The sequence below is a fragment of the Talpa europaea genome, assembly GCF_964194135.1.
Source record: "Talpa europaea genome assembly, chromosome: 8".
In the NCBI taxonomy this organism is placed as follows: domain Eukaryota; kingdom Metazoa; phylum Chordata; class Mammalia; order Eulipotyphla; family Talpidae; genus Talpa; species Talpa europaea.
This window is the reverse complement of record NC_140075.1, coordinates 32578635-32700530: the sequence shown is the minus strand read 5'-3', so window position 1 is coordinate 32700530 and position 121896 is coordinate 32578635. Positions and strand designations below refer to the sequence as shown.

Below are 121896 nucleotides of genomic sequence, written 5' to 3'. Positions count from 1 at the left end.
GATTCAACTCCTCCTGAGCCAGCATCACAAGCATCCTGTGGAGTCAGCCCTGGAGTGAGCGCCATGCTGCGTCAAGGGCCTGGCCCAGGTCTGGGGTCTTTGGGGCAGGGCTGGAGGCCAGGTGCTCTCAGGGATGTATGGGCATCCTCAGCCCAGGGCCAGAACATTCGTTTTGGATGAGGTTGATTTACTAGGCTTTTATTTCTAACACGCAGGAGGTGGATTTTACGGGGGGCTAAGCTAGATGAAGACTGGAGACATCCCTTACAAGCATTTCTGATACTTCCTGACACAGATCTGGAAAAGCTGTGAGGGATCTTCCCCCTCGGTCCATCAGGCTGGGGAATGGGACCTTGCCCCACCCCCATACACACACACACACACACACACACATGCGCGCGCACCTTCCTTCTCTCCCTTCCCCCAGCTCTACTCCCTGAGGGTATTCAGGGAGAACCCCCAGCTTTGACCACCCATAGGGGCTGGCAGTTCCAGTTAATGTTAGTTTCTTATGGGAATTCCTCAGATGCTTCTCTGGGTTGGTGAGGGTGTGGCGTCCTTATCCCTGATCATCTGGTGGAGAAGGCAGGGGACCACATTTGTAAGTATATGTTTTTAGACAAATGTGGAGAGAGCAGAGCGCTCTTCTTCTATCTGCGTATTTTCCTTCAGCTCAAAATAATCCTAACACCCAGTGGCATATTTTGGGGTGGCACTGGGGAAAGGATGTGGGCAAATTCTGCTATCTTTCAGCCCAAACTGAAAACAGTTTCCACACATTCCCACCTGGTGAGAAATTAAAAAACCAAAATGGGCAACCAGAACAGCCAAGAGGTTGAGGGTCTGGCACCAGGCACACCCTCGCATGCCAGACTCAACTCTGGGAAGAAACTAAAAGAAAGTGGGGCCCATGACCCATGCCAGGGGTTATAACTTGACCAATCACTGCTACTAACTCATCACCAAATTTGCATATCATTGCACCAATCAGAACATGACAGACTGAACCCTAATTTGCATAGAGTACCTGAGTGACACCTTTCGTTTGTGCCTGTGAACCGTCCCTATCTTGCTCAGCCCGGCCAGTCACGTGCTCTTTGGGCTATGTCTGTGGTTTGTTCTAATTCTGCCAGGTTAACTTGGTTTTGTTTTTCAGTTATCACTGGGGGTCTGGCTGCTGCTTGGTTTCTGATAGGGTTGTTTAGACCAGAGACAGTCACCTCAGGGGAACCACAGTCTTGGGAAAGAAGAGCTTGATGGGTGACCCTAATTGAAGAGGATGCTGGATCACTCAGACACGGGAAGAGACAGAAAGATACATATTTTCAATGGACATTTGTAAATATGTGTAAACAGAGCACAAAGAGGGTTTGTTTTCTGTTATTCTGGCTCTGAGTTGCATTCTCCTGAAGCTGCCAGACATGGCATCTATTAAACCAGAGAAAGGTGGGCCTCCCCGGTGGCACAGCGGTTGAGCGCAGGGTTGCGAAGCTGCCCGCGGCCTCTGCGGCGCCGGTTCGTTCCCCGGCTGCTCCCCGGCCACCGGAGGAGGGTCCCACATGGCGCGCAGACCTCTCCTGCCGCCCGCTGCTCCCCTCAGCGGTGTACTTCGGTCCTTCTGCCTGCTCTGCTCCCCGCTCTGGCTCTGGTGAATTCTCTCACCCTCCCGCGCTTCTGACTGTACCCAGTGCATGTATAAACAAAACAAACAAACAAATAAATAAATAAATAAAACATGCCTCTATAAAAAAATAAATAAATAAAAATATTAAAAAAAAAAAGTTTTATTGATTACTTTCAAAAAAAAAAAAAAAAAAAAAAAAAAAATAAACCAGAGAAAGGACAGAAATCAGAGACAATAAATTATTGAATTCTCTGTCCCATGGCTGCCGCTATAATCCTAGACACCAGGCTAGGTATTCATTTTCAGGGCTCAAAGGAGAGATCTAGAGGTGTCAGACAGGAGACCAGGTGGTAGCTTCACTTCCCCAGAAAAATGAGTGCGCCGTGACTTCCTGCCCTGACTGTCCCTCCTCTTCCCTCCCCTGCCCTGACTGTCCCTCCTCTTCCCTCCCCGCTGACATACTGAGTTTCACACTTTTAAAATAGCTCCTGAGCAGAGAGGCACTATCTCAGTCTGGATCCCAGCCCAGATAAGCAGACCTCCCTTGACTAGGAGTTGCCCTATATGAGCGTAATTCTACCTCTACGCTTTTCTTGCAGCTCAAGAACATTCTCTCCACCAGACTAGCCTAGATTGTTTGAGACATTCAAAGAGATATAGGATTCCTTCAGCTAAGTCCTTTCTTCACCTTAATTCAGGTTTATCTTCAGGAGAAATCCAATGACATTGCTCTCACTTTTTTGCAAAGCGAGGGGGACATAACTGGAATGACGCTTCAGGCCCGGGAAGGCTGTCCTGGCCTCGGAACTGACGTGCTTATTCCACAGAAACTACAAGGGGATGAAGAAGACAGCAGGCCAGGAGGGAATGTCAGTGAGTTTGAGTATGCACGGGACCTGGAAGCTCCCCGCCCTCCACCTCTACATCCCATGGGCCTCGGGGACTCACAGGTATGTGTGCATTCCTGGGGAGAGCCCCACAAACTTTATTCCTGACTCTGAATAAGATCACCTGGGTGATATAGATTTAAGAGGCTGTTTAGAAACAGCCTCTTAAACAGTTAATTACTGTCTTTCCCAAAAGAGCGGCTGCATACTCACCCCATCACCTACCTGTCCTTTCCTGCCTCTGTTCCCAAAAGAGCTGTTAACTATAACAGTGACTGCTTTTTTTTTTTAAGATTTATTTATTTATGCATACAAGAGCTGGGGTACAGGCCAGAGGTGTGGGGGGGGGGGTAGGGGGGCGGTGAAAGAATTCACCAGAAACAGAGCAGGGAACAGAACAGGCAGATTGACCGAAGCACACTGCTGAGGGGAGCAACGGGCGAGTCAGGAGAGGTCTGCTGCACCATGTGGGTTGCTCCCTGGCTGGCCGGGAATTGAACTCTTGCTGCAGTGGCTGTGGATCGCTTCATAAGTTGTGTCTTAACCCCTTGCACCACCAGGGAGGCCCAAGAGTGACTGCTTTTATTGAGTGCATTCTATGTGCCTGACAGCCTGTGAGGGAAGGATTAGGATCTCCATTCGAGGAAAGTGACACTCAGAGTGGTTGAGGTCACACAGCTAGTCCGTGAGAGATATGAAATGGAAGATGTTTCTATTAATGTGACACAGAGAAGCGTGGATGAGAGCTTGCATGCAAGGGATCTAACAGAGTGCCTGGCACAAAACAGGTATTCAAACTGTGCACTAGCATAGTAGCAGGGCAGTGTGATAAATGTGGTCACATGCAACTCAGGAGGAGTTGGAATGAATGTACCAATTTGACCTTCTCCACAGACCCCTCTTAATGGTGAGTGAAGAGACCTTGAATAAGTAAAACCTTGAATAAGTAAGCCCCATCTGGTATATTTAGTCAGCTACAAGAGTTGAACAGAACCAGTAGCTCCAGATCTACCTCCCCCAGCTTCTTCCTTGGGTGAGCTTCCTGCAGGCTCCCTGCAGCTGGGGAGGGAATCATATCTTTGTGCCCCCTGGCTGCTATGGTCATGGCAGCAGCGCCAGGCTGAGCTCTGCAGGGGGAGAGCTAAACTTCCTTCTGTGGGCCTGGACCATGGGCCCTTTGCCTCCTATGGACCCTCTGTCTCTGCCCCAGGCTAGGTGGATCCATCCTTGACCTCTACTATGGGCTCACCTTGCCTAGCCCCCAGTAGGTCCCCCTTCATAACTGGCTGTCAACCCCGTGTCTACCACACAAGGTAAGTGAGGGCTTCTAGGGGTGCTCCAAGAACATCCCATGACTGTGGGAGCACCAGAGCCCCTGAGTGAGTCCTCTCAGTCACAAGTGAAGAGTGGTCATGGTCCTCCCCAGTGCTTCCTCAGCCTCTCTGCCTCACACCTCCTCCCAGTTCCCTATAAGCAGGCTTAGCTGTCTTCCTTCTTTCCAGAAGTCTCCCCACTCCAGTAGGACTGATCTGCCCCTGATCTGCAAGGGGAGATGCACCCAACAGTTGCCCTGCTGGAGAGGTCAAAGGCCTGCCTCTGCTGACCTGGCTTCAGATGCCTCCTGACTCTCACAGCTGAAAGGTCACAAGAGCCATCAAAGCAGAGGCAGCAGTTCAGTGTTTATCAGGTGCCGACCTCAGCAGAGTGGCTAAGGGCAGGGGCTATGGACTCAACCCGGGGATCAATATCTTTCTCTGTCATTTGCCAGCTCTGTGACCTCAGACTAGTTTCTTAATCTCTTGAGACTTCACTTCCTTTATCTGTGGGGGAAAATAATGAGATGTGTAAATAACATGCTAAGCAAAGTGCCTGGAGCACACAGAGTAGGAATAGGTTGGCTGTTGTTGTGAGACTTTATGATTATTTCTTCCCTTTCGCCCCCGCCATCCCTTTGCCTGACAAGACTCAGGAATGAGGCTGTGCCCACAGCACCTTGTCTGGTTGCAGCTGCTCGAGGGAAGAGCAGAAAGGCCACGTAGCCAACAGAGGCAGTTGCTCAGACACATGGTATTTGGTCTGCAGGTTTCGTGTTTACATATGTAAAAGTAATTTTGCAAACGTAAAGGAAAATTCTCCTATAACTCAATACAATAACTTCCCTTACAGCCTTTTTTTTTTTCTTGTATGTTGTTGATACAGCTGTACTTAGAATATTTACATCAGCTCTATGCTCAGGGTTTTCTTAACCTGAAATTATAGTCATGAATATTTTCTAGGATGATATGTCAACCTAATTGTCACTTCAATGACTGAATAATATTCTACGATGTGTCAGTACTGTATTAAGATTTAAGGTGAAGGGCCTCCCTGGTGGCCTAGGGGTTAAGTCTCACTGCTGTCACCACTGTGGCCTGAGTTTGATCCCCACCCAGGGAGCTACCCACACATGGCGCAGCAGACCTCGCCTGTCTCTCCTGCTGCTCCCCTAAGTAGTGTGTTTCAGTAGATCCACCTGTCCTGCTCCCTGCTCTGTCTCTGGTGAATCCTCTTGCCCTGCACCCCCTGCACTTCTGGCCTACACCCCGGTTTTTCTATGCCCCCCCAAAAGATTTATGGTGATATGTCAGAGTTTTTATAGTGGTTCATTTCTTGCAAATGTCCATGAGATTTCTCAGAAACTGGTCATTCACTAAGACCTAAACGAAATATTTGAATAACGTGAGAAGCATCATGGGCCGCGCTATAAGAAAGGGTGTAATGTTTGGGTGTGTATGTAGGTGGGGGACACATGACTGGAAAGGATGTGTATGCATTTGGTGTCCTCAGTTACATGGCAAATTTCAAGATAACCACAGGGATCCTCCAATCATCATGGAGTTCCTCCATTTTGGTGCTTGAAGGATTTCCCTCCAGAACCACCTTGGGGATTCCATCTTTGTCTTTCTAGGGCCCCGTTAGAGGCTCAAATTATCGGGTGGCAGATTGTCATCCAGCAAAATCAGTTTATCAGATTAGCTGTGAATCATTCCTGAGCATGAGCATCTGCTGCTGTGTATTCTTAGGTAACTCCTCCTGGAACTTGGCACATATCATCCATGTCAAGAAGACCAGGAACCACATCTGAAGTTTTTAATCATTCATTAAACAAATATTTATTGAGTTCCCAGTGCACACCTCGTATTGTTATGGGAGTGGGAGATAAAGCACTGAACAGGTCAGGCAAGCTCCAGCTCTCTTAAAAATTTACATTCTAATGGGGGATACAGACAATAAACAAATATACGACTATTGGTATGTCAAAGATATCAGAACAAAATATGTACTAGAGTGACTGGCACCAGGGGGGAGACATGGGCTGGGAGGGTAACATTTGAAGCAAGATCTGAACAATGAGAAATTGATGGGAAAAAATGTTCCAGAGAAAGAACAGTGTAAGTGCAAAGGTCCTGAGGTGAGCAAAGATTGATCGCGTCTAGTAAACCAGTGCATCTGGAAAGCAGTAAGCAGAGGAAGAGGAAGAAGTAAGTGCAGATTGCACAGAGCCTGGTGCTGGCCCAGATGCTGAAAGCAGCTTTGCTGGTCTTCTGAAGCAGTGGGGAGCTGTTGCAGGGTCAACTTCATCTAATTTGTGTTTTACACATTTTGCACTGACTGGTCTCTTGGAGAATGAATTGCCCGGGGGACAGGTGAGGTAATGGGGAGGCAAGCAAGGATGCTTCTCCTCTGGTCCCTGAAGTCCAGAGGGAATGGCAGTGGCTTCACTATGGTGGTACCAGACAGTAGAAGTTGATAGATTCTGGGTTTTTCTGGAGGTCGAATTTTTTTTTTAATTTTATTTATACAAGAGCTGGGGTACAGCTGGAGAGGCGCAGGAGGGTGAGAGGATTCACCAGAGACAGAGTGGGGAGCAGAACAGGCCAAAAGCACTGCTGAGGGGAACAGCGGGCCAGACAGGAGAGGTCTGCCACACCATGTGGATATCTCCCTGGCCAGCCGGGATCGAACCCTGCTGCGGACAGCATCACAGAGCTGCACTCAACCACTGCGCCACCAGGGAGACCCTCTGGAGGTAGAATTTAGAGGACTTGCTGGTAGATGGGATACAAAGAGAGAAATCAAAGCTAAGTCCAATGTTTTTGCCTTAATAACTAGGGGTTACTCAGGTGGAGATACCAAGGGTAGAAATGGTCAGAATAGAGGGGACTAGAGTTTCTGTCTCGAGCATTTTAAATTTGAGATGCCTCTTATATGTCCAAGTAGAGATGTCAGGTGGGCAGTTGAAAATACAAGTGTAGAGGACCTCCCCGGTGGCGCAGCGGGTAAGTGCTGGGTTGTGAAGCTGCCCGCAGCCTTTGCAGCGCCGGTTCAATCCCTGGCTGCCCTGTGAGGGTCCCACATGGCGCGCAGACCTCTCCTGCCGTGCCCGCTGCTCTCCTCAGCAGTGTGTTTCGTCAGTCTGCCTGTTCTGCTCTCTGCTCTGGCTCTGGTGAATTCTCTCACCCTCCCGCACTTCTGACTGTACCCAGTGCTTGTATAAATAAATAAATAAAATCTTTAAAAAAAAAGAAAATACAAGTGTAGAACTCAGGAGATAGGTGGGACCATTAGCAGTTTGACTACCTAAAGCAGGACGTAGATGGCTTTAAAGCCACGGAGCTGGTGAGACCTCCAAAGGATGCGATGAACCGACAGAAGAGGAGGCAGAAGTCTGTGCCCTCCTGCTCTCCACAAGGCAGAAGAAACATTACAGGAAACAGGAAGGAATAGTCAGAGAGGTTGGGAGTAACCAAGGAAAAGTTCGTGTTCTTGGAGCCAAAAGATTTTCTGTATATGTCCTACGCTGTCATCAGAGTACGTCGTCAGTAAATACTTTCAGGGAGCAGAAGCTTTACGCTTGCTTCCTGGTGTCTTTGCAGCCACTGGCGCAGACCTGGCTCGTTGCATGCTGGCTGGCTGGCTGCAGGCCTAAGAGTCCATACAGGCTCCTCTTATCTCTGACATCAAGGTTGATAGCTTTGCCTGGCTCCAGAGGCCTGGCGAAATCAGGCACCACCCCACCTCCTTCCCTTCTCCTGTCACACACCCTGTGGCCCAAGGCCCACCCTCCCCTCCTGGCATGACTCCTCTGGGCCGCCTACATGCTTGAGGCAAGCCCATTGCCACCTCTTCGCCTGAGTTCTGCTGCTTCTCCTGGAATTCTCTCCCTTCCATCCTTCTCCTCCCTCTTCTCACCTAGTCCACATTTCCGGCCCAGTTGCCCAGTTTCTCCCCATGTGTCCTCTTTGTTACTTGATGGAGTCCGCTTCAGGGCCACCCTAGAGATTGGGCGTTCCCACCAGGTGAGCCCCTGGAGGGCTTCTGCCTGCCCTCATATCTAATCTGTTGTCAGTGTGCAGTTTCTACCCCAAAATGCTTCTGGAACCCCACCGCTTCTCCCCACCTCTTTATCTCATGGATGAGATGCCATGCCCTCTGTCCCTCCTCCACCTCTATCCTCACCTGAGTTTGTTTCCCGTCTGAACCTCTACACCTCATCCTCCCGCCTCCAGTCTGCTTCCACCCATTCCGCAGATGGTAACACTGTCATCTTACATCGCCTCTCTGCCTAAAGAATCTGTCAGTGGCAGGGCCTCCCTGGTGGTGCAAGGGGTTAAGCACCACACTATGACGCAATCCACAGCCTCTGCAGCACGAGTTCGATCCCCAACCCGGCCAGGGCAACCCACATGGCACAGCAGACCACTCCTGTCTCTCCAGCTTCTTCCCTCAGCAGTGTATTTCGGTCAATCTGCCTGTTCTGTTCCCCATTCTGTCTCTGGTGGATCCTCTCACCCCCCATGTCTCTGGCCTGTACCCCAGCTCTTGTATGCAAAAATAAATCAATCTTAAAAAAAAAAATCTGTCAGCGGTGTCCATTCCCTGGAGATAAAATAGCAGATCCTTACCATGTCTTTCAAGTCTTCATGTGGATCCAGCCAACTGCCCACTTTCCCAGAAATTTGTTAGCTCATTGCTCCTCACTCATGGCTCTCCAGACTCACACACTCAATTCCTAAACACCCCAGCTGTTTACCGCCTCTCCTCACCTTGCACAAGCTGTGCCCACACCTTGAATGCACCTGCCTGTAGCTCATGTGGAGCTAACTCCAGTCTTCCTTTAGAGTTAGCTTTAGGGCTGCTTCCTCCAGGAGGCCCTCCTGGACTCTTCCCCTAATCAACATCAGGTCCCTGCTGTTATTGTCTTTTACAGCACCCAGTTATTTTCCTTGATAAATACCTCCATTTATTACTATACATTGTCTTTATTTGTTCATTATCTGTCAACTCTACTTGGAAGCTGCACAGGAGCCATATCTCTTTGGACAACCAGAGGTGCAACATTCTGCCTAGCACTTAGTAGGTGCTTGGTGGTCATTGTCATTGATGGGTGAAGCTCTCCTTGGCTTCTCTGGCCCATACTGACCTTTAGGTTCTTGACTTTCCACATTCACATAGTTCTTCCCAGTTTCTTTGTCCTGTAGCAAAAATAGTAAAAACAGCAATAGCTACAATTAAGGTTTATTATTTGACAGGCTCTGCGTGCCAGTCACACATTCACACATATAATCTATAATCTTTACAATGATGCTGCGAAATAGGTACTATTAACCCAATTTTACAGATTAGGAAAATGAGTGTCAGAGAGATAAAGTAATTGCCTAATGCTACCCAGTTATAAGTGCCATAGCCGAGGTACACATTCAGGGCTCTCTGACTCCAGATTCCAAAGCTCTACGCTTTTGGTTACATTTGTCCGTGGGGGGTATTGTCTCCAACTAGGCGGTGAAATGTTGCTTTGAGGATTCTGTCAGTGGCCTCTCTCATTGTGGGTTTGTGTGTGTTTTTGGCATCCTCCACTGTGGACTCCGCCTCCACCTAGGACTGTAGATGCTCCCTATTCTGCCATCTCTAGGCTGTGAGGGTGTGTCAGTGGGCAGGTGAGAGCCACACAGGACACAGGGCTCCATGTTTCTGTCATAGTTGCCCTGCAAGGTGACTTCCAGAAGTGGGTATAAGGAAGGTAGAGCAGATGGTCACCCACAGAACCTGACTTATGGGGGCCCAAAGTCCCGCCTTCCCTAATTATCTCCCTCACCAGGCCAGCCTGGACCCACCCTGTCCCTCCTCCCAGTCTAATAAAATTTCCACTATTGGAGTTGCTTACATATTAGGCAACAAAGGTTGGCTTGACCTTCAGAAAGCCTCTCCCTCAGGTGCTTCAGGAAGCTGACAGGACTAGAAGACTGTTTCTGGATCAGGGGCAAGACTGGGTAAAGAGCAGCAGGCTCTCAGAGCTGAAACGGGTAGTGTGAGCTCCAGGGCTGTCTCCTACCGAGTAGAAGACTCCTTTTTGCCTCCTCGGCAGGTACCCCTTGCATAAGTCAGCAGTGGAAACAATACTTTCAAAATGACTAACTTCTTTCTTACACTGAAGTCAAGCCCATCTACAAAGGCCTATTTCCACCATGTGGTGTGACACAGCATCAGGGTACTCCTTGACAGTGTGTGCTTGACCATTCTTAGCATACCCAAAGGTAACTTCCATGGTTGCAGTTTCAAGACTCTGCTGTGCTGGGCCCCAGTGTCTGCTTCAGCCACGTTTTCAAAGGGACCTCTCTTCGCCCCCTCCCTTGCTTCCCATCTGGATGCTTCAGTTGGGGGAGGGAGGAGGATCCCATTTGGCAGTCAGTAGGCTAGTTGCCACTTCCCTTGGGTAGCTGATGCTGTCCTCACCCTGCCTCCTCCTGCTCTCATGGTAGACATGAGAGACTGTACCTGGGTACTTTGTACAGAGTTGACATATCTGAGTCTCTGGCACGGTGGTCTGGCATAGGATAGGCACAAAACAAATGTTAGTTTTCTTTCCCTGTCCTGATATTAACATAATTTAATCTTTTTAACATAATAATTTTGTTCTTTTTTAAAAAGTTGGGTTTTTTTGACTATAAAGAACATGTAATATGTATACGGTAGAAACATTAGACAATGTTAAAAGTTTAATAAAGAAAATAAACATTCCCAATAATCTTAATCATTCAGAAATAATCTCTTGAGCCCTTAATATATTTCCTTTCAGTCTTTTTCTAGGCACATATACACATAGTGTGTGTGTGTATACATATACATATATATATGTGTACACATGTATGTGTACACACATATATACATATATACACCTGTACACATATATACATTTGTATGCACACATGTATATGTATATATACATATACACACACACTATATATGTATACACACACAAATGCACATACACATATATTTCTACACATAAGATTGAGCTTATATTGTAAAGCTTGTCTTGTCTACCGAATAACAAATAGTGCTCATTTTTCTGTTATTAAATTGAAAAAAGATTTTTTAAAAAATGGCTACATAGTATACCTTATACTCATTTTGACTTTTTCCAATTTTTGATGCTATGACTATTATTGAAAACTTAGGAAACATGTCATTGTTATGAAGAGTCCTCTGTACTCCTTGCCGAGTTGGCAGAAAATTTAGTATTTCCCAAAGTTTTCCCTCCAGGCAGCCCAGAGAACTCCCAGGGCTGTTATCCTTGCCCGTAAGGACGACATCATTTATTTGCTGACTCTGGACTTCTCTACCAAAGCATCTTTGCTGGTTTGCCCAGGCTCAGGAATGCACTCGCACTGCTAGAATCAATGAGGCGAGTCCTCTGGCAAAGCTATTTGGTTATTGCCACGGATCACTTGGGAATGATCTGGCTTTCCTGATCCTTACACACAAGGAGCGTTGGCAGAAAACACACCCACAGTAGCAAGGCGGGTACAGTCGTGTGTTGCTTAGTGACGTTTTCAGTTAGTGATGGTGCACACATAAAATGGTTGTGTCAAGAGGCTCTACCTACAGCCTAGCGTGTAGTAGGCTACACCATCTAGGTGTGTGCAATTACACGCTAAGATTTCACACCACAATAAAATCACCCAACGATGCATTTCTCAAAATGTAATTCAGTCATTAAGTGACACATGCATTGGGGTTTCAATAAGGTCCCTGTGCCTTATCTTCCAATAAGTTAAGTCCTAACACTGAGCCCAAGACACTGGTGCAACCTTCCCTCATCCTTATTGCACATTTCCTCCCTCTCCTTGTCCTTCCCTACCATCCGACTTCAGTGGGACTCTCAGGATTTCTTCAATTCATCATGTACATTTCCAGAGCTTAAATCCCCAGTGGGGAGAGGTCAGGGTCCCAACCTCTTTCCCCCACAGGCTTTTCTGCATCTTATGGTAATTTATGGATGCAACTGGATTCCTAAGGGTAGTGTTAGTAGTATTACGTAGCTCCACTCAGCAGTGTGAAAGCCCAAATGCCATGGGCATATAAAGGAGGGGGTGCCACCCCCGTTAATCAATGACTTCTAAGCCATAGCACTTGTTATATCAAGAGAACAAACAACAAAATTAAAAAATAGCCACAAGAATAATGTTAACCTAACCAAATCGCTGGGTCAAAGGTCATGCACATTTTACTTAATCACAGACATGACCAAATTCCTCTTCAACAATTTTTGCCCAGTTTACATCCTGATTCTTCCCCACACCTTGCCCAACACTGAGTCTGACAGTTTTTCATCCTTGCAATTTGATAGATGAAAAATGGCTCCTCTTGTTCTAATTTACATCCTTTTAATATACCTTCTTTGCAGTTTTAACTTTTCTTATTAGTGATCATCTTTTATAGGCTTATTGCACATTCCAATGACCCCCAAACGTTATTGAAGATTAGAATTACCAGGGGAGCTTTTAAAAATCCCAGTGCCCAAGTCACACTTGCTTTATCAGTTATAGCAGAATACCTAAGAGCCAGGCATCAATATTTGTTTAAGCATCTCCAGGCGATTCCAGGGTTCTGCAGGGCTGGGTAGCTACTGACAAACACTATGAATTGCCTGTTTGTATCTTTTGTCATTTGTCCATTGAATTGTTTGTTTGTTAGTATTCATTTGAAAGAGCTTCTGGTTTATTGGGAAATTAGCCCTTCATAAATTTTGCAATATTTTTACAAATTAGTCTTTGATTATTATTTATGGTTGTTTTGACATAGAGAAATTTAACATGCATATGTCAGAATTATCCATTTGTTTTCCTTCATTACATTTCAGTTTTGTGTCCTACTTCTTCACCAGTGATGATAAAACAATAACCAGTTAAATTATATTTACATCTGAAATTAATTTTAATAAAAGGAGTGAGATACGTAACCAGCTTATTTTCTCCCCATGACAAAATGCCTGTTTTTCAGAAAGTAGTTATTTTTGCAACATAATGTCAGCCAATCCATCTTTCCCCTATTAATTTTTTAAAAAGCTTTTATTTTTTATTTACACAAGAACTGGGGTACAGGCCAGATGAGCGGGAGTGTGTGAGGATTCACCAGAGACAGAGCAGGGAGCAGAACAGGCAGACTGACTGAAATACACTGCTGAGGGGAGCAGTGGGTGAGACAGGAGAGGTCTCCTGCGCCATGTGGGTTGCTCTGCTGCCGCAGGGGTCGAACCTGCACTGCGGAGGCTACGGACAGCTTCATAGTGCTGTGCTCAACCGCCTGCATTACCAGGGAGGCCCTCCCCTATTATTTTTAATGGTATCATTTTTACATGTAAATTTCTTGTTTACCTCCTCCCAAGTTTATTTATTTTATTTTTCATTGCTATTGTGTATGGGTCTTGTTTTCTCTTATTCTAATTTATGATTTAGCTTATCTATTTCTATAATCAACCATTCTCATATCTTAAATTCAAATATGTATATATGTATATACTTTAATATTGGTATATTCCCTTCATAGTTCTCCTTTTAATGACTGTATACATTCAATCAATTATTATGTCATAAATTATTAATATGACTATCAGTATTGATCATTTCGGTGATTTTCAATTCTTCACCATCAAAAATTTAGATGCAATGAACATTTAAAGTATGTAGCATTTTTCCTTTCAGTATGAGTTCCCAAGAGTGGAATTACTCAGCATAAATGGTTTTGTAGTTTTTTGTGACTACTGCTCATATTTGGCAAGTACTGATGATGGTTGAACTTGACTAGGGTAAAAGAGGGTAAGAGACTTCAAGCAGGGGAGCTGTTGAGGAGTCCCAAGAATGTGGGTTAGAGAAAGTAAAAGATCTCAAAAAGATGCCCCAGATTACTAATAAACTGAGAAATCTACATTAAAACTACATCAGATTTTACACCCATTGGATTGATAAAGTCAAAAAGCCAAATGATGCCATGGTATACGCCAGTAAGTCCTGTCTCACATAGCAGGGGGAGAGCAAATCAGTAATGGCTACTTTAGGGTACAGTTCAGCAATAGTTTGTAAAATTATTGATAATATAACTAATGTTAATTATTGATAATATACCTAATAAAGTATATTAATAATAATAAAATGTAGATTTTTAGACTTTCAGGGGTATAAGCAGTAAAGAAATACGGCATGTACAAGAAAGTTCATGGTGGTGGTGTTTGTACAAATCCTTGACTCTAAAGTACATCATTTACAAGGGAAAACACCGCCACTTTTATTTTTTTTTTTAAAGATTTATTTATTTATTTATACAAGCACTAGGTACAGTCAGAAGCGCGGGAGGGTGAAAGAATTCACCAGAGCCAGAGCAGGGAACAGAACAGGCAGAGTGACGAAGTACACTGCTGAGGGGAGCAGCGGGCGGCAGGAGAGGTCTGCGCCCCATGTGGGACCCTCGCCAGTGGCCAGGTATCGAACCAGCACTTCAGAGGCTGCGGGCAGCTTTGCAGCCCAGCACTTAACCGCTGTGCCACCAGGGGAGGCCCTTCACTGCCATTTTTAATAAATATCAGCCTTAATAAATATCTCTTAATTCAGAGGCTGTAAAGTGGGTAGAAACACATGTCAGAGAATCAGTGACTATAGTAATAGCAATAAATGAAACAGTTCAAATGTCCACCACAAAAAAGAGGATATAGAAATCGTGGTCTAGTTTCCATCTCTGAAAATGGATGCACCAGATCTACACTTATCAACAGAGGTGATTTATCAGGTGAAAAGAAAAACCAGGTGTACTGCAGAATACATATCCATATGGCACAGCTTGTATATAAAGCTTCAAACATGCAAAATTATACTAAATACAGCTTAGAAACATTCATGTGTAGAAAAGGAATAGAGACATGTGCGAGAGTGGTGGGTAGGAACTCAGGCTTGTGTTTATTCCCAAGGAGGGAGACAGGGCAGTGACTAGGTTAGGGGTTCTAGGGGCCGGGGGCGGGGGGAGAGTTCAGCTCTGTTACTAAAGTTTATATTTTTTGAGTTGGGTAGGATTCTCGAGTGTTCATTTTATTGTTCTTTATACCTTTTGTATATCAGAAATATTGCTTAGCACTTCTTTAAAAGAGAAATTAAAATTGGAAGCTAGGCAAGGAAAGCGTGCTTTTCTAGAAGACTGTTTTCTTTGGGCAGGAAAACAACCTCTTTGACCCAGAATTGCCCCCACCCCTCTTCCCAACACCACTGGCCTCTCCCTGCCAGTGATCCTGAAGATCAAGAGATAAGTTCATTTGTGATTTCTCACAGAAATCATGTAGGATAGGATTCTACCTGCTGTGGTTTTTCAGCCACCTGCTTCCTTTGCTTTATTCCTGGGCCTGCCTCATCCTGTCTGCCTTCCCCTTCCTTCCACTCAGCCTTACTGGCTGGGAGCACATAGTTCCTCTCTCCACCCTGCAGCTGGGAGCAGAAGTGTGCCTCCCCTCTGGAGTCTCTGGATGGAGATAACAACCAAAGTCTTTCTCCATCCCAGTTTCCCAGGTGTTGAAATGGAATCATTCAGGCAATGGTCTAATGACTGGGAGAGGCTTGACCTAAGCTGGGAATATCACAAAGGCAGCAAGGTATGTGAGTGGGAGCTGGATGTATTATAGTGTTGAGTTACAGAGCCAAGAACCAGTGAGAGACCCCGGGGCATCTTTGAAACTATGGGAGGGCCTGGGGTAGATGAGAGAGAACTTCAAAGAGCTCTTGCTCCAATATCCCCAAAACACGGTTCCTGAAGGCAAAAGCACAGACCTGTGCCTCCCCCACCCCACCTCACCCCCATGTACTCTGGAGGAGATATGGTTTGCCTGATCTACAGGTATAAGGGAGTGAGTTCAGGAGGACAGAAGACACAGCCACAAGGACTCATCTCCCTCCCCTCTGACTGCTGGAGAACCCCAAGTGGAGAACTGGCACCAGATGTGTTGGGCCAGGTGTACTATCAGAACTCCTTAGTCACAAGTGGCAGATAACACAGCCAAATGGGGCAGGGTGACTTTGTCCCATTTAGCAGGAGAGACCAGGGGGGGTGTGGGCTTTGGGCATAGCTTGCTCTTGTGATACAGACTGTGTCCGTAGAACTTTTTCTTTTTCTCCCCATTTCTCAACTTTTTGTTTTTTTCTACATCAGCTTCATTTCTTGGGCTGAGTCCTTCCCCGTGGTGACACATATGACCACCAGTAAAGCTTACATCTCCCAGAGAAAAGAGCTCATCATCTAGAGAAAAGAATAACCTTTCTCTCTCCCCATACAATTTTGAAAAAGGAAAAGAAAAAGGAGGAAGAGAGAGTTAATTGCTCCTACACTAAGGGGATGGAACTACAGACTGTCCAGGCAAGTCAAGAGTCCCCACAATTGACAGTTCCCTTGGATCACAAAGGAAAAGGGTATTCTCATATCAGATGAAGGGGAAAGGAATGCAGGGGGTCATGATGTACATATACCTGGCTCCACACACAAAACCAGTCACCCCTTAACCTCAGAATTGGTCCAAATACTTGGACTTGTCCCACAGATTTTATCCATATCTGTCAAAATAAAATCAGGAAGTAATCAACTTATTTTGCCTCCCATTATTATAAAACACAAATAATAAACATTTTATTTATAATGTTTATTTATTTATAATGTTTATAATAAACATTATAAAACACAAATAATAAATCATTATAAACACAAATAATTGTAAATCCCAGGTCTGTATGTCTCTGCCTCAAAATTATCAATATTTCCAAGGGAAGTTAGAAATAAGGTAACCAGTCATCTTGGTTTACTTGGGACTCTGGGTTTAGCAATGAAAATCTCTTGTCCCAGGAAATCCCTCAGTTCTGGACCAACCAGGTTGGTTGTTGACCCTCAAATGACCTCAAACAAAAAGTAGCTGAGGACTGTACGTCAGGAGGTATGGTACAGGGGGCTAGCTCTGTAGCCAGAGTCCTTCCCTCTGAAGTTGGCATCACCATTAAGAGGACAGGAACCCCTGATTCTACCACCCACATCTGCACAGGTGTGTGTGCACAGAGGTGGGAGGGGTGTGTTGTTTGCATTTAGCAGGTGACGACTTGAATGCCACCAACTCCCACACAAGGGACAGAAGCCCGAGGCCAGCCCTCTGCAGGGCCTCTCTGAACAGAACTGGAGACCCCTGCCAGCAGCAGGAGGCGGCAGGTGGAGGCTCCAGGTGGTGACTCCTGATCTGAACCCCCCACCCCCACCCCTGCTTCTGCCCTCTGTGCTTAGGTCACCTGCATCTTCTGCCTCACCCAGGAACTGCCTAGATTACAGCGACCTGACTGCAGAGTCAGCCCCCAGGGCCTGGACTACCCGCCCCACAGCCCAGAATGCCCTTTGTCACAATGTGTCCTCCCCTGGCAACTTGCCTCCCCAGGGTGGTCCCTGGGGCCCACCCACTGACACTGACAACCAGACAAAGCCTTTGAGGAGTGCAGGGCAGGGCAGGCAGCTGGCCAGCTGGGTGAGCCTCCCAGAGGGCAGACACTCTCTACCTCCACAGTCCAAATTCTTTAACTCAAACCCCCATCACTACCTTAAAATCAACCAAATGGCAGTAAAGGATCCTCAGGGTTGCCCGAACCAGTTGCAAGGCCTATATGAATCCTGAGTCCAGCAGGGCAGGTGGACTGAGGCTTGTAGGGACAGTGGGAAATTAGGATCACACTCCAGGCCCCCAGGAGCTGATGACACTGAACCAGTTTAGTACAACAGTCTTTCCAGTGAGCACTCGGGTCTCCCTTCCCCAGCAAGAAAAAGCCCAGATTCTTCTCCTCCCAAACACACACACACACACACATACTCATACACACACGATTTCGTATATACATGAACACTCAAACATACACACTTTCACACACGCTCACAGAGGCAAAGTGTGGGGTGGGAAGGGCAGGTAAGAGGTGCCACTGGCCCTGGGCCCTGCTGAGGACAGACCACAGGGGCATTTTGTTACAGGGCAACCCTGATATGAAATGGGTTGCCCAGCTGTGTGTCCTCACCTGTGTGCTTAAAAGGGACTTACAATAAGACCCAACTGCAGGCACACAAAAAAAGGTTCATAAAGGGTTTATTTATAAAAAGGGGAAATGAAGACATGGGTAACTCAGGGAGAAAGAGAGAGAGAAACTGTGTCCTACCAGTTCCACTGAACTGGGACCTCAATAGCACACTGAGAGCTGGCGAAAAACCAGGAGACCCCCCAAGGCCCACATGTCTGGTTATATACCAAGTCTGGCCGCTTGACTCCACCCTCAGTTCCCAGGAATCCTCCCTTCGGTGGTGATGGCATTATGGGAATTGATGTTCTTGGTGTCTTGGTCTAGAGTGGGGGTGGGTCCATAAAACCTGTGTTTGTGGAGTTCCTTCAGGGCATTCTTTGCCCCCAATATTTTCACACCCCAGAGTCCCCCTCTTAAGGTCTCCGTCCCTCTCATCATGCACAGCAGGTCCCCTTTATCAGTGGTTTCCCAGTTCGTGAGCAAGGTCAGTGCAAAAGTCTTACCTGCAATAAGATATTTTGAGAGCAAGATACACTTATGTGACTTTTATTGTAGTTACTGTTTAAAGTGTTCTATTTTATTATTAGTTCCAATGGTTAATCTCTTACTGTGACTAATTTGTAAATAAAACTTCCTCATAGGTATGCATGTGCAGGACAGAAGGTGGACATACTGGGTTTGGTGCTACCTGTGGTTTGAGGCATCCACAGGGTCCTGGAAAGGGCGGGCGACTAGACCGGCCTATTTTAGACACTTTCCCCTTTCCTGACGGTCTCCTCGGTGGCTGTTCATTTCTGGCATCCAGAACGCTGTTTTGCAGTTTGACGTCTGTCCCATCTTACTCAGAAGGACCCTGCAAATCCCCCATTTATTCTCATTCTGAACTGGTGTCCAAGCGTGGCGTGGCCTCGGTGGTCAGCAGGCGGGACTCAGAAGTCAGAGCCTCTGTTATAGGGTCTCTCTGTGTCCGTGTCTCCAGGTCAGCTGAGATAATGAAAAGATACAGATGCCAGCCCACCACCCTGGAGTTCTGGGCTGACCTAATCCAACTCCCAATTTCTAAGAAATGAAAGAGGCCTGGGCTGGTGGGAAGAACCATCTGTTTTGTATCACATGGTAGAGCTGAAACTGGGGCCCTCGGCTTTTGGCTTCCTGTCCAGTGCTCTGTGCCATACCACAGTTCTGGAATGTGAATGGACCCTAATCTTGTAACCAGCAAGGAGCCACGGCATTCCTCAGCTCTGATCGCCCATGTCAAATCCAAGATTTGATGTGAAAGCATTCCCTGTTCATGGATCCTCCCAGATCGGCATTGCGGGATCCCCATCAACCCCGCCCTGAAAAATGGTGGGCAGCGACTATCAGGAAGTGACCGTAGAACCTTAGCTAAGGGACTTCAACCTAATGGAACCAGCAGGGAATTATGTTCTTCTGCTAGGTCCTGGCTGGAATCAAATTCAGACTGAACACAGAACACCAGTAACTGGGGTGTACTAGAACCAATGACTAAGTTCTTGACCAGCACAACAACTTGTCAAACTATCCCAGACCTGAACTTGCTAGAAGTCCACCCCTAGCCCTCTCCATGTGGAGTTTGGGGGGCTCTCCAGGGGCCTTTGCTGAGCAGCTGATGCAAAGGACTTGGTCGAGTTTGGTGGGGGTGCCTGCTCAAGGGGCTTGGACCGAGAAAAGTAAGGACAGCTGTTACAACCACCTCTCTGTGAGAGACGCCTCCCACCCTTGGCTTCCCTCAAGTTTGACAGGGGATGCCAAGAAGAGAAAGGGAGGGTTAAGAGAGAGGAAAAGAAAACAAGAAGAAGGAGGGAGAGTAGAGAAATCCTGAAGACATAGGCTATGTTCAGGAGGCTGGGGTGTCAGAGGAGCCCGGAAATGATGTCATACCTTGAGGCACTTTGTAAAAATCAACCATATGTAGCTATTTTCCTCATACAAATTTACCCAAGAGAGATGAAAATACATTTACAGGAACACCTATGTGCAAATGTTTATAACAGCTTTATTCATAATTGTAAACACTAGAAAAGCTTTGCCCTTCAATTGATGAATAAATAAATAAATTGCAATATTTTTGTAATGGAATACTATACAGTACTGAGAAAGAATGAGCTCAGTGCAGTCATAAGTCACTGAACAATGGGGATCCATTCTGAGATGTGTGGTTAGGCAATTTTACTGTGATCATTGTTTGAATATCAGCGTATAATTACACTAATCCAGATGGTATAGCCTACTACACACTTAGGCTAAATGGTATAGTCTGTTGTGACCACAATCTTATATGTTGCCCATTGTTAGGTGAAGCATGACTGTACAGTGCCATGGATAATCCTGAAAACCTTACATTAAACCAAAAAAAAAAAAAAAAGCAGCCACAAAAGACTTAACAGTATGGTTCCATTTATGTGAACTTCTAGAAAAGACACATTATTTTGCAGCTGCAGAAAGACCAGTGACTCTCTGGAGCCCAAGGAGAAAGGGAAAGATTGACCACAAAAAGCTATGAGATACCTTTTGGGGTTGATGGAAATGCTTCACGTTTTGATTGTGGTGGTGTTGGTTATGCATTGTGTAGTCAAAAGTCATCAAGTGAGTATATTTTATTAAATTACTCCTCCATAAAGGTGATTTTTTAAGTCGGAAAAAAAATCTAATTACCAAATGATAAATTACCAAATGTGCAATCATCCTACTGGCACATACAGCAACAGCCCCTTCACGTGGCAATCACTGAGCTGTGACTCTGCCTCCAGCAACCCCAAGTGAATAGTTCTCACTGTCAACCCAGAGGCCCCCACCGTCTCTACAGGCCCACAGCTCTCTGAACTCCCATGACCCCTCTGTTAGCCTGGGGACCTCAGAGTCTGCCTGCCCAGCCTCTTCCCTCTGTTCCCTGGTAGGCGAAGGATGCCTCTGAGAGGCTGCAGCTGCAGAGGCCAGTGAGAAGTAGGACACATCTGCTCTCAGCTCTGGGGCCTATGAAGCTGGTGTGCTTCAGTGACTTCCATGTTTGTCATACAGAAAAGCTGGTGCTTAGAGAAATTCCGAGCCAGGATTTAATTTCTCTTTCTCTTTATATTTTAAAGATGGCCTCATTCCTTGGGGCAGTAGAGACCAGGGGCCAGTTTGAGAAATTAAATAACTGGAGGAATTGCAGGGATGAAAACACAAAGCAAAACTGTAAAGGTTAAAATGATCACATTTCATCCTTAAAAAACAAACAACAGAAAACCTCCTTGGTAAATCTTTGATTTTCAGGAGGGGTATGTCTTAGCCAGAGCATCCCTTAATTGTAAGAAGTCTCTGTTCAGAATCACAGCCCAGTGCTGGGCATCTCCCGAGCGCTCAGCGATACTAACATCAACTGCTGCTGTTCAGATGGTCATCTGCTGTGGTACTTGCTGCTGTGTGGGTGACTCCTGCCACCTGGCCTCTGTCCTCATCAATCAGCCTTGTGTCCAGCAAAGGGCCCTTCCATCCCTGTGAAGCAGCGAGATGGGAAGGCAGACTTTGCTTGTGTAGACTGAACCTGACTTAAACAAGATGACAAGAACTCTGGTCTGGCTGGGCAGCCAAAGGCAAAGTAATGAATAGAGCCTGCAACCCTGCCTCTCACCCCCTCCCTGACACTCACAGGCCATATACTTTGGGGTCCCCGGGGCCCAAAGTGACAACTAGAGAATCTGAGGCAGGTTTTGCTTGCCCATGAGGGCCCTGGGAGACTTCAGGCCATTTGGGTAGGAAGAGACCAGTGACCATTCCTCACAGGAGAGGGAGAGGCATCTCAGGGGCCTTTTGCAGGCCACGACTTGCTCCAAGCATTCACACTAGGCTGATAAAGGAGACACACCTGCCTTCCAGCTCATCCAGACCACACAGAGCTGATGACGACCAGTTCTACTCTTAAGGGTGGGATCATGCTCTTTCTTACACACACTCTGCTCAAAAATCCTCCATGACTCACCTTTGCCAACAAAAGAAAGATCTTGATTCTTGCACTCAACATCTAGGAACTTCTTTAACCTCCTTTCTGAGTCTTCATACCCTTGCTCATGCTGTCTCACCTCACAAAAATGCCCTTTCTTTTATATGTCTGTATTCATCAGATCCCTACCCTTTCTTTAAGGGCAAGTTCAACGTCTTCCCACTCCAGGTAGCTTCTCCTGACCTTTCCAGATCATACTGCCTGAGCAGCATATTTTTATACCTCTCCTCATGTGACATGATCTTCCTGAGACCATTTGCATGACCCGTCCCACCCAACTTAGGTTGTGAACTCCTTGGGGCAGGACGATGGCTTTGTGTCTCTGACATTACCATCCATCATACCTCCTGCAGTGAATCTATCACTAAGGAATGGCCATGTGCTAAGCCCCTTATTTCATCTTCACAATGGGCAGTGACTATTATGCTTCTCATTTTACCGATGGAGAAACTCAGAGGGATACATTTCCCTCCCCGCCCACCCCCCCCCGCCATTCATGCTGCTAATATTCAGCTAATAGCAGAACCAGAGTCCAGACTTGTCTATGAAACTTCAAAGTCTCAACCCAAAACTATGGATACCATGTCCAATCAGGTTTAAGACCATGACATTGCCATCCTCATAGTAGGTGGGGTGACCAATGACAGAGAGTAGATTCAGTCATAAAAGGCTCCAGGCAAGCTGGCTGTGTGTAAGAGAGAAGGACAATAAAACCCTTCCTCTGGTTGAAACCAGAGGTCACACATTTTAGTAGCAGGAACTTCATGGGATGGAGAATCATTGAACTTGAAGAATGAGGAGGATGCCCCACCCACCATGTCTTCAGCCCTCTGCACTCAGGAATTTTTTTCCTCTACCTTTTTCCCAGTTTCACTGTCACTTTGGTCCAAGCTCTTAGCTGCACTCATCTCAGCTACTGCGTTAGCCTGACTGGTCTCCCTTCTTTCTCTTTTGCCTTTTTACAAGCCATTCTTTATAAAAGAGCACAAATGAGCTCCAAAACATAAGCTTGATTATGCAGTTACCCTAGTTAAGACCCTCCTGCAGCTTCTGTTTTCTCTCCTTGACTTGACTCTGGAAAGCCCTTTGTGATTTCCTCACATCCCTTACGCTTCTCTCTCAGCATCCAGCTGTACTGGCCCTTCGTGGCCCAAATATACCCAGTTCTTTCCCACATCAAGCATTTGCACCTGCTGTTCCCTGGCCTGAAGTCCTTGGCCCAGCTCTGCCCAGCTGTGTGCTCATCCCACGTGGATCTGCTCCAGTGTCATTTCTCCAGCAGCCCTTCCCTGACCACCCTCCACAACATGGGCCTCTTGCCCCATCTCCTTGTTTCCCTGTCACTCTTGTATTAATTTAATTCCATTTAAAGTATCGTATCTAGAAATATCTTGTTCATTTATTCCTTTCCTCTTTCTGCCAGATGATAACCCTTTTCTTGGCAGGGACATTTCTTGTCTTGTTCATCAGCAGGAAACACTGAACGCCCTTCAGTAAAGGAATGGTTAGGTTGGTTCTGGCCCCTTCACACACCGGAATATTACACAGACATCAACAGGAATGATGTGACTAATATTTATTGAATATTTATGAAGTGACAAGAACTCTCTATGTATTTTATGTTACATGTGAAAGAGATACTATTATTATCTCATTTTAAAGAAGAGTTGCAACATGGAGAGGACTGGTAACTTGCTCAGGGTCACCATATGAGTGACGAGGCTGTGATGAAGTGTGGCCCCAGAACCTTGAGCTCGGACTGCCAAACACCCTATTTGGAGGAAGAAGCTACTGCCCTGGGCCCCTACATTCCTTGGTAAAATTCAAGTTCCTAACATAAACATATAATGCGTATAGTTTCACAACATAAAATAAACATTATGTTCTCCAAGTAATAGATTAAAAAAAAAATCAACCATTGAGGTTAATTTGGAAAGGTGTCTCAGAACTTCTGCCAACAAACTAAACTTGACTGTTTCATGATGACAAGACACAAAATGAGTATAAATATGACGGGTTCAAATCTCTGATCCATTCTTTAGTTAATGTGATCTTTTAGTCCTTGTGGATTATGTAAGAATTCTTTGTGTATACTAGATAATCACCCTTTGATGATTTCACCCATTGCACGTATCTTCTGTCATTCTAGATAATGGAGATAATGGATAGAATAAATAGAAGGGCTTCCTTGCAGATACTAAGTAGGAGTTTAAAAAAACTTATTTTTAATTCTTAGTTGATAGAAATCCTTAATTCTTGTATAAATAAATTTGGAAATTCTGTGCCTTGTTCTTCACAGTTTCAAAGTGGTATTTAATAAATTCTTCTTGCTCTCAGATCACAAATAGATTTTCCTATATTGACTTCTACTAACCTTACACTTTTCTCAGCTTGAATATACCTATTGGAAAAGTCCCAACATTATAGTGCAACAAAACCCAAAATGTTCACCACTGATATCTATCAGAGTAAGATGATTGGACAACAAATTTTTGTACATCCCCATAAAAGAATAAATGACATATGAAGGAAAGAAAATCAGATTGGACCTATGATTCTTTAAAGCAACATTTCATTCCAAAATGGAATGCAGTGATGTGTTTAGGATACCTTGTTTTTCTATCAAGCAATAGGGTCTTCAGGAATAAATGTGACAGACAATAAAACTGGAAAACTTCAGGGAATACTGGTCTCATGCAACCTTTCTTTGAATAAGCTATAGATAAGAAAGATTTGAGGATTTATTATGTTTTGGAAGTAAACATTTATTACACTTGAAAATCTAAGGGTGAATGATGACACTGAGGATGATGGAATTGGAGATAAATGTCATGTTTTATATATATGTGTGTGTATATATAAAATATTAAAACGGTAGATAATGGCTAGAATAAATAAATAGAATGGACTGCCTTGCAGATACTAACTTGGAGTGAAAAACATTTACAATCAAATATTTAGAAAGAGAAAATGGAAAAGATGACATTTCTATGTAAATCTATTATTGTCCACTGAGCCCATCTACAGTGTCTTATAGAGCAGAGGAATGTGTATACTTGGGAGATATTAACAAAATTGTTATTTTTTTAAGATTTTATTTATTTATACAAGAACTGGGGTACAGGCCAGAGGCGCAGGAGGGTGAAAGGATTCACCAGAGACAGAGCAGGGAGCAGAACAGGCAAATGATGGAAAACACTGCTAAGGGGAGCAGCGGGCGAGACAGGAGAGGTCTTCTGTGCCATGTGGGTTTCTCCCTGGCCGGCCAGGAATTGAACCGGCTCTGCAGAGGCTGCGGACAGCTTCACAGCGCTGTGCTCAACCCGCTGCGCCACTGGGGAGGCCCAAAATTGTTAATTTCTGTTTAAAAAAATCCTGAATACCAAAAGCAAAGAGACTATGTAGTAAATCTATGTATTAATATATAAAAAAACGTATACAATGTGCATCAAACTTAACTAACCAGGTGAGACAGTCTATTTCTATTTGTTCACATGCCCAATACATTTGATCTCAGTTCTATCATTGTGTGGGTGTGTTATAATAGATACTACATATAATTATAAAATATATTATTAGCTCTACATTAATTCCCTGACTTTATCACCTTCTTTTCTGTTCCTTGCTCTCTCTCCAGCCATATGGAATTCTTTGTGCTTCTCAAATACCTCAATTACCTCCATACTTTCTGTTATATAAAGAGGTAGAAAAAAAATAAGAGGGGGAGACAAATAAAGAGAAAGTGAGAAGAAAACTTTATAGCTTCCCATTTCTGTCTTGATCCCATTTATAGCCCATCTTTTTATATGGCATTAGTGAGAATGATGTTTTATTTGCTCTATATATTGAACTGCTCGTGCCCATGCCATCTACAAAACAGTCTGTTCTTTTCCTACTGGTTTGTAGCACCAGTTTTATATCAGGTTCTCTTAAATGCCAGGGTCTGTGTAACCCCTCTTATTTTGTCCCATTGATCCTGTTCTTGGACCAACCACATACTGTTTGATTCTGTGTTGCTTTGTAGTTTATCCTACTATCAGGAAAGGCAAAATCACTCCTTTACTATTATTTTTTAATGGTGAATTTGTTATTCATGGATATTTACTAAGAGGGGAAATTTGAGGACTATTTTAGAGATATCACTGAGACTATGGTATCTACTGTTTTACTGCCGTTTTGCATTTCTGTTCAATATTCAAATCTAGCAACATTTCCCAATTGACTTCAAGGTTTTGTACTTTTGGGAAAATCCCTTTCATCCCAATATTATATAAATATTCTCTAATACTTTAAGTCCTCTATTGTTTTATTTTAATTAAGAGATTTAAACTGCTTGGAATTCATTTTGGTGTCATTGTGCAGTTGGGGTCTAAGGTCTAACTTTATCCGGCTAGTTTTCCCATTAATGAACAGTCCGTCTTTGCATCACTATCTGAAATACTTCCTCCATAGTAGACTCCGGTTGCATATATCCATGTGGCTGTTTCTGGGCTCTACTTGGATTTTGGAAGGTGCTGGAACTCGGAATTTGTTGCTAAGAATGGAAAGACATGAAATGCCATTGAGTAGGAAGATGACAGGCGGAAGGCGGTGGTTACAATGCTTCTCGGCCAGCCCGCTGTGGGGGATGAATCTGAGAAGCAAGGAGGCTGAGGGGGTGGGAAGGAAGGGACAGGAGCAAAGCCATCTCGAGAGAGGGAAGGTGAAGAATCCATCCTGGCTGGGTTGGCAGGGGAGTGATGTCAGTTGAGCTGCTGGGAGGAATGTACTTTTTGTTGCTGGCTTACCTGAGGCCCAGAGGCTGCCTGAGGGGCCCTGGTACCCACATGAGTAGGATGCACTTAACAGGCTCTCATGCAACCTGGGGTGGAGGCCTCAGAAGATGCAGGCTGGGGTCACTGGGGAGAGCTCAGGTTCCCTGCTCAACATTCCCTCCCAGCGCGTGCTGAGACAGCCGCGGACCATCCACAGGAGGGAACTCTGGGGACCTGGCAAGGAGGCACTTGATTGGAGCATCGGTCGTGTTCCCAAAACACTGTGTTCATTAACCTGTATGTTCATTTGAAGACATGTCGGATTAAAGGAGGGACAGGCTCCCCTTGCGCCATCATGCGGCCGTTGCCTCTTAGCCCAGGGTTCTTATTCACCTTCCCACTGGCCCCACAGAGTCCTCTGCCTCTTCTGCCCCACTCAGAGTCCACACTGGACAGTTTACCTCCTAATTCATGCCCCGTCCTTTGGTCATAAGTTCTGTGTTGTTTGCTTCCAGATCCCTCACGAGCTGTAGACACAGAGCCAGGCCCACAGCAGGCACACAGCAGGCACACAGCAGGCACACAGCAGGCACACAGCAGGCACACCAGGTGCTTGCCGGTAGATTGGGTCACGCAGGTTGCTGCGGTGCCAACTCCTACCTGGTCATGGGCCATGCAGAGGTGTGGAAGAGGAACTTCCACCCACCGCCTGTTAGTCTCCTATCAAGTTGATTTCTTCAGCTAAATGAGGGCCTGCTCATGAGTTTATGAGACTGACACGCTGCCAGCTGCACTAACAGGGCAGTCTCTTGTGGTGTTTATAGACAGTGAGTGAGAGACCTAGATTTTGGATATTCTGTTTAGGATCGATGGAGCGGGGTAGGGTGGGAGATTGTGACTGAGCTCCTTCAGTGAGGAGAGGATCAAGTACTAGATTTTGAGGAATGCTCGTGATGAGGGAATAGTGGGGGCGTAGAAGGGTTGGGGAGACAGGGGAAACCTCAGGGAAGAGGTTCCCCCAGACTCCACAGTGTCCCTTACCACGTCACTTTCAGGACACTTTAGTGCTGTGAGTTGGGTTGCTCACACATCAATCAGGATCGCTTTCTTAACATCCCGTTCTGATCAAGCCACTCTTGGGCTCAAAAACCATTCATGGCTCCCTATGGCGTAGAGAGTAACGCCAAGTTTAAAGCATGGTCTTTGAGGGTCGCAATTATTGGACCCTTATGTATCTTTCCAGATTTCTTCCTTCACAAATCTTCATCCTCTCTGTCCCACTCTCCACTCCCCTACACCAAAAGCTCCTCCCATACAACTCACTACTCTGACATCAGGCTACTTGCATGCCTGAGCATACCCTGCTTCCTGGCCTCCCTATTCTTGCACACATCGTTCCTTCCTGCTATCACGCCTTTCCACCTATCATTAGCTGTTGAAATCGTGTCCATCTTCCAAGACCCATTTCAGACACCACTTCCTCCATGAAGCCTTCATAGATCTACTCTTTCCCTCCCCACTTGACAACCATTTCCATCTTCTATGCTCCCTAGCTGTGGCGCTCTAGAAAACACAGATGTGTACAAATGTAAAGGATTTATATTGATCCTTCTAGGATACCCCATCTTACCCCTGGAGACTTGGACCTCTAAACACTTGGCTCCCTAGCTAGCTCTTCAACTTTAAGCCTGGGATTTCCTCCTTAGTAGCCCGTATACAGTGGGTGCTCCCTAAATATATGAACCAAGTTGAATTGAATGGAATCCACTGAGGTGATGGGTGCCAAGTTTATGTCCTTGGAATTGGGGTAGATGGCAGGAGCAGGGAGGGAAATGAGCTGAGAGGGGTCCTGGCTAAGGCCCCATCCCCCCTCTGGAGGGCCTAGCCAGCGGAGGGGAGCAGTATGGGGGACACCTCTACTTGATGCGGGAAGAGGTCCTGCAGATACCACTTAGCAGGTTCTGCCCCTGTGTTCCGGCCCAGTCAGCTATGTGTTCAGATCTCACCCTCAGTTTCATTAAATCACTTCAATCTGTGAGCCAGAAAAGCCGGTTGTGGGGCCCCAGGCGATAGCTCAGGCAGGAAACTCCCTGTGTACCCAGCTGGGCAGGCTAGTAGGTGAAGCCGCCTAGCCGGGGCCTGGAGTGAGCCTGCCAACAGGCCAGAGATAGGGATCAACTGGGTGGGGCAGGAGCATCCATCCTCTAAGCTGCCTGAGACCAGGCCAGGGCTGGGCACACCCTCTCCCCACTGGAGTCCCAGGAGGAAGGGCAGGGGGCTGTTGCCCTTGACCCTCTCCTCACCTGGGATTTTGTTACTGTCTGTCTTTACTGTCTAACTTTGGAGCCCTGACTATGATCCTTGCCTCCCAGGGCACCTAGCAGGGGACTGAGCGGGATTGGGAAGGAAGGCATCATCACGTCACCCCCTCCCCCGGGGCCTCCATGAGCTATGACTCTGTCTGCTGAAGAGAGAGGGCTTTCCTGAACCAAGCTGGGATAATCCCTGCATCTTCCTCTTGCTGCCCCTATTCCCTGGGCTGACGAGGTGGTTCCAAGCTTCTGGAGGCAATGGATGGCTACCCCCAAGGGCCAGAGCCCCTGCTGGTCCCTGCATTTCCAGCATCTGAAGGGCCCCTTGATACTAGAGTCTTAGGCCTGGACCCCCATTTCTGTGTACCCACCTGAACTCCTCACAGACAATCCCAGCCGCTGCCAAAAGGCATCCAGAGGGCGGAGCTCTGAGTCAGAGTATAAATTCCCTGTCTCACCACCCAGCCGCAGAATCACCGCGATGCTCCAGAGGCAGGTGCCCGCCTGGGTCTCCCACAACCTACTGGACCCAGGCCAAGCAGAAGATGGCAGTCCTGTGGCCACTTGCGCCTCGGAGGTGAGGGAGCAGCACTGGGTGGGTGGCGCCAGGAGAGCTGAAGGCAGGAGACAGGCTCGGGGAGGGCTGGGGCATTGGAACTTCCAGACGCCGGAGCACCTTGGCTCTGGCAGCCCCTTCCAAACCCTGGGGACATGGTCTGGTCCACATGTGGCTGGGGCTCCTAGGTGGATGGCCCAGCTGAGGGTCCCCAAGGGCTTGATAAGGTGCCAAGGAGCTGCTCAGGGCCACGCTGGGGCCAGGCTGGCACCAGGGAGGTAGTACTCATCACAGCCAGGAGTGAACCCCCGCTGGCCCGTGCTAGCAGCGAGCAGGCACTTCCCCCGGGCGCAGCCTGAACCGCCACGCCGCGGGGCTGTGGCATGGTAGGCCCTGGCATTGCCGGCCTGTCACCCTTAGCCGAGAAGCCACCGACCTGGGTCTGTGGTGAACACTCCGGGGTCCGTTCAGCTCCTCATAGGCTTGTGGGGGGGCCCAGTTCATCGGTCAGTTGCCAGGGCCCTGGACCTGCTCTGCCCCGGCTTTCCCCCACCTCCACCTCCAGTTTACCATAGTCACGCCTGGGGGGGACTGTCAGCAACTTCCTCACCACCCCCCGGTGAACAGGACGAGTGATGGCTTTGGGGCGGGAGATGGAGATGGAGGACCTGTTCAGTTTCCAAGCAGCCAAGGGAAGGGAGGCCCGTGCTGCATGGTGTCCCCGCTGCCTTGGCCAGGAGGGGCATCACCTGTGGGGCGCGCCCACGTTTCTCGGAGTCTTTGGGAGGAAGTGGGCTGGAGGGGGCTGTGGTCAGCGCCTGATCGTGCCTCCCCGTCTCGTTGAGCGTCCTGAGCCTGGACTGGGAGAGGATCTTCTGCACAGGGGACAGAGCTGAGTGGAGGATGAAGCCATTGAGAACTGAGCTTTTTGCCCCTCTTGGGTCCTGGAGCGTCCACGTGACTCGGAGCTGGGGCTTCTTGTCCTCAGCCCTTACTAGCCTGGATGATAAAAAGGGAAACAATCTGCGGGTGTTGCTCAGACAAGCTGGGAAGTATTCTGGGGGCCATAAAGTCCCAGGGGTCTTTTAGGGAAGGCCCATCCATCCTGGAAACTGTCACCGGGCTAGTATAAGCTCTGACCCAGGTGTTGCAAGGCACTGATAAATCCACCCAGCGATCTGGGGAGGTGGAGGTGGCATCACCAACCCGGCCTGCCCCGAGAACCCCTGGGGAGGGGAGTTCCCAGAGGCTCCCTCAGAGCTGTCTCCCCTCTCCAGCACCCTAGACCTAGTGGGATGGTTTGCTTAGTATGGGGAACAGACCCCCACTTCTTAAATACGGTTATCAGACTCTCCCCTAACTCCTGCCCCTTCCTGGGAACACGACCCTGAGAACCCACCTGTAACTATTATTCTGCCTCGTTTGTGGCACCAGCTAGACTCTTGGGGTAGAGGGAACGCCCGGACCAGGATGTACCCCTGGCTCTGCTGTTAACAGGTCTAGGGCAGAACTGGAACAAACTTTTAGCCAGTTTGGTTAATTCACGTGAAGCCGGCGCCAGGTAGGGAAGCACGCAGCCCCACGGCCAGGCAGACTTGTGCCTGCGTCCTGGCCCTGACGACCTGGCCTTGACGTCCAGTGAGATGCGATTTCTGTAAACTCAGTATTCTCTGCAAAGCAGGAACAGTAGTGCTTCCCCAGTATGCACTTGGGGGGTTAGATAAGAGCAGATGCAACGCACCAGGGCCTGGGCTCTAGAAAAAGCAATGAAGTGTGTCCCCAACCTCCCCCCAAAGTTAAGGGGTGGGAAGGAGCAAAATTGGATTGCCTAATCACGGATCCTGAGAATCAAGGGGTTACAGCTTTTCCATATGAGCTGGCAGGCTCCCCCTGTTCTGAGCAGGTCAACAGCCTGAGCAGGGGCCCCTCTCCCCTGGCTTTCCAGAAAATTGCTGTCCAGCCCGTATCCCTCGCAGTAGCCCCTGTTGTTCAAGTGTCCAGATACGCTGCTGTACTGCTTGCTAAATAGTTCCTGTTTGAGTACCAACCCCTGAGTGCTCCCTGGTCGTGACCCTTCAGCGGACCAAATGCCTAAGAGCCATCCCTGCTCCAGGGCCACAACCCAGTTGGCATGGTGCTGGGTCACACCTCTTAAATATTTCGACTTTCACCTTGATACTCTGCCAGGGCATCTTGTCCTAGGGACGGGCTGGTCCAAGTCCCAAAGTTTTTACTCTCACCACACCGTAAGCTACCCTATAAAATTGGTTTTCGTAATCTCGCCGCACAGTCACAGACCCTGCGATGTTCTCTTGCATCTTCCTGCTGCCTATCAATTACCTCTGGGCCTGTGAAGTTTTGTTCGTCTCTAACACCACTCCAGTGACACAGATGATAGCAGGGACAAAATGTGGACATTCACTGAAACCCAAAGAGGTCATGACAGGCCCAGTTCCTGGAATCATCTGGGCCCGAGACCTGAGTCCCGTGTTGGGCCCAGCATGACCCCGGTGGGCGAATCTCAACCCTCTGCCAGCATCTGACTCCTGACCGGTGGCAAAATATGAGTCCTTTGTAGAATGATTTGAAATTGGCTCTCTCCTGCAAAGAGGCGTGATCTGAGGCTTCCAGGTAGACCACAAAGGAGGCCTCTGTGGCCACTAGGAAATGGGAATTTCAAGAACCCTTTGATTCTGGTTCTTTGAAAAAGGGAGAGCTCACACAATGTCAGTAGAAATGCAGCTTAGTCAGAACCCTGCAATTAGGACTGCCAGAGTTTGGAGGTTATTTTTGGGCTTCAGGGGAATTCAGGATGAAAAGAAGGCTCAAAGAGAAGACCAAGGAAGAAAGACAAGCAGCACGTTTCCTGTGTGCTGAGGGCTGCTGCCGGGGAGTGACAGTTCAGCAGTCACCCCTAACCTGCAGGCTAGTTTTCCATACTGGCAATTATCTGTGGATGCCCGGTGAAGACTAACTCTGCCTCCTCACCAGCTCTGCCCAGGTGGGCAGTGAGCAGCGAGGAGCCCACTACGCAGGGGAGGGGATCGCCCAAAGGTCACACACAGCCTTATTTCTAGAACCAGAAGAGAAAAGCGTGGGTAGGGTCTTTGGCCCAGGTTGCCAAGCTCCAGCGGGAACGCCGGAGAGCATGTTACTGACTGTGAAGGTACGCGGTCCTTCAGAGTAGCCTCACGGCCGGTATCGCTGCTCCTCTGTGGGACTGTCAGTTTGGCTTTTGTTCTGATTTTGAAGCAGATGTTGGGGAGAGAGGAGGAAGAGATGCGCAAGTTGATTTATATGTCTCTCAGGACGTTAGCAGCCTTCCCAGAGCCCTGGTTCTGTGGTCGCTGGTTAGACTTAAGTCCCCGAAGGGACTGGAAGAGCAAAAACTGGCACAATAACAATGATTGTCTCTCAGTAGTGGACTTTTATACTTTTCTCCAACCTCTGTTATTATTTTAAATAGGAAAGAACTGCACCCTCTTAGAAAGATAGAAAGAGATTCCAGCAACATAGAGTGAACAGCGTGGCCTACAAAGGGTCCCATCTCAGAGGCCTCCGTTCACTCAGTTGGCAGTCGTGGGGCAGGAATGAACAGTGAAAAGACACCCTGAGCCTGGGTGAAACTCTCAGGGAGAGGCTTCGTATCCCATGCGTCAACCAGGAAGGGCATCAATCAAAAGGAACAAAACCAGGAAAGGCAGGCACAGTACAGGCAAAGCTATGCCTCTTCCAAGCTGTGCGTGTCAGACCAGCTATGCTGGTCAGACGTCAGCACCCTTGGGCCCCCTAGGAACCAGAGGAGACTTCCAGAGCCCAGAACCTAGAATTGGCAAGAGAAGTCTCCCTGAGTCGTGCAGCCGGAGGCCGGCCAGCCTGACTGCTCTCTCTGCCAAGGCCGCCCCTGTCATGGCCTGAGGAGTGAGTCCACTGTCCTCTCAATCCACAGGAGACTCTGTTTCCATGCCACCTGCTGACAGTGAGGGTTGTGCGTATGAAAAACGTCCGACAGGCTGACATAGGTGAGTATCCTCTCCTCCCTTCCCTCCTTCTCTGCTTAGGAAGAGAGACTATGGCTGGAGAATTGGCCAGGTGGGCTTGTCTGTGTGCACACTGTGTGTGTGTGTGTGTGTGTGTGTGTGTGTGTGTGTTCTACACTCAGGCTATATTTCAGACTTTGGGGTTTATACCATTTTCCAGACCCTTCCTGCTACCTATAATCTCAGTACCCCTGCAGGCTGCCTGCATCTGAGAGCACTGTTCACCCGTCTCCCTCCCCAGGATCCATTTCCAGGAACACAGGCTTCTCCCACGCTGGGTTCTCCTTGTCTTGCCAAGAATCTGGGGGCTGTTAGTGATGAAGGAGAAGACACTTTTGGGCATCTAGAGCTAGAGTCAGGCCAGTCCCACAGCCCCTCTTCTCAGGACATGGATCCCAAGTTGGGTACTGGGGGCCCATGGCAGTAGGCCCATAGCACCCAGCCCCGCAGTTCAAGTTCATGGATATAGTTTATCACACTGGTGCCATTTATACAGTGTTTTCTTATAACCTTAAGTTCACCTTCATCCCTGCCCTGGCTGCACTGTCAGGCCCGCGGGGCCCAGGGAAGCTTCTGTCTTCAGGAGAACATCTATCTCTTGAAATGTGGCATTTCAAGAAATCAGGAGAACCAAAAGTGTTTCTCTATGCTGCCTTCATCTTCCCCCCATGCACAGAGGAGTCTTGGCTCTCAAGGAGAAGAAGGTTTATTTCAATGCTAAGGGGGTGTCGCCACTCACTGGTGACCATGCAAGAATGGCCCATGGGCCATAATGTTCTCCAGAGCTGTTATATTCCCACTGCCCTTACCCTGGGATTCATCTAGGCTGGAAAGGGCCTCAGAGGGGCAGAGAGCATACCTGGGTACCAAGTGAATGTGTAACAAGGTGAGACTCAAATATATATAGAGAATAGTAATAGTGATAGTGATGTTATAGAATAGTAATAGGAGATGGGATTCTGATCTTGACACTGCAAAATTCAGAAGTAGAAGAGGACAGTGAAAGTCGAGAGTAGCTAAGGAAGTCTGTATTGAGGGCCTGGGGTCTGAGTGGGGCAAGTTGGGAGTGTCTGGTGACCCAGGAGCGCACTTCCAAGGGAGGAAGGGAGCCACATGCTCTGAGCACCTGTGGTGGGCCAGCGAGGGGGCCAGACCTCCAAACACCATTTCATCCACCGACCCGTGGGTGGGCTGTGAGGCCCCTTTAAAATTGCAGGTTAGTGATGCCTGAGTGGAAGCAATGTTTCATCCCAGTTCTGGAGAGCTGGGGCAAGCTGGCGAGTGGAAAGCCTGGAAACTCCGGGCAGAGCCGGGGTCTGGACCTAAGTGAAGGGGCACCTGAGTTCCTGAGGAAGGAGTTGCATAATTTCTTGTGGCCTCATAGCCACAAGATTGTACTGGTGTATAGATGGGAGATGCTGATAAACTCGCTAGGAAGCTGATAAACTCGCTAGGAAGGTGATAAACTTGCAAAGAAGTTGTCATTGCAATGCAGGGGTGCTTGTGGAACCTTTCTCAGCTACTCCCATTTTCATGTTTTCTGGTTCTAAATTCTGCAGTGAGGCAAGTTCAGAATTGCATCTTCTGTAAAGGTGTAGGGCATCAATGTCTCCCTTGTATATTTGGTATCTGTCTTCACACAATATTCTCTGCCACTCTGAGACCTTCCCTAGCCTAGAGGGAGGGCCCTGGAGCCCCAGAAAAAGCAAAGGGATCAGGCAGGATTCAGACCCAGTCCCCTGGAGGGTGAGGTGTCCAGAGCTGATGTCAGTGAGTAGCTCCAGCAAAAGCCCAGTTAGATCTCAGGTCTGCCAAGAGGCCAGCCAGGAGACCCGGGACTTGGAGGGCTTCTCTGGGTCTTCCATTCTGCCAGTGAGTGATCTGAGGAATCTAAAAGTGTCCCCTGGGCCCAGGGTTTGGCCGCCTTTCTTCCTCATGCCATAATGGGTGACTCAGAGTTCACCCCTCTCCCCTCTGGGACAGTTACAGATCCCACCTACCCACAGCTACCCCTGCTTCCCTCCGCATGAGGCACGTCTGTCCCAGCCCTGTGGGTTACTCTGGCCACATGTCCTCCTAGCATGCCTCTGCACCTTTGTGCCCAGAACCTTCTGTTGTCCAGCACCCTTTCTTCTGTCTTCTTCCTGCCACATACATCAGCTGTCACTAAGGATCCCCATAAGGGGTGGAGAAGTTGGAGGAGGCTTGGAGTGTGAGGAAGAAGGCAGCCAGAAAAACAGCTAGGGTCTGTCTCCACTGCCCTCCTCTTCCCCTTCCCCATACTCCCCTCCACCACAAAGGCTGCCTTTGGGGGGTTTCAGTCTTCTTTGAGAACCCCTTATCTATATTTTGCTCATTTCCACTGAGGGTCAGGGTGGAGGGCAGACATGGTGTTTAAGGGTGCCAACCTGGTTCGTGTTGGTTCTGGACTCCACGGTTGTCGCAAGGCAGGGTCCCTTTGCTGCCCTGTCTGGGTTGGATTTGAGACTATCCTGATGTTTTTCAGATCCTGGGTTGGTCTCACCCCAAATTGTTTCCTTGTAGCTTGGATCAAAAATAATAATAATATAAAATAAAATAATCTGTGCCTGAGTTACCCAAGCTTTCAAAGAACCTGAGGTGTGTGCCACCCAGCCATGGCCAGGACTAGGGGAAAGCAGAGCCCCAAAATCTTCCAACTTTCCCTCTTGGGAAAATAAAATTAAAGGTGTCTCCAGAGGTATTAGGGAGATTGAGTCATCCTGGCTACCCATATGCCAGGAAAAGAGGCATGTCATTCGGATGATCCAGCATGCTGTCACTCCTTGAGGAACAAGTATTAGAACCTCTCTCTGCCTAGGAAATGCCCTGCAGTCCCTGGAAACCTCAGAATTGGGTCATCGGGCATAACCATTCTCCGCTGCTAACACAGTGGTCACTGCCCATACAGTCAGCAAGTGACTCCTGCCCAAATTGTCAGCTGGGCCCCTGACCAGTCTTCCTCCATCACACCCCCTGCCCAGGAACAACCCCCCCAGCACGCCCTCCTCGGGCTGCACTCTCCTTTTTCCAACTTTGTGAGGGAGGAGGCAGGAAGAGCTCTCTGCAAAAGAACTGAAAAACAAATGAATGCTTGAAATGTGGGCGTCTGATCGCACCTCTCTCTTCCAGGAATATTTTTATCATAACTACAGATCTAAGCCTTAGGCCAAGAACACTGAGATTTTATTTAATGGGTTTAATAGGAGAATTTCAGGCCTGGGATGATGACAGGAAAGGAATTTTAGAGGGAAGGGGCCCTGGCGGGGCCCATCAATCAAGCTAAGCAAATGGGCGTAGAGGTGGTGGGGTCCCTGCCTGCCAACTCCCAGTGTACAGGAGGCAGACCTGAGGAGAATGTTCGAGGCCTGAGAGAAGCTCAGGGGAGGCTTCCAGAGGAGTTCCAGGCCAGTCAGGGGACAGGAAAGGTAAAGGGTAAGAGAAGGGTGTTCTGGGCAAGACAGCATGGCACCTTCTGAGCCCTGCAAGTGACTGTTTGGCAGGACTGTGTGTGTGTGTGTGTGTGTGTGTGTGTTTGGGTCAGGCCAGGGAATGGGGTGATAGGGATAGAAAGATGAGGCTGAGAGATAGGCAGGGGCAGCCGTGTTGAGTTGTTGGGACTCCTTCCTGAGGGCAGATGGGAACCATTGAAGGTTCTCAATCTGGGTGGTAACGTGGTTGAAATCTCTGATTTCTCTTGAGAGAAAGAGTAGAGCAAGGCAAGATAGGGAGCCCGGTTGGGGAGGGTCAGTGGAGATCCTGGGGGCCTGCCCAAGGGAGTGGCAGTGCTGATAGGAGACAGGCTCAAGAAGTCAAAGGAGCTACACGGGTTCCAAGTGAGAGTCGAGGACAATACTTGGTGTCCGGCCTGGACACCTGAGCCAGGGCTGAGGTTGGGCATTGAGGGTGTGGGTGGAGCTGATGAGGTCATCATTTCCTTTTGATTCTGTTGGGTTTTATTCTTTCTTTGTGTCTGTGTTAAGTGATAATTACGGCATCTAAAAGACAGTATGTCATCTTACCTGTATTCAGTGGAAGGAGGCCCTTGAATTCCAATTCAGTGAATGTTCAGACCTCAAAAATTAACCCAAGATTGGGGATGAAGTCAGAAACTAGGGACACTTGTGATGCAAACGATGGGAATTAATTTTGAGAAAGCACTCAGTGTGGCAAAATATAGGACTTAAGGGTCCAGCAAACCCTAGTTCCACTGTCACAGGATATTATTAGTAATAATTATGATCTAGTTTGGACCAACGCGGAACTCCTATCACCACACCAGCTCTACCATCTGAAGGGCCCTCTGATCCTGTAAACTGTACCGACTTTTCCCATTTTCTGTGTATCTGGTGTGTGCCCTGGGAATGACCCCAGTAGATTGTCAGAAGAGTGAAAAGTGTGACCATGGCACCTCATCTCCCCTCCTTCCAGGTAGAATGGAAGGAGGGAGGTGGTCTGGGCTGCTACCTTTCTCTCCATGCCTCTGGTGCTTCAACCAGAAGGCCTAGGAGGCCTTCCTCTACTTTAAGAGGGCCCGTTGAGATCAAAGCCTGCATCCCTTCCCCATAATACATCCTGCACCCTCCCACGACTTATTCATTTCAGATGAAAAAGTCAGTGGCCTCAAATGTGAGATTTTTGGGGCTCACATGTCTTATTCTGGAATAATAAGTGTAGGCATGAAGAGCTGGGCCAGTAGGTTATAAGCAGATAGTGGTCACCCTGCTCCTGAATAGCTTGTCTATGGCTCACTCACAGCAGACTGTGTTCCTGCTAATGTTTGCTTCTCCACAACGCAGAGGAAGAGTTGGGTCCCGCTGTGGTTTCCCTGGTGCCTTGGGAAAAGGCAAAGGTAAACCTGACCCTGTGGGGCTTGTCCTCCATTTCTGCCCCCACCAGAGGGAGAACTGTGTGGCCATAGCTTGTCCCAGACCAGTGGGTATTTGCTTGGAGAATAGGGTGCTTGTGATAAGAACTTCAGGCTGGGGGGCCTCCCTGGTGGCGCAGGTGGTTGAGCGCAGCGCTGTTAAACTGTCCGCAGCCTCTGCAGTGCTGGTTCGATCCCTGCCGGCCTCAAAGCAACCTGCATGGTGAGCAGACCTCTCCTGTCTCGCCGGCTTCTCCCCTCAGCAGTTTATTTTGGTCAGTTTGCCTATTCTGTTCCCTGCTCAGTCTCTGGTGAATCCTCTCACCCTTGCGCATCTGGCCTGTGCCCCGGCTCTTATATAAATAAAAAAATCTTTAAAAAAAAAAAAGAACCTCAGGCCATCTTGTCTGTAAGAATGGGCAGTGGGACCTGGCTCCCCCGCTGTGAAACCTCTAGCTTGCTATGGTATGTGGCCTTTTGGGGGTTCTTGGACAAAGGTCTCTGAAGAGTCACCCATGAGTCAAGTGTGGTCCTGAAGCTAGGACAAGGCCTCACTCTGGAAGTGACTTGCCTGAAGTTCCTTCTGATTCTTCCGTACTCTCTCCACTCTGGACTCTGTTGGTTCCTCTCCCAACCCTCCTACCCTTGTCTTCCTTGCACAGTGAGCCAGCCAGACTGCTTTGTGAGCCTTTGGTTGCCCACTGCCTCTCATGAGAGGCTGAGGACTCGGACCATCTCCAACTGCCCAAACCCAGAGTGGAATGAAACCTTCAACTTCCAGATCCAGACCCAAGTGAAGGTGAGCTGTGGAAGGCCACGCCTGTCCATTTCCCTCCTTGCTCTCTTGTCCTTTTCTCTGCTTATGTGTCCTTCTGCCGACTTGTCTTTCTTCCTGCATGCTTACTATTCTCCTGTGGACCTGGTTCCCACTCACTCCCTCCTTTCTTTTCGCCTGCCTCGTGCTTGTCCCTTCATGCCTGTTTATCTTTCCACCTTCTTTCCTATCTCTTTCTTGTCCTTCTTGTCCTTCTACCTAGTTGTTGGAAGTAGGTATCCCTGCCCTAAAACAGAGCATGTTTCCAGAACCTTCCAGAACATTCTCTAAGCAGGAGAATATATACAGGGGAAGAGCCATTCTATTCACTAGATCCAAGGACAGTCTAATCCCAGCCAGAGGGTTTTACTTAAACCCTTTCAGATGCTTTATTATTCCTAATTCCTTGGGTGTGTGTTATTTTGCATGTTGAGTTGTTTTATGATGTTGGTTGTCTTGGATGCATGGTGACTCTAAGTCAAGACACCTCCTGAGGGAGAATTCTCCATTGAGCATCCTGAGTAATGACCTCAACAGAGTGCTCTTAAGATAAACATGTCCTCCTCATAATCCTCATTCCCAGTCTTGGAGTACTTGAGGCATGGCAGCTCCATGCAGGTTACTGCTTTCATATTTTAGGGGTACCTCTTCATTTCTGATTCATAAGTCCATTTTTGTTTTCAAGAGGGGATTTATTATATTTATTGTTTTAAAACTATCTTTTCTGTCATATATATGGTTGTGAGGAGAGAGGGATTTCAGTGTGGACTTGTCTGCCATTTTTAAAACAGAATTTGGGCTTCCCATGGGGCTACTGGGTTGGTTCTGGGATACACATGGGTTTCTAGTAATTATAAGGTCAACAGATCTCATTTAGTTAGGAACCCCCAGAACCATCTCATGTCCATTAAGTGGCGACCAAAGAGACAAACCCAACCACAACCACATCTCCCAAGGTCCTTGGAACTAGAGGTCTCAGAGGCTAATCCATGTAACCAGAGACCACTGACTGACCCCATAGTTCAGCCCACATGACATGGTAGCTGCTCTGTTCTTGACATGAGACCTCATAAGGGACTGAGGAGCCACAGGGTAGAGTTCAAACACCTCACCCCAACCCAATCAAGTAGCAGAACCCCTGTAACCTTTACCACTCCCTTGGAGTGTTAAGATGTTAGTTTCCCTGAGCTGAGTTTTCCAGCACCAAATGGGCTGCCTTCAGTGCCCAGGGCCCTGATTCTGGACACAACCTGTCCCCAAGTAAAATGAAATCTCTCACACATTACAGGCCCCTGCCAAGCTTGAAAATGGCAAAATTCTCCAACAGCAGAGTCAAAACAGAGGGACAGGAACACTTCAGAGAGCTGGAAAGGAAGGAATAGACACTTTCCTCCCTTAATTCATCCCCCTACAGATGTCTCTCACGCCTGAGCAGGGACTTCTGTGCTGGGCCCCATCCCTCAGACCTACCGCCTCCCTAGGACTGATGTCAGGCTCCTTATCCTGGAACAGGTTAATGTAACCACATAACCAGGCTTGTACCCTCCCTTCACCCCCAGAACGTGCTAGAGCTGAGCGTCTGCGATGAAGACACAGTGACGCCAGATGACCATCTCTTGACGGTGCTCTATGACCTCACCAAGCTCTGCTTCCGAAAGAAAACCTACATGAAGTTTCCACTGAACCCTGAGGTGGGTGTGCTTGCCAGGCCTTCTGCCTCCTACCTCAGGAGGGGGAGAATTTTCTTCCTATGATGTCAGTCCACGGGCTCCTCCCCCTGCAGCCAGCTCAGGGAAAGATAGCGCTGCTCGTTCAGGCCCCTTCGCCATGACTTACTAGCTGGTGACCTGTGGCAACTCTTCGGAGTTCTTTTCTCTACAACGGCAATAGTAATACCTACTGTGCAGGATTGCTGTGAGTGGGGAAATTAATTAAGGCACCTAGCACTGGTCATGGTACAAAATGGAGATGTAGTCAGTGTTGGCTTCCATTTCCCCCCTAGATGGGTAGGTGCAGGGGACAGAGGGCAGATAGGTGTAAAGGAGGGCAAATCTGAAAATAGAGGAAGTCATAGCTGGAAAGGACCAGAATGTTACTGAGTCAATCATTCCATCGATACTTGAAAGCTGAGTCTGGGCCGGGCATTGTTCCAGCGCGGGGACTTGACAGGGAGCAGGCAGCCCTGTCCTTGCCTCGCTTACCCGGTGGCAGGGAAATTAAAGTCCAGTGAGCTCAGAACTTCCTGCTGCTACACAGCAAGAGGTGTGAAGGGATGGAGGAGGGAAGGGACCCTCAACTGTCCCTTGCCCCAGGCACTCTGCCCCTCCGGAAGGCAGGAGAACCATGGGCAGTTGGAAGATTAAAGGAATTGTCTGGGCCAGAGGGATTCGCATGCAGGGCTGGGGGTGCAATTCCATACCCTGAGCACCCCCCGTTGATGTTCCTGGGGATATTCAGTGATGTTCCTGGTGCTAAGGAAGTGGGCACAGAGAGAAGCAGAGCAGGTAATAGAGCCAGGACAGCTACCCCCACTCCATGAAGCAGGACAGCACCATGCGCAGGGCCTCCTGGGGCACAGGGGTGCTGGTCTGCAGAGAGGTACAGAAGCAGCTCACAGTACCTTCCCCCCCTCCCTCAGGGCATGGAAGAACTGGAGGTGGAGTTCCTGCTGGAGGAGAGGTGAGCATCCCCCCACCCCCCCACCACAAGTTCCTGCCCCTCAGCAGCTTCTAGGCACATGCACCAGAGAGCTTGTCTGCCTTGTTGCTGTCCTCCCCAATTCCACTCTCACCTCTGCCGCTCCTCACTGCACATCACCTCCGCTTGGGTGGAAGCTGTCAGTACCTGAGCTTCACCCCCTTCTACTGCCAACATATTGCATTAAAGACTTAATGCTTTAGCAGACTGCCTGCCTCAGCTCCCCTGCATTCCTGAGAGCAGTGTCTGGGAAGAATTTCTACCACCATGCAATGGTGCTTATTGAGGCCAGGCCGAGAAAGAGGTCAGGACCAAGGGGTCCTGCTCCTTCACCCTGACCTGTTTGAACAAACTCTACCAAGCCCTGGCCTGAGGCAGAGCCTGTGCCCCTCTGCACCCAACTCTGGAACCAAGTCAGAGGAGGCCCCACCCCATTACATGGGGTTATTTCATACAATTTTCAATTAAGCGTATGACCTAGAATCCTGAAGTTGTGACAATTGTGGGAACTGGAGCAGAATTGGGTCAGAGAGCTGGAGTGTGGTCAGAGAAGAGGGCAAAGAAAGGAGGGAAAACCTGCCCGTGGGGACAAGCCCCCAGCATGCAGTGGGCTTGTGACTCGGGAAGAAAGGAGCATTAGGGGGGCATGGCTTTAGACTGCTTGTGCTTGTGACTGGCAGCCAGCTCCTGTCCTCTCCTTCCCCTCGGTAGCGCTGAGCACCCTGGGTGACACGCAAGAGCTAGAACAGGAGGACTTGGAAATGTCACTCAGGGAGTCATCTGCCTGGGGCCTCTTAGAAATATTTGGGATGCCTTGTTGAAATCAACTTTAACAAATTAAAATAAACTTTATTGGTTCCACATTGAAAAAAATTCTGCGTTTTGGTTTGATAGGACTTTTTTTTTTTAAAGGACTTTTTTTTTTTTAAGATTTATTTATTTATTTATGATACAAGAGCTGGGGTGAAGGCCAGAAGTGTGGGGGTTGAGAGGATTCACCAGAGACAGAGTGGGGAGCAGAACAGGCAGACTGACTGAAATACACTGCTGAGGGGAGCAGCAGGCAAGACAGGAAAGGTCTGCTGGGCCATATGGGTAGCTCCCTGGCTGGGGATCCAACTCATGCCACAGTGGCTGCGGATAGCTTCATAGTGCTGCGACTTAACCCCTTGCGCCACCAGGGAGGCCTCTTGATAGAACTTTAAGGAAAACAGATTCCTTGGCTGAATTAGAAAAATGACTTGCAAAATGAAATATGTCAAAATCTGTGCTAAGAATTGATCTGAAGACACAGCCATCTCGGCCTTAATTTTGGTGGGGGAGGCTGTGGGCTCCCCTGGCTAATTGTAATCTTGGAGGCTCACATTCTTGGCTTCATAACACAAGGACATTACATATTCACCAGGCCCCTCTCTGGCCCGGTCAGAACAATTTGTTCAGAGCATAAATTAAATAAACAGGAAAGGAGAAGCAGTAGTTTTGTTAGCAGAACAGTTTATACATGCTCGAGGTAGATGGGCTCTGGACTTTCATGTGACCTATCTATCCTCGTAACTCCAGGCAGTTGCATCTGATTGGACATAAAGAACAGTTGTCCTCTTAAGGGAAAAAGGGAACTCTTCCTGCTCCTTCTAGCATACGCATCTTCTTTCTTCCTCCCGGATGTGTTACTTAAAAATGTTTACCAGTTTTCTCTTTGAAAATCTCTACCTCTAAAGTTTCCTGAGCCAATAATTTTCTTAAAGACCAAGAAGGCTCTGCCATTTCACTACTGACACTATTTAGGCTCTTTGCCCCCTCGTGAGACATCGATCAAGATGACAGGACTGACCAGGTTTCCCATTTTGTTTTTCAGTCCCTCTGCACCCGAGGCCCTCATCACCAATGGCGTGCTGGTGGTAAGGACCCTTCCAGGCTCTTGTACCTCAGAGGCCGCAAGTGGCTGCTGCTCTCGGGGGAACAGACTGGGAGAAAGCAGACTGGGGCCCTTGTGCCGGAGCCCCCTAGGAGTCAGACTAACTGCAATCAACCAGAGTGGGTGTAGATGGGGCGGGGGCAGCACCTGGGCTCTGCTCCTGGGGAGAAAGTAGGTGGGACATTACCTGGTCTGGCATCCCACACCCAGCCCACAGCCGTGGCCCCTCCTCTTTGGACCCTCCTGATCCCCCACTAGGAGGCAGCCTCTTGCCAGAATCAGTCTGTCCCATTTTCCTCCAATTCCAATCTCTCTGTAAATACAGTTCAATATTAGAAAGATTTTCATAATTCAGCTGTTGGCACAGCCATTTCGTGCATTCATTTAGATGCATCTAAAACTACAGGATTTAAGGTGATGCCCCCACCCCCCCCATCAGTCTTTGGGAGTTTGCAGTAAAGGAATGTCACTCCCCTCTGCTTCTTAGAAGGCTGTTTTGTTGGCAGTTATTGTCAAAAGCCAAGTGGAAGTTGCCCTCTTTTGGTTTTGGATGAACCCACTGAGGTTCCATCCCTGCCCTGGGGCTGAGAGCACAACTCCGAGTAGGCAGTGGCCGCACAGCCTAGATTTTTCAGGATGGTTTCATTCTCAAATACTCCCTCTCAGAATGATGTCTTGATTGGGTTCAGCAAACAGTCTCCACACCAAGCTCCCCCAGACAGCCTGAATATGTCCCCTTGTTCATCACCCCTCCCTCTGGCCTGGTAGGCGAGGGAATGGCTGGTGCTCGAATGCCCTTTCCTTTCTCTGTTTCAGTCTCGACAAGTCTCCTGCCTGGAGGTTCAAGCAGAATCCAGGAGGCACAAGAAACATGGGAAAAGTGAGTTGGGTTTTTTTTGGTTGTTTTTTTTTTTTTTTTGAAGATTTATTTATTTATTTATACAAGCACTGGGTACAGTCAGAAGCGTGGGAGGGTGAGAGAATTCACCAGAGCCAGAGTGGGGAGCAGAGCAGGCAGAAGGACCGAAGTACACTGCTGAGGGGAGCAGCGGGTGGCAGGAGAGGTCTGCGCGCCATGCGGGACCCTCCTCAGGTGCAAGGGGATCGAACCGGTACTGCAGAGGCTGCGGGCAGCTTCGCAGCCCCACGCTCAACTGCTGCACCACCAGGGGAGGCCCAAAAAGTGAGTTTTTTAATGCCTCCACCTGTGGGGCACGGGCAGTGATGCTTCCAACCCCATCAGCACCAGAGTCAGCCTCCCCACGGCCCTGGGCTCAGTCAAGGAGCCAAAACTCGAAATTCGTTGGGGTCACCTCACCGTCAGCAGTGGTGAGCCCCTGTCCTCCCCACTGCTCTGTAAAGGGCACACACATGACCCTTTGCGCTTCGGAGGCTTGACAAGCCCACTCCACCCACACTTACCTGTGCCACACCCCTGGCAGACCGGGGCTCCCCAGGACCCATGCGGTGGTCAGCACCAGGGACGAGCAGGAGCTGAAAGTGCCCAGGGCCCCTCTCGCTGACCCCCTTCCTCTAGTCAGATGACAATTCCTGGAGAGCCCTGGTGTCTTATCATTGGGGGGCCAAGCTCTCCAGATCACTACCCCTCCTCGTCCCACCCATGCAGGCCCCCAGCCCTGTCCAGGGAGGACAGCAGCACCCGCCACAGGCATGGGGGTGGGAGGCGAGAAGAGGCCCCTCCCCAGAGGCAGCATGGTGCGGGCCTGCTTGCAGTGTGCAGGAGGTTGACTTTGGGGTCCCTCCTGGAAAAGCAGAACCTAGGAGGACTGGTCCAGAGGACTCAGAATCTCTGAGGGCTTTCTGGAGACCTCATTTGTCAGCATCACAAAGCCTTGTTAAAAGGTAGATTTCTGGGCACGCCCTGCCCTAGAGATTGAGACTCTCTGGGGCATTTTAACCAGTCACCTGGGTGGTTCTGTCCTGGGTACCTCCAACTATGCTTTTTATGGACCACGCTGGGTGTGGGGAGTGAGAGGCTTCTGGGGGGGGTCTCAGCCTCTTGTCGTCTTTTCCAGTGAAGGATCTCCTGGTGACGGTGAAGGAGTCTTTTGAGCACACCCAGCGCGTCTCGCACTGCCCAAACCCTGCCTGCTTCCACTACCCCAAGTATTTCCAGCCCCAGATGCACGTGGAGATGCCCAAGCAGCAATGGAGCTGTGGGGTACAAGGCAGTGACTGCGGGGTGGCATAGGGCCCTGGGGCAAGCGGGTTGCCAGAGGAGACCCTCACCCCCTCTCACAGAACCCCCCCATCCTTCCAGCTTTGCTGCTGTGCGCACAAGAATGACCCTGTCTGCCAGCCCCTCGATTGCCTCCCTGAGGGCCAGGCAGTGACCTTGCCTGTGGTAAGGGCCTGGATCTAGAAAGGGGCCCCTGCTCAGCTTAGCCTGCAGCTCCTGTGGCAGGAGTTAATGGCTGGGGGGTGGGGAAGGCATGTCTCAGGCAGAATAGAGGAGTCCTGTGGGGTAGGAGAATGCTGAGCTACAGAGTGGAGCCAAAGCAAATGGGCTGAGGCTGAGCTGAGGATGGTGGGGAGCTTCCAGAAGAGGGGTTGGGGCTAGAACATGTGGGACCACTCAGCTCCAAGTTGTCAGTCCCTGAATTTCTCATCTTTCTCTCCCAGAATGAGAACTGTGAATTACAGATGACGTCTACACCCTGGTAAAGTAGCCTCTTTTGTCTGTCCCTCTGAGTTATTCATCCTATGGGGTACGAAATAGCATCTGTGGTTTTGATCGCCCTTTCCTGATGGCTAATGATAAGCATCTCATGGGCTTCTTGGCCACTTGTAATTCTTCTTTGGAGAAATGTTTGTTCAGATAATTTGCAAGGGGTTATTTGGCTTTTGTTATTAAGTTGTAAGAGTTCTTTGTATATTCTGGATACAAGTTCCTTATCAGAGATATGACTTGCCGGAATTTTCTCTCAATCTGTCTTTTCACATGCTTAATGGTGTCTTTTCACATGCTTAATGGTGTCCTTTGGAGCACAGATGTTTTAACTTTGGGTGAAGTCCAGTGTATCCACATTTTTCCCTCAGTCACTTGTTCTTTTGGTGTCAGTTTGAAGGATCATTGCCTAATCCAAGGTCATGGAGATTTACTCCCATATTCTTCTAAGAGTTCTAGCATTTTAGCTCAGACATTTAGGTCATCGCTTTTGAGTTAATACACATATATGGAGTGAACTAGAGGCCCAGCTTCATTCTCTGGCATACAGATATCCAGATGTCCCAGTGTGTTTCCTCTTTGAATTACGTTAGCACCCTTGTCAAAAATCAACTGGCCATACTTTCCATGTACAATTTGACAAGTTATTTAACCCAAGTCTCCATTTTTCTCACCTCTAAATTGGAGCAATACCAAGAATACTGTCCATCACTGGGGAGCTTTGAGCATCAGTGAGATAATACCCACGGAGTACTTAGGGATCTGCCTGACAAGTGGGAGCTCAGCAAAATCAGCTAATGTTATTACTATTATTTTATCATTCATTCCTTTGAAAGCCAAGGAAAGTTATTTCCTCACAGCAGTGTCTGCTGATGCTAAACATGGAGGGAAGTTGATAGGCAAGCTCCCAGGCTCTGCTTTCAAGGAGATGTGGCCTTGTTAGGGCCTGAGGTTGGAAATTGTTCAGGTCTGTTCACCTGGAGCCACTAGGGGATTGGGTCTCAGGATGCAAAGAATGTGGATGCACAGAGGGAGGAAGCTTCTGGTAAAGGCAAGGACCTGCACAAAACCTCAGTCTAGGAAAGTCCTGGACTCTCAGAGCTGACAGACCCTTTCAGAAAGTAGCAGGAGGTGAGGCTGTAGATCAGGTAGAGTCTCAGATGCCAGGAGCCTGGACTTGTTCAGGGCAGGGGTATGATAAACAGAAGGCAAGTTGAGCATGTTGTGACGGCTCCTGCCCCACCTATGGGGGATGGGGAGTAGGGGCAGACCTGTGGGGGTGCAAGGTGAGATCAGGGATGCAAAGAGGTTTTATCAGTTGCATGAACACACAGGATGATTTTTATTCCAGGAGCAGGAAGAGCTTACCAAAGACTGGGCTCCACAGGAGCAGGGTCCTTATTTCCCCAGCTCAGAACAGCCCTTACTGTAGAGTCTAGTCCAGGGCATCAGCCAGAGGAGCTCAGGGCCCCTTGTCCCCTGTGCTGGTCACAGGCCATATGGAAAGTGTCTGGAAGACTTTAACTTTTGCCTTTCTGGGCTTTTCAGATCTTGCTAAGGAGGCAGAGGGTTCAATGAGTCCCTAATTTTTTTTTTGAGTACCTGCTGAGAGTAGGCCAGCTAAGACTTGGTCGTAGGGAAACTTTACATCTGCAGTCCCAGTAAGTGCTAAAGACCGTACTGGAAGTTAAACACAATTAGCCCCATTTTACAGATGAGACAGTGAGGCTCAAGATCACAGAAGCCGAGGTCCAGCTGACCCAGAGCTGTGTTTCCTCCACAGAGGTGGAGTGTACAGGTCCTCTGAGCCAAGGTCCTCTGTCTCCACAGTTCACAGCCCCTGGACGTGCGGCTAGGCTTCAGCCTGTGCCAGGCGGAGCTGGAGTTCCTGCAGAAGCGGAAGGTGGTGGTGGCCGAGGCTCTCAAGCAGGTGTTGCAGCTGGAGGAGGACCTGCAGGAGGACGAGGTGGGTAAGCAGAGGTCTGTGTCCCGTGCCTGCCCTGGGCTGAGCTTGTCCTTCCAACACCGTGCCCGGCCAGCCACCTCCTGGCCTTCCCCGCCCAGGACAGCCTCAGCACACCCTCCCCGTTGCTTTTACCGCTGAGGTACCTGGTGCCCAGGTGAGGGCTGTGCTGAATGTCATTCAGTTGTGAGATCACGAGGGGACGCGAGAGGAGGGCAGAGTCAGGGGAGGAGCCCCAGCTTCTCCCTGTGCACTAACAGATCCCGAAGTGGCCGATGAGGACTTATATGTGGACAACATGGCCTCTTTGCCCCAGCTAGGAAAACATCTGGGGCTCCTCCTCCTCTTATGCCCCCCTACCTCCACCCAAAGGCTCTAGGCCCTTCATTCTTCAATCTCCCCTCCCCTAAATGTGCCACCCTCTCCCTACCCCTAAAGAATAGCAGTCAGATGCTGGAGAGAAGCAGCTTCCGCTACTCACAGAGCCAGCCTCTTCACAGTGCCTTGGTGAGAGCTTTGTGGCCTCCCTGACGTGCACTGAGGCCTGGTACTCCCTGTGAGAACCCAACTTCTGAGGTGGCCCCCAGGTGCCAGTGGGGACTGAGGAAGCTGCGAGGGGCTCTAGGCCTCGGAGGGCTCATACAGTCCCCACTCAAATGCAGACAGCAGAATCTTGGCAGAGAGCCCCTCCTCCCTCCCCCATCTTTAGGGAGGCACAACCAAGGGCATCTTAAACCCATGTAAGCCCAAAGGTGACAACCCTGCTGCTTCCTGCATCAAAAATCCATTACTCCAGCTCTTACACAGATGGCATAAACTGAGCACATCTCAGGCACCAGACCTGAGCCTCGGGCACTGGCATCAAATCCCTCTACAGAAGGTGTTGATTTGCCACCCTTAGGGAATCACACCCAAGCTGAACTTGAGCAAGTCACCCAGACCCCTGAACCCCAACTTCATCACCTGTCAATTGAGATCCAGGTTATCAGTTCAACTTTCTGTTCCACTAAGCCTGTGTCAGACTTCAGAGCCGCTGAGGCTTGATGTCCGATCTAGTCCCTGCTGGTGGCCCACAGGTCTCTCCCTGCCCGACTGCCCACTGTCTGTATCCTCCACGTTCTTTCTAAGCTCTGTCAAGCCAAGTCTTCTCCTGCCAGCACGGCCCTGACAGCCCATTGTGTGCCCCCAGGTACCACTGATCGCCATCATGGCCACAGGGGGTGGAACAAGATCCATGACCGCCATGTATGGCCACCTGCTCGGGCTGCAGAAGCTGAACATCCTGGACTGTGCCAGCTATATCACTGGCCTATCGGGGGCCACCTGGTAAGGAGTGGGGGTGGCTGTCTTGTGGAGCCCGCGCAAGCAGTGAACAGGCCTGCCTGGAGTCCCTAGGAAGCTCCCCCTGTCCTGAGTCAGAACAGCTTATGAAGCCCGGGCAACTCTAGCAGCTGTAGCTGTGTGACCTTGGACACGCAGCCTCACTTCTCTGGTCAGGGTCACAGTAACACTGACCTCATGGGCTCTCCTGGTACTGGGTAACTGGGAACAGTATCTACATCACCCATGTTGGTTGTTCCCAACATGACTATTTCCCTGGGTCTAGAGAAGGACCCAAGAGCGTGGTGGCCAACCGTGAGGGAACCCCTCGTGCTGCTGACCCGTTCTGCCTGTGCCATCCTGCCATCCTCTCTGGAACTGTCACGAGTCTTTGGGGGAGGGGGAAGAAGTGGAGCTGGTCTAGCTGCCTGGCTGCCCACAAGCCAGCCCATGCCCTTGCCTGCCCACTCCTGCTGCCCTCAGGCTGTCAGGGCCTTGCTGGTAGGAGAAGACGTGGTTATGCCTTCAGGCTCCCACCTCCTCACTCTCCTGAGCTAGGAGAGTGAGCTGTCTTCTCCCCAGAGGTGAAGCCTGGGGAGAGCAGCTTCTCCCCAGGAGCCTCAGTACCCAGGGCGTAGAGGGGTGCACAGGGGCCCACAGAAATGCCTTGATTTCTTTGAAGATCAGAAGAAAAATGAACTTCGAGGTTGAGAAAAAAGTTTTAATATTAATATTACCTTGTCTTTAGGTAACATAATCATAACACATAATTTTAATTTTTTTTTATATTTATATGACTTTTTACTTAAGTCTTAATGCAGCCCATCTTGGATCTTGGGTCCCCATGATCCAAGGCCTTAGCCCCTGAAGTCCCCCCATCTGGGAGGAGCTCTGGGTAGCGTTCATTTGTGTAAATTTACCTTAAGAAAACCAAGGGCTCCTGGTGCATCAGGGCCCTGAGGTCTGAGCCCAGGAAGGCCAGAAGGAAGAGCTGACAGTTACCGGCACTGTCTCCATACCGAGCCACAGGGTAACTGCTTCTGATGGACCATCTCCCTTCTCCACAAGAAAACTGTGAGGGGCATGTTGTCATCGTGCTCATTTTGCAGTTAGAGACATAGACCCTTGCCCAGGGTCACTCAGCTGGCCTTGAACCCATGCTCTTCGAGTCCATGTTCTTAATCTCCAGGTTAAACAGCTGTCCATGGTAGTAGATTAAGGAGACAAACCTGCTTCCATCAGAGTCTGGGGCTGGGGATTGGGCACCTGTATCCTCCTGGCCTCCTGCTGGGCTGGAGTGGGAGGAGTGACTAGGGGGAGCATCAAGGGAGCAGGAGGGCCTCCTGGCCTGGGATAGCACTTTTGAAAACCAGTCATTTGCATTGATTTTGAAAGTTTTTGGAAAGTCTAGCCATAATAGAGTGACCCTCATGGAGAGCAGAGTATTTTTATGGAAGAAATCTAGCCAACTCCTACCATGCCAGGTCAGAAACAAGCCCTGTGGAGGAAGGCCACTGTTACACGAATGTGCAGCCAAGGGCGAGGTCCATCCCCTGTGGGCCGGGGGCCTCCTGGCTGCTGTCCCGATCATACTGAGAAAAGCTGGGTCCAGACCAAGAGGAAGCCCCCAAAGAGCCGGGCTAGAGGGAGACTCCATCTTTGTTTTTCTCCTTCCCACTGCCCTCATATAAAGTTAGAAGAAGGGGAAGTAAATCTTTGGTCGGTGTATCATAACTTTGAGAATTAAAGAGGCAAAGTAAAAGGAGCCCAGGATTTGGAATGAGCCAAATGTTGGCTCCACCACTCACGGTCCAACTCATTTAATCTTCACAGTAACTGTGTGAGGCAGGTACAAGTATCGCAGCTCCCCCATATTGTGTCTGTCTCAGCCTATTGCTAAGAGGGCATTAATAGCATGCTCGAAGTGCCTGGGGCCACTCGCCTGGGCCGATGGTGAGTTTCTCATAGACGCTTTTCCCTTTTAAGTCAATATAACGACTGGACTGGCCCGTGGGGTTACTGTGATTGCAAGGTGCCCTGCAGCGGTAACCATCAGGAAACTAGAGTCGGAGGGAAGGTTATTGCATATAAGCCCTGGAAACTGCACAGCATACCTAGGCCACATTGAGGTCCTGGGGAACCTGGGGGTGAGGGGAGATCACATGGGCCTGGAGTCCTGCTTTTATTGGTGCTAATGGTGGGGGTGGGGGGTGGGCAGCATCTAAGGTTTGGAGGCTTAACTCTTTGTTGAGGAATAAAATTATAAGACAGGAAGTTAAATGCAGGAAAAAAGATTTAAAAAGGAAAAAGACAAAGACAAGTGGGCCCCAGCTGATCAGTTATTTGAATTAAGCAGGATCTGTGAAACAAGGAGCCTTGGGGGCTGGGAGAGGGGAGTTAGGCAGTGTGGCTCTTATGTGGGAGTGCGGCTGGCTGGCAGTGTGCTGGTTTGAACTAGAGCCGCCTTTGAAGTGGATGCCTGGACATTGAGGTTTAAGTGAGGCGCTTTCATTTCATAAAAATAAATGTGCTCAGGTTTATATCCACCCCCATTCCACAGATGAGGAAACTAGGGTGAAGAGTGGGTTAAGAAACTTGTCCAGGATCACACAGCTAATGAGTCTGGTATTGAACCCAGGAAGGTTTGGGTCCAGAAGAATCCTCATTCTTTTTTTCTTCTTTTTTAAAGATTTATTTATTTATACAAGCACTGGGGTACAGGCCAGTGGTGTGGGAGGGTGAGAGGATTCACCAGAGACAGAGTGGGGAGCAGAACAGGCAGAAGGACCGAAATACACTGCTGAGGGGAGCAGTGGGCGAGACAGGAGAGGTCTGCCGCGCCACATGGGTATCTCCTTGGCTGGCCGGGAAGCAAACCAGCGCTGCAGAGGCTGCGGACAGCTTCACAGCGCTACTCTCAAGCCGCTGCGCCACCAGGGAGGCCCCAGAATCCTCACTCTTTTTTTTTTTTAATTTTTTTAAGATTTATTTTATTTATACAATAGCTGGATACAGGTCAGATGTGTGGAAGGGTGAGAGAATTCACCAGAGACAGAGTGGGGAGCAGAACAGGCAGATGGAGTGAAAACACTGCTGAGGGGAGCAGCGGGTGAGACAGGAGAGGTCTGCCAGGTCCCCCCTGGCTGGTTGGGAATCGAACCCACGCTGCAGAGGCTGTGGACAGCTTCACAGCGCTGCGCTCAACCTGCTGTGCCACCGGGGAGGCCCCAGAATCCTCACTCTTAAACAATATGCCACGTACCTGAAATGGTGACAGCTGCAACTACTGTTCACCCCTGCAAAGTAATACTGTTCACCCCCGCAAAGCCCCTTCACCTCAGTCCTTTCCCTCTGGGTGCCTCTCCAGGCAGGCTAGGGCTTCCCACAACTTCCCTGCCATCTCTCTGCTAGGATCTGGGATTGATGGCACCAGGGCTGGCTCAGATCTGTCAGCCATACCTATCTCTCCAGGACCATGGCTACCTTATACAGTGACCCCGAGTGGTCTTCCAAAAACCTGGAACCTACCATCTTTGAGGTTCGGAGGCATGTGGTCAAGGACAAGATGCCTGCCCTGTTCCCAGACCAGCTCTGCAAATTCCAGGAAGAGCTCCAGCAGCGCAGCCAGGAAGGCTACAAGGTCACCTTTACAGACTTCTGGGGCCTGCTGATCGAGGCCTGCCTGGGGGATGAGGTAGGTACCCAGCCTGCCCTGGCTGAGGTCTAGCACGCTTCCTTCATCGGGGGTATCTGGACTTGCATGGCAGTACCCTTGGGCAGGTGCATCCTCGGGCTGTACCAAGCAGGGGGTGCCCGAAGTCATGATGGAGGAAGGCGGTAGGATTGTCTTCATATCCCCTTAGCTTATGACAGAGACTTGGTATTGGGGTGGTTCAGACCGGGGAGGCAGCATGTCCTCTGAGAGCCGTACTGAGATACCTGTAAGAGAAGGGGAGGGAGCTGGTGAAGGCTGGAGAGCTGTCAGGCTGTGATACAAGTCTGACCCCAAGTGGAGGCAAGAGGGAAGAAAAGCTGGGTGGAACACGCTAGACTACTGTGTGGTTGGTCTAGAAGGTTCTACAAGGTCTTATCGCATCCTCTAGCCAAATTGGCTGTGAGGGCAATCCAGTGCCCCCCAGCATGTGCCTGCCTCAGTATCCCTGCCCCAGTCAGTCCTGGGCTAGGAGTGGCCCAATGGGAAGTGTGACCTCAGCACAAACTCAGTTTTGGATTTCAGAGCACAGTGGGGTGGAGGTGGGGGGTTCTGTCAATTCTACCCCCTGTAGCTGGAGGTCTGCTTGGCGCCTTCTCAGGCCATCACACAGAGAATGGGCCCAAGAAGGCTCCTTCCCATGCCGAGATCCAATTTTTGCCCAAGGGAAGAGCCTGTGTTGGGCTGTGAGAGGCATATGGAATGAAAGGAAGGGGGTGGGGGAGGGGTGGAGCAGGGGAAAGAAGGGAGCCCTGGGATCCCCCTGGGATGCTATGGTCCTGGACTTCAGGGCGAGCCCAGGAAACACAGACCCCCAAAGAGGAAACAACTTTGGCTGCTGCTTAGCCCCAAAGCAGAGCTTCCCACAGAACTTCCATCCAGGCCCATGTCCATCTTGCCCACTCCCAAAGGTGCCTGAAGAACTCCAAATTCAAATCAGAACTCAGCAGAAGTAGGAAAGACAGCTAATTATTTTCTAGTAGGTCCCCTTTTCCAGAAAACATAGACAGTTTAAGCAAACAAGGATGACTTAAACCTCGTCTTTACTCATTTACTCTCTTGTATATTCTTTCAACAAAAGTACCGCCTGCATGCCCGAGACTGCTCAGCATAGGGATTCGGGTGAAGGCAGTCACAGAAGATGGCTCCCAGCCCACCCTGCCCCTTGTGCTCACCCCCATCTTATCTGTCACCCTGATGAAGCAGGACTGAGAGGCTGAGGTGTTGACTTTTGGATTCAGGCAGGACGGGGTTAAAATCTGGCCTGTTCTGGTCAGATGGGAATTACACCACTAACTGGTAGTAACAATTCTAACAATAGTTCCCCATTAATGGGGAGGAAGTCTGAGCTTTGCCAAGGTTTGGTGTGAAGAAGAGCCCAGGTTCCTAGGAAATCAAGTCTAGGATTGATGTCAGGCCTCTGCTCTTCCACTCCGGCCCAGCAATGAGGGTGGACTGGCCTCTTCCTGAGTCTACAGCATCCTCTGCTTCCAGGATACACAGTGCCCTTATCATTGGGCCCAGTTATGACAGACACCCTGTTTGCCTTTCAAGGGAGACCCAGGAGTACATGACCCACCCCAGACATGTTCGCCACCTCACACAGATTCTATGGCCTTCACATGTGATTGGCCATGGACGGTCACCCAACACACAGCTGCTTGGCCTGGGGCAAGGCCTGGGTCACAAAGCCATTCACTGGCTTTGTCTACCAGCTTGAATGACAGAGAGGTGGCCTGTGGGCTGGTTCACAGGACTTCCGCTCTGGTCACACAGCACTCTGGGACCTAAGAGAGACTGTGGCTATCCTCTGGTGCAAGTTTCCATGTCTTTGTTTAAAAAAAAAAAAAAAGGAACTTTTTTTACCCCTCCCAAACAAATTTTATGAGGGAACCCAACATAAAAGCAGTTGAGAAAAGTGAAGTTGCTCTTGCTTGAGTAGGGTGGGAGATGCTGGGGATGAACAGGGAAATGCTGGTGGCCTCTTCCACCCTTGCCTTTTCATCCTCTGATCCTTGAGATGAGAGGAGAACCCTGGTGCTCTGGGGGAAGCCCAAGTAGCAGATCCAGTCCTGCTCCCCTGGTTGGGGGGTGAAGGGGTGTTAGGAGGGGAATGTCCTGAGAATGTTCTGCAGGTGCATTTTAAAGGTTTATTTTTATTTATTTATGCATACAAGAACCGGGGTGTAGGCCAGAGGTGTGGGGGTGAGAGGATTCGCCAGAGACAGAGTGGGGAGCAGAACAGGCAGATTGACCGAAATACACTGCTGAGGGGAGCAGCAGGCAAGTCAGGAGAGGTCTGCTGCGCCATGTGGGTCACCTCCCTGGCCGGGGATCGAACTCATGCCTCAGTGGATGGCATGAGACTTTAACCCCTGCGCCACCGGGGAGGCCCTACAGGTGCATTTTAAGGCCGCCAGGAGTCCAGGTTGTCCTCTTGTTCTGTTCTTCTCCCAGGCTGCCTGTCTGCTTCTTCTCCTAAGCCATTTTTTTTCCTCACAGAGAAACGAATGCAAACTGTCCGAGCAACGTGCTGCTTTGTGCCGGGGCCAGAACCCCCTGCCCATCTACCTCACCATTAATGTCAAGGATGATGTAAGCAACCAGGATTTCAGAGGTAACACTGGTGGCCTGCAATTTCCAGGGAGGAGGGCAGGCAAAGGCACCCAGCACCCCAGCACAGACACCACCATACCTTTACTAACCTCCACATCCAAACACTGTGCTAATGCTGAAGAATTTGACTTTGCTACCCCCTTCTATTCTACTTCATGGATAAAGCTGGTGGGCAGGACCCCATGACTTCTCCAGGCAGGGGGTTGATGAGACAGAAGAAATAAAGGTCGTACAAGGAAAGTGCCCTCATATTTCTTAAGCTGCCCAGAGGTGGGAACTCTAGAGACATGCCCTGTTGCCCTGTCAGTTTTGGTCCTTGATGATCCAGTTTTGAGGTGCAAATGAGGCGTGCAGGTGCAAAGCCAGCCTGCTGGGAGAGCAGAAGTAGCTATGGGCGCCCCCGTGTGCCGCTTAGGGGAACTGTAGCCTCTGTCCCAGGCTCCCCGAAGTCAGGAGATGGTACAGGGGCTAAGCGGATGGCGTGGCTGTCCCAGACGGAGACTGACCTCTGCCCTGTTGTTTTGTGTGCAGAGTGGTGCGAATTCTCCCCCTATGAGGTGGGCCTGCAGAAGTACGGGGCCTACATCCCCAGCGAGCTCTTCGGCTCCGAGTTCTTCATGGGGCGGCTGATGAAGAGGATCCCGGAGTCGCGGATATGCTACATGCTAGGTGACTCCTGGCTAGGGAGACCCCCAACCCCTGGGTTGAATTAGAGGAAAGACAGGGAGGCATGCTTTGTTCCCCCAGGATTTTGTCTCAGGTGCTGGGGCTGATATGGGTCAGCCCTCGAGCCTGTGACCCTCGTGGCCTCTGCCAACATCCCCACATCCCAAGAGGGTTCTGAAACCTAAGAATGGCCTCCCTGTCACACTTTTGGCCCAGAAGGACCCGATAAGGAGCCACCATGTCACTGGGGACCAGAGGCCACTGTCCCAATGTCCTGGTCTCCAGTGTCCCCCTGGAGTCTGTTCAGAGCTAGCCTGGGAGAGGCAGGCTGAGATGAGAATTTCTGGAATTTCCTCAGCCTCCAGGGCCCTCCCAGCTCCTGGGATCCAAGTGGCCACAGTGACTCTTCCTCAGGCAGAGTCTCTGGGAAGACTGGCCCAACTTCTGACCCTACGCTTTGGTCCTCCAGAAGCCAGTTGCCCGGAGAGCAGGGACCTGACCCTGGTGTCCACTCATGCTGCTTTTCCCTTCAGAGTCTAAACTGCTCCAGCATTAGGTGGCCAGAGTAGAAACAGTCACCTTACAGCCTCAGCAATAGTTATGCCCTGTTAGACAGTCTGTACAACTGCCTTCTATCTACACTGACTATCTGTGGGTAGAACAGTCTATCTATACTGACTCAACCCATTCCAGAATAAACTCTAGCCCATTTCTTCTGCAAAGCTTTCCTAGAAGTCCCTCATCTGCAGAGGGCCTCTCCTTCCTCTGTCGCCTGTTGTTTGAGGCATGTGGTTCATAGTTCTGTTTACTATGACACTTGTGCTTAAAGGCTGGTTCCTGTGAGGAATTGTTCAAATTATCAACCTCTGGGCCTCAGTTTTCACATCTGTAAATTGGGCATAAGAATAAAACCTACCTTAGAGGTGATCCTAATGGGTCAGTGTATGTGACCCATTAATGACATTAATAAGTTGCATTTTGAATCATAACAGTAAGAGAAAACATCACATTTATGTAGTGCTCACCACGAGCCAGGTGCTGTCCTAAAATAGTGCATTAACTGGTGTCAGGGTGCCATCTAAACTTGTACTCAAAGCCTACCCTTGCCACCCTGCAGTCCCAGGTGGGACTGTACCTTGTAAACCCTCTCCCAGCCCTGAGGAAGATGAGAACAGAGGCACGGGGGTGCAGTCACCTGTGTCGGTCGAGCAGCACTGTAGGGAGAGCGCATCAAAATTGGTCCCACCCGCTGACCAGCCTGTCTTAGAGGGGGCATCAAGGCAGAGGCAGTGTGTTCTGGTGGGCCTGCAGGCTCTTGGGTAGAGCTGCTCAGAGCTGGGCCTGTCCCCCCTAGGTTTGTGGAGCAGCATCTTTTCCCTGAACCTGCTTGATGCCTGGAATCTGAGCCACACCTCAGAGGAGTTTTTCCATAGGTGGACAAGGGAGAGAGTGCATGACATTGGTGAGTGACCCCCTGACTTCCCTTCTTGGTTGGGCTACGGTGGGATGGAGAGAGGTGGATCCCAAACTGAGGACCAGTCCACCTGCCGCATGTTTCACTGTTGTCCCGATGGCCCACAGAGATGGGAAGCAACTGGGGTTCGAGGGTATTCCTGGCTGGAGGGGAGGCTGAGTGTAGGTAGACACCTGTGCCCAGGCCCAGCCGCCAGTTTCAGGACCAGCTGGGCCTCCTTGGGGGTGTGGATCCACTGTGTGATAGATCTGGCAGAGTTGCATGGTGCCTGGGACAGCTGATGCAGGTAGGAATCTACACACACAGTTAAAGGTTGCCCAAAACTCTGTATCCTCTCAGGGCCCCCCCCCCACCTTACCTATCATCCCCCTTCTTCATTTTCTTGTCTGTACAAACAGTGGCCTCCACTACCCTGCCCTTGTTCTGAGTCTCTCACCTGGGTTCTCCTAGCCCCATCGCCAGGGCCTTGAGAGCGAGGCAAGGACTGCACTCACAGGCCCCCCTCCTTGGCTGCAGGCAACTGTGCAGTGCTTCCAGGGTGTACTGGGGACCCCAGCTCTTGTGACCTGCCCTCCATCCCCCCCTCCCCTGCAGAAGACGAGCCACTCCTGCCTGAGATCCCCAAATGTGATGCCAACGCCCTGGACACCACAGTGGTGATCCCAGCTTCCTGGCTGTCTAACACTTTCCGCACCATCCTCACGCACCGGGCCTTTGTGTCTGAGTTCCACAACTTCCTGCTGGGGCTGCAGCTGCACACCGAGTACCTCCAGAACAGCGAGTTCTCCAAGTGGAAAGGTAACCCTACCTGATGCTCCTGGGTCCACCTCAGTTTGGAGGAAGAGGTGGATGTCAAAGCTGCCAGAGGAAGCTCCACGGGCATATTCATTGGGTTTGGCAGCAAATTCTCCACGCGCTTTCCACACTTGGCCAAGTCCTGAACAGGGGCAGAGCCCTGGGTGTGTTTCATGAGTGGAGTCTGTATGAGAACTCTAGACAGAACCTGTATAACTATCCCAGCATGTAGATGTTGGGGCGCTGACATTCTGTGGTTGTGCTCTGGGGACACCGTTTATGTGACTGGCCCCTGGAGTGGGGCAGGGGTGGCCTGGCTCAAGAGCTCCAGATGGCAGAGCCAGGTCTTAAACTGTGACCTTGCAGCTTCAACTCAGTCTCTCCTCCCCCCCCTGCTAAGACGCTGCGGTGGACTAACCACCATCTTGGGTGTGGTTTTTGGCCACAGCCTGCAGAGGGCTTCACAATCCTCATCCTCACTGTCTGGGACAGAAAGGGCAGCTGGCCCTGGGTCTGCACTCATTTGTCAGCTAACCTTAGGTACACCTGCTGCCCCACATGCTCCTTGGCTGAGTCTCAGTGGATTTTCTGTACACTTTCCCTAAAAGACTTGCTCAAACCCCAGGATAATGCTCTTCTTCATCAGTCCACCCAGAGGGGCACCGGCACTCATGGGGCACCCTGGCCAAGAGGGGCGGACTGGAGGCCCAGGCCGAGGTGAAGGAGCTCGGGGCAGGGCACTCCGCTCCCTACCGGTGCCTGTGATCACGGCGGCGATCAGGGCACCCGGGACTATGGTAACCAGAAGCCTTGGCTTTCAGACACGGTGCTGGACGGTTTCCCAAACCAGCTGACACAGTCTGTGAACCACTTGTGCCTGCTGGACACGGCGTTCTTCGTCAACTCCAGCTACCCGCCCCTCCTCAGACCCGAGAGGAAAGTCGACCTCATCATCCACCTCAATTACTGCGCTGGGTCCCAGACAAAGGCAAGTGTGGCAGAGACAGGAGCCCGGCCGGCGCCTCTCGGGAGGCAGGCCACTGAGTGAGCGCCACGGAACCCAGAAAGGGGAGAATGCGTGGTTCCCGCAGGCAGGCCAGGAGGCTGAGCATCAGAGAAACTTGAGCCGCTGTGCCTGACTTGAGGTTACAAGTCCAAACCTGGGGTGGGGGGGGGTGCAGCCAGCTGGCCCTCACAAGCGCGGGGCTGGGGATTTGCGTAGACTCACTTAGCTAATTCCAATTTTGTTCTTGCATCTGAGCATTTGCCATATATGGCAATTCTTCAGCTGCGAAAAAAGGAGTTTTAAAAAATAACCTAAATAGAGCCCCATCGGCTCTAATGTTTTGTACTACGTTAAGGTCTCGTAGTGTCCTGTTTTCAAAATAATTGCACCTCCCCACCCCAGGAAATGTAACTATAGTAAAGAACCGAAAGTGGAGATTTTTGTTTATTTTTATTTATATGCTTTTGAAAAGTTCTGGTCATTTATGGGAAGAAACTGGATTTTAGTCTCCTTTAATATAGCCCTGTCCTGCAGCCAGGGAAGGGGCGGGTAGGACATGATAAGGATGACGCCGGTGACCTCAGCTTACAAATGAATGACACTGTGCTTTCCTGCACAAGATCTCGCTTAATCATTACACCAGCTCTTTGAGGTCGAGGGCACAACTGCTCTTATTCCCATGTGATAGGTGTGCAAACTGAGGCACAGAGCAGGTAAGTGGCTTGCCTAAGAGCCTACAGCTCGTGAGAGTGGCACGGAGAGTAAAGGTATTCTGACACTCGAAGTCCACGGCTATTTCCTTAGGTCAGGGCCTGGTCATCCCTGTGGCACTTATTTCCAGAGCCTGCGCATGACCCACAGGAGCCTAGCCAGTCATGCCTACACACGGCTCAGCAACAGTCACCCTCAAGCTGCCCCCACACCAGCCCAGGTCTGTGTTAGGGCAAAGCAATGGTGATGGGACTTCTGTCCATTTTACTTGGAGAAGGAACTTACAGTTGGGCACACACCGACCTACTGCCTCAGGCCCTTTGTCCTGGCCCAGCTTTGTTCTAAAAATAGCTCAAATAGGCAAAGCAGTTGGAGCCCTGAGTGGTTAGCTGGGAAATTCAGGAAGCTGGATCTAAGAACTGGGTGTTTCTTATCTACCTTCACTCCTCCTAATACTCAAAGTTCTCCAACTGTGCTCTTCCAGCCCATGAGACAAACCTGTGAGTACTGCACCGTGCAGAACATCCCCTTCCCCGAATACACTCTGCAAGACGAGGAGAATAATCTCAAGGAATGCTACCTGATGGAGAACTCCCAGGAGTCTGATGCCCCTACTGTGCTTTTCTTCCCACTCATCAATGACACCTTTCAAAAATACAAGGCCCCAGGTAAGCCACCTCCCAGCTCAGCTCCCACCTCCCAGCTGGCCTTGGGCTGAGAGTCCTGTCTTTAGACTTGTGCAGTCTTGTAGAAGCACAGATGGGGAAGGCTGGGCCAGCTCCTGTCTGAGCCAACATTTGATTTAGCAAGGAAAAAAAGACACCTCTCCCAAGCCCTCCACTCCCCATGAGTTGGCCTTGTCACCCTCTACTCTTTCAGTCATTCAACATTTATTGACATCTAGCCGGTGTGTTGGTGCCAGGGACAAGTGTGCATGCATGTGTGCACACGTGTGCATGTTTTCGTGCAGGTGTGTGTGCAGGGACGGCCCCAGGAAGAGATACAACACCTACAGTCTATTACAACCTAAGGTAACAAGAGTCTAGAGCAAGATTTTCTCCTTCCAGGTGTGGAGCGGAGCCCCGAGGAGATGGAGCAGGGCCAGGTTGACATTTATGGCCCCAAAACTCCCTATGCCACCAAGGAGCTGACGTACACAGAGGCTGCCTTCGACAAGCTGGTGAAACTCTCTGAGTATAACATCCTGAATAACAAGGATAAGCTCCTTCAGGCCTTGCGTCTGGTGGTGGAGAAGAAGAAACGCCTAAAGAGCCAGTGTCCCCCCTAAGTCCCAGGAAACTTTGGTGATTCTGTGTCTGCTTCTGCCGTCAGAGGCACAGAGCCCTCAGGGCTGAGGCCTGCACAGCCAGCTCCACTCTCTCTGGCAAGAGGTGCAGGCGGGCTAACCTGGGCTTTCTACCAAAAATTAAATTTTTTTGAAGTTCAGGGAGACAGAGAAAGACAAAAGAAAGTCACAAGGGGATGCATTTGGATGTATATGGGGTTTTATGCCCCACCAGGATGTTTTCAAACCTTTCCCTGCAGGGCAGGGCATCCACTAGCCACAGGCTCCTACGTATGCCTTAAGTGTGGAGACTGTAAATGTGGCCAGAGAACGAGGCTGGTTTCCCAGAAACCTTGGGTTTCAAGGCAGCTCAGAGCCCTCCCTCCTACCTCCTCTCTGCCTCCTCCTGTGGAGGGCGTTGGGAAATGCACAGGAGGACCTGAGAAGCAATCTGGGTTCAATGAAAAACCCTTTTTAAATTTAAGGCAATTGTATCACGTGATTTTTATAGGCAATTCTGTTTCGCGGTTTTTATTTTTATGAATCAGGGTATTTGTAAAGGCACGATGCTAGAAGATCTAGATGAAGCACTAGAGATAGAGACAGTCTGGTCTCTTCAACAACAAAGCCAAAGGGTTTTGGCAGCTACGCTCCAGCCACCAGAGCCCCAGGACTGGGGATCCAGACCAGGCAGCCCCTTCTGAACATCTAGCTCCGAGGAGATGCCGGGCAAGGCAGGGCTGTGGGGTGCAGCGCAGGCAGGTGCATGCAGGCAGGTGCCTGGAGCCAGGCACATACCCCCACCTCCCAGATGCCCATGCTCAACCACAAACCCGCTCCAGGAGCACTTCTCAGTTCACTCACCTCCCTCCTCTCTGGTGTCCAGATGGGATTATTTATTTTGAAATGGAATTCCTCTTATTCAGCTGGTGAACACCGTGGCCAGCGCCTCCCAGCTCTCAGGGTGTCACCCTTAGAAAATGAAAGGACTCCTTTACCTCTGGGAAGGAACCCATCCTTGGAGATGGTTTCCCAATGAAACCGGGGATACAGAGAAGCCCAAGTAGTGGGGTTCCCACTGTGTATTTTGTCCTGGTTGGGGACTAAAGAAATGTGTGACCTAAGCTCTTAAGATGCCCAGGCTGATGGAATGAGACCAGAAAATGTGTGGTCCCGTGATGCCCGGCAAACCTCGACGACGTGACCCCTTTTCTGGGCCACCCACCTCCTGAGGCAGCACTTTGGTTGTGAGGAGAAGTGGCGACAGGTGTCAGAAGTTTAGAAACACTGCCTCCGGTTTATGCTCTTGCTACTGCAAGAGTTTCGGGAACTAGTTAGACAGCGGCATCTCAGGCCCCACCCCAGCTAGACTGACCAGAATTTGCATTTTAAGGAGATTCCCAGCTCCTCGCTGCCGCCTCCTCCCTGGTGATTCTTGTGTGTATGCAAGTGAGAGGCATGGACTGATGCCTCCCACTTTACAGGAGGCCACGCTCTCCTGTAAGCTAGGAATGTGTGGCGCACTCGGCTCCCTTGAGCTAACTATAACATGAGCTTTTGTCTTGAGGGGGCAGGTGGTGGACCCCACCTGTCCCCTGGGATCCTTTGTTCTTTTCTGAAAATTGCTCATGAGACTGTTCTCCTCCCTGCTTGGGTCAGCTGCCCCATCTCTGCTGCTGCTGGGCAGCAGGGAGAGCCAAGGTGCCTGTAATTTTTAAATATGAATTCAACTTTTAATCAGAGCAAGCTGATCCCTGCCCAGATAGTGCTAACCTGGGACGTCACCCTTCACTTCCACCATAGCAGCCGCCTTCACTTTGGCATCTTTTCTTTCCATCAGCAACCAACAGGCTCTTCTTAAATGATCAGAGTGAATGTGGCAAGACCTGTTTGTTGTAAGCTCAGGGCAGCCACGCCTTGGATTCATTAAGGATGTGAAATGAGGCTAATAAAGTCATTGTATGATTTGACCACACAATAAAATGGACTTATGGGTAAATGCTGTTTATTCATAAGCTTTCATGATCTGATGCTGCAAAGCATGCTTAACTCCTGTCCTCATCCCTGCTGGGATTTCTACACACACACACACACACACACACACACCCCTTCTCACCCACCCCTCCACTCCCCACCAGAGAGGGCCTCCTCTCCCAGGCCTCCTTCCCCCTGCAGGGGTTGCCATCTTCTTGGGATGGGCACTCGGTGCTCTGTTTTTATGAAGCCATGGCATCCACCGGTGGAGCACCACTTCCTGCTGCCCAGCTGTCTGCAGCTCAGCTGGTTTTCAGGAAGCAAGGCTTAAGAGGAAGGAAGGGCAGCCCCATCCGCCGAGCACCCACTAGGTGCACAGAGGTCATAGAGGTGCGTGGCCTCTGCTTCCCAGGAACTAGATTTGAAGTTGAGGGGGGAGATTTTCATGCAGACTGGACAAGTTAAATCATGATATAGTTTCTAAAATGACGCCTGCTATGTCACGGAGCAGGTAATGAGGAAGGGCCACACAAGAGATAAGGACAAGTGTCATCAACTCAGAAAGGAGAGGGCAGTGTGTCCTGGAGCAGGCTCCCTCCCCAGATCCCCTGCTCTCTACCCGTCACATGATTATATAGAAAAAATAAATCCTCCCCACCCCCAGGATGCCTTGCTCCTTGTCTCCCCTTCTCTTCCTAAGAGAGCACCCAGCATACCACCCTGCCGCACAGGCCAGTCCCCTGTCCCACAACAGATGTTTTCTGCCCCTAGGTCTCCATGAAAACACTTCTTCCCAAGGTCACCAGTGTCCACCTAATTGCCAAATACACTGAGCCAAATGGCACTGTCCTTTACAGGCCTTATCTTACTTGATTGTTCTCAGCCCTTGGCACTGCAGACCACTCCCTCCTTCCTGAAACCCTCCCTTCCCATGACTTCCTTGCCAACAGCAGTTCAATTCAGTTCTGCCTGCACACATTTATTGCCTTCTCACTCCATGCCAGTCAGTGTTGGGGGCACTGGAAAAATAAAAAAGATTAACAGTTGACCCTATGCTTCAGAGAGTTTCCTTCTGGTCCCATGTAGGAAGCCTGTGTGGAAACAGAGCCTTGCAGTATGAAGAGAAAGTTCCTATTAGGTATGTAGAGGAGGGGCACATGGGAGGGGCCATGAACGCAGCCCAAGAGGGAAGGTTTACAGGACCCCTTGTCCTGGATTCCTTCCCACGTTCATGTCCCCTCTCTGGTCTCACCCACTTGGTGCCCCCCAACTCTCATTCAAGTACTAGTATCCCTTCAGATTTTCCACTTAGCCCTCCTCTCTTCTTGCTGTGTTCACCTTTTTTTTTTTTTTTAAGATTTATTTATTTTTATACAAGAGCTGGGGCACAGGCCAGAGGCATGGGAGGGTGAGAGGATTCACCAGAGACAGCGGGGAGCAGAACAGGCAGACGAAATACACTGAAATACACCGAAATACACTGCTGAGGGGAGCAGCGGGTGTGACAGCGGAAGTCTGCTACGCCATGTGGGAATCTCCCGGGCAGGCCGGGATCAAACCCATGTTGCTGTAGCGGCTGCAGACAGCTTCACAGCGATATGCTCAACCCGCTGCACCACTGGGGAAGCCCTTTAGCATGTCGTCCACACCCAGGACTTCAACTCTTGCTTCTGTTTTGAAAACTGTCAACCTTTAGTTCTATTCAAGCCAGTTTCCTGAATTATAGATTCACATATTCAAATTCTGTACCAGTTGTCATTATTTTCACTTTATAAACCCAAAATATCTAATATAGTGACTTAAACAAGATAGAAGATGTTTATTTCTCTATTGCTTATCTGGGACCCAGGTTCCTTTCAGCTTTTACTTCTACCATCCTCAAGTTTGCCTTCTGGCCCAGTGCAGTTGCTGGAGATCCACCCATCATGTCCACATTTCCAGCAGCAGGGAGGATAAAGGCGCTGGGTTGCTGCTGACTATGAAGACACCAGCCCAGCCCTAGTCTACCTAGCTTTCTTTTCTCTGAACGAACTAAACTTTTATCTTAATAAGAAAATAAGAAATGCCAGCCGTTTCAGTTATCGCTGAGCAACAAAACCTCCCCAAACAGAATGGCATAACATAAGCACCATTTGATTATGCCCACAGATTCAAGAATTTGCAAAGGACATAAGGGCAATGTTTATCCACCCCATGTGTGGGGCCTCAGCTCACATGACTTCAACTGCTGAAGAAAACTCAGATGACGGTGGTTGAGAACAGCTGGGGTAGAGGGATCCACTTTTGAGATGGCTCTTTCACTCACGTGCCTAGGCCGAAAGACTGAGGCGGAAGAACAGGCCCAGTCAGGACTGCCCTTCAGACCTCCTTCCTGTGGCCTTGCCAGCATGGTGGTCTTGGGATAGTTTCCTTAAATGGCCCCTCAGGGCCCCAAGGGAGAGAATGTCACACAGTAGCAGCTGTGTGGCCGGCCTGTTGCTTCACTCAGAAGTCACACAACCTCATTTCCACAGCATTCTGTTGGCAGAAGCATTTACAAGTCAGTCTTGAAATTAGTTTAAGTCCTCTAACATTGTTATTTTTCCAAACCGTTTTGGCCATTCAAGGTCCTGTGCATTTGCATATGAATTTTTGGAATCGACTAGTCAATTTCTACAAAAATAAAAATTTCCTGGGATTGCACTGTATCTATCAGTTTCTGGAAAATTGACATCTTTTTTTTTTTTTTTTTTTTTGCAGTGACCTCATCAGCAGTAGGAATTATAGATGTTTTTCTATTGCAGTACAGTTATTGCAGAATTTCTCAAAAAATCTTTTATACTCATCATTACTTAGAGGTTTTGGCAATTAATGGATCTGCCACTTGTTTTCGTTATTAAATAGATTAAAGGACATATATTGCATAAAGTGACTTAGGGTCTTAGTACTTTGGTATATTTCAATATATTGGTTTCTTTATATTATATTTTATGTGAAGTGATTCAGAACAGGCTACTCAAAATCATGCCACCTCGGCACACTGATTCTTTCTATGGAAAATTGACATCTTAACAAGACTTCTGATCCATGATTATGAGAAATTTAGTCTTTATTTCTCTAATAATGCTTTGTGATTCTCATTATATAGATCTTGAATATTTTTAATTATTTTTATCCCTAAGTATTTCATAGTGTTGAAATGATAACAATTTTTTAAACTAATTTTTTAAGGTTTATTTTTATTTATGCATCAAGAACTGGGGGTGTAGGCCAGAGGTGCGGTGGCGTGAGAGGATTCACCAGAGACAGAGTGGGGAGCAGAACAGGTGGATCTACTGAAATACACTGCTGAAGGGGGAAGCGGGTGAGACAGGAGAGGTCTGCTGCACCGTGTGGGTCACCTCCCCGGCCAGAGATCAAACCCATGCTGCGGTGCTGGCGATAGTTTGACAGTGCTGAAACTTTAACTCCTGTGCCACCAGGGAGGCCCCAGTAATAATTTTGATTTTTTTATTTCAGTGTCCAATTGCTCATTTCTAATATTGAAAATGTAACAAGATTTTTTATATATATATATATTTTTAATTTTCTAGAGGCATGTCTTATTTATTTATTTATTATTTGTTTGTTTGTTTGGTTTATACATGCACTGGGTACAGTCAGAAGCGCGGGAGGGTGAGAGAATTCACCAGAGCCAGAGCAGGGAGCAGAACAGGCAGAAGGACCGAAGTACACTGCTGAGGGGAGCAGCGGGCGGCAGGAGAGGTCTGTGCGCCATGTGGGACCCTCCTCCGGTGGCCGGGGAGCAGCCGGGGATCGAACCTGCGCCGCAGAGGCCGCGGGCAGCTTCGCAACCCAGCGCTCAACCGCTGCGCCACCGGGGAGGCCCTAAGATTTTTGTATATATATTTTATATCCAAGCAAATTTGTTAAACTCATCTATTAGTCCTAGTAGCTTATTTTGTAGATTTCACAGAATTTTGTATCTGATGATCATATCTTCTGCAAATAAAGGCAGTTCTACTTCTTCCTAGCTAATCTAGATACCTTTTCTTTTTCTTGACTTGCTGTTCCAGAGGCTAGAACCTCCAGCATGATGTCAAATAGAAGTGGAGGACTATATATCTTTACTTGTTTCTGATCTCAAAGGAAAATCATTCAGTTATTTCACCATTAAGTAAAATGTTGCAGAAGTCTATTCTGGGCATTTTCATGAATTTTTTTTTTTTAAAGATTTATTTATATAAGCACTGGGTACAGCCAGAAGCGCGGGAGGGTGAGAGAATTTACCAGAGCCAGAGTGGAGAACAGAACAGGCAGAAGGACCGAAGTAAACTGCTGAGGGGAGCAACAGGTGGCAGGAGAGGTCTGCACGCCATGTGGGTCCCGCGGCTGGGGATTGAACCAGCGCTACAGAGGCTGCAGGTAGCTTTGCAAGCCAGAGTTTAACCGCTGTGCCACTGGGGAGGCCCCCATGAATTTTTTTTAATATTTACTTATTTATACAAGCACTGGGTACAGTCAGAAGTGCAGGAGGATGAGAGAATTCATTGCACCATGAGGGACCCTCACCGGAGGCCGGGGATCGAACCAGCGCTGCAGAGGCTTTGCAGCCCAGCACTCAACCGCTGCGCCACCAGGGGAGGCCCAATTTTCATGATTTTTTGATCAGTATGAACTCCAGAAAAGTACCAGCTTACACACCATCATTAGCATTATGTGAAAAGGTACCTTGTTCTATATCCTGACCAACACTAGGCATTTCTAGAAAAATGAGTCTGCAATTCTTAATGTTATCTATTTATTTTAAATTTATATTTCTTTTATTATGAATGGAGGTCAGCAACATTTAAAGTTTATTGGCTAATTGTATGTCTTTTATTAGTAGCCTAGTTCTACTAGTCCTCTGCTTATTTTTCTTCATAATTTTGTAATAATTTTTTAAATGTCTAGTGTCCTTAATTAAATATATCTATCATATGTGGCTCTCAATATTTTTCTTTTTAAATTTTTTAAGTTTATCATTTGGCATTTGTTGTCTTTTAAGACTGCCCAGCTGTGTCTATGTAGGTGTTTCTTTTCCCTTTTTCTCTTTTCTTTAATAAACTTGCCATGTGCTGATGAATGGGAAAATCTGTTGAATTCTTTCTCAGATGGACCCAAGACACCCACATATGGAATCTCATCATCTGAACCCCATTAATGGCTCACTATTCAACCTGGAGTCAACAATGGTAACCTACTGAGACTTTCTCTGAGACTTACTGAAACTGTTTCTCTAAACATTCAATTTATGAGGAAGAATGTTCTGATTTTTTAGAAAACTATTTCTGAGTAACTTGTATTCAAAATTATGACAAAAGACATAATTATTAAAAAAATAAAAATAAAGTTTATCGCTTGCCTCATACCTTTGTTTATAGATTTGTTCTTATATATATTATTTTAAAGAGATTTAATTTATTTTTTTAAAGATTTATTTATGCATACAACAACTGCGGTGTAAGCCAGGTGTGGGGGTGTGTGTGAGAGGATTCACCAGAGACAGAGTGGGGAGCATAACAGGCAGATCTACTGAAACACACTGCTGAGGGGAGCTGTGGGTGAGGCAGGAGAGGTCTGCTGCACCATGTGGGTTGCTCCCTGGCTGGCAGGGGATTGAACTTGGCTGCAGTGGCTGGCAATAGCTTGAAAGCGCTATCTTTAACCCCTGCGCCACCAGGGAGGCTCTTACAGAGATTTTAAAATCAGTCTTAGGTTCATAGCAAAATTGAACATAAAGCACAGAGTTTCCCCTGCCTCCCTCTAACACACAGTCTCCCACTATCAATATCCTCCATCAGAGTGGCACATTTGTATAATCAATGAACTTAACCTACACTGGTACATCATGATCACCCCAAATCCATAGTTTGCATTAAGAATTATTCTTGGTAAATTCTAAGGGTTTGGAGTAGTGCATGATGACAAGTATCCACCATTATAGTATCACATGGAATAGTTTCATTGTCCTACAAATCTGTGCTTCTATTTCCCCTTCCTCTTATCCTAACCCTTTGCAATCACTGATCTTTCAAAAGATACCACAGAAGAACCGGGGTATAGGCCAGAGGTACAGGGGGTGAGAGGATTCACCACAGAGAGTAGGGAACAGAACAGGCGGATCTCCTGAAACACACTGCTGAGAGGGGTAGCAGGCGACAAAGGAGAGGTCTGCTGTGCCATGTGGGTCAGCTCCCTGGAAGAGGGTCCAACTAGGGCCAGGCCAAAGTGGCTGGCAATAGCTTGATAGTGTTGAGACTTAACTCCTGCACCACCAGGGAGGCCCCATAGATTTGCCTTTTCCAGAATGTTATCATTGCAAGCCTTTTCAGATAATCTTCTCTGGATTCCTTCTCGTCTTTTTAGGGCTTGATAGCTCATTTCTTTTTAACAGTGGATAAAATTCCATTGTCTGGATGTATCACAATTTATTTATCCATTCACCTACTGAAGGATATCTTGGCTGCTTCCAAGTTTTATCAATTATAATAAAGCTAGAAATATTGGTGGGGGGAGGGTTTGACTGGACATAAATTTGAAACTCCTTTGGGTATATAGGAGTGCAATTTCTAGATCTGATGATAAGAGTATGTTTATGGTTTGTTTGTTTTTAAAGATTTATTTATTTATGCATACAAGAGCTGGGGTACAGGCCAGAGATGCGGGGATGAGAGGATTCACCAGAGACAGAGTGGGGACCAGAACAGGCAGACTGACTGAAATACACTGCTGAGGGGAGCAGTGGGCGAGGCAGGAGAGGTCTGCTGTGCCGTGTGGATTGCTCCCTGGCGGGCCGGGAACCGAACTTGTGCTGCAGAGGCTTTGGATTGCTTCACAGTGCGGTGCTTAACCCCTTGTGCCACCAGGGAGGCCATGGTTTGGTTTTTACGTGCTTGTAAAAACATAGTTTTAAGCTTTTACTTTTTTGTTCTTAAATTGATCAAACTTTTGTTTCATGATTTCTACCTTTGGTTTTGATTGGAAAGACTTATCCCTTCCAAAATTTTAATCTTCACCTCTACATTCTAATAGAAATCCGCTTTTCATATCCCTAGTTATATAACATTCCTCTACATATTGGCTCTACACCACAACTCCAAAGGAGTTCCCATCTTACAAACAAGGAAGCAGGCAGAGGTAACTCATTGCATTTAAGGTCACATAGCCATTAATTGATAAAGTTAGGATTCAAACCTTGGTCTTTCCTTGTCCTCCTGTCCTCGCTTTACCTCAACCTTCCTGCTCAAAGTATGGGCCCTGGAGAAGCAGTATTAGCAACACCTGGGACACCTGGGAGATTTTCAGAAACACAGTGACTTCAGCCCCACCCCTGAGCTTCTGAGTCATCATATGTGTTTCTAATTACTGTTGTGCATCCTATTTCCCCAAATTTAGTGTATTTCAGAATCACCTGTTGCTCTCCATCCCTCCTCAACATTTTAAGTCAAAAATTCTTGGGCGATGAGCATCCCAGGTTATTCTTATGTAGGCGGCCCCTGGGAAGCCACTTGAGAAATGCTCTAAAACGATTGAGAAATATTCTAAACTGCAATCTAGGACACCATAAATGATGGCTGATTATTTCTCCCAGTCTCAATTTAAAATGTCCTTTAAACCTGGTAAAGAGAAATCAGTGCGGTACCAATAACTCTTTCATATGTCAACACATGGAAATTATTTGTAATGAGAACGATTAAACCTTCCATTTTACAGAAAACCACGAAAAACTGAGGGCAAAAGCCCTTCCATCTATCCAGATTTCAGTGCAGGCGGCAGAGAAGTAGACTGCAAGGAGACTGGCGTCTAATTCCCTCCTCCAAATTTTGTCTATTATGTCTGCGAGTCCAGGTCTGTTCACCAACAAACACCTGCCAGTGGGAAGCCAGAACTTGCTTGTCAACTTTCTGAACTTTTGGACCCAGTATCGCTGCCCATAGGTAAACATGCCGGTCAAGCACGCTCGTACTCCTGCCAGCTCAGAAGTGCCGGGAAGCCGACGCCACCCGGCCAGAGGCGGGGCCCGGGCGACCCGCGCCCCCAGCCCCCTTCACCAGCCCGCGCCCCCGGCCCGGGACACACCCTCTCCCCCGCCCCGTCCCCCGACGACTCCGTCATCAATAATTCACAAGAGCCCCCTCTCCATTGGCTGACGCCCGCCGCCGCGCCGGCAGAGACCCAATGAGGAAAGAGTTGAGCGAGCGCTTCTGAATAGTGAGCGCGCTCCCGTGACGTAGCGGCCGGTGATTGGCTACGGCGGCTACGGGGCGGGGCCAGGCCGGGCGGCGGTGCGCGCGGCTGGAGCGGCTCAGAGCGAGCCGGGGCGGGCGGGACGCGCGCGGGTCGGCGCAGCGGGGTGTCGGGCGGGCGCGGACGGGAGGGCGCGCGGCGCGGGGCGGCGGAGCGGCGGCAGGATGTTCAGCTGGATGGGGCGGCAGGCGGGCGGGCGCGAGCGCGCGGGCGGCGCCGACGCGGTGCAGACGGTGACGGGCGGCCTGCGCTCGCTGTACCTGCGCAAGGTGCTGCCGCTGGAGGAGGCGTACCGCTTCCACGAGTTCCACTCGCCCGCGCTGGAGGACGCCGACTTCGACAACAAGCCCATGATCCTGCTGGTGGGCCAGTACAGCACCGGCAAGACCACCTTCATCAGGTGAGCGCCTCCCCCGCCCCCGGCCGCCCACCTGAGCGCCCACCTGGGCGCGCCTCCCCACGTGCGCCGCGTTGTCGCCGGCGCTCCGCGGGCCGCGCGCCCCCGCCCCGCGGCGCCCCCTTACTTGTGCCGAACCCCTCGGGGCTGCTTCCCGCACCGCCGTCCGCGCGGCCCCAGGTGTGTCCTCCCCGCGCGGTGTCGGGGCGCCCGCAGCTCCCCCCCTCGCCGGGTCCGCGGCCGCCCCGTGGGGACCGCCTCTGCGCTCGCGGGCTGGGGGCTCCCCGCACCCCTTGTCCACTTACACCGAGCCCCGAAAGGCGTTTCTGACCGACTTTTCCCTGCGCCCCTGGTTTGGGGACCCGGGAAGCTAGCATCTGCCTTATTTTGTTTTTTTTCCTTCAAGGTTAACACTTTATTTAATATATTTTAGTTTATGTCATTCTTACATCATTTTTGCACAATGTATGCATTTTCATTTTGGTTCTGTTCCCCGAGCTGGAAGGGATCATGCTCGGCGAAATAAGTCAGAAAGAAAAAGAAAAATACCGGATGGTCTCACTCATAGCAGGAATCTAGAAAACTTAAATAAGGGACCAGGAAAATGAATAACTATAAGAAAGAAAAAATCAAAATCGACAAGCAGCTATGAACCAGAGGCCTCTGCCTTACTGGTGAGCGAGGCCTGCGGCCGGGAATGGGCATGGAGTTGTGGGGTTCTCCTGAGTCTCAGGAGAGTTAAGCCCATAACCCAGTTTCCGGAGCACAGCTGTTAATAAACGGAATGAATGGATGAATGAATGGATGGACGGAGTGGAGGACAGTGCCCAGGCGCCTTTCCTTTTAGGTGCTTCCACGTTGCTCCCACCTCCGTGATCCCGCGAGTCGGTAGAGAGGCCGCCTTCATTCAGCTCTAACCAGACCTCCCCGCTGCCCGCCCGGGAGTTAGCTGGGTGGCGGCTGCTCCAGCCTCCAGCGGGTCGAACTGAGGGGAGTGTCGTATTACTGTTGGTTAGTTTCCATTTCCTAGGTGGGTCATTGCCTACTGCTCACCCTTGACAACTGAAAATATTTGTCATGTTCCCTGTGTCTCCGAAAGCAAACAATTACTGTATGTGCCCTAAGGTTCAAGTCATATAGTTTCTTCCGGAGTGAGTGGCTTTTGAGGGAAGATAGTTTACTTCGAAATAGATTGCTATTTGAAGAGACAGTTTTACTTTTTTACTTCTAACGCCGTTGACATAGTAAGACTCATTTCTTGGATTAGGAGACTTGTTTGCTTGGGGTAAGCCTTGTGTCACTGAAACAAAGTAAACCATCATTTAAGGATTTGGTCTAGTGTTTTGGAGATCATAGCAATCTCTTTGTTGATGTTCAACAGGTGTTCAGAAAACTGCATCTATATTTGGATACATGCCATTTCTATTAAGTGGAGACCTCTTTTTCTACATGCCAGTGACCTAAATAGTTCCTACAGATAGAGTAGTTGTCACTATAGGATATATGTTCAGTCCATGCCTGCAGATATGCTATGAATGAATTCAACAAAGCCAATAGTTCTAGACAGTAAATTGAATGTGACAGAAGACCAAAGAAAATAATAACTTTAGGATTGCCTCATATGGGCCTCCCTGGTGGTGCAGGGGGTTGAGCTCCTCACTGTGAAGCAGTCCACAGCCTTTGCAGCAGGGCTTTGATCCCAGCTGGCCAGGGAGCTACCCACATGGCACAGCAGACCTCTCCTGTCTCGCCCCTCGCCCGCTGCAACCCTCAGCAGTGTATTTCAATCAGTCTGCCTGTTCTGTTCCCCACTCTGTCTCTGGTGAATCCTTTCACCCTTCCGCATATCTGGCCTGTGCCTGGGTTCTTGTATAAATAAATAAATCTTTAAAAAAATTAAATAAAATTGCTTCATTTGATGCTTGTTAATAAACTGAAAATAGTATTAAATGTGTCATTCCAGACACTCAAAGTCAGCCACAGGAATAGTATAGTAATTGGTACCTTGAAAGATGGCAGGCAATACATTTAAGGTCTCAGTGATACTAACCATTTTTTAAGTGTAAGAGATAACAAGAGTAGGAGGTGGACCTTTTGACACAAACAGATAAAGGATAAGAAGGGAGTATTTTTATAATAGCTCAGGCATTCACTGTGGTGTGTTCACAGCACTCCAGGCAATTCTTCCTGTCTGTCTAGGCCATGAAGGCTTTATTGTGCCTGTGTGTGGTTAGGGAGCTTCTGTTGATGCTGCAGCAACCTCATGTACCCTTCCCTGCTCCTGTGGCCTGAGGCAGAACACAACTCAAAAGGACATGAATCAATCTTTTATTCAATTTACTATTTTATCTTATTTTTTACTCTTCGCTATTTCATCATTTGAAGAGAACTTTGTGGAATAGCTTAAGCATTGCTTTAAGAAGGATGTTGAGATTTTACTCCTGCTGGCTTCATCCAAGTGGACCACTTGTCAGTAAGCACTGGAGCCAAGTGCAACTCAAGGGTGAGGGAGGAGTCACTTTATTAGGATTGCTCTTGATCGTGAGAGCTTCCTTGTCTAAGTGCCTTTGTCATTAGGCAGCAGGCCCAGAATGGACTTGTGAGGTTGGAGGAAAATCAGGGGAAATGGGAAGCTTGGTGTGAGGTACAGGAGACCTAAGTTTGGTTTCAGAGTGGGAGGTAGGAGGAAGAGATTTAACTCCTGGAAGGGAGACCCCAAACAAAAGGGCAGCTACCCTTTAGAGTTCTGCACTGGGGAGCAAAGGAGTTGACCCCGGAGGCTGATCATCCTGTATCCTGCCTGCATCCATGGCTGTTTTCTCTGAGGATAGTCAGTGTCTGGATTGAGCACTAGAAGCTCATACTTGGACTGCGGGTTGCACCTGGCCTTGTGGTCAGATTTTTATTCACCTGGCTTCCTGCACTTCCCAAGGGGTCACTGGTGACACTGGGAGAGACCTCTCATTGTAAAGCCAACCAGCAAAGTCTTTGGTGTGTGTCCGTACTCATCCCTGCTTTGGTCTCATGCTTGGGAAGAACTGGGATTCCCACTAATGCATGAGGAACGGGGACATTTTTAGGAGTAGAGAAATAAGTGTGTGCCCTGTTATAATGAAAAGGTGTCTTAGGTCGGGTAGATGAAGAACCTGGGTGTTAAGAAAATATACTCACTCCTGCATAGACGATCACCATGAGGGGCCCCAAGGTCAAGGAAGAGGATGAATAGGAGAATCTTGGACCCTCCTCACATGGATCAGAGAGAGACTTATAATGTGAAGGAGATTTTCCTCCAGGTCTCTTGGGAGTGGAGGCAAAGTGGCTGATAAACCTATTGACTCTGAGAATATTACTTCTCAGAAGACAGAGGCTGCGTTGAGAGGAACTCTTGGTGCTCTACCTCTGACTTGCAGGAAAGAATTGGCCAGAGAAAGAGCAGAGATGGACACAGGGAAAGTGGCCAAATCATCTTAATCATCTTAGACTCTGTAGATATTGCACTCACCAGACTTGGATCCTAACCCCGAGGAAAACACTTTTCACAGATTCCTCCGGAAAATCCCTGGGCCCAGGTCTGTGAGCAAAGACATTTTCACTGAGGGGATGGGAAGCTCACTGAAAATTTAAACTACAGGATTGCAACTTTGGACTTTAAGAGCTCCGCTTTCTCTCTTCCGCCTACATGCTGTCCCCTTCACTCTGAATATTTATCCTAATGAGGAAAAAAAGGGGAAGCCACTCAAGAAACTATAATCTTTAAAAGAGCAGGAATCCAGGCATTTAGGCAAGGAAAAGAAATAGAAGGCACCCACTGGAAAGAACTATCTCTCTATTCAAGATGACATAAATTTATTTTCAGTCTCCCAATACTGAGCATCCTATGATTTATTTAAATGGCCATAATTCTGCGATTAGTGACAGTCAAGTAATTTCTGCATCTGATGCAATAACTTAAAAAACGGATGCCAAAAAAAGTAGAAATAAGCTAATAGAGTGCAAAGGCACAAAGAGAAAACATGAGAAAAAAGGAGCATAAGTAGCCGTCATATAATCCTTATCAGGCTTATTTCCTGTATATTCCTGTCAATGTAGAAACATGTTTATTTTTCCTAACACTTGAACTTGGTAAAATCAAGGTAAGATGCTTTCCTAGAAAATGCTTTATAAGGTAATTACATTTGTAAATTTTTACAAATGCCAGTTAAATATAGTGTTCCTAGGGCAAGGGGGCGGGGAGTGGGGCCGTAATCAGGGGAGACGACAAGGCTTGTGGACAGTGTGAGGATAAAGAAGCTGGAGGGACAGCTATCAACAAAGATAAACTCATGCCATTTGCAGCAACATGGATGGAACTGGGAGGGATCATACTCAGTGAAATAAGCCAGAAAAAAAAAAAGAAGAAAAATATCTCATGGTTTCACTTACCGGAGGAACGTAGGGGAACTAAATAAGGGATCGGGAAAAAAATTATAATTAAAAAACAAAAGTAACAGGCAACTATAAATCAGAGACACTGCAGGGGAAGGGGCGGGAGAAGGACCCCAACAGGGGTGGGAAGAACACAAGAGACTGCGGTGACGGTGACAGGTGCACGGGTGGTGGGGTGCACTGGTGGTGGTATTCAGGGGCTACACCTTTTTGTACACATTGTACAAAAAGGGAGAACGATGGAAAATATATATAAAATAAAAAAGCAGCAGCAGCAGCTGGAGTGAACGGACTGAGAGGGCAAAAATGCCTCAGACAATAGAAAAGTCTTCATAAGTTGATTAAAACAAGACAAAAGTACCAGGAAGTGATAACCCCCTTGGGCGCTCTTCCTTGGACATTTATAGAAAGCAGAACTACGCAGCTATTCTTTTGTTTCCTCCTTTTCTTTCAGAATCATCCAGAGATGGTAGGAGGGAGCCCAGCCTTGCTAAGGAGGTTCGCACCGGGAGGATGGGAGCTCCCCAGGGCCTGGCACAGACAAGGCGCAGTAAATACCTGGGTGGAGAGGTGTCAGGGAGGCCAAATAGGAAGGACCTTGCAGTTGTGCTCAACAGACTGCATTTGGTGGTTTTTAAGAAACTATGGAGAATATGAAAAGTGTCATAACATTGGAAATAGGCAGATGTCCCAGTTTTTCCAAAAGGGGAGGATGGACTCTACTTAGGAATAAAGCCCTGTTTCATCCTTTAATCAGCTCTATACTCGTTTATTAAAGGCAAGTGAAAACGCTTACTAGGAGGCATCATGGTTTACCCCTTAGGGAAGCACTGTGGGTCTAATGTGCTGGTCCTCACCCTCATTCGTGAGGAGCCCCTGAAACTCAGAGTTGTGTGTGCCAAATGCCAAGCCCTTTGCAGATCGCCTGGAAGACTGAAATACTGCAGTCTGTATGGCAATATGAAATGTACCTATAGACCTGAGTGTCATTATTCAACTAACAATACTGCACTCAGGCCTGGACCTGGCTATGACAGAACTTAGAGTTTCCTGGAGAATATGGAAAAGAAGCAACAAATTATGAGAGCTGTGGGTGACCAAGACAGGCTGTGACACCAGAGGCACAGAGAGGAGGGACCCTTCATGCGGCCTCCCTGAGCCGTGAACAGTGAACCTGAATTAGCTGCCCACGGAGACTAGAAAGCAAGCGCAAGTGTCAAGCGATGAGGCCCGGGTTTCTTGGATAACCAGATGGGTTAGCGCGATCACTGAGCTGGGTACACAGGAAGAGGAAGAGTGGGGGCAAATTAGGAGTTTGGATTTACACACCCAGGTGGCGAGTCCACTAGAGGTGGTCAGACATGGGTTAGTGGGACATCTTGGCCAGCTATTGGTTTAAGAGTGTGTGTATTTGGTAGTCAAAGCTGGGAAGTAGAAGGTCTCAGGGTCATTTGAGGGAGAAGAGGAGCTTGTGGAAACTGAGGGAGAAGTCACCAGAATAGAGTGATGGCCAGGGCAGAGGGGATGGAGACTCCTAGGGCTCTTTGCTTATAGGTAACAGAAATCCAGCTGAAAAAAGGCCTAAGTAAATGGTGCAACTTTCCTCATAAGACATATCAGACCAGGGTGGCTGACTTCGGGCATGATCTGGGACCCCAAGGGACACTGTCAGGGCACACTCTCAGCTCTGTTGCCTTCTTCATTTGGTTTCCTTCTTGGGCATTTGTCCCTCATGGGGTAGGCAGTTGGTCATCTCCAATTCTGCCAGCTCAGCAACACCAATGGGAAAAAAGAATCTTTTTCCCAGCAGTTTTCAGCAGAAGTCTCAGGTATAAGTCTCACTGGTCTGACTTTGGCCATCTGCTACCATGAACCAATCCCTGGAGCCAGGGGAAGGAAAGGCCCGTAGCTGAGTAGTATGGTCTGCCCCATACCCCTTACCAAAAATGGGGAAGTAGATGCTCGACAGGTGAAACAGCCGACAGCCCCCACAAAGACCAGGTTGGGACATGAGGGCCCGCGGCAGTGAGATGCTTCTGGGAAAGCATTCAAAGGGAACCTGTGGATTAGCCACCAGGAACCAGGGTGACCTTGGCAAGAGCATGTCAGTAAGTGGTGGTGATGGAAGCCAGGTGGCAGCGGGTTGAGGAATGAGTGGGAGATGAAGTGTCAAATATAGAAAACCCTCAGCGACTGGGCACTAAAGGGGAGGAGATGTGCCCTGGCCACAGACATTCCAAAGGCTTGATTAAAGATGAGCACTGCTCTGCAGAGTTAAAAGTGGATGGGAGGGGCCCATGGGGAGCAGCTGGTGTGTCAGAGGACTCAGAGGAGGCAGGACTCAGGGCAGGACTGAGCAGGGGGTGGGGTCCAGGGAAGGTTAGGGGTGGCATTGGTGGTGGCAGTCGGCACAGTGAGAATGCAAACTTGGCCTCTTGTCCTGTGTTACGTCATGTACGTCATGTACGTGACAAATGGCAGCAGTGCCAAAGGATTAGGAGGAATGCGGAGGCAGGGGTGGTGGGGGTGGGGAGGAATTTTTTATGATAAAATTCTCTTTCTTAATGAATATCTGAAAGCATACTTTTAAAACACAGTCAGTATACTTTTCAAACTCTTGGAAAATGATGCACCAGAAAGACATGGGTGCTGGAACTGGCTTTGGTCAGAATCACCAGGATTCCTTCAGAAACAGATGTAAGAGCCTCATCCCAGACCCCCCAAGCAGGAATCTCTGTGGTCAAGGCTCAGAAATCTGTTTCTGTTTTGACAGCCCACTTCTCACAAAGGTTCTCACACAGCCTTGTCCATGAAACATTTGGGTGCCCCTGACAGGTGAAGAATCAGTGGATGGAATCATGACCACCGAGCCATCAGCTGAAAGAGGGAGGCTCACTTAAGTGGCTCTTCCAAGACATGGGGTCTGCTCACATTTTTAGGAAATGACCTAGATGAAGACAGAAGACATGCTTATAAAGCATGGGATTAGGCAATAAATGCCATTTAAGCAACATTTTTTCACTTAATGTGATATGAATTTTTCTCATGTTATTAAGTAATCTTCAAAAAATAGCTTAAATGACTGTATCTTATTCTTCAATGGCTCAGAACATTGCTTCTAATGTTAAGCTGTTATGCATAATAGTACGATGTCCATTCTAGGCTATAAATCTTGGCATGTTCAGTTTTTTTCTTAGAGAAGCGGCTTGAACATGAATTACTACATCAAAAGGTATAAATATTTTTCAAGTTTATACGTTCTGATTATTACATACTTCTGAGTGTGTGTGTGTGTGTGTGTCTGTGTTCCTTTTATCCTGAATGTATGTATTTCTTTTCAGAAAAATTATTCTAATATGAATAACTTTTTTCACTAAACTATCAATAAGGCTTAGTACTATTACTAAAAAGAATAAATATGATAGGAAAAATGTTCTTTTAATTTGCCTTTTTTGTTAGTAAAGTTGAACATATATTGTCATCATCTGTATTCTTTGTGACTAGTCCGTGAACTTTACCTGATTTTCTTTCTTTTTTTTTTTTTTTTTTTGGTAGAAAAACTGGGGTGTAAGCCAGAGGTGCAGGGAGTGAGAGGATTCACCAGAGACAGTGGGGAGCAAAACAGGCAGACTGACTGAAATACACTGCTGAGGGGAGCCATGGGCGAGATAGGAGAGTCTGCTGTACCATATGTGGGTAGCTCCCTGGCCATGGATAGAGCTCAGGCCATAGCGTTGATAGCAGAGACTTAACCCCTAGGCCACCAGGGAGGCCCACCTTTGCCTGATTCTCATTTGGAGTGTTATCTTTATCACGTAGCTACTATTTAAATATTTTACTCAATAATCCTTAATCCTTTGTCATAGTGTTATAAGTATCATTCCGGTTTGAGGTTTGCCTTTTTGATTTTCATTTTAATTTTGGCTTGCAAACATGAAAATTTATGGTCAAATCTTATCATTTTTCCTTTTTATGATGTACTTATGCCTAGAAAATCATTGTTTTTGCTACTAAAAAGTCTTTAATCCACTTGAAGTAAAATCTGTCTTGAAAGTGTTTGTCTTTTGTTTTTTTGCTTTTTAACACTTTATTGAATAATCCTGTCTTTTCCTGCTGACCCATAAGACTGCCTCATATGCTAATTTATCAAATGTTAGGATCCTTCGGGACCTTTCTCTCTTGTTCTGTTAGTAGATACTTAAACCAGCACCCTACGCTCTTAAATGTGATTACTTTGAAACATACTTAGTAAGTGGTAGCCAGTGGCAGTTCCTCTGATGGCTTTTCTTTTTTACAAATACTGTTCACCATCGTTTCCTGTTATTCAGGGGAACTGTAAAGTTGCTTCATTAGAAGCTTCCCAGAAAATGCCATTCTGGGTCCATTTGTGTTGGAACTGCATTAATTTTTTAAACCCTGTCTTGTATTCTCTCTTCCCAGTCAGGAACCTCAGCCTTGCTTTTATGCAGACCTTCATTTATATATTTATTTATAAAATCAGAAAAGTGGTTGATCTAGCCATACAATTCTATATACTCTTTTTACTTTTTATTCCAGGTATTTTATACCTCAGCACTCTTATGAATTAAACTTTTTCTCTTTATTTTCTAGCTGGGTTACCATTACACAAGCCGTTTCTCTAGATGTTGGTTTGAGAATTTTGAAATAATACTCTTAAAAAACCTCAAATATGTGCCATAATGCTTTTTAGAGTGCCTAATAATTGAATTCCTGCTCAAAAGTCTTAGACTGGTGTATTTGTTAGGAGTCTCAGAACACCTTTCCGTAAATGCTTCTATTGGGAGGCTGACTCGACCTCTCCAGCTCTGATTTAGGGCGAGCAGTGTTCTCATAGGACTGGAAAGAAATCCTAGGTCCTGATAAGCCCTTTCAACGACTTGAGCCTTAGTTTTCGTATCTATATAATGGGGACAGAGTCCCTAGCATGGCAGGTCTATAGGCTGAAGTATGTTCAGTCGTGTAAAGACCTAATGAGTCCTCGAACAACAGGCATATTGCTGAAATAAAAGGTAATGGGTTCTCCACTATTCCAAGCGCAAGTATAACCGTCGAACCCCAGACATGGTGCACAGATGGATGCCCTGAGAAGTCAAAGTTTGCAGCTGGAGTTTTGGGTGTCTGTCATTATGCCTTTTAGAATATTTGTAGTCTTTCTTGAGCCTAGCTTTGAGAAGACGGTGCTTGAGTTTGTTGAGGGGCTTTTTATTATCTGGAAGGTTTTTTCTTTCCCTTATCACAAATGACTTTAGTTTTTTATGATTTAAAAAAAATAAGCCTAAGCAGTGGAAGAAAATAGGCACTGTCCATATCCAGCCTTGCATGGAAGCAGTCCCTGAGGCCGAGCAGGTGGCTGTCATGCGCGGGAGCCACCGGGACCAGGCTAACCCAGGGCCCTGGTCTCCCATCCACCCCACCCAGCTGCTTGGAAGCCAAGTGGCTGTCCCTGTTTCTGTTGCTGGCTCAAGACTCTTGGAGCGATGACTGCTAGAATTGGCAGCCCCCTCTGAGAACACAGGAAAAGGGGAGCAAGGTGGAGCCGAGGACAAACCCAAGTCAAATACACAGGATGCCTGTGAGGCAGGCTTGCCAGCTCCGAGCCCTGGTGATTCTTCCCTACGGTCTTCCTGTGAATTCCTTTGAATTCTTCTCATTACAGATAACACCACAGAGTCCCTAGAATTCGTGGCTTTGAGAAAGCCTCTGAGGTGTGGGAAAAAACAGTTTAACACACTGTTGGTGCTTGCGGCTATGTGCTTACCTGTTTTTATTCCCCAGACCGCAGGACCTGCCCCTACTCTTCCTTTCAAGGTTGCTGGTTTTGAACCTTGTAACATACTTCTCACTCCCTTCATGTCAGATCCTCCGTTCTGGTTATTCTCAGCTCCCTCCCCGCCTTGGCTCGTGCCTGCCTGTCCACCCCCCAGCAGTGTGACCTAAGTGTATCTGATGTTCAGCGATCCCCCATGTCCAATTCTTCTGTATTATATATATATATATATATATATTTTAAAGATTTATTTATTTATACATGCACTGGGTACAGTCAGAAGCGTGGGAGGGTGAGTGGATTCACCAGAGCCAGAGCGGGGAACAGAGCAGGCAGACTGACAAAGTACACTGCTGAGGGGAGCAGCGCATGCCGTCAGGAGAGGTCTGTGCACCATGTGGGGGATGGAACCGGTGCTGCAGAGCCTGTGGGCAGCCTCGCAACCCAGCGCCCAACCGCTGTGCCACCGGGGAGGCCCAAGAGTATTATATATTAACTCATGTATCTGATGGGTCCCTTGTAGGGTGCCAATGAGCTGGGGACTTTGTGGGACCCAAAACTTCGAGCTTTGTAAGAGCAGAAGCCTCTGGCCAGGAGGGAGGAGCTCAGGTTCTGCATCCTGCACAGCCACTAGCCGTGGTCGTTTTCCTGCTCTAACCCACACTGTAAAGACTAAGAGACTTTGGGGCTCTACACTTCTGAGTGTATGGAGAACACCCTGCAGGAAATGACAGCCTCTCAGAGGAGAGGAAAATGGCCCACAAGGATCACCAGTTGCTCACCAACATCCAGGGTTCCAATACTAGAAGCTCCACAAGAAAAGGAGAGCCAGGGAGTAGCCACCCAAGAGAGGTCTTAGAGTGATGAGGGAGGACTGCCCTGAAGGAGGTGGCGTTTTGTAAAGTGACTTAAAGAATGGATAATAGAAGACATGAGACATGACTCCCCATCAGACAGAGGAGGTGAAGAAGTGAAGACAGGAGCATTTCTGAGACTAATCAAGGAGGCAAGAGGTCCACGCTAGGGGAGGAGCAAGAGCCCAGACCACTAGGTAGAAGGGGGTGGCTTATGGGGTCCACAGGCAGAAGTTTCATGGGCAGGACTGGGTTGTTAGTGAAGGCCAGGTGATGAAGGTGGTGCTTTAGCAAAAGAATCTCCACTTCCAGGGCAGGTGGAGGACAGGGAGGCTGGGAGGCAGCTGGGCAGTGTGGAGCCAGCAGAGCCCACATCTTTATCACAGATGTGTGCTAAAGAGGTGGAGAGGGAAGAAGGGCAGAACCTGACTGACAGAAAGTCAGCCAGTCCAGAGACGAGTTCTGCATCTCCTACGTGCCCGGCACCGTTAGATGCACGGGACACCCAGCGGCGAGCCAGGCAGCCGAGGGCCCCTCTCTGTAGGTATTCCCGGCATTCTGGGATGATAACAGGACAGTCATGTGGGATCTTTCAGAGACTAAGTGCCAAGAGGGGTTGCAGGGAGGGGGGAACAGGGGCGTCAGACAGGCTGGAGAGAGCTTTTTTGTCAGGATGCTCCAGGGAAGGTCTCGCTCAGGAAATGCTGTTTGATGTGCAGAGGTCTGGCGCCAGGCAACCCCGAGCTGGAATGGCCTCGGCATATCGGAAAGGCAGTGCAAAGGCCAGTGTGCTTAGACACTTACATTATTGCTCCAGGTGCTTGTTGAGCACTCAAGACATGTGCCCAAGGTTGTTCCAAGCACGTGGAAAGCATCAGTGAGCAGAGAAGACAGAAAGTCCTGCTTCCCAGGCTTTACACTCTACCAGGGGGATAAGTAAGAAAAGTCATAGATTTCTGAATTATAGGATGGTACTTTTATGTTGTGGATAGGAACTCTCAGAAAGAGAACATGCATTTTTCTCCTGATTTTGTTCAGATTGATGTAGTGCTGCAGTGGATATCTTCATGCAAAAAAAAATTGGGTTATCCAGGATTTTTCCTATGGATGTATTTCCCCAAGTAGAATTACTCCCATTTTAAAGGCTTTACATGGCGTATCAAATAGCTTTTCATTGAAGTTACACCAACTTAGTCTTCCACCAACACAAGGACGCTTATTTCACTATCCCTTCACCAACATTACTACACAGTTTTAAAATTTATTAATATGCTATCTCTTCAGTGGTATTACTTTGATAATGAAATTGAACATTTAATTTTGGCTTTTTATTCCTGTGGGAGAAAGTTTTACTAAGCAAAGTCATCATGCAAGCAATCTATATGATCCAACAATTCATCCTCATTCTGGTTATTCTGTGGCTGGGACCCAGAAATTGAATGACTTTCCAGGGTCACGGTTCAGGGACATCTTTTATTTCAAACTGAGTCACATTAACAGCCTACTTTAAAAATAATTATTAGTTAAAGTTCTGTCTGCCAGGGTTGCTACTTAGGGAATTTTAGCTTCTATTACAGTATGAGCTGGAAAGAAGCACCTGTTCTTCTTTAAACAGTTTCATATTTTAGGGTTTTCATTGAAACTCCACCCTGTTACTCCAAAACGAGTTGGGTGTGCTGTGCTTCTATATAAATGGTCAGAAAGCAATTCAGGCATTTCTTGGCAACAGTGGCCTACCTTAAACACTTTACTTGGGAGTTTTTGCCCTGCAGGGGACTCCTTGCTTAACTACAGCATCCACACCCCTACACCCTTGCCGAATCCCCGTAATCACCACCTCACACCTGGGACTGGAGGGCTCCCCTGCCCCCAGAGCCAGTGAAGGTGCTGGGGAAGGGCCTATTGCAGAGAACAGAACGACCCAGCAAGGATCTCAACACTGAGCTCTTTCCCCCAAAAGTTAGTGCTACAGCTCTTGTCTGGCCCCTCCAGTTCACTAGTGTGTGACCCTTTGTAGGCTGTCTTAGCGAACGAGGTGTTGCCGTTAACATTCATTCTACGTGAAAATGCTTGTCAGCTTTCAAACCAACACTTGACCTGAGCCTTCTGTCAGTGGAGGACAGTGTGCTACGGGAAGCCTGCTGACCTTGGCTGCCGTCCTTCCGCACCCCTCTCCCCACTGTCTTCATTTCCTCCGACTCTCCCAGGGGCCTCCTGGCATAGCCTGGCCCAGGGTCCAGGTCGCGGAAACCACCCTGGATGTGGGAGGATTGGGATCTGGATCTGAATCCTCGTTTTGCTGGCGAATGACTCCAGACTTGAGATCCCACATTTACTCGGCTGTAAAACCTAATCTGCCCATTCATCTGTGAACGTGAAACCCACACATACGATCTGCACTCTGTGTGCTGGAGATTTATAAAACGTGAGGTGCTCTCGCAGTATTTTACCCAGTATTTCAAAGATTCACATAGAATATCATAAGAATTTGTAAACATGAACATTTCTGCTTGTGAGGGTACTAGGTGCCTGAAAACGTTTTGAAAGTGGAAAAAAAAAATTGAACATGTTTTGATCAAATAACCTCCTGTCCTCGGCTTTTCTCAGGGAGGACGAGAGCTGGCCCTTCATGTGCAGGGCAGCCCAACAACTGTGAAGGGGGACAGTGGAGGCTGTTCCCTCACTTTTGACAGAATATGGGGCGTGTGGCCTCCTCTCTGGTGGTCCTGAACTCTGGGAGGGTCCTGAACTCTCCTCATTTCTGAGCAATCACCTGCTGAACCTGGGTTTAAACGTATCTGGAGACAGCACAAGACTTGGGATCCACTGCCCATGTTCCATTTCCAGTCGAACACTGTGTAACTGTGGGCAAGTTACTTCGCCTTTCTGATGCCTCAGTTTCCTACTGTAAAATGGGAGTAATGTTAGAACCTGCCTCTGCGTCTTTGGGGATTCAAGGAGACAGTCGTGCATGGAGAGGGCTTTTCACCATATCACGTAGTGAGAACTTGGAAAATGCTTGTGTTATCTGATTTTTCTCCACATTTACTACTCTAAGTCATGTTTAAGTGCTGTTTCTCTTCTGGAGCTCCACAGCTTCACAGAAATGCAGAAACTTAAGGCGAAGTTAAAACTAACAGTGAAAATAGCTAAAGTTTTAGAATATAGCCCGCTAAGGTTGCTAAACAGTTTCAGTTTTATTTATGTAGAAAACAGAGATCTAAAGAGCGGCTTCATTTCGTACTCTTCAAAAGATAGCAAGGTTGTGTGTGGCAATTGAGAGTTCATCCTAGTCCCTCTCTGCCTGGAAATGGAATCACAGATGCTGGGCTGTGGTCAGTCAGGGCATTTTAGAAACAGAGATACAGTTTAGGACCAAACAGAGTGTTAGCTTCAGGAATGAGGAACTAGAGAAAGTTGTGCAGGTTCCTGCCTTTGAACCTCTTTAGCAGGGTGGGGGGTCATCTCCCTTCTGGGCTGGGCCTGGCTATGCCCTAGTCAGCTCAGACAGGGATTCTCTCCTGCTCTAGGACCTGTTCACAGTCACTATCAAGTGTTCTCTGAAGGTGTTGGTTTTCCACCTCTTGTTTGGCTGTGAGTGGGATATATTCCTTTCTTTATGCTCCCCTTGGTTGCAAAGGAAGGAGGAAGCCATCTTTGCCCCCCATTCCATAGATACATAAATAAACATGAGCGCAGGTTCTTGCATTATAGGAAGGAAGTCTTGGTGGAGAGGGATGGGCTCTGCATGACCTCAGCTGAATGACGTGCTGGCAAGTGCTGCATTAAGACTCAGACACAGAAAGTAGATTTTCCCTCTGCTTTGCCTCTGGCTCCAGTACCCCATCCCAGCCATGTGAGTCAGGGAGTCTTAGCCCATATCACTTCAGTCAGTCTCCTCAGATCCCTGAATAAGCACTTTCATGGCATTTGCTAGGGCTACTGTATACAGTTGTGCAGATTAAACTACATAAGGCACCTGGGCTCGGTGGGGAGTGGGGCGAGGGTGCGAGGATGGACAAATAAAATCCACCTAGAGTTCTACTTGCCAAGGGGTGAACCATGTCTGCCTAGAGGAAGGAGCATCTTTTTCCAATTTGCACGAGGGCCAGAGAAGACCCTGGCAAATCTAATCTGAGCCCCTCCCCTTCACCTTAATCCCCTATCGCACCCTCTGTTGCTGCTTAAGACAACCTTTGGAGATTGTCTTCCATGGCCATGACCTCCAGGAGCTCAGGGGAAGCTGTAAAATGCACAAGGGAGTACATGCTGGCCTTACTGATTGCCAGTGAGTGACAAGGAAGGAGATCATTCATTGTCCCACGCACCACACTGAGCACCACCTGTAGCCAGCACAGTGCTGCGTGCTGGAGGTGTGCATGTAGGCAGACATGGGCTTGCCTGCAGGGGCCCATGCACAGAGAAGTGCAGGACCCTGGTGAGCACATCATGGCCTTAGGATCACAGAGGAGGTGGCCCCCAACACTGGAGGGACAGGTCAGTGGTGGGCCTGAACAGGGTCTTCCAGGATGCACAGGAGCTGGTAGGGTGCACTTCCCTTGGGTGTTGGGGGTCTGTTGCACCAATGGAACCATGAACAAGCATTGCCTGGATGAGCAGTTTCAGAAGGCCCAGTAAGTCTGCAAAAAGCCTGAGCTCTTTCACCAGACTATCTCCACTGGGGGAAAACATAAGTCCATAGATTTTAAGCTTTGAAAATTCTATATTAGCAAAAATAATAATAACAGTGCCAATCATTATCCTTTATTTGAGGTTCTGTTTCAAGGTTTTTAAATAATTATGTTCAAAATCGGTGGCCTCAGGAAACTTTCTAGCCTCTTGCTTTGTGACAACATGCTAAGTTTCTTTTTTCTTTCCCTCCCCCAGATACTTACTGGAGCAAGATTTCCCAGGCATGAGGATTGGTCCAGAGCCCACCACTGATTCCTTCATTGCTGTGATGTACGGGGACACCGAGGGCAACACCCCAGGGAATGCTTTAGTCGTGGACCCCAAAAAACCGTTTCGAAAACTTAGTCGCTTTGGAAATGCTTTCCTGAATCGGTAAGGACCAGCCAACTGCCATCTTTGGTTGGATTATTTAAACCCTTTCTTTGAATTCTTGCCAGTTACATGTAAAGGTGCAAAAACAGAAGATCAGAGTATGTGGGTTCTAGAAGAAGGAACTTATAAAGAATATGCTTATCATAGTCAAATACTTGCAAGAGTAAATAGCATAGAAATGATCATTTATACCTATTCTGAATGGCTTCAGTGGGCAGAGCTAAGGCCCAGGATTGAACATTATAGGCCCCCACAGTATAAAAAACAAATATCTAATATTCTGAACTGCATAGAAATGGATCCAATTGCCTTGTGAGCATTGTTAAGTGGTGCTGGGTTGCCACAGGGTCAGTGTGCTGGAGCCTCCTGCACAGACAGCTTAGCCCAGCAGCCCCTGAGGTCCCCTGACACCCAGATTCAGTTTGTTTATTATGTCAGGTCACCTCACCTCCCTGGCTGTCCCTTAGGCTTTTTACTGCCATGCCTTCAGCTGCTTCCTAATTCATTAATGCAGAACAGGAGAAATAGAGTCAAAACAACATAAAAAGTTAATATTGTGACATGGTCATGTGCAGTTGTAGGATATGAGGTTCTGTCTTAATTGGAGATGTTTTATTTTATCACCCAGTAATCTTTCACCAGTTCCCAGAGAAACAGAAGGGTATGGGAACAGAGGACAAGCCTGCAGCTTCTCTTTCAGACAAAATCTGCACCTCTTATCCCTCCTAGCCTCTTTTCAAAGTTCTTTTCTCTTTGGTTTCTGCTCTTCTGTGAGTCTCTCGCTTTAGGCTGGTGGGTTTAGGAGAGTGGGAGGAGCCAGGGAGGGTTCCTCTGAGCCTCCTTCAGGAAGAGGTGGGACGAGAGCTGACAGAGATTTGAACCACACGTCTCCTCTTAGATGTATTAAAAAATAAGGATGGCTCCTCACAGCTGACTGCCATCCCCCCAGAGGCTGAGGTGCCTCACTGCACAACTTCAGGAGGTGCCGCTCACACAGAACGTGGAATGAAATAGATGCCAGTGTGCTGTGTGGTGGCCCTGTCAAGGGTGGCCCAGGAGCCTCCACAGGGGTACTCAGGGAACTCTCCAGGGATCTGGAATCTTCTTTAGGGGCTTTTTCATGCTTCTGTTGCAAATCAAAGAAAGCATCCAGATGGCAGTAGGGTAAATAAAGAGGCACAGGTGATGCAAGTGGAGTCACAGAGGCAGCCATCTTATTGCAGACAGTGATTTGCAGAGTATTACCCAGCTGAGCATTTTCATTCTGGGTTTTTTGTTTTTTTTTTTTTTTTTTTAGGCTTCCTCAAATCACTTCCTTAATTTTTTTGTGGTGTTTTTTTGTCTTCAAACTTCTTTAAAATTATGTCTTTTTTATTGAGGTAACATTGTATATGACTTCGGGATCTAGGGTTACACCTCCTCAGATGGGTTACACACTCTACCCACCACCACATAAACCTCCACCACAGATCACCAGATGAGTTTTCAGCCTTCAGGGTTCTCTTCTCTAAGAGTTCACTCCTCGACTCCAGAGCATCTGGGTTGTTCCAGAGTGTCCCCTGTGAGAGAATGACGGCTTGAGTCCGGGTGGGACAAGTGAACCACAGGGGAAGTGGAACAAGAGGCTGCCTCTTCAGGGCCTCCCAGGGAGGGATGATTCCTGGGTAGGCAGCAGCCAGACTTCCAGTCCCAAGGCTGAAATGTCCTGGAGCTGTTGGAAAATGCAGTGCACAGGACCCTTCTCCATGAAATGCTGCTTAGAATTTTGTGGGTTCATTACCCCTGCCCTTAGCCATAGGCTCTTCTTGCCTGACAATAGTTTAAAAAAGAAGATGCCACTTTTTTCAAGTTCCCATTTTGTGAAGTCCATATTTTACACAGAAAGAACCAGAAAGAGTGACCATTGGCTTGTTTTATTTTGGCAGATGATTCACTTTTCTAACAATCCTTTCTTTTCACATCTCAAACACACAACAGATGAATATTTACTGTATCAGATACTATTGTAAACTTGTATGTTCTCTGTGAATCCTCACAAAACCCCTGTGACCTGTGCCACTATTATCCCATTGTAGAGAGGAGGGATTGATGCCTAGAGAGGTTAATTTCACTTCCACAGACTCTCTCAGCTGATAAGTGGCAGCGTTGAGATTGGAACCCGGGCTCTGCTAGAGTCCACTACACTGAGCTTAGTGTGGACGAAGAACCATTGCCTGCTGCCTTCTGTTTAACTTAACAGGGCTCAACTTAATCCACCTCTGTCTCCAACAGTGATGAGGAGGAGGATGATTATATCCCAAGTCATAGATTAATAACTGCATATACACTATGTTTGGGCGGGGTTAATAAGACAGACAGTACTATGGCCACTTAACAGATGAGAAAACTGAGCACAAAGGAGTACAGTGACTCTCAGGAAGCTGCAGATTCAGGACTAGAGTTAAGGTTTCTTCTTCCCTTCTGCCTACCACCATGCAGCACCTCACAGCTCACTGGCACAGAGTTCTGTCCTGACCGCTGTGCATACGTGACACATACATATAGGATACAGAGCATGTAAATTAATAGTACACTTAAGAATGAAGTTGTTGCCTGATGAAGTTGTTTCTACACGTCAGTGCTGCTGTTTTGCCCAGCCTTTATGTAAGGAAGGGTGTCCGTGTAGGGCGCGCAAATGTGTGCATGTAATTATAGCAGCCCTCTGGGAACCGGTGGAGTCAGCTCTAGGCAGGCAAACTCTTTTTACACAGCATAATTTTCTGGGAACTAGGTCAAAATACAATACTTAGTAGGAAAAAGAATTGGTTGTTTCCTATAGAGAACTTTTTCCCCTGGGGTAACCACCAGTCACCCCTGGAATAGGTATCATTACCCTGGCCCTCTCATTACAGGGTATTGGCTTGGGCATCTGCCCTGAGGGGCATCTTTAACATAGTTTAGTACTTTGCAAGATGGTGATGGTAACATAGCCTCAAAGCATTAGGCAAACCTGTGGAGCCTGACTTCTCACCAGCCTTAGAAACCAAGGCTGGTTTCTAAGAAAATAACAGGAAGTCTGTAGTGCATTCTTGGAAATGAAGATAAATTCCCCCAAAAGCAGCTTCAGATGATAGAAATTCCATACTTGAACTTTAAAAGGAGTTGAGTCTAGAACAAAAGCAGTCTATGGAAATGACTCGAGTGTGACATTCTGAAACTCCAGCATGCTTCTTGCCTTTGGAGAGGAATTCCACAGGCTGGCCTGACTTGGAGTTCCTCCAAGGGGAATGTGGTCGTCAAGGTTCCAAAAGTTTGTTATCGAGAGGCAGTTCCATCTTAGAGAGGAGGAGCCGGACATACCTAACAGCACCCTAAGGGCACAGGTCCTGGGGGGGGGAGGGACGCCTGCATAATCTGGTTAATTCCAAGAATGTCTGTGATGGCTTCTGACATTTCCCTCTGTTTTTCAATTGGATGTTGTGTTTTCCTCTCAATCTACTTTTCTAAAAATGGTAGTCTTTTTTTTTTTTTGTACTTCAGATAGTTACACTGGTTTTAGTTTAGAATCTAGTATAATTTTAAATTGTAGTATTCCATTCTTAATCTCATTTGCTTCTTCATTGTCTCTTTTATTTTTTGAAAAATAACTTTAATCACTGACCCAAGGAATTGAAATTTTGAAGTTTCCTCTAGAGTTTGAGGAATCTGAACAGTATTTCTGTTACAGGGCAGGGAGAGGGACACCCCAGAACCCTCAAACCTGCCTGCTCTAAATAGGTTCTGCCATCCACCGCATTAAGACAGAACATGGTAAGACCTTTAATGGAAAGGAACTTTAATACAGTTAGTGTGCAATACAGAAAAGACAGAGAATATAGTTTCCAAATCAAGCGCCCAAAGTTAACCATCCCCTCATGGGTAAAAGTCCAGCCAAACAGGATTGGCCCAGAGTAAGGCCCAAAAGCCTGCCACAAGTCTAAAAAGCACCTTCTGGTGGGGACCCACAGAAAAGGGCCAGAAAAAGTCAGACAGGTCTGGGAGAAGAAGAGCGAAATCAAAATAAAAGCTGCCATTGTTATCCTCCCCATGCGCATCTGTTTCAACCAGTCCAGGACCAAAAAGCAAGTGCAGCTTCTTCACATGTCTCTCTGCTCCATGTGCCTCCTCCAGGTCTCCTCATTGCTCTCCATCCTGCTTCCTCCCTTCCTCAGTCTCCTCTCTGCTCAGCTCCACCCTGCCTTGGGCAGGAACCTTTTCCTAGGGTCCACTCTGTTGCATTTCCAGCACTCCTGTCATTTGAGCCAGGCAGGAATGACGCTGATGCTGGATCCTACCGCCTTAGGTTTCAGTAAGGATTTAGCAATGAGACTCATGGTTATCCATTGGGACTTACATTTCATTTGCTACCTCTGTGTTTATAATTAAATAAGGCTTCATTTGGAGTTTTAAGTATTACATAGTCACCTAGTACTATTGGGAATTTTTTAAAAAACAAACCTAATATAAATACACAGCATCAGTCCAAACACCTGCAGCTATTTTAGTTGCAGAGATAAAGGAAAATAGCTCTTGTCAAGAATCACTCTTGATTCACCAGCAAAATTGTTTGTTTGTTTTTTATCTGAGAGAGTAACTTTTTTTTTTTTAATGGTGTGTTTATCCATAACAAATTCCCTGAAGAACATCTCATTAATCTTTAACCTCAGGATTTGTGGAGGGTCCCAGGACATGAAACATTGTTACTTATTGGCAGCTGCCTGTTCCATCCTGGCCCGGACAGTCCAAAAAACTGCTTGATTCCTGGACTCAGACAGACACCTTGCACCACTGTGCTGCACCCAGCATCCCCAGGGCAGTGGGAAGAGAGAGGCTTGATGCAGAAAAGTACATATGTAGGTTGAGCAAGATACAATGCCAGTATTCATCTTTTACCTGTAAAAATGGTAATTTTATTAGGATCCCATCTAAGTGGTTACCGTGGACTTAATTTATACTAGATGTGGCGTTAAATTCTTCCTGGGCAGTGGAAGGTTAGATCGGTCATTTATGGTAGGACCAGGTGATAATTATCAAAGTTCGTGGAAAGAGGTGATTTGAAACATACCCTCTGCATCGCAAGCGTAGGTTTATTTGAAGCTAATGGGAAACCCAGGGTCCTTGGGCTCGTAGAATTGCTCAGAAACCTGCACAGTCTCCCAAGGTGAGGGAGCAAGGGCAACAGCCCAATCTTCACCTCCTGGTAGCCGCCGCTTCACCTGCCCCAGGAGGTAGAAAGCAGGTGGCACAGGGGAGCCTCCTTGGTGGGAGTTCCAGGGACTCCACACGCCGCTCCTCTGTTTAGATGTTGCCCTCCTTGTGAGCTCCACCCAGTGGCAGTTCAAGTGCAGGAAATGGTAGCAACAGCTTGGGGGACAAGCACCTGGGTGCTGCCCTGAGGGGTTAGCACCCCAGCTCCCTCACTTACCTGCCATGTAACTTAGCAAGTTGTGGGGCTGAGCCCTCTGTCTCGTCCTTTGTAAAATGGCAGCACACAGCCCCCCGCTGAGGCTGTGGCCACGATTCAAATAGTTCATGTGTGTGGAGATGCCCCATACCGTAGCTCGTCACTCCGTGCTCCTGCTCCTATGTTATTTTTATTAGCTATCTGTAAAGGGCAGGAACTGGCCACAGTGCAGGTTTTCTGATCCCATGCAGACCGGGTAAAGGAGGAGTCAGAGTCCTCAGTAGTTTTGCAGGTTTTTTATTTGGGGTTCACCAGGCATATGGCAGGCAGGGGTGCTGGCTGGGGGGCTGGGAGGTTGGCAGGCCTCCCAGCCCCCCAGCAAGTCTTCACTCTATCTGGACTCTCTGGCATTCGTTCTGCTGCTTCTTGGCTTCTGCTTCGGCTTCTACTGCTGCTACTGCGGCTGCTGCTACTGGTGCTGCTGCTATTGCTGCTGGTGTTCCCCCGTGACACCGCCCTTAAAAAGCACAGTCTTAGCTCAGCTGAATCCCATCTACCGATGGCCACACCCTACTCCAGGTGCCCGCCATCAGGCATGCATTCAGGACAAGGATCCATCATCTATCCTGATGGCGGAAGGGCAGAAAAGCCTGATATTTTCTTTACCCTACACTATCCCTGCATTGTTTGGAAATGAAAAGCACTAGGAAGGAACTGCCTGATTGTTCTAAAATGCCCATCATTGAATGGGAATGTTAGTGTTTGGGGGCAACCTCAGCACCCTCTCACTCACCTCTCTTTTATTATGCAGAATGACACCCCCCAGTTTTCCTGAGACCTTGTGGTATGGACCACCCTTTCCCCACCACCGTGTTCTACCCCTGAGCCTTCCTTGCTTATGGGGGCGACATGGAATGGGGGTCTAGTATAGGGCTTGATGCCCTTCTCCCCTCCTTTCATCAGAAATAAAAGGTAGTAGGTCAGCTCTAGGTGAGGAGACGCTTCCCAAAAGCTAATGTGAGGCTCCTGGGCTTCACCAGCGCAGGTCTTGGTACTTCACGTGGCGTGTAGAAGCAAGTGTGTCCCGCCCTCGGGGGGAGCAGGATACCCGTCCTGGGACAGCAGACACACTAGTACATGGGAAGACCTGACCCCAGACTGACTGCCATATACCCAATAAAAAAACCTAGCTCTTCACCCTCCTCTCTTCCAGCGTAAGTTAAGTGCAGCAGCAGCATCCTAGGGTATTTTTTCTGATTGCAGTATAACTGTAAGTACGTGTGGTTCTAACTGGAGCATGAGCTGTGCCCCCACTTGGGGCCAGAAACTGACTGTGCTCTGTTGCTCACCTCCCAACACCCCCCAGCACACTTTCTGTCAGCAAGTACAGCCCAGCTTTGCACACACAGCCCCGCCCACCCTGTTTTGGGGTGCCCCTGGAGAATTCCCCACTCCCTCCTCTCCCTCCCACTCCCGTGCTCCTCCACCAGCCTCCTCCTCTCCCTCTTGGCCTCCTGCTCGCCCCTTCTCTTTTTGCAGCTGCCCTGGCCCCTGGCCTGCTCCTTGTCTGTTGTGTGGTAACATCCCACATCTTGTCCTGTGTCTCTCTCTGCACAGAGGGAGTGAACAGACAACTCCTACATTTTGAATCCTTCTGTGAACTTCACACTGGAATCCAGGGGTTTTGTGTTTTGGAATAATTGCTATTGAGTGTAACTTTGTGTTTGTGAGGAAAGGTTAGCCTCTCAGAGGAATACTTAATGTAAAATAGTTTCACATTTGTACAATTTTTCAATATTGCCAAATGTCTCAAGCCATCTGGTAAAAAGGATGGGGCCTGATGAGACAGAATCACTACTGACATGAGCCCCAGAGGGCCTTGGAACTCTGTCCCTACCCCAAGTCTAGAGAATGGAATGTGCGATTTTCCCTCAGGCACTTGCGTAGAATGCCTAGTGACCCTCCTGTGCTCGTAGACCTACTCTCTTGAGTGTTGGGGAGTGGAGGGGGTTTATTTAAAGTGAGGGGCAGGAGAAAATTAAAAAATGAGGGGCTTTTCTTTTTTTTTTTTTATAGAGGCATGTTTTATTTATTTATTTGTTTGTTTGTGTTGTTTATACAAGCACTGGGTACAGTCAGAAGCGCGAGAGGGTGAGAGAATTCACCAGAGCCAGAGCGGGGAGCAGAGCAGGCAGAAGGACCCAAGTACACTGCTGAGGGGAGCAGCGGGCGGCAGGAGAGGTCTGCGCGCCATGTGGGACCCTCCTCCAGTGGCCGGGGAGCAGCCGGGGATCGAACCGGCGCCGCAGAGGCCGCCGGCAGCTTCGCAACCCAGCGCTCAACCGCTGTGCCACCGGGGAGGCGAGGGGCTTTTCTTATATTAGCTTGACCATGTATTTTTAACATTATGAGGTATTTAAATTTGGGGGTTGTGTCTACTCACCTGACATCAGAAATCCCAGTCGTGGTCAGTGGCATGACCTAGAGACGTCATCACTACTTGGTACTCCCAGCTTTTCCAGCTGCAAAATGACCATGCTATTTCTTTTCTTGCATCTCCCTGGGCTGACTTGAAAATTTAGGAGTGTAAAGCACTCGTAAAGCACCTTCAAAGAAAGTTACTTTGAAATGTTGAAATTGCGCCTTTTGCTCGGGGGCTGCCCACTGCTGCCCCTGGGGCCACATGTGGCTGTGAAGGCCCCGGCACGCCTCCCCGTCCTGCATTCCGAGCATTCTTGCTTTCTGAGTAATCCCCACCAGTCCCACTGAATGGAAGAAGTGAGTTTTCACCAAGCATTCTGAAGCTCTGCCTGCGTAGATACAGAAGTTGGCCATTTACAATACAGGAAAAGGAGAGCCATTATTTTTTCCACCTTGAGACATACACAGGGCCTAACAGAGCTCCACCTCAGCTCTGATCCTGGGTGGAAGTCACAAAGTATCTCCTTCTGCTACTCTAGAGTGACACGGTGTTCCAGATAAAACAGTCCATCATCCTTCCCTGAGGTGTTGAGGGGGTGAGGAGGGACTTTCCAGATGCACATAACAACATACTAGCAAAGTCTTGGGGGATGGAGGGGGGCAAATGAGAAGGCATCAAGCAAGTAATAGAAAAGGCAGAAGACTTGGAAAAGCTCAGCCCTGCTCCTTTGTCTGCTCTTAGGGCACCCCTAAGACACTGAAGCACCTGGAAGATTTGTAGTATTGCCCACAGTGCTTGCTCCAACCTGGACCTGAGGCCATAACAGGCCCCAGGCTGGATGCTGAGTCCCTGGAGCATCAGACAGTAAAACCAGGTCCCGGTACCTCCGCTGTCATACTAGGGATTAGGCAGGAGCTGGATACTCCAGCCCAGTGAGGCAGTCACCCCAAAAGAGGCATAAGATCCCCTGGGAGGAGAAACCTAAGCTGCTTGGCCCAGGAATAGCATGGAGGAGAGGCAGGTGACATTGATGGGCTTTGGAGTCAACCCGGCCTGGGTTAAGGCCCAGCTTTAACCTCTCTCAGGCTAACCTTCCTTATGAGATTACTTTGAGGAACAAATGGAATGATGTTTGTAAAATACCTAAGTGCTCGTTACATGTTAGCTGACAGTAAGTAGCTGGCGGCAGGTAACTGCAGGTGCCAGGGCATCATCCATAGACCAGTATCCAGTGTCCACAGCACCAGTGGAGGAGCTGTCAGGCTCATTCCATGAGCGCCCAATGTTACAGGCATGTCGTAGCAGAGTCACGGCACTCCTTAGAGCACTCTGGGGTGTGCTGCTTCTGATCCTCCTTTGATCTGTTCCTTCCAGGTTCATGTGCTCGCAGCTGCCCAACCAGGTCCTGAAGAGTATCAGCATCATCGACAGCCCCGGCATCCTGTCTGGGGAGAAGCAGCGCATCAGCCGAGGTCAGTTCCCACCCCGCCTCCACCTGACTGAGGCTCTTCTTGATGATCACAGAAGGTTTCTGTCCCTCTCTACTTCTCTCCTTCCGCCTGGACCTACCCTGTGCCCCCTGGCAGCTCCAAGGTCCTGAGCTTAAGTTGCTCCAAGAAACAATCCAAGGTCATAACACCAGAGGTGCTGCCATTTCAACTGGGAAACTTTCTGTAGTCTTGGCCATAACCTTTTCATCCTTTTAATCACTGTCATCTGCTACCTGTACCCACCTCAGATCAATGTTCAGAGGTTAGGAGGGGGCATATCACCTGCCAGCCATTCACTTAGGGACACATGATAAAAGTACAGGGGGCGCACTGGTCAGCCAGGGAGAGAAGCCCTCTCAGCTGCACTTCCTCCTCCACATCGCTCCCCCGGCCACTTCTACAGCATCCTTTTAGGTAGCAAGCCTTTGTTGGCATCAAGTTGGCACCAGACCCTGAACTGCACTCTGGGGATGCAGCAAAAACACGTGCAGTTTCTGCACTGGAGGAACTAACATTCTAGTCAGGAAAAGAGGCATTAATCAAGTCGTCAGAGAAATAAATGGAAAATGAGAGTTGGGATACTCGCCCAGACACTCAGGCCTTATGACATGGGACTGTAAAGGGACCCAGCCTGGCCTTGCAGGGTGTGAAAGGCTCCTCAGAGGAAACACTTGAGCCAGTATCAGGGGGTTAAGTAGGAATTACCTGAGCTCGGGTGAGGAAAGAGGGACTGTAAGGCGTTTCAAGGAGATCTACAGAGAATAGAAAATGTTTGTAAAGAAGAGACACATCTGGATGTCTTCAACCTTCAGAAAACAAAGCTGAGGCAGTAACTGTTTCCAGAACCCCTTTGTGGGTAAACGGATGCGCCTGCTGTCTCACCCTCCTTCCTGGAGAAAGGGGCCATTGGTGCAGACCAGAGGACATAGTTCACTTAGAGAGAGGACATTCCTGACCGGGAGGGCATTAGGATGGAGTCCGGTGTTGACAGAGAAGGTCAAGTTCCCCTCACCCTGGCCCGTGAGGGAGTTCTGCATGGCTTTGCTAGGAGGAAGACAATGAAACTGTGAATTGCTGTCAGTTCTCCCTGATAACCCTTTATAACCCCTTGAAAGGCAAGTAAGAAGTAAGTCAAGAAGTTCTGGCGTGTCATTGAACAGTGACCTGGCTGCCGTCATGGCCATGGGTTCTGGCCAGACTGCCCTCCCCCAGCGCTCCTGAAGTAGAAGTCTAGTTACTCAGGCCATCGGGACATGAGCATGCACTCCAGAGCAGGAAGCCCATGACAGGGATAAAGATGTGGCCTCCTTTCTCAAGGCATTTCAGAGATTCAGACTTAGCAGCCTCTGGGGACTCATGGGTGCTTAGGTCTGCCTTGCTGTGTTTTCTTCCCCCATTCCATCAGAGACTCAGTGAGCCATTAGGCCGCCCCCCAGGCTTCCATGGATATTGCAGTTCTAGAAAAGGGCAGATTAATACTATTCTTTGCTCATAATTATCTTTGTTGGTTTTATTTTTCACTATAAAATTAATAAAAATGTTTGTTATAAAGGATTCACACGGTAAATAAGGTATAAAAATCTCTGTCACAAATAACATTTATCAGTGGTTTTCTCGACTCTCAAAAAGTCTCCCTAGGCTTTGTCTTATACACATACAGATATACCATTTTTAATAGAAATGGAATGAGATTTTTCATCATGACAGTTGACCACAAGTGTCCTGTCATTCATTTTAGCAACTGTGTGGGTTCTATCAAAGGGACATAATGTGGTTTAAGTAACTTGTGGATACTGTGCTTGTTAGTAATTACTCACTCTGCAAATACAGATGGACATCTTTGTGCCTTAGTGCCAGCAGACTTCTCCTTTTTTTAAGGTTTATTTATTTATTTATGCATACAAGAGCTGGGGTGCAGGCCAGAGGTACGGGGGGCAGTGGAGGGGTGAGAGGATTCACCAGAGACAGACTGGGGAGCAGAACAGGCGGATAGTAGACTTTTTTTACAGTCAGTTTGGAGCCATTAATTTGGTGTTATAAAAGTTGGTCTGCATGTAAAATATTTTGTTATAAAAGGAAAGTAAAGCAAACGCATGTTCCACAGCGTTTTCTAGCTACTCCTCTTTCTCTGCTTCTACATCAGACCAAAGTGTGTAAGATATATGTGGTTGATAACAAGTCTTTATTTTTCCTTCAGAATCTTAAGACATCTAGATTTAGCTTCAACCTTACTCACTTCTTTTTCCTTGGGAGGCCTTTGGCCAATTCTAGTCATCCATTGGTCAGAGTTTCTCCTTTGCTTTGTAATTACAGGTTTCTTTCAAACTGCAGCTCCTTTGCAGCAGGATACCTTGGCATAAGCTTTCAAGGTGCTTTGAAGATCAGTTCCTTTTAACACTTTATAATAATGTGACTCACATCCTGGTCTGACTTAGCATGGCATATGTTACTCACATCCTATGCACAGAAATAGCGCATATGATCCCAACTAGTGGGCTGGGCCCTGCCTTCTTGACAGACAGAGCAGCTGGTGGGGAAGGACGGAGAACCATGGCCATGGATCCTGAGCTTGGGTACCATCCAGTCTTTGGGGCACAGTTTGTGGTTGGAGTCACTCAGCAGAGAGACTCAACACATCACCACCTAAGAATGTACATTAAAGCTGCTTCGACTTAAACTGCTCCATTCCCACATGTGCTCATATCTACCTCATCCCTTCATTGTGGGAATCACAGCACCACCTTCACCAGTGATTTATGTCAACATTGGATGATGTCGTAGATACAGATGTGGCCCCCAAAGAATGCTGGAAACATCTGCCATTGACTTTGTTAGTGGGGCTTTGCCTTCTTTACACGTATCTTGTCTTCTCCTCATGCCTGATGCTGTTGATGGATTAGCCCTCCATTGGCACGGTCTCATTAAGCAGGTCCCTCTTAAACATTTAGTCTCCCACAAGTTTGTGTCCACCATAGCAGCCTGAGCGCAGCTGCCATTTACTGAGCACTGCTGCCTTCACCGTGCTGATCCTTCAGAGTTTCTTCTTCAGTGAAACCTGCACATGATCACTCGCACACTGACGCTTAGCCCTGGCCAACAAAACCTCCTTTGCCTGCATTTCCCCAGGAGAGTAGAGCCTTCCAGGCATCATGGGAATTCTTGCCTAACATCTAGGAAATGGAAAGAGCAGGAACTTAACAAGGTGCTACTTCTAGAGAGCAGGCTCAGAGGGCAAGTGCTTCAGGCAGTCGCCGAGGGCTGAACCTGCCCTGTGGCCCAGTCCACCCTCCAGCCTGCAGGACTGGACAGCCCTGTCTGAGAGCATTCTGGAGAGAGGTGTAGCTGCAGGAGTGAGTGGTGAGTGTGTGGTGACTGCTGCTGAGCTCCAGGAAGGCCCATTGATTGTGCCACACCCAGAGTTCTCCCCATCAGCATTGGACAAGGCAGATGGCAGACTGCTTTGCTGGGGATCTAAAGGAAAGAGGACACTGAGCTGGAGGGCTGGCCTCATATTGCCATGGGCAGCGCTCTGCTCCTGGGGCATTGCTCAGATGTCCCAGAGCTCTGGGGACTAGCTGACCTAGGACGGTGTGTCTCCAGGAAGGAATCCTGGTGGCTTCGTGGGGAAAGCAAAAATGGGGACTCAGAAGCTGAGGTTCAGTTACATGCCTCACCCCCTCTGTGGCCCATTCTTCCTTGTTGGTTCTTCTCTCTCCTGACATCGTAAGTCTGCCTCCTTTTTCCCTGTGCTGAGCGGAGGGGACCGCTGTGATTCTAGGAAGGACATGGGCATTTTGCAATCATTGCTCTTCTAGGCCAGAATGGTCTGGTGATGAGAAAAAACACTGGACATTTCTGCATGGTAGTTCCCATTTTGTGGTATTAGGTTTGAGGAAAACCCACTCTTAAGTTAGAAGTGACCATCACCAATTAGAATGTGTTTTAACACAGCCTTTTCATCAGTGAACTGCTAACACTGACTCTTGACATCAGGTCACTGTACCCCTTGGCCCCCTACTCTGTGTTTCAGAGTAAAACAAGAATGCATAGTCAGCATTTGGGGAAGCGATGTTTTCTAAATCTGTTTGGGAGTACTGTAAATAAAACCCACCGGGATAATTGATTTTGGAGCAATTTTTAGTATACTACTTCATATGGAAACTTTTACCCTTCAAACGTTCCTTAGTTTAATTTGCTTAAGAAAATCTTTAGGAACAAAAGATTGAGCTTGGTTATTAAATTGTAGCTTTCTTGCCTGCCATGAAGAATTCCCATCAAGTAGGGATAAAATGTTGAAATTTTTTTTATATATATATTCTCATCAAGTACTACCTAATAGCTACCCAAAGCTCCCACACACTTTTTGAGATTCTCTTCAAATTAAGAGATTAATATTTTTTTAATTTATTTTCTTGAAGTGGGTGGGTCAGATCTGACATGGGACACTCTTGAGAACATCTTTTACCTCGATAATGGCATCCAGATTTTCCACCACAATGAGAAAAGAGGTCGCATTTATCTGCACATCCTTATTTGGCTTCTGAACTGTTTGCTTCCTAAAATATTGTTTATTTCATGCTGAACCTAAACATCATCTAGGGTTTATTTCTGGACTTGGCAGGGACACCAGTGCATTCCCCAGCTACACGGTGCAAACCTCTGGGCTCTGGGTTTATAATGTCCCTGTCCGAAAAGGAGAACACTTTGAAAAATTACAATGCGGTAACTGATGTACTCACCCATTCACCTAGCACATAAACCTTGGAAAGGTTTTGTCTTAGTAAGTAATTATTTCCATGGTTTCAAAGAGTATGAGGTTTTGTGTAACTTTTAGCAGACTTGGCTTTAGTAATAAAAATAGTACCAATTCTCTCTTTTAAAATTTTTAATAACTAGAAGAAAAAAAAAAAACACTTTTGATCTGAATCTTCCAATACTCTACCTATTCTCCCAGGACCAATAGCTGTCAAATGGAAATGCGAGAACATCTTCTGCTGATGACAAGCCCTTCTCTCTGTAAGCTTTTTGCATTGTAAGTCAATGAATAGAATTGAGAAGACTGAAAAATGAAAGGGCAGAAAATTTCCTGTCAGTGAAAGCAATAAACAATGGTAATACGTGAAACAGAAAGGCTCCAACTGCACTTCAAATAGCATAAGGACAGTGTTCAAAATAATTGCTCAGTGTTCTAACATTTACGTACAGACCTTAGGTTCTCCTGATGTTGACAAGTTCTCAAGAATAAAAACAGCATCTGAATACTGGCAGGTAAATGGAAATAACCTGTTCCAGGGGTCTGCCCACACAGCTCAGGCCCCCAAACGTGATACAATGGAAGAATTGGCAGCCCTGGGGAAAAGGGCCTGGGAATTCAACCTGTCATCATTAAAGGTGCAGAAAAAATAGAGGAGGCCTAGACAGACCCTAATTAGGGAAGTACAGGCACATTTACTTGACAAGTTTTTTGAACTTTAAAGACAAAAGACCGGATTTTGAAGGCTGCCTAAGAAAGGGAGAGAACTTTAGAGATGTCCAGATAAGACTGGCTTCCCCTCGCCGGCTTTGGGAAGGAGAAGGCCTGGAGAGGAAAACACACATGTACACAAAGCAATGAGTCTTTTCCCCTAAAAGAACAGGAGGGCGTGGAGCAAGCCTGTAACCAGGCTCTGCAGCAGCAAAGACCATTCTAACAACCCCAGGAGGCCCAGGGCCGAGGAGAAATAAGAGGCCAACAGCCCCAGGCAGACCTTAGGGTAGTCCTCACCTCCAGGGTGTAGGTGTGAGCACTGAACTGCAGGTAGCTTCTGAGAGGGGCCTTTTAATGCCTGGAAGCAAGGAAGTTCAGGCCTTTACTACTACATATTTCTATATGTAGTTTATATATAAATATATAAACATATATATAAACAGATAAGCCATCAAGTCAATGAGAAGGGGTCAATATATACATATGTAAGTATTTATATGGAGAGAAAGGAATATAAATAATAGAAGGAAATAATAAATATAAAGGGGAGTGAGGCAGCGCTGTTCCCCCCAGCCCCTTCATTCCGCTCACCACCCAATTCCAAATACAGCTCTGGACTCCCCCAGCTTTCCAGCAGCACTGTACACTGTAGTCACCTGAGTTCACCCAACATTAGGACCTTACTCTAGGTGCTGTTACCATCCCTGACTCCCCATCCTGTGACTGGCTCAGGGTTTCTTGATTTATTTTGTTTTGTTCACGCTCACTTAATGACTTTCCCTCTCTGCCATGGCTACTCCAAGCTTGGAGGCATCCCCAGGTTTCATCAGCCTGCCCTTGTTCTTTCACCCTTGGATCCAAAAGTCCAGCAGTCAGGGCCCAAACAGACTCTCAAGGCACACGAGTAGAGACTGAGGCAAGGTTGGCAGCACTCTGTGAAGGATCAGGGTCAGGTGAGGTGTATTGATTTCCTCTGTGCTAGTGTCAGCTGGGAACTGGCATGTCAAGATGAACAAGGTACTGCCCATGCCCAGGAGTTGCTACAGCCAGCCTAGTGTGGTCACACAGCCAGTCATTGAAACACCAAATTGTTCCAGAAGAAAGAGGTCACCTAAACAGATTATTATTCGGTCATCAAACACTAGGCAAAAAGATGACGTGGTTCCTGGTCTTAACAGAATTTACTTCCTAATAGGAGATTCAGACAAAAAAGCAAGTAAACAAATGAATTAAGTCGTTGTAAATAGTAATAAGTAACACAAAAGAAAGAGTTAAGACATTGAGTTTAATGAGAAGGGGTGAGGTGGGACAGCCACACACTCAGAAGGCTCAAGGTGCTGGCCTTGCCCAGGATAAAACTTCAATAAATGTTAGCTGTTATTCCTTGCACCATCTCATTGTATTGTTGTTGAAGGCCAAGAAGTTTTCAAAGACTGAGTTTTATCTTCTGTTTATATTGAGTTTGTGCTTCTTCAACAGTATTATGTTGAGAAGAGAAGAGAAATATGAGTTATTTGAAACATAGGATTTGTTGTTTACGGCTGAATAAGTGGAGAGTGTTTCTACCTTTTTATCACGTATCTTGGTAATTTTATTGAAGATTAGCTTTTAAATTTTGAAGTCATGTCTCTAGAGGTAGGAAAAAACACACTAGATCATCCTGTTTAAAAATATTTGATGGAGAAAGAATTTTTTAAAAAAACAGATATTGTGTGTGTGTGTGAGAGAGAGATATCTTTTGGGCAACCCTGTATTTTAGAAGTATATAAAAAAAACTAAGGGAAATATTAGGAGTATGCTAGTGACTACTCATTTAACACACGCTTAACTTATACTGATTACCTGCCAGGGGCCAAGCACTGTCCTGGAGGCCTGAATTTAAAAAGAGCAAGACACAGGCCCTGGTCAGCATGCTCCCATTCAGGTGAAGTGGATGGGGCTTCAGATAAGCCACTCTGCCCCTGTGTCTTAGGAGTTCTAATCAAGAAGTACAGTGGGTAGGGAAGCCCAGGTCTGCTACGAGAGGGAGTGCCTCTTCTCTTGAGATCTCAAGAGAAAGATCTCTCTCTTGCTCTGATTCAGTGGTTTTTAGTCTACTCACAAAGTCCTACCACCATTACCACAGTCAATTTTAGAACATTTTTGTCACCTTATTAGTAATCACTTCCCATTTTCCCTCTCACCCCACCCAGACCCTGAACAACCACTAATCTACTTTCTGTCTCTATGAATTTGCCTGTTCTGGATATTTCATATAAATGGAATCATCCTTCCATTCGTGTAGCCTTCAGGGTCCATTTTCGTTCAGTTAGCATATTTGCAAGGCTCATTCATGTGGCGTATATATTGTATTGTTCCTTTTTTTTTTTTTTTAAAGATTTATTTATTTTATACAAGGACTGGGGTACAGACCAGAAATGCAGGAGGGTGAGTGGATTCATCAGAGACAAAGCGGGGAACAGAACAGGCAGACCACCGAAATATATTTCTGAGGGGAGCAGCAGGCAAGACAGGAGAGGTCTGCTGCGCCATGGTTATCTCCCTGGCCAGCTGGGAATCGAACCCACACTGCAGAGGCTACAGACAGCTTCATAGCACTGTGCTCAACCCACTGTGCCACCAGAGAGGCCCTGTATTGTTACTTTTATGGGTGAATAGTACTCCCATTGATGGCTAGCCCACATTTCCTTTCTCAACTCTTGGGTTGTTTCCACCTTTTTTTGGCTATTTTGACTAATGCTGCTATGAACATGCATGTACAAATGTATCTGAAACCATCTATTTTCCTTTTTTTTTTTTTTTTTTTGATAAATACAAATGAATTTCTGGGCTATGTGGCAACTCAATATTTAACATTTTGAGGAACTGCCAGACTGTTTTTCAAGTGGCTGCACCATTTTATACTCCTGCCAGCAGTTCCTCAACACTTGTTATAATATAAGTAATACATTTTGACTAGAGCTATCCTAGTAGCTGTGAAGTGGTATTTGTTGTGGTTTTGGTTTTGATTTGCATTTCTCTAGTGGCTAATGGTGTTGAGCGCCTTTTTACATGCACTGCGTATCTTCTTCAGAGAATATCTATGCAGATCCTTTGCCCATTATTTTAAAATTAGGTTGTCTATGTATTGTTGAGTTGCAGCAATATTTTACATATCCTATTTACTACTCAGATATATGATCTGCAAGTATTTTACCCCATTTTCTGAGCTGTCTTTTTACTTTCCTTATGGTATCGTCTAAAGCACAAAAATTTCTAACTTTAATGAAATTTAACTTATCTATTTTAATTTCTGTTACTTGTACTTTTGGCATATCTAAGCCTGTCCTCATGAAACCCAACCTCATGAAAATTCACTCATTTTTTTTCTTAGAACATTACGGTTTGTTGATCCATTTTAAGGTTGTTGGTCCATTTTAAGTTAATTTTTTGTATATGGTATGAGGTGGGGGGTTCAGCTTGTGCATGTGGATACACATGTTGAAAAGAAAAAAATATTCCCCCATTGCATTATCTTGGCACCCTTGTTAGAAATCAGTTAGCTAGGGCCTCCCCGGTGGCGCAGCGGTTGAGCACTGGGTTGCGAAGCTGCCCACAGCCTCTGCGGCGCCGGTTCGATCCCCGGCTGCTCCCTGGCCACCGGAGGAGGGTCCCACATGGCGCGCAGACCTCTCCTGCCGCCCGCTGCTCCCCTCAGCAGTGTACTTCGGTCCTTCTGCCTGCTCTGCTCCCTGCTCTGGCTCTGGTGAATTCTCTCACCCTCCCGCGCCTCTGACTGTACCCAGTGCTTGTATAAACAAAACAAACAAACAAACAAATAAATAAACATGCCTCTATAAAAATTAAAAAAAAAAAAAGAAATCAGTTAGCTATAGGAACCTCCCTGGTGGCAGAGGAAGTCTCAGTGCTATCACCACTGCAGCCTGAGTTCAATCCCTGGCCAGGGAGCTACTCCACATGGCGCAGCAGACCGCTCCTGTCTCACCTACTACTCCCCTCAGCAGTGTATTTCAGTAGATCCGCCTATTCTGTTCCCCATTCTGTCTATGGTGAATCCTCTTACTCCCTGTATCTCTGGCCTGCACCCCAGTTCTTCTTTGCATAAGTGAATAAATAAAAAGAAATCAATTAGCTACGGATATGAAGATTTGTTGCCAGATTCTCATTTCTCTTCATTGATCTATATGTCTGTTTTTATGTAGTGGCTCTTCTTGATCAAAGCCTCTGGATGAATGGGTAACTTCACCAGCTGGTGAGGCCATGGCCTTATAAGATGGAGTGAAGATAAAGTGAGATGGTGTGATGCTTTTATAACAGTGCCTGTCTGGTATATAGTCAAAGGCATAATAACCGCGGCCACCCTTACCATTGTTATTCTCTCCTAGGCGACAGGAAGTATGTGTGTGAGCTCTGGGCTCTTTGGGGAAATGCAAGTGTGTGTGACCAGAACATTGTCAGGTGCTGGGTGGGATACTAAGGGTATGCTGTGGGTGATGACATGGCAGAGAATTCTATGTAAGTCCCCATGCTCAGGCCATGAAGCTGTTTTTATATTTAGAGCTTGAGTTCAGTGACTTGTCTCTGAGCTGTTTAAATTTGGCAGCAAGAGCAACGTGTCCATCCCCAGGGGCTGGGCCGACCCCTGATCATTCCTTGGCAGATCCTGTTTTCTGACAAGGGCCGAGGTTGAGTTGTGAGGTCCTGGACATCACTCGCTTCTTGGGCCTCCAACAGGAAATCCTGCTTTCTTTTTGTTTGGGGGAAGTTTGCTGACAAACATATTCATAGCTCCTTTTCCGCCAGTGCCACGGGAAATTCCACACCACAAGTGTTGCTGCTTCTGCCCCCAATGTGAGCGCGTCATCACCATGATTCAGAGTGGCATCGCCAAGGCCTGGCAGCTATTTTTAGTTTTTGTTAATATTTTAAATGCATCCTTGATCATGAGGAATGACTGTTTTTCTAAACTTTAAATCTACCTAGACTTTTAAATGAAAAACAATTTTTTTTTTTGGTAGGGAGAATGGTTCTTCTCTTACTTTCCCATATAAAGCAGCTCATGATTATAAAACATTTCACAGGTACTGTTATTAACGAAAGATTTGCTCTTTACTCTTTTAAGTAATAATAATAACAGCCAATACAGATACAGTATATTGTTATATTGTTAGGTGCCTTCCATATATTAATTCATTTGCTCTTTACAAAAGCTCTTTGAGGTAGGAGCCATTATCCCATTTTAAAGGAGAGAAGACTTGAGGCACAAAGAGGTTAAGTGTTTCACCCAAAGCCCTAGAGCAAGTGTGTTAGCTAGTCTCAAAGAAGCCTCCTCTTCACACCACTGTGAGCCACACCTCCCAGGGTTTCATGCCCTGCTGTGGTCTCCTCCCCTTGAATCTGTGATGGCCATCTGATCTTTTGGCGAGTGGAATTCAGCAGAACTGCTGCTCCGTGACTTCCCACATCTAAGTTATGAGAAGCCCTGCAGGCCCCACCTGGATCTTTGGGTACAACTGCGAGAAGCCATCTGCTGCCTTAAAAGCCCAACTATCCTGGACCACCACACTGTGAGGAAAACCCCTGATAGTTCCGTGGAGAGGCCCGGAGGCCCAGGCAGCCTCCAGCTCTCCCAGCCAGCCCTGCTGAGGAGCCAGTGAAGAAGCCACTGGGGACCACCAGTTCAGGGAGCGTTCGGGGGACTCCTGCCACAGCTGCCGCCTGACTCTCACCTCGTGACACACCTCAAATGAGAACCGCGCAAATGGGCCCAGTCACCCACCCCTCGACCAGAGAAACTAAGTTATTGTTTAAGCCACTAAGTTTTCAGGTGACTGATAACCAAAGCAGCTAGTAAGTGGCTAAGCAGGATCACGCCAGACGCCTGTCCAGACCAGCTGCTGTGACCACAGTGAGAGACAAGGAAGCAAACTAGGGTAACACTCCTGCTACTCCTTTTCTCCCTCCCTCTCTCCCTCTCCCCCCCACACATAGACACACACACACAGAGACACACTCACACACTGAAAAGGCAGCACTAGGGAAGGATTTCAAGGGGGGCAAGTTTCCATGTAATCAACGCTTTTCCTCTACAAAGACCAAATCTCCTGGACTTTTTCCTGCAGCAGTTTTTTTTAAAGATTTATCCATTCATGCATACAAGAGCTAGGGTACAGGCCAAAGCTGGGGCAGGGTGGGGAGGGGGGTGAGAGGATTCACCAGAGACAGAGTGGGGAGCAGATCAGGCAGACTGACAGAAATATACTGCCAAGGGGAGCAGCCAACAAGACAGAGGTCTGTGCGCCACGTGGGTAGCTCCCTGCCTGGCTGGGAATCGAACTTGTGCTATGGATTGCTTCATAGTGCTGTGCTTAACCCTTGTGCCACGAGGGAGGCCCCTCCTGCAGCAATTTTTGATGGTAATCTTTGGCAAGACAGTACACACTGCCCTCCATTCTTATGCAAAGGACAGTGGGAAGGAGGTCTTCTCACATTGACTATGCCACACACCACCCTCCACCAGTGGCCTCCTGCTTTCTTTTCCTAAGCACCTGTTATATGTCAGGTACCCAGTGCTGTTATTTTAACAGCAGAAAGCTGGACCCTGCCTGTGCCTTCCTGGAGCGTCTGGAGTATATGATGGAGGAGGGAGGTGGATGCGCCAAAATACAAAACAGGTGCAGGTTGAAACAAAAACTCAAAAGGAACAGTTGCCTAGTCCCCAATATGGGGCGTCCCTACTTTAGACGGGACATAAAGGGTCTCTCTGGTTTTTAGGCTCAGGCATATAGATTGAACGGACTAGCCTGGCAGAGGGTTAGGGAAGGACATTACAGGGAGGACATTGCACTGGTGAAGGCCAGACGGGAGGCAAGACCTGGTGGGCTCTGGGAAGGTTTGCGGCTTGTGAATAGCCTGGAAGTTGTGGGCAGTAAGGTGAGAGGTGGGAGCTGTTGGCCTTAGAAAATCATGTAGGTTTTGTTCTGCAAGGAACAGGAAGCTATTGAAGGATTATCTTTTTTAACTTTCTCTTGATTACCCAGACTTATCATTATGACATCCGGGTGTCTGTGGGTCTGCTGCTCCGTTTCCCAGGGTTCGTGGTGGTTTGGTTTTCTCTTCCTTTGATTCCAGACTGCATTCTCAGGTCACCCTCTCCCCTCACTACCCCCTGCCCAGGGGCCCATGAGGCCATGAAGGGCTCCCTGAAGCCTGCTTCAATGATTTTGGTCTCATGGGAACTCTGTATGCGCCGCTGCCCGGTCTCAAGCAGACAAGTCAGGGAATCTGAGGTGGGACCCCTGAAGCTGCCGACCAGGGGTTTTGAGGCAGGAGTTCCCCACCTTTAGGAATCTGGGGTAGCACTTAGCTCTGCTCCCTTCTGTGCACTCTGCCACCCCCAAAGCAAGTGAAAGAAAAGATGATCACAAACTTGGAAAACCTGCTAAAATGGACGTGTCTCTTTTTCACTGTGTGACTGCTGCCCCCTCAGAGTTCAGGACAAAGGATATAAGTGAGGGGGAGTCTCTGGGTGGGGTGAGGCGCAGCCCAGCTCTGGACTGGGCTCTCTGACTAACCAGCATCCTCCCAGGAAAGGGCTATGAAAGAAAACAAAGGTAACTCTCCCCCACAGCGGTCACAGGGGACTGCTGTTGCTTCAGCCTCATGGGTATCTGGCGGTCCTGGCCTGCTGCTGTCCTCTGCCTGTGCCTTTACTCCATGTTGGAGCACCCCCAGACCCTTCTAGGCCTCTCTGAAAAGTAGAACTTTTTGAAACCTTTGAAGAAAAATACAGAAGGTACTTTAAAAAGATTTCTCATTTACATTTTCAAATGTTTAATAACTTTATTGCTGTAACAGGGACATTCTTGTTATACAGCCTCAGTCCCTGTTGTGGCAAAGCCCTCTCCCTCCTAATCACTGGCCACCAATGGCGGACTCCCAGACTGGAGGGTGGGAGTGATAGATTGTAAATGCAGACTTCTAGCCAGAAGAGGAGCAGAATCTTGCAGCGCAGCACAGGCCTGAGACATTTTCCCGTAGCGCTGATTCTTCTACTTACCAACTGGGTGGCTATTTGTTCCACCTCTGTGAGCTTCGGTTTCATCCTCTATAAAATGGGAGGAAAAAGTACTTTCCTGCCCAGGATTGGATCTTGTGAGGGTCTGAATAATCAGTGTAAATACTTTGGTGCTCCATAGATATTAGTGCTGAAGCTAGCATGGGGTGAGAAAAAGAAGAGACAGGCTCCCAAGATCCACAGTGTGGATGGAAGTCAGGCTTCGTCCCTTCGTCCCTTCATCCCTTGGTGGTCATTTGGAGCCAGTGGATGTAAAAATATACAGAAAATAGCAGTGATGTCAGATCATCAAGAGGTACATGAGGAGATATGGCAAATTCACTCTTGGCCCCAGGGAAGCTGACCTCCTGGCCCCCATTCTTCACTGTGGGACCCTATGAGCCTCAGTTCATACTTCGATAAAGTGATTGAATTCTCCCTCCCAGGGTTGCTTGACGATAAGGTGACATAACGTATGTAAACAATTTAACATAGTGTGGTGTGGAATACCTGGTGGGCGGTGGTCTTTGTTTTATTTCGGGGAACTGAAGTGATCCCAGAATACACTCATCAGGATCAAAGAGTAAGCTCCACCAAGTGCTCTGGAGCTTTCCAGGGGAGAGTGGGTGGTATCCCAGCCCTGGGACTAAGACAAGGACATTGTTCTTCCAGGGTCCCCCAAAAAAGAGGGGAACAGAAAGAGAAAGTATTTGGACTTGACTATTTAGGTGTGGAAAACCAGGAGAATGGAGGCCAGGGCTGAGGTTGGGGTCCCAGCTGAAGAGAATGACCCAGAAGGTGTTCTGTGGTGTTCTAGTCACTTTCCCAGTTCCTTTTGCCATAATCCACTTTCTTATATCAGGGGATATTTCTCACACATGCTGTGATGCAATTTCCTCAAGAAGCCTCCAGTTTGCCTGGATTCCTTCAGTCTCTCTCAGAGCCACCTGCTGTGTGGGTCCAGGGCACTATGCAAAGCACTAGTCAGTGTTTTGATCATTTCACCTTTCTCAAGTTCTCTCTGTTTTGTGTACGTGCTTGGGACAAAAACTTTGAGTTACAAAATGCTAGATAGTGAAGGGCGCCTGTCCCACCCACATCCCCATTCCTCTCCCAGAACAAACTCCGTCAGCAGCCTCAGCGTTCCTTCCAGAGTGGGAGGGTCCGCTGCGCCAAGAATTTTCCGCTTAGCAATAATTCTTGGAACATGACCATGTTGGGACTTTAGAGCTGTCTCCTTCTTATTCCATCATAGCACAGTCCCAGAATTAATAGCTGGCATCCTTTTGATGGATTACATTCAGGTTGTTTCTAATCATTTGCTATTATAAAAAGTGCCACGGTGAATATGGACTGTTTGCACATACAGCAAAGGTATATTTGCATAGAATGTGCTAATGAAACTATGAGATACACTCCCAGTAGTGGAATTGCTGATTCGAAAGGAACTGTGATCTTTTGGCTGGTGCCAGAATGCCCTCTCTAGAAGGTGTACCTGTTTCCCTTCTCACAGCAATACAGAAGTGCCTGCCCCCACATATCTTCCCAGTCTAGGGCAATACCAGTTTTCTTTATCTTTGCGTTCTCTGAGAGGTGCACGCCATCTCCTTCTGATTCCACTTACCATTTCTCATTGTTAGCTGGTTACGTGTGCTTATGGATCTTTTACAAAATATTTCCTTTCTGGAGGCATTTGACCATTGTGAAATACTACTGGTAACTACGTGGACTTTTACTTAGTAAAATAAGTAAGTCATTTTATTTTTTTTTAAGATTTATTTATTTATGCATACAAGAGCTGGGATACAGGCCAGAGATGCCGGGATCCACCAGATGAGAGGATCCACCAGAGACAGACTGGGGAACAGAACAGGCAGACTAACCAAAATACACTGCTGAGGGGAGCAGCGGGCGAGACAGGAGAGGTCTGCTGCGCCGTGTGGGTTGCTCCCTGGCGGGCCGGGGATCAAACTTGTGCTGAGGAGGCTTCAGATTGCTTCATAGTGCTGTGCTTAACCCGTTGTACCACCAGGGAGGCCCAAGTAAGTCATTTTAAAAAAATAAAGGAACCCAGTGTGGATTCACGTCATTCCTACTGACTTGGTCTGTCTTTCCATCTGTGACATAACCTGGAAATAACTATCTCTGAGTAACAGTTTGTCTTCAGGGCTGTGTTAGCTGATAACTGTCGCTGGGGCTGGGTTTCCCGCCTGGCTGTTGTCCACATGCTCGCAGAGCTCGCAGACAAAGCTGGGAATGTTTGAAAGGAGGACTAGGGCAGGGCAGGGGACAAGGGCGCAGAAATTGCTTTTAAGCCCTTCGCTGATCCCAAAGTTGTCATCCTCTTGGTTTAGCATTTCTTTTTAAAAAATTATGACTTGAAGACACATTGTCTTTTTGTCCTCCTGAACCGCCAAATGACAAGCAGCATTGTCAAGGTTGAAGTCTTGTTTGTAAATATTTGCCCTCATCACACTTGGGTGGAGTCTGTATTCCATTGGCATTTTGCCTCAAGAAAAACCAATACAAATACAAACTGACTGTCTGATTTATAGACATATTGTATGCCACATTCCTGCCTGAGGTACACAAGGCTCATTTGAAAAATGAGAGATGGGCTATTTCCATGTGCGTGACACTCCATTGCCAGGTCCTATTAATTTTGATATTAGAATGTAGAATCTGATGACCTCTTATGCATCTTTAAAAGTCTCAAATTCTGTGACTTTTCCTCTAATAATTTTTGCAGCCTAGTTGTTTAGAATTAGATGACAAGAAAGTTAAACTTGCAAGGCAGCTATCTACCCCCATGGAGACATGCAAGGACATTCAAATCAGTTCCAAATGCTGCAGCACATGAGTCTAGTGGAAGGAAAATAATAAAATGAACTTGTTGCCTGATAATTTTGTTAGAGTCACTCATCAAGTATTGCTGAAGCCACCCAAACAGGTTTACATTCTTATGCTGGTTCTAACTAATTGCTATCTATACTATGCAGACCCTGAGGGAAATTGATTTTCCCGAGAATTTGACTTTTTATTTCAGAAAATCCTTAGAAGTCAGAACTTCCATCTATAGCTGTAACTCAAGATCTAGAAAGAATTCTTATTGACCATCCCACCCATCTGATAGATGCAGCAACGGAGGCCCAGCACGGTGAAATGGCCGAGTCAGGCTCCAAGACTTGCAGGCTTTTCTTGGTAGATTTTCACCAACTTCTCTCTCCAGCAAAGAGCTGAAAATGCTGTGTCATTTTGCTGTCTTTATCCAGAGCTCAGTCCTCTTTAAATGGACCTGCTTCTTAACCTAATTTTTAATCTGATAGAAAATGAGATATGAAACCTGATTTTTCCCTTGACATGGTCACATGACCAGAAGCAGCGGCATTAATCAGGCTAAATATTCAAATAAAGCCATTCTCTGTCTCCCATCCCTGGGTGGTGTGACTCAGTGATGCATGGGGACTTTGGAGTATTGTGGCCCCATCTGTTCCATCATTATCTTCACAACATCTCTCTAGGAAGGAGATACAGGCTGTGAGGTTAGCTTATTTATTTTAGGAGGAAACAGACACAGGCAAAATAATTCACAGGGTCTTGGACTAAATTCCAAAGGGAGGACTGCGGCGAGGAGATAGAGGATAAACAATGCCAAGCCCATCCAAGGACAGATTCGGCCTTGGTTTTACTTAAGCTGTGGCATATTCAGTAGCCAAGCCCCCTCAGGCTGGGCGGTGAGGCAGGAACTCTGTAACTGCAGGAATTTTCCCAGCCGATGACATTCTCCCAAGAAGTGGCTACAGCCAAGGAATGCATGTCCCAGGTGAATGTGCTTTGAATCTCTACAAAAAAAAAAAAAAGCTTCTGCACAGATACGGAGGCTGCAGTGTGTCTGCTCTGGGTAGTCTTGTTGAATCTCCAGGTCAGGGTTTAGTACCAGCCGCTCCCCACATTCAGTAGGAGTCTGGGTGCCCCCATCCCCACCCAATAGCCTGTTCGGCTGAGAGGAAGAGTAAGGGGCCAGAGAAGAACAGAGGGGCAGAAAAGGCTGTAGGTGTGAAACGTCTGTGACTTACTTTCACACAGGCTGTACCCATTGTTCTGGCAAACAGATTGGGGGTGGCCTTCCCCCCTGGGGCTATGTAGTTGCCCTTGGAACTTCTTAAGGCGGTTATAGAAAATGCTAGAAAGGGCCTTCCTGGTGGTACAAGGGGTTAAGTCTCAGCACTGTGAAGCTATCACCAGCTGCTGTAGCACTAGTTCGATCCCTGACTAGGGAGCTGACCCACATGGCAGAGCAGACCTCTCCTGTCTCACCTGCCCCTCCCTCAGCAGTGTATTTCAGTAGATCTGCCTGTTCTGCTCCCCACTCAGTCTCTAGTGAATCCTCTCACCCCTGCCCCCATACCTCTGGCTTACACCCCAGCTCTTATATGCATTAATAAAATAAGTCTTTAATAAAAGAAAAAGAAAATGCTAGAAAGCCAGAACCTAGGTATAAACACCATTATAGAGTATAGGAACATCCTCATCAATAATATTGTCAGCCCAGTCTGGGGAACGTGATTTTCACAATGTGCTTATCTTTTTTCGTATGAAAATAGTGTATGTGTGTTGTAGAACACTTAGGAAACTACTGTTAAAAATCAGTAAAGAGAAACTAGAAATCACCTTGAGTCCTACCAGCCTAGTAACTTAGGGTCCAGTGCAGTGAATAAAAAGCACAGGCTTTGGGATTAGGATGCCTGGGCTCCCTTGATAAATAGCTCTGTGACTCTGGGTATGATAATAACCTCCCTGAAGCTCTGTATCCTCACCTGTGATAGGGACAGTCCCTGCCTGAGGATTATTGTGAAAATCACAGTTGGTTGTATTGATAAAAAGCACTCGAGGCGTGGTGGGAATGCTGAGAGAGCTCAGCGTTTGCTGTAGTTATTTATAGCTGTCATCCTGTACCTAACCCCAGTAACATTGTCAGAAACAGTCATTTCCAGTTGCAAAGTAAACTCAGCCTGGAAACAATACAAGGACGCCTTGCACAGGTTTAAGTGAAGTAGCTGTTATTGTTAACTCAAGAGACTATTTTTGAAAATACGTATTTAACACCTGAGCAAGTCCAGATATTTGATGTTTATTTTAAGATTATTTGCACTTCCTACAATTAATAACAGTCCTTTTTTAAAAAGAAACTCACAGGGCCTCCCTGGTGGCGCAGCGGTTGAGCGCTGGGTTGCGAAACTGCGCGCGGCCTCTGCGGCGCCGGTTCGATCCCCGGCTGTTCCCCGGCCACCAGAGGAGGGTTCCACATGGCGTGCAGACCTCTCCTGCCGCCCGCTGCTCCCCTCAGCAGTGTACTTCGGTCCTTCTGCCTGCTCTGCTCTCCGCTCTGGCTCTGGTGAATTCTCTCACCCTCCCGTGCTTCTGACTGTACCCAGTGCATGTATAAACAAAACAAACAAACAAACCAGCAAACAAATAAATAAAGCATGCCTCTATAAAAAAAAAAAAAAAAAAGAAACTCACAGCACTATTTAAGCTCACACTTGCTAAAAATCAGTTACACATCTTGTTCAAATCAATTTACTGCACTAAACTAAATTTGTTTTATTTATCTTATTGTGGTAAGAACACTTAACGTGATTTTTACCCTCTTAAAATTTTGAGTGTACAGTGCAGTATCCCTAACTACGGGCACAATGTTGTGCAGCAGATCTCTAGAACTTACTCCTCTTATATAACCGAAGCTTTGTGCCCACTGTTTAGTAACCCTCCCTTTTCCCCCGCCCCACAGTCCCTGGCAGCCTCCATCCCATTCTCTGAGTCTAGTGAATTTCACAATTTTAGATTCCTCATATACATGATACCATGCCGTATTTCCCTGCTATGACTGGTTTTTTTCAGTTAGCATAATGTCTCAAGTTTCATCCATACTTCCTATTGCAGAATTTCTTTTTTAAGGCAGTATAATATTCCATTGTATCTGTACACCATGTTTTCTTTCTCCATTCACCTACCAAGGGACATTTAGGTTGTCAACACATAGTGCTGGGGGTACTAATATCTCCTCTGGCTCCCGATTTAAAGATCTTTTGGGTACACAGTGGTGAACAGAATGAGAAGTGGAATCTCTGCCTTCAGACAATTTCTGTCTTACAATCACCAAATAGGCACATAATTTGAGTATAGTGGTATGGGAAAAAAATCATCAGCACTATGAGAATATATCACAGGGAGCCTGGCCTGGTATATCTAGTGAAAAGCATTCTGTAATGGGCTTGGGATTCTGACATGAGAAAGACTTGGCCCCTGCCCTCAGACTGCTTTTATTCTAGTCTGGTGGAGGGACTATGACAGGAAACAGAACTTCTTAAGAGGATTGGGCCAAGAGATTCATTTCCTCCCAATGGGGAAGACCTTCTGGAGGAAAATGACCCCGGAGGCTGGGAAGTTGGAGAGGGAAAGAAGGGAAGGCTACTCCAGGCCGGGGGAAACCCCGGGCGCAGATGCAGAGGCAGCAGGTGCAGGATGCTTCTGAGGAACAGCCACGAGCCCGCTGTGGTGTATGGGGTGGGAAAGGTGGGATTTTGTAAGAACTATGATTGAAAAAAGCTAGAGAGGTAGGTGGGGCTAATCAAGGAGAATTTGTTCTGTAAACATTTATTCTAGAAATAATCAGGGTACTTGCTGTTTGGGACATTATCTCTGAGTTCTCAGAAAGGATGTGGGTCATTTGAATGCTGATTGGAGCCAGTTAAGGGGCATCTCCAGCAATCTCTTACAGCCTGTCTGGACAGTCTGTGCCGGACAATCGACTGGGTGCTAGAGGGACACAGAGATGGACATGATGTCTAGGAGACCCCCGGGAGAGAGGCTGCTGTGACCCAAACAAATTAGCACAGTAAGAGCTGGGGTAGGACGCAAGTGCCCTGGCATGGAACAAGAGCTGCCAGTGCCAGGACAACAGAGGTCTGAGCAGAGTCTTGGGCCACAGCCCTCCCTCCCCAAGAATGGGTGAGGGGCGTGGGCCAGGAGAACTGGCACTCAGTCCTGACTGCTTCTGTTATCTCGAATCCTTTTATTGATAGGCATCTTGTTTAAAACTCATGTAATTAGAAACTTGGCTCTGGAAAGAAATTTAAGTATATTTTTTCTATTAAAAATAGACTGCCAAATTTGCTTCCTCAGGGCCCTCGCCCTGTATTTACCTGAGCCAGGGGACACTGTTCTAACCTCAGTGCCATTTCCTGGTGGGTTTCCCTTCAGAGGGCTAGAGACCATAGTTTCCAGGGGCCTGTGACGGGAAGCCCCTGATTGGGTGGAAGGAGCCCCTTCCTTCCTGCCCCCTCCCTTTGTTCCCAGAACATGGAGCCAGGAATGCCAAACTGAGATCTTCCGCAGTTCCCAAAGTTACACAGCTTTTGGATTCTTTGCAAAGATAAAAACTATGTACCCCAGTTCTTGTATTCATAAATAAATAAATCTTTAAAAAAAAAAACCCAACTATGTTTTTAAGCATGTGAACTGATTAAATCTCAGTTTTGTTTCAGACCAATAGAAGTTCTATTGGAAGGTCTAATAGAAGTATCTATATTTGAATGAATGCACTTTAAAAATATATTGCATAGGGCCTCCCCGGTGGCGCAGCGGTTGAGTGCTGGGTTGCGAAGCCGCCCGCGGCCTCTGCGGCGCCGGTTCGATCCCCGGCTGCTCCCCGGCCACCGGAGGAGGGTCCCACATGGCGCGCAGACCTCTCCTGCCGCACGCTGCTCCCCTCAGCAGTGTACTTCGGTCCTTCTGCCTGCTCTGCTCCCCGCTCTGGCTCTGGTGAATTCTCCCACCCTCCCGTGCTTCTGACTGTACCCAGTGCATGTATAAACAAAACAAACAAACAAATAAATAAAAGCATGCCTCTATTAAAAAATAATTTTAAAAATATATATATTGAATACCTTGGGGACAGTTTTGTTATTGTGTTGATTCCCCTGCCCTTCACACATGCATACATGCACTGCACCCACATGCATCTCATGGGTGTGTACATGCTTGTACACATCCTTATTGCCCCAGGCTGTGTTACATTCTGCCTGGTTGGAATCAGTTCTCATAAATGCAGGGCAGTCTTCTCCCTGCTCACTGACAGAGGGTCTCTTACCCACCTTGGCCTCTAGGTAGGATGCTTGTGAGATGACACGACTCTCAAAATTCTAGTAGAGGAACCAAATTATACATTAACCTCTTCAGTTCAGCCTGATTTAGAGGAAAGTGTAGGGCTCCTTCCTTAACTAAATCCAACTCCTTATCAGCCAGATTCACATAGTTGCTTTGATGAACAGATTTCAGTTCCTGGTCTAGTGACCGGTCTGTGAGATGTGTATCTTTAAACAAGTTCAACAGCCTTGAGTTCTTGCTTTGTTTCCTCCCTCGTTCCTTTTCTTCCTCCCTCTCTCCTTTCTTCTTTCTTATCTCCCTACTTCTAAGTCAATTTTATTGTATAGCATATAGCATATATTAATGCACTCATTTTAATTGTACAGCTCAATGAGTTTTCACAAATTTGCGCATTCTGTAAACACTGCCATCACCAAGAAATAGAAACGTTAAGCCACCATGAGAATTTCCTTCTTTGTGCCACTTGGTAGTCAGTCCTAATCCCACCCTCAGCCAGAGGCAACACTGATCTGCTCTCTATCACTGTAGCTTAACTTCGCCTGTTCTAGAATTTAATATAAATGGAATTGTACGGAATGTACTCTTTGGTGTCTGGCTTCTCTTACTCAGCAAAAGGTTTCTGAGGTTCTTCCATGTGGTTGTTGGTGTCAGCTCATTCCTTTCAATACTGGGTGGTATTCCACTTTAAAAATACCAGTTTATTCAGTCACCTGTTGCGAGACACTTGAACTGTTTCCAGTTTGGGGGTATTAAAGGTAAATCTAACAACCTTAGTTTTATGAGAGTTATGTACCTCAGCTACAGTTCCAGCCCATCCTAGACTCTTGGTAATTACTGTTTTTTTCTGTCTTTTACTTTTATAATTGAAATGTCTTGTTATATTCTGAGAGGTTTAATGTGAATCTATTTTTGTGCAGACTGAGAGGTACCCTGAGACCCCCAACTTGCACGTTCTGAATGGATTCTGCCATTCACCATGTAAAGACAAAGCACATTCTTAGTGTGAAAGATCTTTAATAAGATTAGTGCACAAGAGAAGAAAGGATAGTAGTTTTCCAATAAGACATCCTAAGCTACCCATCCCCTCATGGGTAAATACCTAAAAAGGGTTGTCCCAGGGGCCTCCCTGGTGGCTCAAGGGGTTAAATCTCAGCACTGTGAAGCTATTGCAAGCCATTGCAGCACAAGTTCAATCCCCGGCTAGAGAGGTGACCCACATGGCTCAGGAGACCACTCCTTTCTAACCCGCTACTCCCCTCAGCAGTGGATTTCAGTCAATCTGCCTCTTCTGCTCCCCACTTTGTCTCAGGTGAATCCTCTCACCTCCCACATCTCTGGCCTATACTCCAGCTGTTATATGTATAAATAAATAAATCTTTTTTTAAAGGGGCGGGGGTTGGCCCAAAGCAGGGCCACTGGGGCCTGAAAACTTGCCACAAGTCTAAGGCACCTTCTGTCAGGGAACCACAGGAAAGGAGCAGAAGGGGCCAGACAAGTCTGGGACAAAAGGCTTCCAGTTTCCAGACAGATATGTTCCAAAATACTATTTAATGCCAGCCCTGGGAATTTGAAACACATTTTCCCACAGATAATTTAATCCTTCAGGAAATATTGACTGAGGTGAGGCCTGCACTTGGTGAGTGCTATTCCGGCCGAAAGAACAAGCAGGGTGAGGAGGACGTTCACAGCCCAGTGGAGCCATACCTGTGAGCTCACACAGCACTGTGGGACCGTCACCCTGTAGAGCATGGGGAAGCTGAGCGCAGCTTCTCAGAAGACACAGTTTGGCCGCAAACGCTAAGTCAGAGTATGAAGACCACTCAGAAATGGGTACCAGATATTGGACACGTGTCCTGGGGAGTCTGTGAGACCCTAGTGTGTGTCTGGACCAACGACAGGCAGCTCAAAATTAAAGACACCATGTAAGCCAAACAAAACACTGCTGAGGGGAGAAGTGGGCGAGACGGGAGAGGTCTGCTGCGCCATG

General features: G+C 47.9%; 2 protein-coding genes across 3 annotated transcripts in view; both read left to right on the top strand.

The window, feature by feature from the left end:
• Nucleotides 1-2391: 2391 nt before the first annotated feature.
• Nucleotides 2392-62116, top strand: PLA2G4E (phospholipase A2 group IVE; the record flags this gene model as incomplete). 2 transcript variants are annotated; one of them, XM_084240603.1, is made up of 20 exons in its annotated part: nt 2392-2574; nt 33475-33547; nt 39113-39249; nt 40824-40955; nt 41903-41943; nt 43817-43859; nt 44693-44756; nt 45913-46058; nt 46158-46241; nt 46520-46557; nt 48396-48531; nt 49718-49854; nt 53320-53542; nt 56063-56177; nt 56708-56845; nt 58197-58304; nt 58911-59114; nt 59933-60099; nt 61313-61496; nt 61896-62116. In XM_084240603.1, 20 exons carry the CDS (start codon nt 2392-2394, stop codon nt 62114-62116), a joined length of 2574 nt encoding a protein of 857 aa, XP_084096729.1. The 2 variants fall into 2 exon arrangements, with proteins under 2 accessions (XP_084096729.1, XP_084096730.1); XM_084240604.1 differs by lacking the exon at nt 2392-2574 and adding an exon at nt 29451-29546.
• A 10403-nt stretch (nt 62117-72519) lies between these two features.
• The window catches only part of EHD4 (EH domain containing 4), a gene marked incomplete at both ends in the record, with an annotated part of 71026 nt that continues 21649 nt past the window's right edge, over nt 72520-121896 (top strand). Inside the window, 3 exons of the mRNA XM_084240527.1 lie at nt 72520-72755; nt 88707-88883; nt 98102-98199. Coding sequence (XP_084096653.1) covers nt 72520-72755; nt 88707-88883; nt 98102-98199 — 511 coding nt within the window. The remainder of the gene's footprint in view (nt 72756-88706; nt 88884-98101; nt 98200-121896) is intronic.